This window comes from Onychostoma macrolepis, chromosome 23 (genome assembly GCF_012432095.1).
Source record: "Onychostoma macrolepis isolate SWU-2019 chromosome 23, ASM1243209v1, whole genome shotgun sequence".
Classification (NCBI taxonomy): domain Eukaryota; kingdom Metazoa; phylum Chordata; class Actinopteri; order Cypriniformes; family Cyprinidae; genus Onychostoma; species Onychostoma macrolepis.
In genome coordinates this window covers 8,903,218-9,033,890 of record NC_081177.1, presented here as the reverse complement: position 1 = coordinate 9,033,890, position 130,673 = coordinate 8,903,218, and the positions used below count along the sequence as shown (strand labels likewise).

Sequence of the window (130,673 nt, the reverse complement as noted above, 5' to 3'; positions counted from 1 at the left end):
TCACATTTTAATAACAGCACTATAATATAATAAACTTATCTCAAATGGTGTTGTGAGATTAAATTGAAAAGATTACTGCTGGCAGTTTAATACGGGATTAAAGTACTGACCTCATAAAGACAAATTGCACACCAAACATTTAAATGTGATAACATGTTAATGACTGCTCTATTCATGCTTTTTCATTGATAAATAAGCTACAAGTTTCCAAAAACATTTCTGTGCCTTGGCTTAACTTTAACCAGTCTAATTTAAAGGAGCTGTAAGACTTTGAACCAGCCTTTGTTTTTCTTTTTTGCAGGCTTTCCAGGGTGTGCCCAAAGATCATGACACAACAAAACAAGGCTTTCACATTTAAGTCAAACAAGTCCATTCAGTACAATAAGTACTGATAATAGGCGCTCAAATAGGTCAAAACAATATTTCTAGATAAGAATTTCGACCTGGGGTGCGTTTCCCAAAAGCATCGTTAGCTAACTATGGTCGTTAGTTCCATTGAACTCTATTGGTAACGACGGAACTTGCGACCATAGTTGTTTTTGGGAAACGCACCCCTGCTTGGGATTACAAGGTACTTTCATTTGGCCATTAAAGGAACAGTTCACCCAAAAATTAACTAAATAATTTCTTCATCAGAACAGATTTTGGGAAATTTAGCATTACATCACTGGCTCAGCAATGGAACCTCTGCAGTGAATGGGTGCCGTCAGAATGAGAGTCCAAACAACTGATAAAATACACAATTTTCTGTTTATGTAAGCAGTTTGTTTATTATAATTTATTTTTGTGCCATGAATATATGTACTGTGTTAAAGTGTGCGATATCAAGTGAATTCATAAATGAAGTGATTGTTGTCCTAATGCATGAACGCTATATTGAAAACATGTATGTGAACACTAGCTTCATGAAATAAAACTTGGATGTGGTATATATGAATAATCATACTGACAGTAATCAAATATAATTCTTGACGGTGTGGTCTTGATTAATTTCTATACTGATTTAATTTGTGCAAAAGGGTACTAGGGACTTTACAATACATAAGGTGCTTCTCATTAAATGTACATATTCATTTCACCAGGAAATTTTGTAGTTTTGCTTAGCCTTTTTCATGTAGTTTGCTAACTCAGATAATAAGAAAAGGTACAGGATTGTTTTTAATCGCCACGTAATTTAGTATAACTTTCAAATTCACATCACATATTTGAAAGTAATATGAAAGTAATATAACTGGAACATAATCCAATAAATACAATTTATATATTTTATATATAATGTGGTATATTTTGTACAAGGTGTATGGATGGGGGGTATCTTATGTAGATGTTACATAGTGAAAGTAATGTTCTGATTAAGTAGCTGCAACCCATTTAAGCCCACCGGCAACTATAGTTGCCACAGTTTACAGTTAACATTTTCCATTTGTAAGTATTTTTCTAGATGTTTTCCATGTTTGATGTCTCAATGACATGCAAGCTAACAACCAAATAAAGGATTTCAAGGGGGGGGGGGAGGTATCAAGGAAAGGTCATTTTCATGTTACTAATAAGTATTTTTTGTTGACTTACATCTACATAATCATGAAGGTCTCTAGAATCATCCAAACAAAACAATTCTTCCAAGAGATCTATAGTTTTTTGTATACTTAGTCAAAAGTCCAAATGACTTGTAAGTACATATAACATATATCATGGGGAAGTGGGGGTATACTGTCGCTAGCATCATGCTACTCATGTTACCTTCTTGTTAAAAACAGCTTTTTAGCATCATGATAGCAACATGCTAATCATGCTAACTTAATGCTAACATGTTAATCATGTTAGTATGTTGCTAGCATCATGCTAATCACATTAACAACTTGTTTAAAACATGTTAACATCATACTAGCAAAATGTTAATCATGCTAATTTTGTTTTAACATTTACTTGTGTTAACATGTTGTTAGCATAATGCTAACACAATTAACACGTTGTTAGCATGTTGTTAACATGATGCTAAAATGATTAGAGTTACTATTAGTGCCTAGTGCTGAGTTTTCCTAGGGCAAGCTCCACTCACATTTTCTTTAGAAAATGTACAGTGCCCTCCACTAATATTGGCACCATTGGTAAATTTGAGCAAAGGCAACTGTGAAAATAAATTTGCATTGTTTATGTTTTTGATCTTTCATTAAAAAAATCACAAAAAACGAAGTAAAACAACTGAAAGTCGCGAGAAAATCTCATGATGATTTTTTTTTTTTCTCCAATGCATGTTGGCCACAATTATTGGCAGCCCTAAGAATTCTTATGAGTAAAATATCTCTGAAGTATATTCCCATTCATATTTTCATTTTTTAGCACACCCGGGTGACTAGGAGCATGAAATTGTACAACCATGACTTCCTGTTCCACAGGATTATAAATGCCAACTGATAAAAAAAAATCTAAACCTGACTGCCTCTGTTAGAAATCTTATAATGGGCCATGGTTGGATCTTCCATCAGGACAATAATCCAAAACAAACATCAAAATCAACACAAAAAATGTGTCACTGAGCACAAAATGAAGCTTCTGCCATGGCCGTCCCAGTACTCTGACCTGAACCCTATAGAAAATGAGTGGGGTGAACTGAAGAGAAGCACCACCGACATGGAGCTGGGAATCTGAAGGATCTGGAGAGAATGGTCTCTGATCTCTTCTCAGGTGTTCTCCGAACTCTTCAGGCACAATAGGAGAAAACTCAGAGCTGTTATCTTGCACTCTCAGAAATAAAGGAACAAAAGCTGTCACTGGGGCGGTACTTTTTCAAAAGGTACACTTTTGTACCTATTAGGTTCAAATATGTACACTTTAAGTAATAATATGTACCTTTAAGGTACGAAAATGGACCCTTTAGGTATGTAGCTTTTAAAAAGGTACCGCCCAAGTGACAGCTTTTGTACCTTTATTTCTGAGAGTGTGGGAAAAGGACGATGCAATAATTGGGTGCCAATAATTGTGGCCAACATGAACTAGAGAAAGCATTTATTTCACAATGAGATCCGCAATCCCCCCCCCCCCATCAAAAGAATAAACAATGCAGATTAATTTTCACAGCCGCCTTTGCTTATATTTACCAAGGGTGCCAATATTATTGGAGGGCACTGTACATATTTATGTATTTTTATATATTTATTTTAATTTAAATTTTTGATACACAATGTATTAAACTAGTTGGGGCAACTTAATGGCTGCAATTTGTTCTGCACTATGTTCCACCACTTTAAGACAAATGGATTTGTTGTTTGTTGTGAATTCATATTCAAGAGATAATAAGCTAGATGCAGCTTTTTTTGGTTTGCATCGAATGTTCTTCGACTTTTATACATAATAAATTTGTTCATGAATAAAGATTGATCTGTTGAAAGCAGTTATTTTGAGTTAGAAGCCAAATGTTCTCCTCTTATTCAAATTTGACATTGAAGGGGTGCATACAATATATGTGCCCACCGGCAACTATAGTTGCCGCACATTCAAATATGATTTTCAAGAAAAAATTTTAAAAATATGGAGAAAATAAATGCAGAACATGTTCACATAGGACACTATTAACACGACTATATGCATGAAACCATTCAGAAAAATTTGGGCACAAATGGGTTAAACTGCAGAGGGTATCAGAGCCTTCACAAAACAAGCATCAATTATCTTTTAACGACCAGTTTGAAGGCTTATAAAATACACATACCTCCAGCTATGTATGCTTGGATTTGTGGATTATGTAGAGTGGTTTGAGAATGTGAACATTGGGTTTTTGAAGTACTTGTGGCTTTTTGTTATGTATCAAGGGTGGAAAAGGTGAGTTTGATTCAGTCTGTGTCTGTAAGTGATTCTGCAAACATTTTATATATATATATATATATATATTTATTATTATTGTTATTGTTATTGTTGTTGTTTTTGTTTGTTTTTTTACTTTGTAGGTTACCCTTGCAAGTAATTTTCTTGCTATTTTGGAAGAATGCTGATGGATTTAAAGGTGAGGTTTCTTTTTTTCTTTTGTCTTGCAAGGATGCATGTTTAGTGGGGCTTGTGTGACATCTTCTGTTTTGTTTACTTCTATAAGTAGTGCTTATTCCAATGCCCATCATCGGTGAGGTCAGCCTTCTGATGCTCTTTCACCTCATGCAGCCCAGTCTTCTATGTCAGAGGACCGTGTGACTGGTACTTTGCCTGTTGAAGAAGTGGGCTCTGGTTTGTTCCCTAACAAACTCCTGAAAAGCAAGTCAAGGTTTAATGTACTCCAGTTTGTCAAAGGTGGTTCTACCAGCTATCAGTCAGCGTCCCATGCTCAAATTGCTCCAGGCAGCTCTGTTTCTGCTTCGGGTTCAGGTCAACCTGTATTTTCTCAGGGGGAAAGTAGCTACAGTGGTTTGTCTCGAGGTGCCTCTAGTCAGAATAACCCAGAGTCCATCACTAAACTCAGTGCAAGCATTTCTAGCTAGTCCGCTGTGGACCAGAGTTCCCCCAGCCTGTTTAGTTCCAGCTCTCAGTGTAGTTCTGGCATATTAGCTTCTGGTTCTTCCTTGGCAGGGCTTAGTCCTCTTGTTGACTTGTCTTCAAAATCACCACAGACATCCAGTCAACTTTTACCCTTGGCGGGATCTAGCCAGTCTACTAGTGGTCAAAGCTCCCCTAGTCTGCATGTAGTTAGCCCTCAGAGCAGTTTTGATTCAAAGTCAACCGAGGCTGCTGCATCTCCATACACTCAGGGCAGTGTCTCTTACAGTAGCTTGTCTAGCCAGACTCAAGGCTCTGCCACTTCTCAGGTCAGCCCTGGGGCTGAATTGTCTGCAAGTTCTGTCCAATCTCTCCCCACTCAAGAAGGGCGTAACAGTTACAGTGCTGTGTCCCAGTCTCTCACTGCCTCTAGTCTGTATACTCCAGGATCCTTTATGTCTAACAAGCTTGATTCTTTACCCCTGGGGGTTTCTAGCCATTCAACACGTGCTCAAAGTTCACCTAGTGAAACCTACGTCGAACACCCAGAGCAGGTTTGGCACTCCGTCTGCAACTTCTAGTGGTTATGTCCCTGCACAGGGAGGTAGTAACTCTACTAGGTTTTTCTCTCAAGCCTCAGGGCACTTTGGGTCAGTATGCTCCTGCATCCCCTACCAAATATGTAAGTGCTTCCATGTGTTCACCCCAAGCTATTTATAGCCAGACCACAAGTAGAGGGTCTTCCTATAGAACTGTTTCACAAATTGGTTCTCTGTCTCAAACGGGAGCTTCTGGTCAGTTTACATCTCAGGGAGGGAACTATTACAGTAGGTTGCTTCCACAGTCTCAAGCTACCTTTAGTCAATATGCTCTTGGCAACTCCAAGCCCATTTCCTCACCTCAAAGGACTTCCAGTCAGTCTGCCAGTGTCTTGAGTTCCCGTAAGCAATATGCCTCTGCCTCCCAGGGCAGCTCTTGGGCTCAGTTTGGGACCTCTACTGATTTTGCCTCACAGGGAATGAGCAGCTCTTACAGTGGTTCTGTCCAGTCTCAAGGTACCACAGGTCAGTTTGCCACTGGCTCTCCATCTCCATATGATAGTTTATATTGCAAGTGTGCGCTGTCACCCCAAGGTGTAGATAGTCAGCCTACTATTCAGAGTTCAAGTAGGCAGTTCACCTCTAGCTATGGCACCCAGTCAGGGTCTTCTACCTTCACCCTGCAAAGAAGTATCGCTTCTGATGGGTCACCACAGCCTCAAGGTACTGCAAGTCAATTTACTCCTGTGTCTCACTCATATCCAAGTGTATCATCCCCATCTCAAGATGTTGCCAGTCGGTCTACTACTGTTCAGGGTTCTCGGAATCAGCTTGCCTCCATCTTCACAGGCAGCTCTGGCACCCAGGCAGGGTCCTCTACTCGCGTCACCCTGCTGGGAAGCACTGCTTATGGTGGATCACCTCAAGATACTGCTGGCACATTTGCCCCTGGGTCTCGGTCCTCCTATGCAAGTGTACCACTGTCCTCACCCCAAGCTGGTCCATCTACTACTGCTCAGGCTTGTCGGAAGCAGCTTACCTCTACCTTCACAAGCAGCTCTGGCACCCAGGCAGGGTCCTCTACTCCCTTCACTCTGCAGGGAAGCACCACTTATGGTGGATTACCACAGCCTCAAGATACTGCTCACCAGTTTTCCCCTGGGTCTCCATCCTCATATCCAGGTTTATCATTGTCCTCACCCCAAGGTGTTACCAGTCAATCTAGTTTACCTCAGCCTCCCAGAGCAGCTCTGGGGCTCAGTTTGGGGCCTCTACAGGTTTTGCCTCACAAGGGATGAGTAGATTTCACAGTGGTTCTGTCCAGTCTCTAGGTACCACAAGTCTGTTTGCCCCTGAACCTCAATCCCCCTATGCAAGTGTATCCATGTCCTCACCCCAAGCTGTTGCTGGTCCTAGTGCTGTTCAGAGTTCACCGAAGCGATTTCCTTCTATATTTGGAGGCAGCTCTGGGGCTCACTCTGGAGCGTCTACTGGTTTTGCCCCAGAAAGAGTGAGTAGCTATTACAGTGTCTGTCCAGTCCAGTCTCAAGATACTGCAAGTCAACCCCCCACCCAGGTTTACTGTAACTGTTAAAGGGTGCCATGTACTGTTTAAACTGCTCTCCTACAACCTTTTGGTTTAATGACAAAGGGTTTAAACCGTGGGACTTGCTGTTTGCTTGTTATTCCCTTTTTGTAGGAGTTGACTACAGGTGTATAAACATGACTTTTTTTTTTTTCCTTCTTGTGTATGCAAATATAAGGATTGCATGCCGAGATGCTAGCAGTCTCTTATTCTTAAAGTGCAAAAAAGCACTCCATGCATATTAAAATCAAAGTATTTTGGTCATGCAGGACCTTCCTCTGTATTCACATACTATTGAAACGGTTCATTTTTCTATTCAGTTCCTCACTCATCTAAATGAATGAATCTGTGACAAACCATTTACTTCATTGGCAATTTATTATCCAGAGGATAGTACCTTATTTTATCTGGAAACAACAGTTTTAAGTTAAAAATTGATTTATTTTTCACAAACATAGTTTTGGATTACTTGTGGAATATTGTGATGTTTTTAATCAGGGTTTGGACTCTCATTCTCATGGCACCCTTTCACTGCAGAGGATCCATTATTGAGTAAGTGAAGTAATGCTACATTTCTACAAATGTGTTCTGATGAAGAAACAACCACATTATAGTAACCGATATATAGACAGATAGTTGTGTTCAGGATTATCTTGGAAGCAGCTTACACACGAGGTGGTGTTGTTTTCCACCTGTGGCTGTATGAAGTCACACAAACGAACTTGAGTTTGATTCAATCGAACCAAACAAGACAGGTGTGAATACACCCTAAGTAATGACAGAGGGCAAACACAGACCTGTCAGCTGAAGAGAGTTAACCTGTGTGTGCATGACTGACTCTGTGACTACCAAATATTTCTGAACTTGAAAGCAAAACTTTGGTCAGAGCTAGTTTGAGGTGTAGCATTTTCTAAGATATTATGGATGGTAGTTTTGTTTTGTTTTTGTTAGTAGTAGTAGTAAATGGTAATACTGCACACTTGTTAATTTAGCATATCTTTCTATCCAAAGCCACCTACAAATGAAAACAAAACAATTTATCATAAACAAACTAACAGTGCAGCAATTCCAATTTTGAGTAGTGGCACTACATAGAGCAGAACTGCCCAGGGCCTGTGGGCCAAAGTTGCCTTTTGATGACCTTTAATTTGGCCCGCCACACTATCCTACAAAAGGATGGGGATTTAGGAAGTGTGGGGGGGGGGTAGAGGAAAACAATATGGCACTGAAGCATTTCTTCATTTCTAATTTACATTTAGCTTTTTTTATATATATTTATATATATCGTTGGATATTATACAAAATTTACTTTTGGCTCACAGCCCCTTAATCAAGTTTGATTTCTGGCACCTCTGCAACCAAAAGTTCAGGATTTTATAAACTAGGCTCCATGGAAAATTTCAAATTTCAATACTAAGTAAATAAATTATTAACCAACTTACCATTAAACAAACATAAAAACAATCAAGCAAACAAATAGCTTTGGACCAATATTTATTATGAAGGTGCAATAAAAATATGATATAATTATTTTGCATTTGTAATATTTTCCAGATAATATTTTAATTATTAAAAATTTTATTTTAGTAAAATAATTTAAACTGCCAATCAATTATTTATGTATTTATTTAGAAAGGTAGGTAGTTAGTTTATTTTGTAATATCACTTACTATTTTCTCACTCAATATAAATAATTCTGAAAATGCATAGCTGCTTTATCATTATTTTTATATTTGGGGGTTTGAAACCCCGGTTTTAGAGAGCCTTTAAACAAGAAACCAGAAAATCCAAGGTGCCCAGATCTTTTCCTCAATCTCCTCTATATAGCTGCATACACCACAATACCTGCACCGACTGCTTGAAGAACCAAGAAGGACAAAGGAGACTGAATCCATCAGCTGAAGAGACATCAGGACACAGCTGTCATCAACAAAGACATGAATGTCTTGAGTCATGATTCCCAGTGACTCCTAGTCTGAGTCTGATGACAGACTGTTACAGTTCCTGGCAAAAGGAGGAGAGAACATGCCAACAAACATTAAAAATGCCATTGGATTAGCTGATTAATTTATTAACTTAATTTCGAAGCAACCACTCAAAGTAAAATCTGTCAGTGAAACTCATCATAGTGGACATACTATACACTAACATACTCTTAAAAGTAATGTTTTTTCAAAGGTTTTACAGCCAGATGCCATGTTTTTATTTTTTATTTTTTTATTCATCGGATGCTGCAGGAGAACCTTATGAAGTTCAGTGGTTACAAAGCAGATGGAGAAGAAACCCAGATGAGCTTCTTCTGGTAACGCATGATGCCTGGAACCAATAAAATGAAAAGTATAATCAACTAAGAACACTATATATACAGCGAAAAAGGGTTCTAAGGTGCTGTAAAGAACCATTGTAGAACATTTACAGAGACTGGGACTGGAGAAAAGCCATGCGCCAAACAAGACGAGACCAACATGTTACATAAGATGTTTTCTGAGCACTAATGTTGACTGAAATCACCACATGGCTCGTCCCCTGCTGAACTTCCTCTCGTTTACTACGTGTGTTAAGCAGCTAAGAGTGTTTCTGTATCTGCTTTAGAGGATTACCGTACAGCCTTTCACCCACTTCCTATGATAGCAGGCCAGGTGTCCAGGTGATATGAGATTAAACAAATATACTATCGTTTGTCTATGATATGATATTTTTTCTATGAAAACAAGCACTTTAAACAACAAACAAAAAAAAAAAAAATTTAAAATTAAAAGGAGTTCTTTAAAACTCAAAGACGTTATCGTTTTGAAGTCAAGATCACTCAATTTATTTCTATAATGTGATGTATTTTCTATTAAAACAGAATATACTGTCGTTTTGCTCCACAAAGTGACTGTAGGACATCTTTAAAATTCAAAAAGTGTCTATCAGGTCTAAATGTTTATCAGGCCTCAAATTTTCAAATAAGGACAACAAGGAGAAATGAACACTGTTGTGACAAGTGTTGATGAATGTGCGTTTGTATCATAACACATAAAGGGGGACAGAGGCAAGAGCTTTCACCACAGTTCACTGCAGGACACATCACTATCCCCTAGGATACATAAATCTTTGTCCCTTACTTTTCTTAGTTTGTTTATACCAGAAAAACAACACACCCAGAGTTCAAGGGGCACTTGCACTCTGATTGTCCTCAAGGTCGTTTTTAGCCACAGTGTGGTCAACAAGTAAACTTACACAGAATGAAAATTGCTGTTTTCCTTCTGAGGCCAAGGTTCAAAAGAACATATTCACAGCGGGCCCCCCTCCCCCTGTGGTTGTTTCTTCCATCATGATTATTACAATCTTAGATAAGTAGTAATAGTAATGATAATTACAAATTTTACATACATTATTAACAACAACTATAATAATAAATAATAATAACAATATGATATGTATTATTGTCAGTGTTAATACCAGAAAACAAAAAGAAAATTGTTGTTGTTGTAATAATAATAATAGTTTTATTATTATGACATTGTTGTTGTTTTTGTTGTTAATTATGATAACAAATATTTAGATACAACAACAAGAATAGAAATAATCGTTGTTGTTGTTGTTGTTGTTATTGTTGTCATAATTACAATAACAATTGCTACTTTTGTTGTTGTTGTTATAGTTAATTTTGATAACAAATCTTTAGATACAACAATAACAACAACAATAACAACAATAATAATAATTATTATTTTATTATACAAATTATTACTACTATTATTATTACTACTATTATAATTAGTACTATTATATGTGAAGTCGCTGGGGTATATTTGTAGCAATAGCCAAAAATACATTGTATGGGTCAAAATTATCGATTTTTCTTTTCTGCCAAAAATCATTAGGATATTAAGGAAAGATCATGTTCCATAAAGATATTTTGTAAATTTCTTAGCGTAAATATATCAAAACTTCATTTTTGATTAGTAATATGCATTGCTAAGAACTTCATTTGGACAACTTTAAAGGCGATTTTCTCAATATTTAGATTTTTTTGCACCCTCAGATTCCAGATTTTCAAATAGTTGTATCTCGGCCAAATATTGTCCTATCCTAACAAACCATACATTCAATGGAAAGCTTATTTATTCAGCTTTCAGATGATGTATAAATCTCAATTTTAAAAAATTGACACTTAAGACTGGTTTTGTGGTAAATGGTCACATATTAGTAGTAGTATTAGTAATGATAACTAATGCTAATGATAATGATTTTGATACATTATTAACAACAACAACAACAACAATAATAATAATAATAATAATAACAATATGAGATGTATTCTTGTTGGTGTTAATCCCAGAAAACAACATTACTATTATTAATAATAATAATAATAATAATAATATGTGGGAAAAAAGGGATATAGTTGGATTATTTGTTCAGTAATGCTGTCAACAACAACAACAAAAAAATTGTATATTGTTAATTACTGTAATGATTGTCATAATAATTATTGAAATTACATATATAATCATTTTGTTGTTGATGTATCCAATAATTAGATATCTTAATTTGGACTATTTGTTCAGAAACATTGTCAACAAAACATTCTTGTTCTTTGTAATGGTTACAATAACACGGCAAACCACTGAATCCTTCTGTAACCCTTGAACTGTCAAACACCTGTCATCTGTTAAAGCTCTCTTACGTCAGAGCCATATCAGCAACAAAAACAAGCCAGCAACTCAACCATTATCAACTGACAAACACATCTCTAATTTTATCAAATTGTTCATATTTTTATCACTGTTGTTAATAGTCCATAAATAATAGAGTGTAATTAAAAAAAGGCACAATTTGCTGGGTGGAAGCTCAATTTGAGTCCAAAAGGTACTTATTATGTAAATGTCTCTAGCAGGGTATTATTAAGAAAGGAGAAAACTTTTGTGTGGTTGAATTCTGGGTCAAAATAAAGTATTTAAGTCTTTCACATACCTATAAATACCAGCAACCTGGACATGTTAATTTCCTCCCCCAGTGACAGGTGGGACGGGAGGCCTTGCGTCTCGAGACACTAAACTCTTGCTGAACTTTATGCAGGTCACACCACCAGAGGAAAACCGGATGAAACCAGGTCAGAATACTGAATGAGAAAACACATAAAAGACTCAAGAATTCAAAAGACAGAGTATTAAAAGAAGAAAAAAATACCCATTGTAATGAAATATTAAATATTAAAAGAAAATCTGAAAGATAAAAGCAATGTAGTAGCTCTGCCAAAAAAAAAAAAAAAAACTGACTAAGCTGGTTGGTTTGCTTGTCTTAACTGGTTTCATATGTCTCCTAGCCAGCTGTTTACCTGCTAATATCCCAGTCTGACTAAAAAGTGTCCAAAACCCCTCTAAAACCAGCCAACAGACCGGAATGTAAATTAACTAAATCTAAAAGGTTTTTGAAAATCACAGAATGCATCTGGTCATCTTTTACTCACCCTCATCAGGGTTTCTTCAGGTTTTATGATGGTAAATTTAAGATTTTTTTAAAGACCTTTTTAAGACCAAGTAAAAAAGGAATAAATTGAAGGAACACAATTGGTCAATATGTTCTCTAAATGTTCAGGAAGCACAAATTAAGGTGTATCAGCAACACTTGAAAATACAATTTCCAACATATCTTTATTACATTTTTGGTAATTATTTTTGCTATCATTGCTTGATTCTTTCCCAAGTGCAAATGTCTAAAATATCTTAAATCAAGATACACTTGATTGATAATAAGTCTTGTTTTCCGATAAATATATCAATTGGAGTTTATGATTAAAACAAGAACAATGGGATCTTAAAAGTCAACTTAAACAGACGGATACCTGTTCTTGTTTCAAGCTTTTGTTCAGTTTCTCCGAAATCAAGAATTAATTTCGTTATTTTCCATCTCAAGTAAATGTAGGCCTGTATTCATTTAAGAATGTTTAAATATTTGGATAACTGGAAAATAAGACAAATATACTGAGAAAGTAATTAAACATTTTTGTACTTCATGTAACATTTACTGCCATAATTTTATGAATTTTAAACTTTCGGCTTAGATTTAGGATTTTTTTATATACCACTTTAATAGAAAACTTTTTAATAAGGCATTTTAAGACCCTGCTCATGTCGCTCAAGCATTGTCTGATTTTTCTGAATTTTGCAGATTGTCCAAGCTGCTCTAAAAAAAATAGATGGTGACCAACTGTCGAACTCCAAAACACACAAAAACATGCTATAAAAGTATTAAAGAATTCTTCTCTAAGTCTTCTGAACCAACACAAGTGAAAAATTAATTCAAGGTCAAAAAAGTGCAACTTTTCAATGTTGCTCACTTTCAAGTCTGCAAACACAAGCATTTTTTTTTTTTTTTTTAGGAATAGCACATTTCCTATCATCTTTATCAGGAGGATCTTTATCACTTTAGCCCCTGCCATGCATGATAAGGGCCTGTAAGATGCTGAACTTCAGCAGGGCTTGAGAAGACAGCGGGATGATGGGAACACCCTCCGTGAAAGCCAAGGCCTCAAGCCTCTCGCACACAGTGAGGTTGAACCAGTGAAAAGACCTGCTGTTAAAGCAGCGTGCTAATGTCACGGGGGGAGCTAGAATTGTTTTAATATTCATTTCCAGACATCCTGTTGTTCCACTCTTAATAATATCACCTTGTTGTTGCTCATGCTGGGTGCAAAGCTCAAACCCTATGAAGCTGATTAAAGGTGATGGGGGTCATTTTTTCGATGTTAAAATACCTTTTCAATTTTCAGCAGAGATAGCATAGAGGCTTTAACAGTTCACCCAAGCTGCTGGACAAAAAGCATGTTTCTGCATGCAAACATAGCTGTGAATTCTGATTAAAAAAAACGATTTTGTTATATTATAGTAAACATTATATTAGATATAATGCTAGGACTGTGTGCACCAGCCGATCAATGTATATTCACTCAGATGCATTTAAAAGCACAGTGTCAGAAGGCTGAGAGAGTAGAAAGGAAAGCAGCCATCTGCCTCCTCAGCAGCCTCGGCTGAACACTTACAAAGCGCATCAAGTGCAATTATGTAAATTATATGTAACTAGTGCAACTCTCAATTTCAGTGCAATTCTCCTGGGCTGTAGACTGTACACTTATTACTCATTGTAGCACTAAATTGCCTTTTCCCCCTTGTAAACTGCACTTACAATATATCTGTTCATGTTTGTCCATATTTGAGTTTGTATATTTGTTGACTCAATCAAATATCACTACATGTGCTGCCTAATAATGAGAGTATGGTTTAGAATTGCTTCAAGTAAAAGCATCTGAGAGCATTTAACATAAATATGATCTTGATGCTAAAGTCTAACAAAAATATCTCTAAATAGATACATTTTTGGCAACACTTTTCAATAATTGCCAGTTCATTCATATTAGTTAATGCATTAGGTATCATGAACTAACAATGAACAACAATTTGTACAACATGTATTAATCAAGGTTATTGTTCATTTATAAATACGATTGTTCATTTATGAATACATTTGTTAATAGTTAATTCACGTTTGTTCATAATTAACCTACATTAAAATTGCTGTAAATGTCTTGTTCATTATTAGCTCATTTTAGATATTGCATTAATGTTAAGGAATTGAAATAGTATAAGTACAGTATTTCTAATTTATATATCAGTCATAACACCAGACAGCGTTAGCATTCAGATATTATTTCAAGAAACGTCTGCTTTATGAAAACAAGGTAACTAAATTGCTAAACAAATAAATAGATAAATAAATATAGTTTAAAAGTATAGGGTCTGTAAGATCTTTATTGTTTCATATGCTCACCAATACACGCATTGATGCAGAAATACAGTAAAAACAGTAATATTGTGAAATATTATTACAATTAAACATAACTGTTTGCTATTGTAATATATTTTAAAATGTAATTTGTTTTTATAATGGCAAATCTGAATTTTCAGCAGTACTTACTACAGTATTCCTACTTCTGGTCTATAAATGTTTTTACTGCCACTTTTGATCAGTTCCATGTATCCTTGCTGAATAAATGTTTTGGGTTACACTTTATTTTGATAGACTATTTTAGACATTCTACTAACTATAAGTAACTTTGCAAGTACATGTCAACTAATTCTCATTCATTTGCAACTACATGTCTACTAACTCTCAGTGTAGAGTGTTAGGTTAGGTTTAGGGTTAGTAGAATAAATTGACGTATACTTGCAATATTTCTCATAATCAGTATGTTGTGGGCCCATTAAAACAAAGTGTTAGAAGATATTAAGCAGATAGTCTACTAATATTCTACTGACTGCTAGTTGACATGTAGTTGCAAAGTTACTTACTGTTTGTAGAATTTGTAAAGTGGACTATCAAAATAAAGTGTTTTGTTTTGTTTTGTAAAAACAAAACCTTACTGACTTGCCCAAGATTTTGACTGGCAAATATAGATAGATAGATAGATAGATAGATAGATAGATAGATAGATAGATAGATAGATAGATAGATAGATAGATAGATAGATAGATAGATAGATAGATAGATAGACGAACAAACGAACGAACAAACAAACAAACAAATGAATGAATGGTCAAAAATGTCTTTTAAATTCTATATATTAGCTTTTAAAATTACATTTTACATGTAAAAATTTATATATACTACATATGTTCGTTGCAGTCTTATTTAATAAGGTACTTTGAATGCAAGTCAAGTAATGAGAATATATAAACAGCAAATAACTGGATAGTATATATTAACAAATAATTCATTTTTAAGCTGACTATCCCTTTGATACCCTTAAAAACTGCTAATAAAAAATAATAACCCTTTTTTAAAGGTGATTGTTACGCCCCGCGTCTAGGGGTAGTGAAGATAAAACTCTAAGCAGGGCATAATAAAACAGGGTTGTGATTATGGAATCCCCAAGCACGATACCTTCCGGTCGATAATCAAACAAATACACGATGTTAGATAAGAGAAAATGATTAGATTTATTTAATACAATCAAGTGGGATTTAGAGCATCTCTTCAAGGTGTCCCAAAGGCCAAAATAACAAACAAAACCAATCTAGAAAGGAAAGATGATAAACTAAATAACCTCAAATATGGAAAATAAAATACATCTTACTTCCCTAACTACCTAACACAAAACAGAACCCAAACCAAATAGCCAAAACCAAAACGGCAGGACACCCCTTTGCTCCACGTTCTTAGAATACAATGTTAAGAATGAACGAATTAGATCTACACTTGAAGAACAACAAATTTGATCATCGGCCGGAGGAGGGATCCAGGAGCTCTCAACCCACACACGACCGAACCAACAATGAGCTTCCTGTTGAATGCCTGCGGCGTCCTTTAAAAGACCATGCCTCGTCCAAACGACCAATGGCGATCGTACACCCCGATCAGTAGACATCCTATCAGAAATCAAATAGAGCAAAAGAAGGAGGAGACAAAGCACACACACACCACAAATACAAGAAACTCAGGTCGTAACACCCTCAGACACAAAGAATCTACATATAGTAGATTACCTACTCAGAATTAAACGACCGTGATAATGCATCAGCAAGTACATTATCTTTGCCTTTCTTGTAACGAATTTCCAGGTAAAAATCCTGGACAAAAAGTGACCACCGCATGATCCGTTGATTCGAGTTTTTCATACGAGACAAGAAGACTAATGGGTTATGATCAGTAAATACGATCACCGGAAGAGAACTAGAGCCAATATACACCTCAAAGTGTTGTAACGCCATTAATAAGGCTAATGCCTCCTTCTCAATAGTGCTGTAATTTAATTGGTGTTTTAAAAACTTTTTTGAAAAATATCCAACAGGATGCTCAACCCCATTCTCATCATCCTGTAGCAGAACAGCACCAGCACCAGTAGCACTCGCATCGACATCCAACTTGAACGAACACTCATATCTTGGAGCAACCAAGACTGGAGCGCTACACAAAAGTGTTTTGACCGAATCGAATGCAGTTTGACATTCAACAGTCCATTCAAAATTTTGCGACGTTCGAAGCATATTGGTCAAAGGCAACACAACATCTGAGAAGTTTTTACAAAATCCCCGGTAATACCCAGTCATTCCTAAGAATTTTCGGAGTTCACGTTTCGTACGGGGCACTGCAAATTCGGCAATGGCTTGCACTTTTAAAAGGACAGGTCGAACTTGACCCTGTCCCACCTGTTTTCCCAGGTAGATAACCGTCGCCTTGCCAAACTCACACTTACCCAACAATTAAGGCAACACCACTCACAGGCAACCTGTGATGCACTGCCAACTTTACAAAGCCTGTTACTAGACCGGATCGAATGTACACGTTATGCAACGGTACCTTCAACACACCCAATTCAATACCTTGAATAAGAACATCAGAACGGCAATAACTTTCCTCAGAAAATGGAAGTGTCGTGGCCAGTACGAACGATTGATTAGCCCCTGTGTCACGCAACATGGTTACAGGAACCAAATCCTCATCCAAACCACTAAGAGAAATCATCCCTTGACACACGAAAGGATCATATGCCGCATCAATATTTGAACCAGAATGACCACCAACTTTCTGAACGAAACCAACACTCTTAGTCGACTTGACCTTACTTTTCTTTTTCAAAGAGGGACACGTCGCGATTAAATGGCCAAGTTCATGGCAATAGAAGCATTCACGAGTCTCAACGGGTATTACTTGTTTAAATGGTTTCAAAATTTTAGCACTCTTCTCCGCAAATTGAGGATGCGATTCACGACGTGATACAAAGATATTTTTATGAGTTAGGGCAAACTCATCCACACACACGGCGGCCTCAGCAAGGGTCGAAACTTTCTTTTCGTTCAAATAAACAACAATTCGATCCGGCAACAAAGTTTTAAAATCTTCAACCAAAATCAACTCACGAAGTTGATCGAAATCAGCGACTCTGCTGGAGTAACACCACTTATCAAAAAACACATTCTTTTCCCTAGCATATTCTACATGTGTTTTGACTGGCAGGTTTTTCATGGGTGGCGGGGAAGTGAAAGGTCGATAAATATGGAGTTTAGCTTAGAGGCGTTTAAACAGGCTCCTTCTCGGGAAGCATTGGAGTTGTGTCGAAAAACTGACTTGTGTTTAATCCCGGACGAGCCCCCAATTGTTACGCCCCGCGTCTAGGGGTAGTGAAGATAAAACTCTAAGCAGGGCATAATAAAACAGGGTTGTGATTATGGAATTCCCAAGCACGATACCCTCCGGTCGATAATCAAACAAATACACGATGTTAGATAAGAGAAAATGATTAGATTTATTTAATACAATCAAGTGGGATTTAGAGCATCTCTTCAAGGTGTCCCAAAGGCCAAAATAACAAACAAAACCAATCTAGAAAGGAAAGATGATAAACTAAATAACCTCAAATATGGAAAATAAAATACATCTTACTTCCCTAACTACCTAACACAAAACAGAACCCAAACCAAATAGCCAAAACCAAAACGGCAGGACACCCCTTTGCTCCACGTTCTTAGAATACAATGTTAAGAATGAACGAATTAGATCTACACTTGAAGAACAACAAATTTGATCATCGGCCGGAGGAGGGATCCAGGAGCTCTCAACCCACACGACCGAACCAACAATGAGCTTCCTGTTGAATGCCGGCGTCCTTTAAAGACCACGCCTCGTCCAAGCGACCAATGGCGATCGTACACCCGATCAGTAGACATCCTATCAGAAATCAAATAGAGCAAAAGAAGGAGGAGACAAAGCACACACACACCACAAATACAAGAAACTCAGGTCGTAACAGTGGCAATAAGATGAAAAGAGTTTGTTGTGAGAGATAGAGAGAGGTGTGTTGAGGACTGATACTACTGTTCCAGAAAACATAAGCAATTTATAGCAGCGACACTAACACTACTAATTTTGCAGACAATTCTGAGGCGTCTTTGTCTGCATCATTAAAAAATGACTTCAAATGCATTGTTACATAAAACCAGTGGAGATGAGGTAAGTGGAAACATGCAGCCAAATCTATCATTGTTTTCCACTAACAGAAAGCGCTCTTCACCAGAAGCTAAGTACACACGTCCGTCTCCCTCAGTGCCGCTGTTGATATTTGCCCAGTTTCCCTGAGCTAAGCTCACGTCTGACCTACTACCACATTCTGACAAAACAGTTTTTGTTTGAACCTCTTTAAACCATTCCATTTTCAACACATGTTTGCCTTATTTCTTTCCGCTCCCTCGTTAAAGCAGGCGAAGCGTCACGGGCCTGAATGATGCTGTCCCGCTGTTGCTTTTCCAGCGCAAATAAATAATGTGAAGAATATATAAACACCTGAAAGCCATCAGTCCACTGGCAACTTAGCGGCGTGCGCAATCAATCTGACTGGAGATGTTACGTATGCTAATGAAACCTAAAATCCACAAACCGCTTATTTTCCATGAATGCACAAGACACATGACAAGCTAAGTGTTTGTGTTTAGTGTGAGCTCACTGCAAATGTTATGAATATCCCTGTTCTTCGCTGCTTACATTCTCTACACCCTTTAAGATGATGAAACAAGCTGTTTTTCGCAAAGCCAGCCAGTTGTTGCTGGTAATGGGAAACAGGTTAAGATGGAAAACAACTAGTTTGGTCAGGATTGGTAAACGGCACCGTATTTCTTCTACAGCCACCCCACCACCTCCTTCAGGCCCAGGAGACAATATTTCTCAGAAGCACAGGCGCCTCCTGTGTAACGAGAGGTCGTTTAACAAGAATTCGCATTTATGAGCAAACTCTGGTACCCTCACGTCCTGGGACGTCACTTCTGTTGCGCTCACGTGCTGCTTCCCCAGTGAGAGCTCTATAATGATGTGCTTTCATCGATTTTTCCAACCATCATCCATCCTCATCTTTGAGCAGGAAGGGAAAAGAAAGTTTTGAAAGGGGTTCTGAAGCTCAAAAAGCCAAAAGCTACAAATAAGGAGGAAAGAAAACAACAACAACAACAGAAAAGTGTTAGAAATGGCTGAGTTTTTACACGCCTCGTTGTACATATAAACCTTAAAATGCAAATCCAAATGGTAGATGTAACGTACCTGAGAGGTCTCATCCAGTAAAACAAGATTTGACTGCCAATATACATTTTGATGACATTTTAGGCACATAACGACATGCAAAACCAGATGAAAAGCTTTTCGATTTAAAAGGAAAGGGTATAATGGACTTTTTGTAATTCAACACTGTAATGCACCACTTTAGGCAATGTGAAAATGTAGTTGAAAATAAAAAAAATGTTATTTTACACAGTTTGGGAGTTGTAAATTATCACATAAGGTTAATTGCGCATCTAGATTTATATTTAACATTTAGACTTGCATGAAATCAAATGTGGCCTTACCTTATTTACTTTCCTATAATCAGGATTATTATAGTTAACTGAAATCCTAAAACAATTTTGTTACTTTAAATAAAATAAAGTTTAATTAAAATAATATATATATATATATATATATATATATATATTTTTTTTTTTTTTTTTATGTACACTTTATTTCATCTAGCTGCCAAGGCAAAGTTTCTCATTTTAGTTTATCTTAATGTACTAAAACACAATTATTACAATTACAATTTTAATTAAAATGAAAAATTATAACTAATTCAAAATATTAATAACTATAGGCTAATAGTATCTCAATGATACTAAAATAACCCTGCCTAACATGTGTTCATATAATATATAAACGAATTTAAATGACCATATAATTTTTTTTTTTTTTTAATAATAAAACAAAATAAATAAATAAAGATTTACTCCATTACCAAATAGACACCACTTTTCACAATCCAGATGATTTGGTGAATTCATATTTTGGTGAATTCTCAATTTTCTTGTTGGCTTTAACGTTTACATTTAAGACTGCATACTTTATATGTAGCCTAGATTTATTTTTAACATCTTTACAATACTAAACACAAGTATTGTTTAATTAAATTTCATCCAAAACAATAAAAAAAATTGCCTGACAGATCCTGAGATTCTCTGCCTGTCAATCATTTTATTTGTTCAGTGTTGCTGACATAAGTTTTGCTCATAGGGTGTGGTTGAAGTTAAAGAGATCCTTCACACAATATTGAAAAATCTGTCATTACTTATTACCCTCGTGTCAATCCAAAGCTGTATGATTTATGACTGACTTTTCCTGTGGAACATAACAGAGGATATGTTTTTTGTTCATCAGATGTCAATGTTCTTCAGAATATCTTCTTTTGTGTTCTGCAGAAGAAAGAAATGCATACAGGTTTGGAAACCCATGAGAGTAAGTAAATGGTGACAGAATTTGCATGTTTGGGTGGAGAATCCCTCCTGTAAAAATCTGTAACAAATAATGAGAAAACTTGAAATGGTTTTAATTAAAACTGGAAAACTTTTACTGCGCCTCAGAAGAAAACAACAGAAAGATCCAGATCGAGTTATTCAGTGTAACTGATTTGCAGACTAAACTCTCCTAACACATGGATTTTAATTGCCTTTTTATTGCAGCATTGGATGCTGATCCAGACCCCTATGGATTTTTTGTGGTTTTGAGTCGGCTTGCGCAAGATGTTCCTCGACAGCACCACAAAGATCTCAGCTCTAATGAGAAGCAGTAAAGAGTCTTTCCCTGTAAAGACTTTCATCACTGTGGATCTGCCTCTTCACGCTCTCCCAAACGTCCTCTGCTGCGGTCGATCAATCCGCTGTGAGTTTTTCAATTATGATCATTACCTAACAGCTCCACTTAGACCAAAGATTATCTAATCTAAAGGAAATGGAAGTAAGAGCGTTGAGATAGTGGTACAGTCAGTTGTAAAGATACAGCGGCCTCTTTGAATGTGCTTTTCTTTTGCCTTCTCTCCATTGAGAAAGAGAAAGTGGGCTAAACTTGAACTAAATGCTTATGTAATCATAGTTACCACAAACTAAACCTAAACATATTCCAAAAAACTGCATTTTTAGAACTAAAACCCCCTAAAATGTGATTTATGGGTGTTTTTTTTTTTTTTTCAAATGGGAACATCCCCAAACATTCCCCAAAAAAAGGGGGTTGTGTCAATTTAAGGTCACTTCTGAGGAAATCTGTCCCCTAAGTATAGCTAAATATGGGGCTGAAAAACCCTTAACCTCCAATACAAACATGGCTTATGCACTGCTAATAAGAACTTTGAAGATGTTTTCTGTTACCACTAGAGGACAGTGATCGAACAAAATGTTTTCTTACAGTACTGCATATAGCCACCTCTGTCTCTCTGAGGAGAACTGGTGAGAATATTATATAGGTGCTGGAGAAGCGTGTGTGGAGAGGTGTGAGGGTAAACTCAGCCTTCCGGAGATGTTTACTCATCGAGATCCATGTGGGAGAAGCGCTGGAGGACTTGAATCCTCTGAGAAGACCCATGAGAAAGAGAAGAGAGCCAGATTAGTACCTACACAAAACACACACGCGGTATCTGTCTGCAGGGGAAATGTTTGATGAAATGAACTGAGAACGGCCAATGTGTTGCCGTGTTGCAGATCATTCCCGAGATATTGAAAACAAAAGTTCGATAGTTGTGGTTTTAAAACAGGTAAGAATCATAAGATAGACTCTTAAAAATAAAGGTTCCAAAAAGGAGTTTTTGCAGAAGAACCTTTCAGTAAATAGTTCTTAAAAGACCCATTATTTCTTATAGTGTGAAGAACATTTTAATAATCTGAAGAACCTTTTTCCACTATTAAGAATCTTTTGTGCAATGGAAAGTTTCTTCATGGAACCATAATACCAATAAAGGTTTTAAATGGGGGTTTTCACAGTGATGCCATAGAAGAACCATTTTTGGTTACCCTTAAGACCCCGTTCAGTGAACATTTTAATAATCCAACAAACATTTTCCACTATAAAGAACCTTTTGTGAAATGGAAAGATTCCATGGATGTTACAGGTTCTTCATCGAAGCATCAATGAAGTGCACTTTTAAAAATAAAGATTCTTTATTGGAATCAGTGTTTCTACAAAGAACCTTTTTCATTGCACAAAAGGTTCTTTATAGTGGAAACAGGTTTATTAGATTATTAAAATGTTTTTCACTATTAGAAAAGAGGTTCTTTTAAGAACTTCACTGAATGGATCTTTGAGGAACCAAAAATAGTTCTTCTATAGCATCACAACAAAAACCCCTATTTGAAACCTTTATTGGTATTATGGCTCCATGAAGAAACTATCCATTGCACAAAAGAAAATTTAAAGGTTCTTTAGATTATTGAAATGTTCTTCACAATAAGAAAATATCATTAAGATCTGTTCACTGAAGGTTTCTTTGAAGAACCCTAATAGTTCTATGGAATCACTGCGGAAACTCCTTTTGGAACCTTTATTTTTAAGAGTAAAGAAACCTTGCTACCACATTTTCAAAACTAGTAATGTGAAGAAAAATAAAGAATTTTGATCTGTTTCTCACACATAACTCATATGACTTGAAATACAGCACTCTAGTCATACTTTTTTGGAGCGTTTTGGACATTTTGGAGATCCTTCTAAACATCACCTTCTGTGTTTCATGGGTTTGTAGCCACATGAAGGTGAGTAAATGATGACCAAAGTTTCCTTTTCTCATAGGCAGTAGAATTAAATGCGCATATCCACAACACATTGAGGACAGACAGTAAGTTCTAGAGAGATCTTCAGCGGATGTCAAGAGACTCTTGAGTGTCACACACAATCAACACTTCACACTGATCACCACCAGAGACTCGTCCCTATAGCAAGATGAGCTGACTAATGGAGTCTCGGAACATGGTTTGCAATACAATTCACTCTCAAACTACCATATAATGAAGTTTGAGAATGCAGTGCAGTGCAAAATGAATAAATGTAAACTATCATATAATGTGGTGTTTGCTAAGGCTGTTTATGCTTTAGTTCAACTGCTTTGTCATATTCTAAGAGTACAACTTGTGCAACATCTTCTCACCTTTTACCTCTGCAAACTGTGACACATCCATCCCTTCCTACACACATGCAACTGGAGGGAATAAACAGTTATATATTCACCACCAGATGCCAGTCAAGAGCCTACATTAGAATGCCAAAACATGAATTCACGGTAAACAGAATCTAACATATAGACTCAAGTAGCTATTCAGTTGCTCTTCTCGAACAGTTGTCATCAGGTTTGGTAATTATGGTTGGTGACTATTCAACTAAACAATCAGCCCATAAAAAAATATGTGGTTCAGAAACATGTTCATGTGTTGGATCACTAAAAGAAATAAAAATAAAATTGTCACGATTTATTCACCCTCATGTCGTTCCAAATCTGCATGGTGTTATTTCTCGAGGGAAAAACAAAAGGAGAAATTCTGAAGAATGTCCTTGTTCCTCTTTTCCATGCAATTACAATGAACAGGGATTGACAAGATTCACAAACGCACACCTCACATCCATCCTGTGAATAAGCATGGCAAACTCTTCAGAAGTCAGCACACGACGTTCATGCTTTATTAAAAACACAACAAGGAGATATAAAAGGAACATCTTTGCTTCACATATCGATATACAACCTTGGCAGGAATGTTTTACATGGTAGCACTTTGGCACAAGCAGCCGTTTACTATAGCTGTCTTTACTATGAAACAAATATCATTCAAATCTACAGTTCAGCAACAGTTAGAACATTACTGTATATATAAATACGGAGAAAACGGTATTCAACATGAAAGTATCTGAGCAATATTTGATCACAGCAACAAGGGTTGTGATGGAAATACAGCCATAAATTGTGGTGAGATGCAATAATGCATGTCAAATGTTATTGCACTATTCATTATGTACAGCAGAATGAAAGAATGGAAAAATGAACGAATGTTCCAATCTCAGCAAACATTCAATGAGTCTACAATCATTTTTGGAATTAAATTTGCAACATGGCAGTGTACGCAAGGGTGAACCCCATGGAAAAATGTCAAGAAATGTCCAGGTCATGTGTCATCCCGAATTCAAAAGGGGGGACAAATGCTATTTTTAGGACATTTGAGTTTGTTTTGTTTTGTTGCATTGCAACATTATTTTCATGGCAGTAAAGAGCTTTTTAATTTCAATATCAATACTGCAAAAAAGACTAATTAATTAAATTAGCTATGCACTAATGTTGACTATTATTATTACTATTAAAATGTAATCATTTTCTTGTTATGACCAATAACCGATAAATCAAACCGATACTGATACTAAAATTCTATAATACTTTGTCTAAATATACTTAATAAAAATAAATTATTTGAAATGCTACAAGTGAATTTAGGCATCACAACACTGTAAACAACTATAATGTACAGTATGAAAAATAGATATTTATTTTGATATTTGCTGAAGACATTTAACAGACAGATTAGTGTTTAAATTAGTGTTTTTAAATATAAACTTTAGATGAGCACTATCAAAACCAAAGATAATCAAAAACAGGATGTACAATTAAATATCCAACATTAACCTATAACCAATAAGGTACCAATATACAGTATAGTGCATACCTAATTTAAATTGTAAAGTATATTTTTAAAGTGCAATTGTTTGTGTATAATGGTTGCATTCAATGTATTAAATTTGTGCTGACTTTTTAAAAAATATAATTGGGTCTGGACATTTTACAGTATTGAGTGTTTACAGTTATGAGAATGTGGAAGGGAGAAATTTTGTTATAAAAATGTCACAATGCATGACATTTGCACCTTAATGTTCCATCCTAATGCACAATGCATGCATCATAATGGTCCTTTTTTTGATATTTGGGGCAAAATATGACCCAGACGTTTCTCCATGAGATTCACCTGTAATATCCCCCTCTTTTCCTGTCGTTCTGCTGATCACCTGATTTATCTTTGTCACGCCATACGTCTGCCGACTTCCTGTGCCCATTAACCTCTGCTGATTACACTCTGGATATTTCTTCCCTCAATCTTCCTCTCTCTGGTTGAATTGCACTGATTGGCACCTCTGTTTCTGCAGGTAATTAGCTGCATCCACTCGAGGTGTGCGGAAGACTCCGGGTGCGTCGGTGTTCCCGCACAGGCATCTGTTTTTCTGCCACACGCAGCTACTTATTAGCTCCTTTCAAAACTGGGCACAAATTAGCAAATATTTACACACTCAAGAGTGTGCCAGCGCAACTAATTCAGCCAGTGAGAAAATGAAAAAATAACTTAGCCTAAGAAACTACGTGAAATATAAAGATGATGATGTTAAAGGTGACCTGTGCATGCGTGGTTGGGTATTACAGCATACAGCACAGCCTGTGCAAGCACACGCTCCGTCTGTCTCTGCCGGGTGTGAGAACACAGAGTCTCATGTTCCTGGGGAAATTTCAGTATAAGAAATGTCCAGACGATATTTCAACACAAAATAAGGGAGAAACAACTAAATATGATAATAATAAAGGCAGTCTAAAGTGTCTCTAAAGCTTTAAAAAGTCACAGGATACTAAACTGTACCATATTACCATTATATAATTATACAATTATAACATAATAAAAATAATCATCATTAAATTTAATCAGGGCATAAAAGGGGATTTTTTTCAGCATTTAAACTTAAAAGGCTTTTTGAGTATAGAAAAATTACATAATATAAATAATTATTTAATATAATACTAATATTCAATAAATATAAAATTCAATAATTCTATGTGAGACAATAGTTTTGTGACATATTTAATAATTATCAAATACCAAAGTGTACCATATTTTGGGAGGTCTGTTTTAAGGAAAATTAATGTATTGTTCATTCATGACAATTTAGTACATTTCTCCTAGTCTACTTACAATTGCATTTATAAATGTACTATACAGTTCAACTAAACAAGTATTTTTTAGGGTAATGAGAGATTTTAGAATTTGAGAATGAGAAAATAATGTCTTAAAGCAATACATTTCCATTTACTGTATATGGGATTCATTTATTTTATGTAATTTATGTATTGCATTTCATTGTATGCATATTTTATTGTTTTTCCTTGTCTTTAGATTTTTTGAGAAAATATGACCCAGACATTTCTTTTCAGTGATTTCACCCTCTTTTTACTTCCACATCTTCCATTCCAAGGCAAGCATAAACTGTTGTTTTTTGATTGATCGCTGGTTGATTATAAAGTATTACACCACACACTTACATTAACATATTCCTGATTTCAGTTGATTATTATTGTAACTACATTAAGTGCTACTGCTAACCGATGTGGAAAGTAAAAATGTGCGTCCCCAGTGACGGACCCGGGGGTTTCAAACGTGAACATTTAGCTGTGGATAAAACACTGCTCTTGGATCAGAGGTGGACGTTTATCTGTGGTGTGGGAGAGGGGGAGAGGGCTGGTCTGGGTTCAATGCCTCTGCTCTTCATGAACGACAGCAGCTGGTCGGGTATCTCGGCCAGTACATCTTTGGCCAGTCGGGCCATGCTGAGCACCTGGTTCCCGGATCGGTCGATGTAGTCCCGGAACGGCACAAACTAGAGAAATACAAAGATGAATCTTATTAAAAACATGTTTTCTAATTGCACTAAACAATTTAAGGTAAGTGATAAAAAAGAATATTATAATATAAATATAATATAATATAATAAAATATAATACAAAAATATGTGGGAAAATAGTCATGTAAAATGACTAATAGTATTCACATAAAAAATACATTTGTGCCTGTAAAGCTTTAAAAAGTCATGGGATACGTTTTTTAACTTATAAAACCACTTACTGTAATTACTTCGTTAAACATAATAAAAACAATAAAAATCAAAAGAGCTAAATTGATTGTGTTAAATTTATTCAGGGTATAAAAAAATAAAAATTATTATTATTATTATTTCAGTATTCAAACTTAAAAAGGCTTTTTAATTTCACTAAAAAATTTAAAGTGGTAAAAAAATGATATAAGATTTTATATAATATATAAAGATTTTATATAATATAATAAAAACATATTATCAAAACTTACAGTGGGTACGGAAAGTATTCAGACCCCCTTATATTTTTCACTCTTTGTTATATTGCAGCCATTTGCTAAAATCATTTAAGTTTTTTTTCCTCATTAATGTACACACAGCACCCCATATTGACAGAAAAACACAGAATTGTTGACATTTTTGCAGATTTATTAAAAAAGAAAAACTGAAATATCACATGGTCCTAAGTATTCAGACCCTTTGCTCAGTATTTAGTAGAAGCACCCTTTTGATCTAATACAGCCATGAGTCTTTTTGGGAAAGATGCAACAAGTTTTTCACACCTGGATTTGGGGATCCTCTGCCATTCCTCCTTGCAGATCCTCTCCAGTTCTGTCAGGTTGGATGGTAAACGTTGGTGGACAGCCATTTTTAGGTCTCTCCAGAGATGCTCAATTGGGTTTAAGTCAGGGCTCTGGCTGGGCCATTCAAGAACAGTCACGGAGTTGTTGTGAAGCCACTCCTTCGTTATTTTAGCTGTGTGCTTAGGGTCATTGTCTTGTTGGAAGGTAAACCTTCGCCCAGTCTGAGGTCCTGAGCACTCTGGAGAAGGTTTTCGTCCAGGATATCCCTGTACTTGGCCGCATTCATCTTTCCCTCGATTGCAACCAGTCGTCCTTTCCTGCAGCTGAAAAACACCCCACAGCATGATGCTGCCACCACCATGCTTCACTGTTGGGACTGTATTGGACAGGTGATGAGCAGTGCCTGGTTTTCTCCACACATGCCGCTTAGAATTAAGGCCAAAAAGTTCTATCTTGGTCTCATCAGACCAGAGAATCTTATTCAGGTGTTTTTTAGCAAACTCCATGCGGGCTTTCATGTGTCTTGCACTGAGGAGAGGCTTCCGTCGGGCCACTCTGCCATAAAGCCCGACTGGTGGAGGACTGCTTTCTAGAACTTTCTCCAATCTCCCGACTGCATCTCTGGAGCTCAGCCACAGTGATCTTTGGGTTCTTCTTTACCTCTCTCACCAAGGCTCTTCTCCCCGATAGCTCAGTTTGGCCGGACGGCCAGCTCTAGGAAGGGTTCTGGTCGTCCCAAACGTCTTCCATTTAAGGATTATGGAGGCTACTGTGCTCTTAGGAACCTTAAGTGCAGCAGAATTTTTTTTGTAACCTTGGCCAGATCTGTGCCTTGCCACAATTCTGTCTCTGAGCTCTTCAGGCAGTTCCTTTGACCTCATGATTCTCATTTGCTCTGACATGCACTGTGAGCTGTAAGGTCTTATATAGGCAGGTGTGTGGCTTTCCTAATCAAGTCCAATCAGTATAATCAAAAACAGCTGGACTCAAATGAAGGTGTAGAACCATCTCAAGGATGATCAGAAGAAATGGACAGCACCTGAGTTAAATATATGAGTGTCACAGCAAAGGGTCTGAATACTTAGGACCATGTGAAATTTCAGTTTTTCTTTTTTAATAAATCTGCAAAAATGTCAACAATTCTGTGTTTTTCTGTCAATATGGGGTGCTGTGTGTACATTAATGAGGAAACTTAAATGATTTTAGCAAATGGCTGCAATATAACAAAGAGTGAAAAATTTAAGGGGGTCTGAATACTTTCTGTACCCACTGTATATAATATATCAAAACCACTTTCTGTAATTATTTATTTAAAAATAAAATTTTCAGTACTGAAACTTAAAAAAGCATATTAAAAATTATATACAAATTATATAATATAAATAATTATATTTCATATTTTATTAACAATGATAAATATTTAGAAATCCTAAAATAAAATTATTATTTGAGAGCCAATAATTTACATAACTACTATAGTTTTCAAAGAAAAAAAAAAATTGTATGAAACACAATTTGGGATACCAAAGTGTGTAAATATCACCACTTTTTTTCTCAGTTCTCATTCTAATAATTCTCTTTTTTTTCTGCCATGGTATATTGCTGTATGTTTACTGAATGTTTTACTTTGCAACAGTTTTAAAAAATCTGAATTGAAGTTTAAAAAAGGCTTTTTGATTGCACACAAAAAATAAATCAAAATGGCAAAAAAGCAAGTGGTAAAATTCTAAATATTAAATCATATAAAAGCAATTTTTTTTTCAGAATTGAAAAAAGACCAAAGTACCACATAAAGATGGATAACATTATGTACCTGCACAATGTCTCTCTCAGCAACACGTCCCCTGGAGGACACCCTGACCTCATCTCCATCCAACTCTTCCATGGCTGTTACATTAACACGAGAACAGTTACATCACATATTATATTCTTATTTTGAGAGCATCTGTGTTTGCATTGCCACAATCTCACCGTCAAATTCAGCAGGGCCGACTCCCACAATTATGATTGACATGGGCAGAGACGCCGCCTGTAAACAGGGAAGGGGCAGCAGTATTTGATCAATGCCCTGCTAAAAAGATTATTGTCTTTACAGAACATTGTGAAGGTATACAAGCAAAAATGACTCACAGTGACCACGGCTTCTCTAGTCTGTACCATGTCGGAAATGACACCGTCTGTGATGATCAGCAGCACGAAGTACTGAGAGCCATCTGTCACCTCTGACGCGCACCTGAGGATTTACAGAGTTAAACGCCTCTACATTTAAGCAAAACAAGAACATGCTTCTCAGAAACTGAAAATGATGGTTGCACTAAAGCTAGTACATTTTAAAGCAGTTGCTATGGAATTATGGGTCATTTCTAACGGGCCCAAGTCAAAACAAATATTCTGATGCCAAGAAATGGCTTGAATAAGGGTTTGGTCACTATATGACTTGACTTAAGCACTGCTAATAATTTGGAGATTATGGTTAAGTGTTATAGCATGTGACTAGAAATACCTGGTAAAATCCTCATTATTTTATCTAAGCCTTTTTCTGAACTTTCCTTATTAAATCTGTCTGTTCCATCCAGTTCATCGATCCTAATAACCACCTCCAGATATTGTCTCAGTCACAGCACGTAAGAAGTGTCGAGCTGAGAGAGGAGAAGTTGGAGGAAAGTTGACCACTGCAGCAGCGGCCGATCAATATCTGCCTCTTAAAGCACCTCTGCAGTTCTGGGAGTTTGATTTTCTTCAGATTGAGAGATTTAGCTGGATTTGAAAAAATCCTTGAAACTGACAAGGGCAATTAAAAGCCTTCTCACATGTGTGTACGAGGTTTAGATCTTTTGTCATGTTGTGTGATGAGCGGTTCGTGATATGCGTGATATTTGAAGCAGATCAGAGATCAGTTTTTTGGTTTTCTTTTAATTCAAACCCAACATTCTTCTTCTGTGGAAAATTTAAAGAATACTAACTATCCATGTTTTCTAGTTTATTTTATCATGATTCATTGACATACTGGGCCTGATTATATAACAAATTTCTGTGGAAAATATTAATGCAGAAATAATTACTTTGAAATTACATTACATTGAAATTAATTCTGTTTAATTAAAAACAGAATAATAGAGTTAAAGTATTAGAAAATACAGTTGGCCTTAATATAATAAAGGAAAATGGAATTTTTAATAAATAAATAAACAAACAAATATATAAATAAATAATATTCTGTATTTTTATTGCAATTTATTATTATTATTATTATTAATTAAAATAATAATAAAAAAAATAAGTTAAGTGAATTGTCAAGTTCACTTAACTTTCTTTTTAAATGATCATTTACTTAATCATTTTAAGGCAACAGGTTTCCTAATTTTTTTTTTTAAGTTAAGTCAACTTATCACTTTTTACAGTGTAGAAAGAGATTACTGTAGTTTTGTTTTCCAAGAAAAAAAGAAAATTTCAATTTGTCTGCTTAAAAAAATTCACATTTATTATATGTCTTTTCTTTGTAATTATCTGTTAAATTTACTAGCGATTTCGGAGAAAAAAAGTTCAAAAATGTTCAATTTTTTTAATCAAAATTCTAAATATAGTGTTTAACTTCACTAAATTTTTTCATTGTAAAATTTTCATCCCCACTTTTGTAGAAATAAATAAAAATAATTAAATAAATCCAGATGAAAATCTGAATTATTTTGTTAAATATTCTATTTCAGTATCCGAGTCTTAAAATGAACCTGGTTATTTTTGCTACTGTACTTGTGACACTTCATGTAAATGACCTCTCTTGTGACTGGCTAACCTCCTCATATTTTAAATAGTTCAAACTCTCATTCATGCCGTGATATTTGAATTTCAAATGTTAATGTGCTCGTGGCTTCACATCACAACCATCCTAATTTCTAAATGACCCATTTTTGCAGCTCAGCTTCAGTAAATAATCAGTGAGCGAGAGGGTTGTGTTGCGAGCGCTGCCTACATAGTATCACATCAAAATCTTGTGTTTCAAACAAACAAGAAAATGTCTTGTCCCTTTAAAAGAAGTTCTTTTTTCCTGCGTGGTAAACATCAGACCTCGGCTGCATCTGAGCAGCAGGTACACTGAGTGAAGTGTTAGTCAAGCGCAGGATTCTGGAGGAGTCTTTGGAGCGCGTGTGCACGAAAGTGCATTTGTGTGGAGAGAGGACAGGCTTTAGAGTGAATAACAAGTGGATAGTGACAGGAAGGAGTTCAGCTCGCAGGGGAGACAGAAAAAAGAGCAGGGCAGAGAGATAGAAAGAGAGCTCAACCTGGTGTCAATTGCAGGAGAACTGTTTAGCTTACTGTGCCACCTGGTTGATGACAGGGGCAAAGTTGGTGGGGCCGTAGAGCTGCACTTTCCGGAGACAGTCATAGTACGCCTCCAGCACGCCTTCGATGCCGACGCAGTTTGCATTCTCACAGTCCGAGTTCTACGAGGTCAGAATACACACACGTTCATATATAACACATGAGGAAGAACGCCAGTCGTTTCTGACTTATTCATACTGGACTGAGGCGTATTTTATATTGTTATATGCTATGTCCAAAGCTAAAAATCCATGACAGCATAGTTTAGCTTTAATAATGAATATCATGTCTGTGTGGTTTGTGTTTTAAAGGGATAGTTCACTCAAAAATGAAAATGCTGTCACTATTTGTTACTTACTTACTTAATTCAAAATAAGATATTTTAACAGGGTCCAATGTTGTCTATTTTAGAAAAAAAAGATTTAAAAAAATTTAGGAAGAAAGAAAAAGTCATACAAGTTTGGAATGACGGAAGGAAGTAAATGATAACAGAATATGTATTTTCTTCTTTTAACCATCCAACATTACTTTTGTGTTATTAACCCTATAAAGCCTACTGCATCATATTTGATACACTTTGCTAAAAACCTGTTGTACACAATCTACTAGACATTTTTAGCAAGTACTTTTGTGTAAAGTAAAGTTGTGTCTTTCTGCTGTGAAATCTTTACTAATTTTTATAAAGTAAATGTAAGAATAATTTTCATATTGTTACTGTAATATTTCAAGATGAACACTTACTTTGCTAAAACAACTTAGGTTTACTTGATTCTTCATACATAATTTGGTTTTTGAAAAAAATCATGTTGAAATGTGAGCATCAAATATGATAATTCAGGCTTTTGAGGAACATTTATTTGTACATCTTTCAGTTATTATTGCATTTATTTCACCTCCACAATAAAAACTGCAGCGTTTGATCATAAAACAAAGCATTTAAATTTCATCTTACTAAGACATATTATTGGAAAATACAAATTGACAAAAATGCATTTGCCATACAGTAAATGCATTTCATGTAAGTAGTCTGTTATACTGTTATAACGTTCTCATTAATGTACATACAAGCTATCAGAATTTGATCATATTTTCTGGCTATATAGATATTAGCAATTGCACCAAATTTTGGGCCTCTAAATAAAATTGAGGTGTTTCTTTCCTATTCATGTATGAGCTCCATATTCTCCCATATCATACTATATGAGTAAAAAAAGCCTGATGTATTAAATATTATACTATATTATACAAAATATTTTATATTTAGTGTAAAGGTTCAAGATTTTTCTAACTATGATTTCATATGTCAGGCTTTCCAGAGTTAATGATGGTTCTTTTCAAGCTGTTACTCACCAGGGGAAAAGCATGAGAGATCTTGCCATCAGGAGGGAGTTTAGCTCCAAAGCCGTAGGCAGGGAAGAGTTTGTCACTGTCATAATCCTGGATGATTTCCCCCACGGCTTTAAGGGCCATGGCGTACGCATTCAGCTGATACGGGTTCATGTAGTGGAGCGATGTCGGCTGAGATGGGTTTCCTGCGTTCAGGTATCAATCAATACAAGTTTAGACAAAAGAGCAAAGACATCGTGGTCACTTACATCAGTGCCGAGCTCTAAATCTAAAACGGACACGAGACAATCGCATGCCACACAAACACAAATGCTTATGCAATGACGATGGTCTTACCATTAGAGGCGGTGAAGTCTATGGCTACAGTGAAGTTGAGCTGTGTTCTGGTTTCAACATTGAAAAGAATCACAGTCAAAGTTTGTAACCAATGCAGTACATACATATGGATACTTAATATGACATGCTATATTGCTATATTACATGTGCAGGGTGTGTAAATAAATATATATATATATATATATATATATATATATATATATATATATATATATATTACAGTTCAAATGTTTTGCATCAGTAAGATTTCTTTTTTAATTAAAAGTTTTTTATTCACCAAGGCTTCTTTAATTGATCAAAAGTGAAAAATTCTATTTTAAAAAATGCATTTCTTTTGAACATTCTATTCATCAAAGACGTAATGGCTGCTGAAAATTCAGCTTTGCCAGTAAATTACACGTTCAAATATATTAACATAGAAAATATTAAAAATGTATCAATTTATTTTTCAAAAACATTTAAAAAAAAAAATTATAGATTCCAAACTTCTGATTGGTGGTGTATACAAAGGCTACTAGTTAAACTGATTATTTATTTATTTATTTATTTCACATTTATTTATTTATTGCTTGATTGATTGAACATTTATTTATTGCAAAAACTGAATTGAAAGACTTCAGAAGATCTTAGTATTCATTCAGTCTCCCTTTTGTTTTAATGACAGCAACATTCAAGCTGACATGAACAAAACCTAATCCATATTACTCATACCTCAAAGGTAGCAAGACACCTGACCTTTAGTGCAAAGGAGTTTGCATACTCAATGTCACACATTTGATTAGTAACCTAGAAATAGTCCAGAGTAGAGGTCTTCACGGAGGACCCGAGACCTGAGGACCCGGGACCCGTACGGGTTCGGGTCTATATTTTAAATGGTCAGCCGGGTCGGGTCCCAATCTATTACTTCGGGTCCCGGGTCTGTTTAACATTGTGTGTAATACCCGAGTCGATCGGAGAACACCGCACCCGCCAGTGATCAGTGTCAGTCAGCACGCCTGTGTTTTGTAACTTGCAGTTTGTAAAATTAGGATGAGAAAATTGTGAGCGGGAAGTACTGCACGCGGATGGTGATCATGGATTCCTTCATGAGTGATTTGGGGGGAAAAAAGCTGAAACAAAACTGAAGAGACGCACCTGTTATTGAACACGCACGCAGTAAAGTGTAACGCACCTCTTGTTCTGCACGTTTTTTGCTAAAAAATAATTGCTTCGAGTCTTTATTACAACAACCAACAAAAATATCGTTATGTTTCGGGAAACGCAACAGTCGAAGTTGACTCCAGATGGAGAAAAAAAAAAAAAAAAACTGCGAAGTTGCATTAGTCATCCGTCACTGACCGTGACAGCAAGTAGACTTTTACAGCAATAATCAGTGGATTAAGAAGGCTCTTTCAGTCAGCAATAGAGAGGAACGAACAGCCAACATGGATGGAAATGTATTGACTAGGAGGATTGTATGCATCGCAGTCAGGGAGAAGGCTACTAACAGTAGTAAGGGAATTATTAATATTTTTTTCTCTCGCAACTTGTTATTGACTTAATATCAGTTTGCTGTGCAATATGTGCCGATTGGGTGCAGTCAGGTCTGTGTCTTCCCGGCCGGGTTCGGGTCCAAGTTTCGAATAATGGTCGGGTCCGCGTCGGGTCCGGGTAGTACATTTAAGGCATTTCTCGGGTCTGCACGGGTTCGGGTCCCACTTTCAAATAAAACACGGGTCCGGGTCGGTTCGGTGCAGCATTTTTTGGACCCATGAAGACCTCTAGTCCAAATATTATAGTCAAATATCTCCTATTCATTTGAATTCATTAGCAACAATTTCTTTGTTACATATTCAAAACACTAATACTTTGTTTATTTCAAGGTTTAGGTTTAATTGATTTTCAACATAGAGCTTTTGGATGCCACTGTATATGCAAATTTTTAATAGTCAAAAAAAACTATAAATGCATATTTATAGCAATTCTAGTAAATTATGCTGAAACTTGAATTTAAACATCTGAGCAAATTATCAAAATGCTTCTAACCTAGACATGTTAAATAAATAAATACATATTCTTGTTTTTGTTTAAAATAAACAAAAAATATTGTTTTTATCAAGTCAGTGCATAATTAAAGGTCCAGCTGCAATTAAAAGGCAAGCATATGGTATGATATGCTGAATCACTGCCTTGATTTCAGATGTCTGGAAATGAGTATGTGATGTTTGCTTTAGATTTTTTTAAAACATTTATTAGGGCTGTCAGTTGATTAAATATGTGCTTCTTACTCATTCTTTACTGCCTGCTCTCAGTAACCATGGCTTGGGGAACCAGGTTTCTTGCTGGCTACTTTCTAAAACATGAAGGCTTGAATGCTTGCATGGCTCCAGTTATGGAATTTATGTAAGTGACATTGTGTCAATTTTTGAATTTTTTTTAACTATCACATTCAATTAATACATCGTATTGACAGCCTAATTTTTACATGATCCATTAAACTATTTGACCATTACTGGGTTTAGCCTTGAAGCACATATTCAGGACTAGGTTGTAATGCAAAAATATCTCCTATATTCCATTTTTATTCTATTCTATTCTATGTGTCAGTATTCAACACACATGCTAGCAATGCCTGAAAAAATAAATGGTAAGTGAACTGCAAGCCCTAAAGGCTCAATGACATTAAGATCCACTCTGGTTTATTGGTATTGTCTTGAACGCAAGTTATTCAGATCGACTAATCATAATTCCACAAAAGGTTTACACGCATGCCTATTCCAGCTGCTCTCTAAACATCTTTCTCCAGCCTAATTTATCCAGGGACTTTTAAGGGGCACTCACCCGCCTCGAATGAAGTCCACAAATGTGTACTCCGATTCAACTTTGAAGGACAAAAGTGTTACCTAGAGAGAGTGAAAGAGAGAGAGAGAGGAGAGATAATGGAAGTCATTATGAAAATAAATCAGAAGAGGAGAGCGCTTGACAGGTAATCCATTCACACGTACCGTGCCAGAGTTGACGTATTTCTTTTTCCTCCCTTTCTTTTTGGGATTCAGAACCTGAAAGAAATAAAAAGACACCCATCAAGCATGGCTGAAAGAAATATGACATTTTACTGAAGTGTCCTCATATGTTTTTTTTTTCTCTTATGATTCATGAAACATTTTTGGCACTTCACGAATACAGCCCACGTTGTTGTCCCTTTACTTTTTTGGAGGCATCAGAAGCACGTTTTATTTATTTTACATATTTATTTATTTAGCTAAGTTAGATATTTTAGATAAACAGTTATCTAACATATAAACTATCATCGCATGAAAAGTAACTAGTTTTCAACACATTAAATGTCTGTATCCCCTCCTTTGGCCTGTCTTCACTGTATCTGTTGTATGAAAATTAAAATCAAACAGCAACGAATGAATTTAAATTCAAATCACTGTTGTAAAAAAATATTTTTAAGTTCTAAAACATAATATTAGCTGTGTCCCACATTTTTTGTATAATTTATACACATACAAACAACACATTCAAAAATGAACCAACTCATTTTTTTTCCTTTTCACTTTTTAAGATTTGCAAGTCTAATTCTTTACTCTGTTCATGGTAAGTGTTTTTAAATCACATAAAAATAACTCTAAAGGTGTTGAAAAAAAGTGCTGTTTTGCCAGAACTCAAAATTTATTTGTACAAAACAATGTTTTTTTTTTTTACCTCATAAACATTGAATTGGCTCTGTCCGCGAGACAGCTCTCTATAGCTGGTCGTAAACTCTCCGATGAAGTCATGACTGAAGAAAAATGAAAGCGTTTACTTGAGCGAGGAATATTTAATGAACATTGCACGAGCATGCTGAGAAGAAATTATTTTGGCTAATGAAAATTTGACTTCAGTTATTCTTGTTATGCAGGATGATTTATGTATTCATAAACACAATATTTACTACCCACGAGGGGGAACACAAGCCATGAAGAACAGCGTACCTTCCATCTCTGTCCCAGTCATAAACATCAACCTTCACTGTTCTGGAGAGATTACAAACAAATCAAACCGCACAGCAAGTCAATATCGAAAATGAAGTGCAGACAGCCTGAATTTTCTCAAAAGGTCAGAGTATGACAGCAGCCTGGTGAGTCAACAGAGCCAATCCAAAATAACACCAGCACCGGCCGCTGCCTCACTCCAGCTGACTGCTGGGATTATTCCGACTGCCACAGTGACACAGCTGCCCGTTTCCAACACTTTCCATTAAACACCTCAGAGCTCGAGACACAAGTCTGAGAGATGCTTTAAAGGTGCAACTCTCAAAAAGCATAGACTCCTATCAAAAAGATTATTTACATGTTACGGACATAAATACAAATGTTCTCGCTCTCAGAATGCACCCAAGAATCTAAAGCATATCATATACTATATATAAATATATCATATCATACTGTATATTTATTGTATTAGGGCTGTCAAAATGATGCACTAACACATATTTAAAAATGTTTTAGTTAATTGTTTTTTTTTTGCATTGTTGATGCATTTATTCAATATGATATGATATAACTGTATAAATCTCTTCTTATTAAATAAATTAATTTCTTATTTATCAGGTTTATGTCATTACTTGAAATAAAATAAACATTAACCAAAATAAAGTATTTAAAAAACAATCTTTTATTCCAACTAGTTGCCAAGGCATCATTTTTCATTTTAATTTAGTTTAACTTTATGTGCTAAATGACTAAATCTAAAAATTATAAATAAAAAAATAATATAAATTATATAGACATATACGTATATAAACAAAAAGTACTAAAAATGACAAAAACACAACACAATTACTAAAATTTGTAATAAAAATTCAAATGAAAACAAAAAATGTAAAAATAAAACTGATTCAAACTATTAATAAAAACTATAATAATATCTCAATGATACTAAAATAACCCTGTTATGGATAACTTATTTATAAACCAAACCCAGATGGGAAGTTTAACAAAAGTCATTTGCATTCTTTATGTGATGAAATTTAATTATCATCAAACCTCAAGAAGACTAATGCACAGGGTAGCAGCAAAAACATCTGTAATGAAAGATTAAGTCTATAAAGTAGAGAAAGTATAAAGTTTTCAAATGTAATTCTTCAAGATTTAATGCAGTTGTATTTAAGTGTAGAGAACAATAATTACACATTATTTTGTTTTCTTTCCTGAAAGGTGAACTGAATGCATTAACTAGGAATAGATGTATTACAATAAAACATTTAATTGATTGACAGCCCTAATATTTTTAAACATTAACCCTTACATATTTTATTTTAAGTGAAACAAGTGAATATTTAATAACTGGTATTTTCTCTGGAAAACATGAGTCAATTAATTTTTCACAGCAAGACTTGGAATATGTATTAAGAAAGTTAATATAGTGAAAAATGACTTGATGTCAGCATAAAGTAGCCATGCAGCAGGGTTATACTCTTCGTAAGAATTTTAAGTGCCTCACCTGTCATAGTCTCCGTTACACAGAGCTCGCACTGGGATGGTGAAGGGCTGCCACACAGGGTTCAAAGTATTCTTTATCACCTCTGTTTTGTGACAGATAGTGAACCTACAAAAGAGCCAAATCAAAAAGGAAATCTTACTTAAAGGCTTGTTATGACACCTGTACAGTTTTCTTTGAAGGAATACGTTTGAAAATGAATACCAACCAAATACAGCGAAACATCAATAAAAGTGGTTATCATCAAAAGCATCTCATGGTGGGCACGAAGAGCCTCTTGGGTTTCACAACACTACCATAACCCTCTGTTATCAGTCAAGTGAGCTAACACTAATTTTGACTTTTATGGGGGTTTATGTTCAGTCTAGAAACATTTAGCTAATACCCTGAACCCATCCAGGCACAAAATGATAAAAAATAAATAAAACAATCTTTGCTGTACCATGTTTCTTCTTTCAGGACAGTTGGCAAAAAAAAAGATCCAGCCATGTCAGTCAACACAAAGCAGGACATTTTATTGGTTGTTTGATTTCTGTTTAGGTTTTGAGCTGCATAAGAAAGTAAGTTATACAGGTTTGGAAAGATGATAGAGTTATCATTTTTGTTTGAATTATGCATTTAAGGAGATATTTGTACCTGATCTAACCCTTAAAAATGACTTTTGTTGGTGTGATTTAATGTAGTAGTTAGGCTGATCTTTTTTTACTTGAATAAAAAATTATTAATTTAGGTTACCTGACAAAAGCGCATGTTGCATCATGCCTGGTTAGGGCATGTTGTTAAAGGAATAGTTCACCAAAAAATGAAAATGTACTCACCCTCAGGCCTTTCAAGATGTAGATGGGTTTGTTTCTGCATCAAAACAGATTTGGAGAAATTTAGCACTACATTACTTGCTCAGCAATGGATCATCTGCAGTGAATGGGTGCCGTCAGAATGAGAGTCAAAACATGTGATAAAAACAATTCATAAGTAATTCACACGACTCAAGTCCATCAATTCTTGTGAAGTGAAAAACTGCATGTTTGTAATACACAAATACATCAAGATGTTTTTAATGTCAAACCTTTGCTTCCAGCTAAATATGAGTCCTTCATCCATAATATTGCTTTTTAAAGTTAAAAAGTTGTCTCATATGAATTATGAGAGAAACATGCACAGATCAAGCACTGTTTACAAGTGAAAACAAGTTCTAACAACCAAAACAGTTCTAAACAAATATGTTGGTGGGTTTTGATGTGCCTTTTTTGCTGGAGGAAGCATTATGGACCCATATTTTGTCCATAAGTGACAGTTTAAAATTAATTAATCATTCCTTAATGATGGATCACTTCAAAAGACTTTCACTGATGGACTGGAGCCATGAAGATTACTTACTGTAATGTTTTTTATCAGCTATTTGGACTCTCATTCTGATGGCACCCATTCACTACAGAGGATCCACTGGTGAGCAAGTGTTATAATGCTAAATTTCTCCAAATCTGTTCCGAAGAAGAAACAAACTCTTGAATCTTGAATGGTCTGAGGGTGAGTAAATGTAATCCTTTATCCGCTCATACTCACGTGCCATCTTCATTGCTGCGGTAAAACACCAGGAAGGGATCAGACTTCCCGAAGAAATCCTTTTTATCCAACTTGTTAGCACAGAGCTGCATGGTTGCAATGTCCTGTTATAAAACACTTGATTACTTTGGGATAGATGGGAATAGAATATACCAAAAACAAACAAGGTGCACAAACAAGCAAACAAAACACATGCACCCCTGACACAGAGTCTTCAATACCGGCACTATTACATCCAACAATGCATTTTAATCGCTGACCTCAGTTAACATCTCTCCAGAGCAAGAGTTCAGGACACAACAAAGGCAAAATACTAGGACAAGAAATCAATTCCACAGAGAGGACGTACTCGTGTTAGAGGAGAACAGCAATTGGTTCATACATATTAATGTTGAGCGGAGGTCTCCAGTGTTTAGCTATTTATTGGTGCCGTTCTCTTCAGAATACCAGATCTCCAGGGAGACCCTCAAGACCAGGGAAGTCACACATGCAACAGATTTAATTGGATCTTGATAGAGAAAGAATATCTAGGGAGTACTCGAGGAACTACGGTCCGGGTGTCACACTGGACAGATAGCTCATCTGCCTTTTAAAACAGTCATCTCTCTTGGGGAGACTGAAGCTGTATTTGAGGTGAACTGTCACGGCTTTCTGCCAAACACTTGCTGTAGCTACATGCTATTTCAAGGACACAGAGGGATGAAACTGAATATATATACATCGTTTCTGTCATCTGAAATGATATTTATGTGGTTTTATGAACTGGCCCATGGCACTGAAACAGTCAAATTGTGAGTGGAATGACTGAAAAGAGATGGACGGTTTAAAACAGTTATTAACATGGACAGGTTCAAATAGTGAGCCAAATGCTAAACTTGGCATCGCCAGGTCTGCAAGGGTTTAGGATTAAATGTGTGAGGGAATCTCACAAAATCATGTCCGGGTCACATTTTTCTTGTGCATCATTTTCAGGACCATTAAGCACATTTACCGCACCAACCCACTGCATAAATAAAGATACGCTACTGTTCAAATGTTTGAGGTCGGTAAAATGTATTGTTTCTCCGAGGCTGCATTTATTAAATCAAAAAATATAGTAATATTGTAAAATATTATTTCAATTTTGATTAATTGTTTTGAATTTTCAGCTTCATTACTCCAGTCTTCAGTGTCACGTGATCCTTAAGAAATCATTCTAATATGCTGATTTGCACCTCAAGAAACATTTCTTACTGCCTCTTGTTTCCATATTTGGTCATGTTCCTGTCCTTGTTAAGTGTTATCATTAGTTAAGTCTTGTCCAGCTGTGTTTAGTCATTATCTGTAATTGTCATGTGTATTTAGTTCCTGCCTGTTTAGTTAGTTTTCGTCTGGTCTACTCGTTATTCCCCGGTGTTCCTGTCTGTCTCAGCCTTGTCTTGTCTTGCCCTGTCCTGATGTCATTATTAAAGACTATTATTTTGAAGTTCATCCTCGTCTCCGTGTTCCTCGTTCCTCCCTGCTGTGTGCACCGTGACACCATGATGTATGAATACTTTAATACATCAAATAATATTATTATATCATTATTATTTGTTTGTTTGTTTTAGCAATAATATGAATTGAGGCAGAAAATATGCAATTATCATAAAAAATAATGACCTACAAGCTTCCTTTCCTTTAAACAAAATGTATTGTTTTATTTTAATCAACAAGCAGCAAATTAATGTGCAAAAATACTTTAATAATAGAATAGAATATATCAAATAAATCTATCATTTATATATTTGTTTGTTTGCATAACAGTAATGTGAATTGGGCAGGAAAAGTGCTAATTACCTTAAAAATAATGTAATGCAAAATAAATCTTAATGGTGCTACAAACTTCCTTTCCTTTAAACAAAATGTAATGTTTGATTTTTTTTAAAGAGTAAATTAAAGTGCAACAAATACTTCAATGATCCACAAATATTTTTACCTTTGAAATAAAATGTATAATTTTCACCATTTTTAAATTCATATTTTGCATAGCAGTGATGTGATGTGAATTGAAGCTGGAAATATGGTAACAAGCTACAAGCTTACTTTACTTTAAGCAAAATGTATTTTATAATGGAAATTTGCCTCGTGATAAAATATCACATGTGCTTGACAGTTTTCATGAGATTCACTCGTTCACTCTTGAGCGACTACAGAGAGATCCATGGTGGATTAACTTGGTAAATCTAGATATTCATTCCTTTTTCTGTCTCTCTGTGCCTAATCTTAGCAAAAAGGCAAAAAAAAAAAAAAAACCTTCACCTCTGATATTTAAATACAATGCCTCAGGCATTCAGCTTGATGAAAGACTGTAGAGTCAGACTAAGTGTGTGTGCATGAGGATATTTTGCACTGACCCGACAATTGCTGAGTTCCTCAGCTGTGAAGATAATGTTCCCGCATTTCTTCCCAGGAATGCCCCTTGAGAAAAGATAGATAAATGCTTTTAAACTTTCAATAAAATGTGGGGTAACGTTTTTAAAGACAAGAGTTCACGTCAACCCCTCCTGAAGACTGGCACAGTTCTAAGCGCACTGCGAGCCCACTCAAAATCAGGACAAATAAGACGACTCCATTTTTGTGTGCTTTTTACAGAGTTGCTCGAGCGCTTTTTGCTGCTAAGAGCTTTCTGCGGAACAATTCGATTGCACTGCCGGTAATGGTGGGCCACTTCAGTCACTGAATAGCCCACATCGAACCTCTGAAAAGAACATGATTCACCTGAAAAGAGGGGAAAGTGTAGGGAATGAGGGGGAAAAGGTGATGAGGGTTAGCTAGAAAAAAGATTAAAGGCTGAGGACTGAAAGACTGCGTGAGGGAAAAGAGAGATATTCTGAGGAAGCAGCAAAAATTAAGTGATGGAACATAAACGCAACAAAAGACGCTGAATACAGTTTGATTTTGGAAGTTAATAAGTGAAGTTCACAAACCATTTTGCATTCATGAACTGACGTATTTCTGAGTGAAAGAGGATATTCATGGTTAAAATAATTTTTTGAAAGAAGTCTCTTATGCTCACCAAGGCTGCATTTATTTGATCTAAAATATATTAGAAACACTAATAATGCGATATATATCATTTACTATTTAAATATATATTAAAATATAATTTATTCAGCAAGGATGCATTAAATTAATCAAGTGACAGTAAGACATTTATAATTTTACAAAAGAGAGATAGAAAATAATAAGTAGCATTTTCAACATAATGATAATAATAAGAACCATCACTGATAACTGAGCACCAATAATTGATATTAACTAAGAAGCAAATCAGCAAATTAGAATGATTTCTGAAGGATCATGTGACACTGAAGACTGGAGTAATGATGCTGAAAATTCAGCTTTGCAATCTCAAAAATAAATTATATTATATATATATATATTACAATAGAAAACATATTTTACATTGTAATAATATTTTAGAGTATAATTGTTTTTACTGTATTTTTGATCAAATAATTATAGCCTTGGTGAGCATAAGAGGCTTCTTTCAAAAACGTTTAAAAAAAAAATTATTATTATTATTTCAAACTTTTGACTTGTCTATCTATATTCCAAAGCTTGGTGACGTAACATGGAAAGGAAAAACTTTTTTATAACATGCAGCGATGAATAAAATAACACTAGGAACATCCATTAAGGCGGCAAATAGAGTCCATTTTGATTTCATGCTGACTCTAAGTGGACATGAGGCTTATGCACAAAACATATCCAATATATACTGGAGTCTGGATAGTCTAGTATATTTGTCATAAAATTATAAAATGAGATGATTGATTCCAGCTCCAAAGATCTGTCTCCATGACCACAGACTCTCTTTCATCATTTTTAAACCCCATTCTAAGTGGTCTCCTGCCATCTTTGCATTTGATTGGCTAAAATCGGATTCCCATGGGAACAAATATCACCACAACAGCTGAGTGGCAGGTTAGCTTGATACTTTAGTACAGCCTTTGACCCTCCATCTATTCACACACACATACGTGCATAAACTCACAATGACATGCACACCTGACCACCTGCAGGCTAGAAATCCTGTTAAAGCTCAATGATGCCAAATAGGAATTTAGACTGAAGGACAGACAGGCAAGCGTCCCACCACGCTTCTCATCTCCCCCCCTCCTGAGACACATGTCAGATCCAGACATGCAGGTAAGATTCAGTGAGGCGGATCTGCCATGGAGAAGGCTAGAGGTGGCATGGAGGCTGAAAATGACTCTTTGCAGTGGGAAGTGTTTTATCAAGTTATCTCCAGTCGGCTGAGCTGTAATCAATTACATAATAGTTTTTAAAAATACATTGCTGCATATTACATTCTTGAAAATTTCACACTGCAATCTGAAGAAAATAAATAAATAAATAAATAAACTCCAGGAGAATCACACTACAAAACTGATGCATTTTGTGTCCATAATTAATGCATAAATAATGATTAATAATAGTTATTATGAACTATAATAATAGTTAATAATATGAGTTAGCTAACACCAACTTTGATTTTGTGCTATTACACATTTTTATTGACAAACAAACAACAAAATTAGTAACTTTATTCAATTTTTTCTTTTTCTTTCAAATCACATGAACCAATATTGTATTCACAACAGAACATAGATAACATGACATGTTTAAATTGCACAATTTTATGCACAAAATGAGCTCATTTCAAATTTGATGCCTGTTACAGGTCTCAAAATAGTTGGGACGGGGGCATATTTACCATGGTGTAGCATCTCCTCTTCTCTTAAAACAGTTTGAAGACGTCTGGGCGGTTTTGGTGTTGGAATTTAGTCCCATTCTTGCCTGATACAGGTTTCTAGCTGCAGAAGAGTTTGTGGTCGTCTTTGACATATTTTTCGTTTAATGATGTGCCAAATGTTCTCTATAGGTGAAAGATCTGGACTGCATGCAGGCCAATCCAGCACCCGACTCTTCTACTATGCATAGGTTTAGAGCATATGTTGCTCTAAAGGGGTTTGCCTTTTAAAATGTGCCATTTCTACTTCTTGTTTTTCAGAGAAGACATTTCTGTCACTAACAAAGTGGAGGGTGAGCAAAGGTGGTGGCCACGTTTTGGAGAAGCACCTGGGTTTTGCAGATGGCTGTGTATTATTTGGCTGCTTTTCTTTTTTCCCCATTATGTTTCTGTTGCCTAAAGATTCTTTGTGAGGATGAATCCAGAGGATACAACATAAAGCACTGAAAAACGTCCTAAGACAGGAGAAATGGTGAAGATGCACTGTTCCAGCATTGGAAGACTGTATTTTTAAGTGTTGTACATGCAATGTTTTAAATAAAGAATTTGATATTTTGTAATTATTGTGTCTGTTTTAATTGAATGCCAGTAGTACCTATGTAGAGTAAAAATAAAATGAATTCTATATAAAAAATTATAAAATCGAATGAAATCTATATCAAAATGAACGAATTAGAAGTAGTATACTGATTAATTGGATTTTTTACAGTAATTTACTGTAAAACAGTACAGTTTGCAACTGTAAATCAAATACAGTTTCCTACTGTGAATCTTAATTCAATTAAATAACTCAACAGTGTTGCCAGTAAGTTACTATATAAACTCTTTAAAATGTCTAACAGTGTAGAAAGTTTTAAAATGGAAAATCTTCACAGAATGACCTAAGATCACAAATGCAACATCTAAAGTAGAGAATAAACAATACCGGACTAAAAGCAAGCTACTTAGGGAGTTTGGGGGTCCAAGGACACCACTAGAGGATTTTTTTGCTGTACAAACACAAAGACCAAGTAGGAGAGAGTTCAGCTTGTCTGAAGAGTTCACGTCTTGCCCCAGGCATCAACTCATCCTGCTCAAGGTCACACGTGGCTCATCATAACCGTAGACTCTCTCATTACTCAGTACCAGCGAATGTATAACTCAAGACAGCTGTCAGTGTCACTAACTCTCGGGCATTCACTTTCCTGCTGCTATGGAAACAACTTATAAAGGTGAGCCGAGGAGGTTTTCAATCCCAACTTTTGCTGCGAATGAGGGCTCCATCACTGCTACCGCACACAAAAGAACAGGAAGTGCCACTAGTGTAAGTAATACTGCAGTCTACAGAAAGGAGAAGAAAGAAAGCTAAAAAAATTAATAATAATAAAAAATACACTAAAAAATCACTGACTGACAGGTGGGAAATGAATAAGGGAAAAAATTAATAAAATTTAATGAATGACATTTAACATTTTGAGAAGATACGTCTTTGGATTAAGAGTTATTGCACTCAAATACCTCGCTTTCAGTTAAACCACATTGTGGTATGAAACTACAATATTCATGGTCACAGGCGAAGAATACACTCTTTTCCAGCTGGGCTGTCACCTCTCTAACACAGCATATCTGACAGACAGAACAAAAGCATCTCAAGATTTTATCGGAGAGCTTCAAACCCCCTGCATGTTTAATCAGAGTCCTCGGCAGCCTGGATAAATCTGGGCGGCATTAGAACTGAGACGCTGAGTCCCTCTTACAGGACACAGACATCCAGTGCTGCTGTATGTATGTCACGAACGCACCAAGAGATCCTTCAAAACCACAAAAATACCATTCCAGTACAAACTTGTTATTCAAATTAGTAGTGTATTCACATTTTACATGAACGTACAAAGTGACATTGTTTGGCAACCATATATGTGTATGTGTGTGTGTGTGTACGTACAGAATAAAATGTATTATTATTAATAATGGCAAGGAAGGCAATCATCCTTACACTGTGAATTATTAAATCTTTATTATTATATTATTAATAGTATTAACTAAAACTATTAATAATCATTTTCGGTAATCAAAATAAATTTGCAATAAAGTTTAAATATTAGAAGGACAGTTAAAGTACTAAAATTACTAAAACAAGCCAAAAAATTACAACAACAACAAAAAATCTGAAATAATAAATTATAATTATATATAAATTATATTAAAATATATATTAAATTATCTAATTATATTAAATAATCAGCTATATGGAAATATATTAAAAACTTAAAAAATACAAAATAAAATGAAAACTGAAAATCAAAAACTAAAAGCTAATTCAAAATACTAATAATTACTATAATATATAAATAATATTAAAATAATGCAGATGTCATTGTTGTTCATGTAGATAAAATGGCATCATCAATATAATGGTGCCTCATAAAGGTGAATTACATGAATTTAAATTACTCGAGCTGCTAAAAATACAGTTCGAGAGACCAGCACATTGTGTTGCTGAAGTACGCTGCAGGTTCAGCCGTGGGAACAGACTGCAGAGAATGAGTAAGCTGGCCAATTAGGCAATGATGGTGGGGATTTTAGTGAGCATGCATTAACTGATCTCACTGTTCGGTCAGGGCAGGTTAATAGCTGTCAAAAATGCCCTGCTCCCAAGTGCACTCAAAACACAGATTGTAGAGGTGCATATCAGAGCAATTAAGCAGCTGATAAATGTCTGTCAGGGAGGAAGTATTGTAGAGAAATGCAAATAACATACTGTATCTGAAGTGCCTGATCCAGATAAGGATGTTGATCATGTGACAGTTAACTCGATTATGCATAATGAATTTTAAAGGCCACACTGTGTTTACAGGTCTGCTGGCTTACGGATTCGCCGCACACACTTCTGGCGCAGGAATCAGGAACTGTGCTTAAGTTCTAAGCCTGTGGTTCCCACTTAATAAGCCAGAGACTCATCTGAAGGTCAAACACAACAGCTGTCCACACAGATAAAAAGATCTTGAGATACGCTTAACCTCATCCACTAAAATAGCATCACCAGAATAAAAAGTAAACACACATGTTCTCATGATTTTGGATTTTAGAAATTAAATGGGTATTTCAGCCAGAAATGCACATTCTGTCATCATTTGTTTCTTCTGCAGAATTTTTTTTTTGAACCACACTGACATTCCATTGTATGGAAAAAAACAGATTTAATATATATATATATATATATATATATATATATCTTCTACATATACAGTGCCCTCCAAAAGTATTGGAACAGAGAAGACAAAAATTGTTCTGTTGGCTGTGGTGTCAAGACATTTGCAAATATGATGAAAAGATGAATATGAGACAAAACTACAGAATGTCAAATTTTATCATTAGACGTTTCAACACATAGATGTTTTACCAAATAAAAAGAACAGCACTTTTAGAGTTCATCCCACTCATTGATGTGAGCATAAGTATTGGGACAGTTGAACATAAGGCAGATATGAAAAATCAAAAGCTATTATTTAGTTGCAGATCCCTTGCACACAATCACAGCAGTGAGTCTGTGACTCATAGACATCACCAGACTCTTGGTCTCATCTTTTGAAATACTTTTCCCAGCCTTTAATGCAGCCAATTCCAATTGTTGCTTGTTTGGGGAGTTTCTGCCTTTACTCTCCTCTTCAGCTGGTGAAATTCATGTTCAATCGGATTTAAATCTGGAGACTGATTTGAGCAATCTAAGACTTTCCATTTCTTTACCCTGATAAACTCCTTGACTGAACTGGCAGGTGTTTTGGGTCATTATCCTGATGCAATATGAAGCACTTCCCAATGAATCTGGTGGCATTTTCTTGATCTATTGGTAGGCAAGATGGTTTTGTACCCTTCCAAATTCATTCTGCTACTGTCATCACACATTAAGTCATCAGTAAAGTTGAGAGGGTCTGTTCCAGAGGCAGCCATGCATGCCCATGCCATGACACCACCTCCACCATGCTTTACAGATGAGGCTGTATGCTTGGGATCATTGCAGTTCCCTTTTTTTCTCCACATTTTTGCTTTCCCATCACTTAGATAAAGGTTCATCTTTTTCTCATCGGTCCATAAACACAGTTCCAAAACTCTTCTGGCTCACTTTTGTGCTTTTTTGCAAACTCTAATCTTGCCTTTCTATTTTTGGAGCTGGTCAGAGGTTTGTATCTTGCTGTGTAGCATCTGTATTTCTGTGTCAAAGTCTCCCGAGGACAGTAGATTGTCAGAGCATCACCCCAGCTTTCTGGAAGTTGTTGGTGATTTTACAGACACGTCTTTTAGGGTTCATTTTCACAGCTTTTTTGATTTGTCTGTCATCAACTTGTTTTCTCAGCCGATCAGGTAGTTGTTGGTTGCTGGTGTCGCCGGTGGTTTCCAAACTCTTGATTTGTCCATGCCCTTTATTTTTGCTAGAGCTCTAATTGACTTCCTCTTTTCTTATCCAAATTGCTTTGCTTTTCTCTCAAAGTCAGCTCCCTCATCTTCATCCTGGTTTGTGTGTGTCATCATCGAATACAAGGCTCAGAATGCAGAAGTAATGTATATAACTGATACGACACATTCCCTGCTTTTAATATCTGAAGAATTAATGCAACAGGACACAGCTGATCACTTAGAAAGACCTGTGAGGCAACTGTTCCAATACTTATGCTCACATCAGATCGAGGGATGAAACTCTAAAAGTGCTGAACTTCTTAGCTGGTAAAACATCATATTTGCAAATGTCTTGACTCCACAGGAAACAGAACAATTTTGTCTTCACTGTTCCAATACTTTTGGAGGACACTGTACATATATATTCAAGAGCAATATTTTTTGAGAGTGAAGACTTTGTATGGCTTTGCCATACAAGCAGCACACAATTTGCACGGACTACTCTTAAGAAATCTGGCATCAAGGTTCTTAAGAATATGTCATTTCATGTCCCAGAGAATACCATAAGAGTGAATAATTGATCATTAATTGATGAATTATCCATTTAAAGTGAACTACTCTGAACAAACCAATAACTAAGTATTACAAGTTGTGCTGTACTGTGTGCGCTATAAATGAGATGTTAGATAGTAAAGCTTGTTGAGGAGACGTATGCAATTACTTTTCTAAGTGACTTATTTTTGCCTCTTGGACAAAATAGAGAAAAATCCATTAGAGTTCAAAGTATATACCACTGTATGTACTGAACATCAGTGACTTTCATCATACTGAGCCACATGAATGTCACCCGATAATCTAAAAATAGCCAAATATGAGCCAATAGTTGTCCTATCCAATATCCAATGTACTGGTCATTGACTACAGGAGATAATACATTCATAACATATATATATATATATATATATATATATATATAAATTCTATATATTTCTTGAATTTAATGTTCATTTATATAATATATTTTTAATGTACAGCAGATGTCTAATGTGTCAAAAATCTATGAAACATGTGTAGTGTACTGAACATGTAATTGTTTTCCATGCAATGGAGTGTGAAAAACCATTTGAGCTAGTGATGTCTAAGTGTGATAGCCATCGGTACACTGACAGTAGCGTGTTTGGCAGTTTATCTGGACACACTTCACCCTCATACATATCAGTATAAACCTGTGACAGCGCCGCTACCATGATGAATGTCTCCAACACTGAGGTATTTTCAGAGAAAATGTCATGCTTTCTTTTTAGCTAATTAGAAGCTCAGTTTGTGTGTGTGTGAGTGTGCGTGCGCGCGCATGTGTGACGGGGGCTGGGGGTTAGAGAGTTAAATAGAGAATTATGTATGAAATAGATTGATCGAGTGTGTAGAAAAACACATGGGCGTAACATTAGGTAATTTGTTTTTCAACAGTGACCAATGACAAATTACCCACCTTCTGATGGAGTAATTCTTCCTACCTGCGTGGCGAGATGTATTTTTGGGGCTTATTTGAAATATTTTCAATACTCATACATGGCAAATAAATTGCATTCTGTGACAATTTAAAACCCCGAGCTGAAATATTGACACCCGGTCTTGTTATTGTACAGCATTTTACATTCTCTCATCTCAAACATTCCTGGACCGAAACCAGGTTGTCTAAAAATATTTTGCTCAGCCTGACAGTATATGGCTCTCTTCTATCCACGCACATTTTCTCCACAAATCCACCACGCTCACATGTGGAAATGAGGCTGGAGAAAAATCAAGCCCGAAGGGCCCCCAAATGTGGCGCAGAACCTCAAATCCCCATCTCCGATCCTCCCGTGGCATCTCTTGTCCTTAGGACTCCCTGGCCTTATCTTGCGAAAACAGAGGGAATTCGATGTATTTGCCCAAATGCAGTGCTATGTAATTGAAAAGCCACTAGTCTTGGTGGGTTGCCATAGAAACCAGCAGGTAATAGAGTAGTACCTCTTCCTCCACACTTCCACCCCAGTGTGTTACAGTATCTGCCCACTAGCTCTTTAGAGAGACGGGCTGACCTACTAAAATATGCCTATTGCCGCCAACCTTTTTCCTAATCCGCTGCTCGCCGCTTGCACAGCACAGCAGAACGCGTGACACAAAGGCCAAAAGGAGACGGCCCATTTAGTGTTTTTTGCCCCATGCCGTGTCACCATCAGACGCATTCGCAAAAAGCTCCCCGTCTACCATGCTGCGATACAGAGCGCGTGCACAGCGCCTGTCATGTTCTTCGGGGAAGAAAACTAGCTGTTGGAAGGGACTTACAAACTATTTTTCATGTTCTTAAGGGGTTTAGTCACACTGTCTAGCCATATCTTCAATGTTTTTCATTTTGCTTTCTTATTAAAGTGACTTAAAACAGCTTATATTCCGATCACTGAGCCCCATTATGGAAAAGCATATGAATTTCGCATTTCAACACATTAATTGTGTGTTTTTGCTTCATATGTCATCCATTGTCGTTATTGTTGACTATTAAAAATCGTTTTCAGTAATTGATGTAAAGCTGTAAAGTAAAGAAAAATATAAACAAAAAAAACATAAAAATCTTAATGGAAATAACAACTAAAATAAAGTGACTTAAAACCTTTTATATATTCAGATTTCAGATTTAATTTTACATCATATCCAGAATTGTTATTGTTAACTAAAACCATTGAAAATCTTTTCGTTAACTGATGTAAAGCTGTAAAGTAAGTAAAAAAAAAAGATATAAATATTAAGTATAAAAAACTTACAAACGTAAACAGAAATAAACTGAGATAAAGTGACTTGAAACCTTTTATATATTCAAATTTAACTTGTACAAGCATTAATGTTTTGCTTCATATCTAGTATTGTTATTGTTAACTATTAAAAATTTGTTTTCAGTAATTAAAGTAAAGCTGTTTAGTAAAATGCAAATATTACATTGAAAACTTAAAGAAAACCTCAATGAAAATTACAACTGAAATAAATTAAAGCGACTTAAAATGCTTATATTCAGATTTGACATGTGAAAGCATGAATCAAGTGTTTTTATTTCATATCAACAGATGTTATAGTTAACTAAAACTACTAAAAATAGTTTTCAGTAACTGAAATAAACTTGAAATAAAATAAATATAAATAAACATTAGATAAAACATAAAAATATTAACATTTAAATAAAGTTTAAGTACTACAACAAATAAATAAAGCTATATAGAAACATTAAAAAACGAATAAAAATGAAAGCACATAAGAAAATTACTAAAATAACTGAAATTTCAAAAATTACAAAAACCTAATTTAAGATATTAATGAATACTATAATTGTATATAAATAATACTTAAATAACACTCATGCCATCATATAAAAACAGCATTTGAGGCTTTTTGTGAAAATGGCATGTCATTTGGCAAAATCACATATGAAAAACGTGGTTCTTCTGCAAAACCAAATGCAAGCAAATCCCTTTGAAGGAATCATCCAGACACCCTATTTTGTGCTACTGAAATAGATCATTGATGTGACCCAGATATGCTGGACAGTGGCAGCCTGTATCTTAATGTTAAAATGCCCCAGTCACCATAGTGCCATCTTTATTTGAGTAGAAGCTTAATTAGTTTCCCTTTTTAACCCCTCGCCAAAGCTTTGGGATCTATTCGTACACAGACCTGCTCTAGATTGATATGGACACAGAAGGTCTGCTATACTGAGAAACCGCAAACAAGCACCTCGACTGCGGTTCAAAGCATTGATTTTAGAAGCGCCGTCAAAGAGCTGGAGAGCCTAAAAGGGTTTCGCACCGCAAGCTGCACGAAAAAGACCAATTTATCAACCTTTTTATCTTATAATCGTCGTGAGAGCACTTGCTATATAAATGAGCTCAGCTGGGCCGTGCGGGCCAGATGAACTTATGTCTTCCATGTGGTTAAATCTGTGGCCTGAATAGAGACCCCGTAGGATTTGGAGAACTTTTAAAGAACTGTTTCCATGGTACTGTTTCTTCTTCAGTGTCGTATGAAGGGTGGAAAATAATCAAAGACTTACGAAAGCACCCGCTCCAGTCTTGACCCAGAGGACCCAATAATCTCTCCTAGAGTGCAGAAAGTCTGGCCGAGGAAGGACTGTGGGAGACAAAACAATGAAGGTAAATCACAGTACTGTGGGGTTCCTGCTCCACAGACACAAATCAGCAGTGACAGTCCTGTCTGGAAAATCTCAGAAAGATGGTATGAGGACTCACCTTGGATACTGTATGTCACTGAGTATAAAGACAGGTGAGGCCTGGCTGATGAAACTCTAAGCAATGGAAGGGGTGAATCAATGACATGGAAATGCATACAAAAAAAAGCGAGCGGAACAAAAAGAGAAAAACAAGACAAGACTTTGAGGACTACAACAGACTCTTTCATGCAGATTTAAAGGACGCAGAGGGTCTGGGCTTTGAACGTGACACTTTTTTTTTTCCCAAAGAATGAGAACTCAAAAAACAAATTGCATTCTCTTTATAACTATTTTTAGCATGACATAGAAAACAAGCAATGGAAAAATTACACTCATTTACAGCTTGTACCTTCTGTCATCCATGTCCATTGTAGCAAGAAAAGACATTAAATCGACAGAGTAAAACTTGAAGGCATTGCATCGTGATTTGTCTATCCATTAGCACAGCATGTGGGACATTAAAGTTTACTTACATGCTTTGAGATGTTTGAGCTTCTGGAGTCAACATTATATCTGCGTCAAATAAGCAAAAGATTGAAAGTGAATGTCTAAAATGCATTTGATCGCTGTATAACGCTTTTTTTTTTCCTGAAACTAAAGGCAGAAAAGTGTTGTCATCCACTTACACGTCAAACCGAAGGTTCTGCTTTTCTTCAAAGAAGTAATCCAGGACAAACTTCCTCACAAAATCCGGGTTGAGAGTGTTGTCGATCACTTCTGTTCGACCAAACTAAATAAGAATGAAAGATGCATCATTAGATTAAATGTTTTAATGGCTAGATTATAAAAACAGAATATATAAAGGTCATTCTCCACAAATTGGGTACAAAACAGGCCTTGAAGGCAAAGTAATTTTTTTCTCAGACTAAAATGAAAGAACATGCTTAGCCTTGTCAGAAGGTCAAACCCAATACCTAAAAAATAATAACTTAAATCGTGTTTTTATTGTAAAATATTTTTAAGCATTCATTTTATATGAGATTTGCAATATTTATAACAATGTTGCCCAAATTTAGGGTGTATAAATACAGTTTAAAACTCTGAATTGTGTGAATGTTCTATTAAAAAAAAGACAAGACATGAAAAAGAAAATTTAAATGAAAAAAAAAAAAAACTTTTTAGTAAAATTGAAAAACACCAGCATGGCTAACAGGGCTGCACGGAAGTCTATTTCCACCATGGAATGAATGAATGAATGAATGAACTGTGACTTCATCCCATAATTCTGCCCAGAGTTTCAGAATTTTTCAGGATTGAGACATAAACTCAAAATTGTTAGATATAGACTTCCGATTCTGAGAAGTCAAAATTCAATTCAATTCAAGTTTATTTGTATAGCACCTTTCACGATACAATTCGTTGGAAAGTTTCTGCAATATATTTAGTAGTTTTTTTTTTTGGGAGATAAAAAAATTGTGAGATAAAAGTCACAATTAGCCTACCTATTTTTTTTTTTTCAATGTAATTTTTTTCTGAATTCTGAGTTTATCATTTTTTTCTTCTTTTCTGATTCTCAAAAATGCAAGAATCAAAGTCAAAATTGTGAGATAAAAGTTACAATCACCTATTTAATTTTTTTCAATATATATGTCAGACTTTGTCTCAGTGTCTTGTTTCCCCCTCGTGCCCTTATTTGGAGTTCCTGTCCTTGTTATGTGATCATTAGTTAATTAGTCCCCAGCCCTGTGTTAGTAATTATCTAGTTTCCCCAGCCTTCTTAAGCCCTGTGTTTCCTTGCCTCAGTGGCCGGTCTTGTAATGACAGTAGATTGTCAACGTTATCTGTAATTGTCAATAAAGTCATTTGTTCTGAAGTTCCTCGTCTCTTCGTTTCCCTGGATCCTTATGACACTGAATTCTGAGTTTACATTTTGCAGTTGTTTGTTTTTAACTTTTTCTCAAAAATGCAAGAATCAAAGTCAGAATTGTGTGATATTTTCTCTTTTATTTTAGTATTCTGTGGTGGAATCTGGCTAATAAAACATTATCTTGACTATTTTTCTTGCCAAAACTTGTATACAGTAAAGATGAATATAATAAATGCCACTATCCTCCAATGAAACATGATGCTTGAGATGAATAGAACAGAGAAGCATAAAAGAAGCTAATATTATTCACTCAACTGCATGTAAAATCTGCACAGAATGTGCCAAAGCATAATAACAGTTGCTATGATCAAAAAAAGCCCTCAGACTTCCCTTCTCTCGGCAGACTCGACAGCAGCCTGAGCTCTGCATGAATGTGGGGCAGGAATAGCAGCTCAGTGTGAGCTCGTACAGCTTCCTGCCAACGTACACATCCCTGAAGCAATCAGACAGTAATTCCCATTGGGCAGGAGTCCTCGCTGGAGCTCACCGACGGCACAGAGTAATGAACTATTGATTCCTAACTCAGATTCAGACCCAAGATCATGTTCTCAACACCCCAGACACATAATCCCACCTATCAACTTAGTATCCACGCTTTCCATTATCTGCTCCTGGAGAAGTTCCTGGAGCCGATCGGTCCTTGACTGTTGGTTGCTGCGTTATCTGTTTAGGGGAGCTGGCTGTTTATAATGCAGTTGCTATGCTTGCTTTTGGAGGTACTTGTAATGTGAGTGGGCACTTGAGTGTTGATATGCATGCGGAGAAAGCCACTGGTCCAGATACACAGCAGCTATATAAAAGTACAGTGAATATTTCATGATGCCATCTGGAGAGTGAGATATCTCTAGAGAAGTCCAGAGCGCTCGCTGCATTCCTCAAATTTCCAATGGCAAACTGTTTTTTCTTCCAACACTTAATTTGAGACTTTCCCAGAGACTGCTGATTCCTCAAATCCTGGCAAGGTGGTGGGATACAATTAGTAGCTGCATTTACAATTCTGCCAAAAGGGTCATCTTAAGATGATTTTAAAACACTGGGAGGCAATAAAACACCCAAAAGCACAGCAAACTGGACAGTTCAAATTATTTGCTTTTATCCATTTAGCATGGCATGATCATTTCTGTCATGTCTACTCAATTTTATGTGTCACATTCTGCGTTAATTTCTCTTCCTGTATTTCAATCCTGTATTTCAATCCTGTTTCCTTTGTTTCATTTGCCAGTTTGTAATAATTACTCATTGGTTGATTATGTTCACCTGTACCTTGTTTAATTTCTTACTTTCCCTGTGTTTTCAGTTTGGTAGTGTCTGTGCTTATTGTGTGATATCTGTTTCAGTTTGCATGTTTTGCCCTGTGTTTTTGCCCATATTCCTTTTGTTTAATAAAGCTTTTGCAATCAGATTCACAACCAGGGGCGGACTTAGCGATTTGGGGGCCCTAAGCAAATTCCAGGTATGGGGCCCCCATACAATAACTATGTGTCCTTTTATGCTTAACCCCTATTTTGCTCGCTCGCTCTAGTTTTTAGTTTATTTATCCCTTCACAACCAGTAATTAGTCAACTTGCTGCTTTTCTAAAGCCAAATTAGGCCACCTTATTTTTTTTTCGGATCACAAAAGGAAGACATTATTAATAAATAAATAAAGAAAGAAACAAAGAAAGAAAAGAAAAACGTGTGTACTTGTCCATTTAATAAATTGTAAAAATGTTCAATCTTTTTACAAACATAAAACTATCCCATGCAACTCATTCCATATTCCAAGTGTTTATAACCCTTATTTTGCTTGCTTGCTCTAGTTTATAGTTTATTTGTACCGTCACAACCAGTAATTTGTCAACCTGATGCTGTTCTAAAGCCAAATTTGGCTACCTTATTTTTTGAGATTACAAATGAAGACATTATCCAAAAAAAAAAAAAAAAACTTGCACTTGTCCATTTAATAAATTGTAAACCTTTCCAATCTTTTTACAAACATAAAATTATCCCAAGCAACTCATTATATATTCCAAGTGTTCTGAAGGCATACTGTAGGCTTTGCCGAGAAAAAAAATCGAAAATGAAACCTATTATTAAGGTAAAATCTCCAGTCATTGCATTCGTGCATTTATAGCTACAAGTACGCGGCCGTTCGTGCCGGGGCGCCTAGGAGAAGCACACAAGAGAGTCATTTTGAAACATCAAGATAAATAAAATTGTGACTTGAAACACAATACTTTCGTTACTGAGGTGAATATCTCTGTTCTGAGACAGTCAGACAGCCTAGAATGCGCACAAAGAGCGCTCCCTCATGATCACTATAGCAGTCTCTCACTTCAATTCATTGCGATCTCACGACGTTCCGTTAATAAGCTCTACACTGCACAATGAATCTCTTATTTACATCGTATCTACACTTTGTTATAATGAGATGATCCCCGACCTTGCAGAACTCAGCACTTGACAAAAACTCGGCATTTTGATCGGTAAGTGGATTCTAACTTAAACACTTCTGGTCACTGCGTTCAAGAAATCAGCGCACATGTCTGTGAACGGCTACATTGCTCAACGCTGCAGATATGTTTCGCCAATATCAGATGGGGCCCCCTGATTCCACGGGGCCCTAAGTGGCCGCTTACCTGACTTAGTAGTCCACCCCTGTTCACAACACATGCTTTTTCTTTCCCTTTGATAGTGAACTTTTCAATTTGAGTTCCTTCAAGTGTTTTCTTCAGTAAATTCAAAGTGGTCAATTAAATTAACCTGTAACTTTGTACTATTAAAAAAATTAAGCAGCACATGCATTTTAGTTTTGTTTTTACTTCATAACTTTCAATTAATAAATTCAGCATTTCAGTAGAACAACATCTGAATAATACTTTTTATGATAATTAATTTTTCATAAAATCAGACTTATGTACTTATATGTTTTAAATAATTTGTGTTCTATAATGTCTACTATTCAGAATTAGTTTATCATTGGTAGACTGTAGATTTGTAAGATTTTTCAAATGTTTTTGAAAGAAGTCTCTTATGCTCACCAAGGCTGTCTTTATTTGATCAAAAATACAGTAGAAGGTTAAAATTGTGGAATAGTATTACAATTTAAAATAACTACTTTCTATTTTAATATATTTTAAAAATGTAGTTTATTCCTGTGATGCAAAGCTGAATTTTCAGCATTATCACTCCAGTCTTCAGTGTCACACGATCCTTCTGGTCAAGAAACATTTCTAATTATCAATCTTGACAACAGTTGTGCAGCATAATATTTTTGTGGAATTTTTTTCAGGATTCTTCGAATAATAGAAAGTCAAAAGAATAGCATTTATTTGAAATAGAAACCTTCTGTAACATTATAAATGCCTTTACTGTCACATTTGATCAATTTATTCTCTCCTTTGCTGAATAAAAGTATTAATTTCTTTAAAAAAAAATGTACTGAACAAAGTTTAAACTATAGTGTATATGTAGAAAAATCCAACTTAGAAGATAACAATATAGTAATATTTAATGTTTTATTCATGTTTTGTAATTAAAAGCTTCTGCAAGTTTATGGATACTGTTTCTAAAAGAAACAGTCTCATGAGATTTATCTGGAAGGAAAATAAAAGAACACACATAAAATAAAAATAAAAACAGAACATCCACACAAGAGCAGATAGAGGAGGAGGATGGAGGAGAATATCGACTGATAGACACTACAATTTGATAATAAGCAGTACTGAAAAAACTTCATGGTGGGTCTAAAAGTACAACAATGGATCACATCAATATAACTGCAAATTGTGTCCTGATTGCAGCTTCTAGTTGTGGCCAATGGACCATATTAATTGATAATACAGTTTTTCAAAAGGCTAAAAAATGAAAATGCTGAGCAATATTCTGCTCATACTGTATATAAAGCATACTAACCTCTCTCCACTCCTTAGTACCGATTCCTTGAACATACAACACAACCACTGTGAAGAGAAAATGGGAAAATACAGGTCAAACACAGAGAGAAACAATCAATAAATTGATTAAATAAAAAAATAAAAAAACACTTGCAGCATGTGCACAGTGAGTTTCCTTAAATGCTAATGGAGATGCTTCACTGAGAGCTTCATCTTACCATCTAAATTAAAAAATGGCTTGGAGAATTGCCTACTTGTGACCAGTATGGCGTATTAGTCCAAACTCCAGGTCTGTTAAGTCTAAGTGTGGAGCATCAGGTGCGAGAATCTAACTCATCAATTACTCCACTGAATCATTCAAGAGGAGTCCAAACAGGAAGTGCCCTGACCAACAAATGGACTGCAGCTCTATGGGTGGTAGTTTGAGACAATGTCAGAAATGTCTCCAGCCAGCAAGCTTCTGGCAAAAATATGAAAATTCGAGCATAAAGAATTTAAGCTTGAACATTTGCTCTACAATCTGCTCACAGACCTCATGCTATCACCAAAAAATTTGTGAAAGAGCAATCAGTTGTGAGTCTCACTGAGAAAAATTGTAACATGAGATTCCTTCTCAGAAAAACTGTTATTTGTGTCTGAATTAATAGTTATTTATTTATTCATTCATTCATTCAAAAATGATCCTTCTCAAGATTTAAAAAAAAAATATTATAGGCTACATATTTTTTTTGAAAGGTCAGAGTGACATTTTCAAATAAATAGATAAATCCTGAAATATATATGCAGGGCCGTCCTTAGCTGATGCAGGGCCCGGTGTGAGTTAGGGAGCGGGGCCCCCTCAGTCCAATCGTGTTCCAGGGGGGTTCCCCCTCGGTCCATTTGCTGCAGGCCCCCTCGAAGCGTGGGGTCCAGTGCGACCGCACCAGTTGCACCGCCCAAAGGACGGCCCTGTATATATGTTCAAAAGCAACTCTCATAGAACTAACACAAGCCAATACAATTGCAATAACTATAATAATTTCAACTCAAAAATGATTCAGTGGAACATCAGTCCCCTAAAATGATGTCAGAAAAACTTAAACCATTATTTTTTATGACTAAAATGCAAGGATTTGAATAAAATCGCCATAAAAATTTTTAAAACTTCATATGGTTGAAAGTGAAAGCATGATATTTTAATTTTGATTTCAATTTAAGTTTTGAATTATTTAATATTTTTAAATATATATATTCTATATTATAGAATATAATATATATATATATATATATATATATATATACAGTGGGTACGGAAAGTATTCAGACCCCCTTCACTTTTTTACATTTTGTTGTTGCAGCCTACTACTACAATTGTTTAAATTCTTTTTTTTTTTTTTTTTTCTCAGTAATCTACACTCCGTACCTCATAATGACAAAGTGAAAACAGAATTTTAGAAATGTCTGTAAATTTATTAAAAAGAAAAAAACTGAAATATCACATTTACATAAGTATTCAGACCCTTTACTAAGTGCTTTGGCATCAATTACAGCCTCGAGTCTTTTTGGGTATGACACAACAAGCATAGCATACTTATGTAAATGTGATATTTCAGTTTTTTCTTTTTAATAAATTTACAGACATTTCTAAAATAATTTTTTCACTTTGTCAATATGAGGTACGGAGTGTAGATTAATGAGGGGGGGGGGGGGGGGGGGGATGAATTCAAACAATTGTAGTATCAGGCTGCAACATAAGAAAATTTTAAAAAAAGTGAAGGGGGTCTGAATACTTTCCGTACCCACTGTATATATATATATATATATATATATATATATATATACACACACACCTAATATCATTAGAATTATAATTCAATTATAAATGTTATATATTTAAATTATATATAATCTTTCTTAAAACGTAATGGTTATGAATGGGGATATGTACTTTGGTTGAAATTCTAATTATAAAATCAAAATTGATGTTTATGAGTTTTTGCATTAGACAGTAAATTTGGTCATATATTGTAAATAAGATCAAAATAAGTATCCTGTGTGCAAATAAGTATCCTGTTAATTATGTCAGTTAACACTCAATAGACACAATTGTCTTTTCCCCCCTGAGATGGCCCAGGAATTTAGACATAACTAGCAAAACAAAATCACTCCAAAATAGCATTTCTTGTTTTTCAACATGCAAATGTTACTCGAAGCAGGGCATTACGAATGCATAATCTCTGAACAAGATGAGACTGACCACATTCATTATTTTCAACTCCTCGAAAAATCTGCAGTAACTACACTGGGCTGGCTAATGTTTAACGATTTCACATAAATTACATGGAACAATCATCAGAGCACAAAAAGCATTTCAGGAAGAGTAGAGACACCTATTCAGGTATGACCTTTGCCAGATCAACCGAGGAACTGATTTAGAATAAATCTCAGTGCAAATTATGGCAACTCAGATGTCAGTCAAGCGTTTGATTGCTGTGAGCATTAGGGTGAAGGCTTAATAAATGTTATAATTTTGGCTTCTCTGACTAAGGCAGGTTTAAAAAGGCAAGCTTTTTTCAACTCAGAGATTACTTTGGAAGAAAAGTAGTCCCTTTGATACTACTAGAAAAAGCAGTAGCAAAAAAAGATATGCCCTAAGGGTACAACACTTTCAGCAATAGCTTCACATACCAAATAGCCATGAATAGCTCATCCGAAACCTTCCCACTTGTTTTCAAGGCAACAGCAAAATAATTCATGTGAATAGCATTCATGGCTATTGACATCATTTGGGAAAGGAAAATGCTCTGTGTTTCTGCTCAGTGGTTGACCCTCTGAGAGAGGGATAAAAAAAAAAAAAACTTTGAATAATGCAGTAATAAAATATGGGCACGTTTATATTATCATGCAAGACGACCATTTTATTACCCTTAAGAATAGTAAATACAACTCAGTCAGAATTATTATATGCTCATTAGTCAATCAAGAAAATCAAAAAGCTCTAAATGAATATGTAAACGCTAAATTTGAAATGCTAGTTATATTAAAGTTTATGCATGCAGACGTTTGAGATGCCAGACAAGTTTAAAAAAAATTTATTTTCTGTATATAGTGCAGTACACAATATGCTCTGCCTAATATTCTTTAATCAGAATATAAAACAATAAGAAAATCATAGTACATGACAATGACAATGTTGTTATATGACCTGATCACATTTCATTTTTAGCTCTGCAAAAGAGGTATTTTTAAAAAATACATAAAATACAATAAAAATTTAAACAATTATATAAAATACTGAATCATAGGTCAAGGAAGTAATAAAATATATAGTTTCAGTCCATCACACTGTTGAGCATATTGCATTGTGGGATACAGTACACAGCACCTTTGTTGTATATGTCAACGTTTTGGCAAAAATAATAGGTTATTCCAGGTATTCCATGCATAATACAGAAAGTCTGCATACTGTGCATATCTAATGCATAAACAGTACGAGTATTATGATAATGTATTATTCAAACATATCCACAGACTACTTGTGTCAAGCCTCACATCAAGGAGCAATCACTAAGACCAGGACTTACCTGGCGCTGACCTTGAGAATGTATCAACATCCAGCAAATTCCTGGAGAAACAGAAAAACAGAGATGCTCAAGCACAATGCAGACGGAACAAAATAACTGTTGGCAATAATAAAACCTAGCAAGAGGAGATTGTTTTATTGTGCTTAGAACAGATGGTTACACAGAAACAAAAGCAGCTTCTATGTTTGTCCCGTGTGAACAAAGAGACTCATTGATGCTCAGGTCAGAGCAGGCTCGAGTTTTGTCCTGCCAAACATCAATAATGAAGGTCATGAACAAGTGCACATGAAATCAAAACTGACCCTATTTACGTTTTTATTCTTATTAATAATACAGTTGTCTTGTGTTCTTTTAGTGGAAACATGTATACTGACTTAAAAACAGTAGTTTCCTTAAAATAAATGAGAAAAAAAATTATTTATTTATTTAAATGAAAATAATTTATGAGAAATTAAAAATAAATTTGTTTTAAATAATTATCAGCATATATAACAAATTTAACTGGGATGTTTTGTCAGCATATGGCTTACCCTATTTACTTTTTAATGCATGTTCCTGGTCTTCTTGTGCATGATTCATTAGACATGCCATTATAAAGAAAAATTACAATCTTTATAATCTTTTATCAAAATGTAATAATTTTGGAGTTCTTCAAAAGGACTTTCCTTTGCAAAATGCAGATAAATTCTTCCTTTTCAACCACTCGACTGGCACATAACAGCCAGCTTACACAATCCTATCAATTCCCACTTGATAAAATCAAGTCTCATCCCACATTTTTCTCATTCCATATCTTGTTTCAATTCAAAATGCATCACACTGCAGAAGTTAAATGGCTTGTGAACAGCATTTCAAATTGACCTCGACTCTGTCAAAAGAAATATATTTTAACAAAGACTGTTGATCAAAAGTAATGTTTCATAACTGCTCCGATGGCAACAACATCTATTTAACTTTTGAGTTTCCATCCATCAGTCTGTTATTGGTCTCTGACAGTGCATTTAAATTTAAAGACCAGACCGCGTTAAAATGGACATGATGGATGGCCAGTAACAGGAACCCATAGATATTCTCTCACAGGAGAATTGTGTTTGTGGAATAAATAGATAGAGGAATAGAAGAAAGGCTAGGGAAGTACAGCAGAGAGCACATTAATCTATCCGACTGAGCAGAGAATCGATTCCATCTCTAGTCTGCAGGATGCGGCTCTGAGCAACAGGAGGTATTGCCTGACATCTGGTGTGACGCCAGCTGTGACGTTTTAAACCTGAATAAACGGGTCCTGAAGCTCTGGCATCTCAACAGGGAGCGCTTTCACGTGCACCTTACTGAGGGGGATCCCTTGACATACCGTGAGGCTTCGGTCGTTGGGTTTTAGGTAATGACCTTGATCAATGGAATAACACATCGCAAACTTCCTACTTATGCATGCACCTCCGTTATGGTTGGGCATATTCATCACGTTAGTCAAACATTTGAATTTTATTACTGGATGTAATCAAATCACCTAGCCAGCTAGCAACCTCCAAATCAGGTTATGAAGATCAGTTGATATATAATTCAAACTTCGACACACTCAAAAACAGCCCAGTAGACCTACATATCCGTCTTCGTTTTAAACAAGACACCATGCAATCTTCACTCAAAGGAAAACAGACTGACAGTACAGTACAGCATTTTCCTTTCTGATGCTGCCGGGCTTGAGTCATACGTTCCAAAAAAATATACAGAGAAAATGTTTTCCTTTGCTTCTCGAAATATGATAGGGAAGATAGGAATTTACAAGCTTTCCCTGACAAACGCAACAGATCCTTTAAGATCTCCGGGTCTGAGAGTCTTCAACACATTTCTCTCGTTCTGGTTTCCCTCCAGACTCTCCCTTATCGAGTGACACAACGGCATCTGCTGCAATCTGTGTTGACAGTGACAAACAACCTTGATGAATTGGCTTCCCCTGTGAACAGCTTCCACAATTTGCCGGCATAATGCAGTGACAGAAAGACACTCTTTCACTAACTTGTTGCCTTGCAAAGTGGTATCAGTTTTGAATGCTTGTATGCTACTTCATAATAGATTAAAGTTTCCTGTGGAGTTTTGAATATGGGTAACTACTCAAAACCATCACAACTGTAATTGTTGGTTGCTTTCATCGCTAATTCCTAGAGAAAAGCACAGATAGTATGCAAAATACTGATAAAAAAGGCCAAAAGTATGTGGACACCATGTATAAAGAGCTGACGCTAAAATTCACAGGGCCCGGGACATAATTTTAATGAGTGGGCTGCCTCTCTCCAAGGTACTATGAGTAGGCTACACCATTGAGGACCTTGGTGGGCAACAAACTGTTGCAACAAAGTTAGAAGCACAGAATTCTCTAGAATGTCACTAGAGAACCCAGGCTAATTGGAAAAACATGCTTGTGGCAACATTTTAGCAAAATGATATTACACTGCTATTTGCACATTTCTCAACACTTTCAAAGTGAAATGTTCAGTGAGTGGCACCATTTACTGAACAGTTTTATCCGAGATCATAAACATGAATCTAGGTATATTTTATTACATTGGTTATACGTATTGCAGCAGTTCGGAAATGTCCTGGGAGTGGTGTTAAAAGGTTAATTGCTTTTGAAAATAATGAACCACCAACACTAAATCTAACGATAACAAAAGCAAGCGTAATGTTTTTATTGTGACCTATGTTTCGTGGGACGCTCCACATTGCAAGTGCAATGCTGTACCGGGTGAGCTACCCAGCAAGTTTACTACTTCAGAAGAGATGATTATTTGATGTATACATCAAAATGTATTAGTTTACAAATCAAGCACCATAGTAAAAGTATTTTGAGATAATAATATAGCAAGAAAACATGTCTTTATTGATTGCTAATCTGCCCCATAATCATAATTTGTGTGACAAGGAATAAAAGTTGTTTGTGTTTTACTGCTACTAGCAGTGAATTACAAATAGGTACATTTTTGGAGTTCTGCAAAAATGTAGGCAGAGTCAAGTTTTTTAACCTTGGTTGTAAAATGAATGAATTCACCCAAAAATGAAAATTTGGTCATCAGTTACTCACCCTCATTTAATTAAAAACCTGTATGGCTTTCTTTTTTTCTGAAGTCCATAATCCATATTAACGCTTTCTCCAGTGAAAAAGTCCATCTCCTGCTATCCTCTCACATCAAAATCCACCAACATACTTGTTTAGAACTGTTTTCGGCTCTTTTTGCTTGTCAGAAGTGCTTGATCTGCACATATTTGTCTTCTAATTAAGATGAGACTAATTCTTCACTGTAGAAAGCAATATTATGGATAGAAGACTCGTATTTTAGCCAGAAGCAAGTTTGAAGTTAAAAACATCTTGATGAATTTGTTTCTTATAAAATAAAAAAAACCTGCTTATTGTTTCACAAGACACATTGGTGGACTGGAGTTGGATTACTTGTAGATTATTGTGATGTTTTTATTAGGTGTTTGGACATTCTGCATTCTGACGGCACCCATTCACTGCAGAGGATCCATTGGTGAGCAAGTGATATAATGCTAAATTTCTCCAAACATCTTCCAATGAATAATAAACTCATATACATCTTAGATGGCCTGAGGGCCACTACATTTTCATCAAATTTAAATATTTGTTTTCTATAATAATTCCCTTCAGTAGAATTTGAGCAGGATGTCCATATACTTTCAGCCATGTAGTGTATTAAGTCCACAAACTCAACCATTTGTACCCTGTCCTGCTACACTTTCTTTTACCACTGCGGTGTCATGCCACCAGACACTGCCTCAAAGTGAAGCAGAAAGTCATTGGGCATCTACAAGCGGAGCGTATTTCGTTGCTGTATTTCATTTTTCATAAATCCTGATCTGTTGCATTCATATCCCAGCAGGCTACTGTGAAATATGTACCATGAGGTACCACTTGCTCTATTTTCTTGCCCCCGTCTTCCACCTCAGCCAAATTACTGCTGAAGGCTCAGCGGGCAGAGCCTGGCGGCCGCAGATGTGTCTCATGTATAAAGAGACCTCCCTTGGATATCTGGGCAAGCAGTGTCTGAAGTGAAGGCTTTATGCAAACACACAGACAGCATCAGCAGTCAACACATTCATTATTCAGGAAAGAGTCTGTGCTGTTGTTTGTTGCCAGTGGTGTCTGTCCAACAAGGAGAGAACGGTCCAGAGGGACACAGCAAGGGAAGAGGTCAGCCAGGCATTAAAAAAGGTCGCCCTTTATAAACACAGATTAAACTGTGATTTGGATTATATAAGCGTTTGTTTAATTTACATTTTATGAAAAGCAACAAATCATAAAATGCAAAATACTCAAAACATGCAGCTAAACAATCATTTCTTCAGGCAGCATAGACAAAGGCGTGCACATGAAAGTTAAGCACAAATAGACAACAAAAATCAAATGTGACTCAAAGATCAACATAATTATGATATCTAACTCCACAAATCACGTATGACCAAGAAAGGGGTCGAACGCACCTACAATGCCCAAAAATGCTGTCTACGTAGGGAACACGTTAGATTTTGAGACACGATCTGCAAGTCATGAATGCAAACAGACAACTCGGACAAACAGATTCACCTAAAACCCTTACAAAAAAGAATGTGGTAATACCATGGTACAGTAATGCAGTCAATATATTCAAGATTGACCTAATGTCAAAGTATATGACCTGGAAAATAGAAAAAAAAGACTGACCACTATTCTGAATATTAGTCATGTCCATTTTATTGCTTATGTAAAAGCAGCAAGAAGTACTGATACGTTTTTTGACATGTACCATGGTATTACCATCACTGACTGTGCCATAGTACTGAAATACTGTTTTGCAAAGGTATGGTTGTTGCTGCCCTATATAGCCAACCATGGTGCTGAAAGATTATCATATTCATGTACCATGGTATTTATACGAAACTCAAATTCCCTCAAGCAAGAGTGATACGTGTCTCGCAAATACATAGTCTACCCAACATTTTCCCAATAGTTTTTAATTTTTTTTTTTTGCTGTACTTCAGTCGCTGCTTTGTATATATATTTGTAAGACGTTTGGTTTAATGGCATCTTCTAAATGGCCAAATTCAAATGTATTTTAATAGTTAGCCTACTAATATTTTTCCAACGAACAAAAAACATACACAGCGAAAGCCAAGAGAGAAATGAACATCAGTAATATTATAATAAGCGATATTCGCTCTTACCTGCACGAGACGGTGATCTCTATTTTGGTAGCAGGTACGCTGCTGTTTAACGGATCAAACTCCCCGATCGATGCCATTGCAGCTCCTCGGGAGTTTGAGATAAGTCTTCAAATGACTCCAAAATCTGGGTCTCACTCGTCTCAGGCGTCACACGTGTAATATAACCCAGCAAACCGGCGCATAAATGTGGCTTTCCTTACAATTTGGGCAGAGCGAGCATCACCGGTCCGTTTGAGTCTGACCCCCTCGCGCACCTGAGGAGAGAGCGCGCGTTTGATCGGCAGCAGGTAGGTAGTCTGACTGGACCTCCTCTCGCCCTCCCTCAGCGAGGACACTCCGACTCCGCTTTGAAAACTTAAATTGAAAACATCAATTTTTAATATTACAGAAGCCATCCAATATTTATGAGATGTGGTGTCAGATATGGATCTGAAACCTTTGGGGACGTTTAATCTATTGATGTGGGGAAACGATTTTCAAATATCCAGTTTTCCAAACGCCCACGGCTTTTAAAATCCGGCTGAGCTGTGGTATACGTCGATGTTGCGCAATATAAATAGCAAAAATACTCAAGTAGCCTACTCCTCAGTACCACATGTCAATACACGAGTTCTGAATCTGTTGATGAATCGGACAGCACTATGGCTGTGTCTCAAAATCTTGCGAGCTGTCTGCATAAACAGCATTTTTGGCCATCAAATGTTCGATTTAAACATCTAAGCGCATCTATGATGTTCATAAATGCTGTCCAAATTAACAAAAAAGCACCAAATGTTCTTTAGAGTCATTTTATACGAATCATTCACTATATAAAAAAGCACAAATGTATTCTATATTAATAAATTAGCTATTGTGATATATCAGAATGTTTTGGTGTCAAAATCTATTGAGTTGCCAACATAAATAGCATATTTTTGGACATCAAATTTTCGATTTAAACGTATGAACTAAAAAAAAAAAAATGCTGCTATAAAAAAGGGAATATAAATATTTTAAGTACCACAGCCTACACTAAACTGGTAATCGTTCACTATATAAAAGCACCATTTTATTTATGTAGCCTATGTGATGGCCATTTTTTAATTCTAATAAATTTACCTCTAAACTACCTCTAGTGATCTGCCTAGCAATTTTGGGCATCATATGATTGAATTTGTGCTCAAGTTGCTCAAAAATACAGTCTAAACTATTTAAAAGAAATGGAATGGCATGATAGTCATTAGTTGTGGCCTAATGGATAGAGAGTTGGACTTGTAACCCAAAGGTTGCAGGTTCAAGTCTCAGGCCTGGCAGGGAGTGAATGTACAGCCTCAATACCACAACTGAGGTGAGACCCTTGAGCTAGGCACTGAACCTCCAACTGTGTGTGTGTGTGTGCACTTGGTTACCATACTTGATATGCATTTTTGGGCCTTTCCTTATATTACCATAGTGCCACTTTCAAATAAAAAACTTAGTAGTGCTATGGTATTTTTATTTATTTATTGTCCTTTTTTTGTAATTGAATCCCCTTTGGTCAATTTAATTTCAGTTTCCAGCCATCTTCGAAATGACCAGACTTTTAACCTTAATTTTAATAAAACTCTGGTGCCCAGCGGGAAGATAGAATAATGTTATATCTTCTGGACGCTTTCCCTACTGGCTAGTGATGGGCAGTATTGCTGCGGTGCTGCTCAATTGCTTTCGGGAGATGGCACATTGAACCCCTTGGCCAGAAAAGAAAGAGAGAGTGTGTGAATAGAGACAGGGAGGGGGGAAACAGAGTTTGTATATGTTCCCGTTTGGTTACCCCGTCAGCGAGCAAGCGAGCCCTCGGCTGAGAGGAACCTCTCTAACGGAAGCCATCTAAAGGGAAATTTAATTGTCCTTTGAGGTGAATCTCTGCTTAGCTTTCCAGTCACAAACTCAAAGCAAGAGATGGATAGGGAAACAGGGTGTGGGAGACTCTCATTACACCTGCATACAAAAGACCGCCTGTCCTTGAGACGCCAGAAACATACAGCTATGGAGAAGAAATGAAAATAAACAGCAAGATACACAATATGCTCATTAGTGATGTGTCAGTCATGGTGACAGTTCATGTATTGTTGTTCTAGAAAAGCAAAATACAGATATAAAAGCATACTGAATATAAGACATGACAAAATAAATTGGACCTGCCATAAGGATGCTCCATCTTTCCCTCCTCCTGCGAAGGAGGCAACGCTATCCTGAATCATAAAACCTGGGGTTCAGATGTGAAGAAACTCCTAAGCTTAAAGTATTAAAGTTTGACATGAAAAACACAATCAGGCCGGTGGCCGATAAAACGGCCGAAAAAATCCCATGGACTTATTATTAAAGAAGGGACATCTAGGGACCAGAATATCTGCAAGCAACCACCCAATCACCATAACAACCACAAAGCAATGCAATAAAATCCATTAGAACACCTTAGCAAACATGTAGCCAAGCCACTTGCTGAGGTGACTTTTGCAAAAGCAAACACACCTGCTTATTTTTATTCATCACAAAATGTAACTATATTATTGCACAGCTCTATATATGAAGTTGGATATATAGATATGTTCAATTTGAGACAAATAAGTGACACTATATATGTATGATTGCATGTATCGTCACAAAACGTAAACTATATGCAACTATAAAGCATGAAAATTTTACTATAATATTATAAACATTTATGTTTGATCTGTGCATATTTCTCTCCTGATTCAAATTAGATTATTTTTTTCACATCTACATTAATTTTTTTCTTACAAACACAGCTTTTTGCTTTACAATACATTAATTGATGGACTGTAGTTGTGTGGTTTACTTGTTAATTATTGTGACGTGTTTATCAGCTGTTTGGACTCTCATTCTGACGGCACCCATTCACTGCATAGGATCCATTGGTCAGAAAGTGATGTAATGCTAAATTTCACCAAATCTGTTCCAATTAAGAAACAAAGTTATCTACAACTTTGATGGCCTGAGGGTGAGTACATTATCAGCAAATTCTCATTTTTGGGTGAACTATTCCTTTGACAGCTGAATTGAAATTATGTGTAACATGAAGAGCGCATACAAAAAAAACCCCAAAAACAATCTAGTTCTCTTCAGGCATTTGTAAGTTTTCATTGTTCAAACAATTCATTCAGACAGTCTGTTCTTCCAGATTGTGTGGATTCTCAATGCAAGCAGAAACAAATAGAGTGTCTTATCAGCAGAGGTCCCAGCTCCAAATCTTCAGTCAGTTTTCTTTTCCTACAGTGGAGCATAAAATCAAGTGTTATGCTCTTCTTGGTCTTCCAGCTTTTGTTGAAAGAACAAAACAAAACAAAACACACAGCTTTTGAGTGTCACACCCACATCTCAAAATCCAATCAACAACCGATGAATAGAACCTAGTCCCACCGCCCTTCATTTTTTTCGGTAAGCCATTATACGTAAGAAAACATCTGTTGCTGCTTCCATTTCATTGTGACTTTAAACCCAATAGAGACGAATAATGAAGCGGACCACGATTACTCAAGGAATAAACTTCTTCAGTGGTTTAATGTAATCAACATCACAAACAGGTCTAAAATTCAAAATCCTTTTTCAAAAACCACCAGAAATGGTAAGTAATACCCAATCTAATGTTTTTAAACACTGAAAAAACTAAATGAGCAAAACAAGGCAACACATGCACACTGTAGAGAGAATGCACAGTCATGCTGTTTTACATGATTATCTAATGGTTTGCACTGATGAACAGAATCTGCTGCTATACATCTGATCGATTAGTGGAGGAATAATTCATGTGAAGAAGCAGGTTTTGAAGTTCAGGAAAAAACATGTGGACAAGGGAAAAGCAATGTCATCTAAGTTTCTTTCTCCTCTGAAGATAATGGACACACGCAGTTACACACCACCGAGCACCAAGACGCCCTGTCGTATAACTCACAGAGGCTATTTTGGAGAGAGCCTTGAAGTGTGAAGCAACCAACTTTGAATGTTTCTCAGCAGACTCTGGTGAAAGCTACAGTGCCCCCTGGTGGTGAGGAGAACGTACAGTCTAGTGTGGCATGATTGTGATGTGTACATGCGTTTTTATTGTTGACAGTGCTGATGGATGAAGGAAATCACATCGTCTTTAGACAGTTTGTCGGGGTTGACCCGCGTCTGGGAGTCGTGAACTCGGACACCCTCCTCCCAAGCCCAAAACAGCCTGTCTTGATGGCATGCACTGAGAAACAGGAGAACAGAGAGAAACAAATAAAAAAAAGTTATGAAATAAGAAAGCATACAGGTGATTAATGAATGAGAATGCATTACATTACACACAAGTTTAGGGTCAGTAAATACTTTTTAAGCAATTAATACTTTTGAACTCACTATTAATTAAAGAATCCTGCATCATGGTTTACACAAAACTATTAACTGTTATTAACTATTACCAACATATCAAATGTTTTCAGCATTGATAGTAATAGGAAATATTTTTTGAGCACCAAATCAGATTAGAATGGTTTCTGAAGAATCATGTGACAGTGAAGACTTAAAAATGACTTTGCAGCTTTGCATCACAGGAATAAATTACATTTTAAAATATGAAACATACAACATATATTTCACAATATTACTGGTTTTACTGTATTTTGACCAAATAAATGCATAATAGACTTAAGAGATCTATTTCAAAAACATTACAAATATGACCAATCTCATTTTATTGAATAATAGTGTATATATTCAATTAAACATTACATGTTAAGCTCTGCTGACTGCATCTGTGGTGTCTGTAGACTAATACCAAAAGTTGACAAGAAACAATTGTGCGCACAGTAATGCAATAGAAATCTATGAGGAAAGGCACTGTAGTATGATAAAATTAATATACATACAAACTTCAACATGAGACTAGTCTGATAAAAATAAGTAACCGGACTAGTTATAAGTTATATTCGATTTCAAACCTTCTGTCATGTCCATGTAAACCAGTTAACGCAACAATGTCCGCATGATCACAAATCTTATTGCATTAATTACACATAACCAGAATTCCCATTGCTAAAAGGACAACGCAAATGAATTTAAAGCTCACAAAACAGATTTTTGTGTGGAACAATTATTTTAAATGTTTAAAACAAGAAAAAGAAAAGAAAAAGAAAAGTATTCACGCTTTGGAATGCCTTGCTCTATAGTACATTACATCAAAATTATTTTCCATTGTAATCGAAAGCACGATTTCATTAACATTAAAAAGGATGCTGGGGGTTTAGAGTGATACTTGTTTCTTTGAAGGTCAGGTGCTACATAGAAGGCTAGAAATATTTGTGCAAAATCTTCTTGAAAATTCTAGCTATGTAATGCAATTTTCCTGCTCAGGGCTTTGATCCAAAATCGCTTGCCAGTGTAGTGCCAGTCATGCAGGATTACTTCATATTGGCACTTTAAAGGGGTCATATGACGTTGCTAAAAAGAACATTATTTTGTGTATTTGGTGTAATGCAATGTGTTTATGCGGTTTAAGGCTCAAAAAATACATTATTTTCCACATACTGTACATTATTGTTGCTCCTCTATGCCCCGCCTTTCTGAAACGCGCCGATTTTTACAAAGCTCATCGTTCTGAGAAGTGAGGCGTGCTCTGATTGGCCAGCTATCCAGTGCATTGTGATTGGCCAAATACCTCAAGCGTGAGACGGAAATGTTATACCCCTTACCGTTTTGTGATGCCGTGTCCCGGCACGACGACACAAAAACAATAAAACCCATTATAAACGAGGCATTTGTTGCAGCCAGTGGGGACATAATGACTTATACTGTCTTTTTACTCGTTGCGTTGCATCGTGCCACGTAAACATTACCATGTCTGCATTTGTGACCGGAGAAATGACAAACAACAAGCACTACTCTACACTGCTCAAAACTCACGTTTGAATAGTCAGTGGCAAATTCTTTAAATATGAAAACATACTTACAGGCTATGAGTCAGAAGTGCCAGACTGTCCTTGCGACGTTGGAATTGCCCCACTTTATAGAAACAGTCTTTGAGTATAGCTGGCAGGCTACTCCCAGGTTCAGGAAATAGTCCTCCGTAAAATGTGCTGCACACACTCTAATATTTGGGTTGAACTGTTCTGGAACAGTGTTGTAAATACAACTTAACCACTGATTTCTAGTTGTGTCCTCTTTTGGGAGCCCAAAGAAAGTAGTTTTGCTTTCACAATGAAACACAGCGTCTCCACGACATGGCGCTGGCGGCAGCAACGATACTACAGCAAGAATAAAAGTCCCGCCCTCTTTCTTTGCGTATACATTTGGGCGGTGTTTTGCAAATCTCCCCACACCGTGACGTAGACATGTGGGGGCGTGTTTGAATGAGCCGTTTTAGGGGGGCGTGGTCGAGTCTTAACTTTTATAAAGAATATCTCTTTGGTTTTGAGACTTTAGTCTTTGCAACTTCAGGGATCTTAACTATGCACAAACAGCTTGTAACACTCCAAAGAGAAAGGAAAACTTGAAATCGCATATGACCCCTTTAATACTTACTGGAAAGGTGCCACGGAACCAGGCGGTAGTGCATAAGTTGATTCTTTGGTCTGCTTATTGTAGAAAAACTTTCTTTTAGAACTTTTACTGAACGCCATGGTCCATGGGTCTGTCAAAAAGAGAAAAAAAATCATGACATAAATTGAAATAAATTCATCTTTAACAAGGCACTTCACTAATTGAATCCTGTTACTTTGTCATTGTCTCTCACCATTGACAGTTTTGATGATGTAAAGGCCGCTAGGGAGGAAGTGACGGTCATCTCTGCCTGTGTACGACAGTCTTGGCATCCCACCCGAGCTCTTCGTTACCTTCATTTCCAACCTGAGGGAAAAAATCAAATTAAAATATCTAATTAAAAAAAAGGAAATAATCTACAAGTATGTGATTGCTGTGGTTAAACGCACCTCACAAAGATCTTCTCCATCTCCTCTAACCTATAGACTTCCTTCACTCTAAAAAAACAGAGAGAGAATGAATGAATGAATGTGGATGAAACAGCAAGCATACCGATTTGCAGTATCATCATAAACATGAAAGATCCTGTCTAGGCTCTAGTAAAACACAGTATCTTCATTAATTTTACATACTGCACCCTCCAGTGTTCATAGGACTTCCTGGCCCCCAGGGCTGTCACTGACATGGCAATTAGGCACAACCGCAAAGAGAAAGGAATATTACCGGATGGGGTTCGTGTCTGGCCTGCTGGGTTTGGACACAGCTTTCACAAACTTCTCGGCCATCTGGATTCTGCACCAAGAACATTTCAGGTTTACTTTTAGATGATAATAAACAGCAACTAAAGCTGATTTGTTTGGTCAAAATATCAATCAAAACAAAAAAAGATGCTCTTTTACTTGACAGGCAAACTTACATTCGATAAAAAGTCTTGTTTTCTGAGAAACTGATCAAGATGAAGCGAGTATATGAATAAAACAAAAACAAATATCTGTCAATAGACAACTTAAAAACAGATTTAAAGGGAAAACAAGTTTTTATTCCTCATCAGGGCTGCTTGATTATGACAAAAATCATAATCACTTTTTTTTGGTCAAAATTGTAATCACAAATATTTAACATGATTATGAGTGGCCCATATGACCAAAACTTTAAATGAATGATTTAAAGATAGCGATTGATGTATATCAATAATATAATTTCCAATAAACAGCATAGTCTTCACTGTAAGAATTAAACTTCATTTGTTAATTATTAAAGCTACAAAAAGTCCTTCAGTCAAGAGCAGAGAGTGATTTTTTGTTGTTTTATTAATATTAAGCACACAGTCGGCAGCAGAAGCCCCCTCCCTAGGACCAGCGCAAGTTCTTTTTCACGCTTTTAAAAACATCTAATCAACTTAAATCAAGCACGTCCCATCTTGCAAAAGTCACGTTACACGATTTTACTGATTTGCACACATTATGCTTTTATGGAGGTGAATGGGGCACAATAATCATTTTATCTCGATTATTGTATTTTCATAATCGTTGGAGGCATTTTGATTACTTGCACAGCCCTATTCCCCACTGACAGACATCGGTTCTTGTTTTAAGCATAAGATCAATTTTGTTGCGTTTCTCAGAAAACACGGCATCATATCTTCAATTTGCATCTCAAGTAAATGTTGATTTAAAGACGTTCAGATATTTGTATTGGAAAACAAAACAAATTTGCAGTGCATGCAAATTTTAATTCCATGAATTCATGAATTTAGGACTTACTACTCCAATTTAAGACTTTTTGAAGTCTTTTAAATAATAATGAATTATAGCAATGTTTTTAAATCAATACAGAAATGCACAGCAATATTCTGTTATTGTTTACCTGACACAAACTGTATCTTAGTGGAAAGATTGCACTTTATAAACCTGCTTAATAAAATAACTTCTTAATGAAAAATTCCTTTCTCTTTGATTTTGTAGTAAGTGAAAGACCTCTGGTTGAAATGCTGATCTCTGACGTCAGTGCCGTTGAGAACAAGAGCATCGAGAACGTGCACAGCATTGATTCTTCTCTGGGCTTTTCCCTACAAGCACAGATAAAAAGACTCAATATAAAACTTACAAATATGCATGTCATTATTTTACTGAAATAACTAAATTCTCTCTCAACACTAATTCTCTCTGTTCACCTCTCCCTTCAGCTCCTGGACAATCTCTACGCTCAGTAGTGTGTCTCTAGGCAACTCCAGTTTGAAGTTCTCCAGCTTCTTCCAGCGTAACGGGGCTTTGCCGTCCCACGTGTAGATCTGAGATCTCTGCATACACCCACAGTTTAGGTTTTTCACTCTTTAAGCAGTATATAAAGATATACATGAACACAACACAACATAAATATAGGATAAATTATATAAATATCACATTCATGAACTTATTCCTTACCCCAAGTCCCAGGAGAAAGAGCTGTTCTCCTCCTCCCACAATGCACCTGTAGTCCAGTACGTGCTGTAGTTTATCCAGATTTCCTGAGTTCAGTGCAGTTGGTCTGGAATTAAAACTGTCCATATCTGAGCCCTAAGATAAAAAGACAGTAAGCAGAGAAATACAGTTATATGTCATTTATATAAAATATAAACCGTATTTTAAACTGTTAATTGTCAGCTTGGCACTCTTTTTATAACCTTTTTTCTTATCACACATTTATGTAATTATCCTGTTATATATCATTTGAAAGCCTAAACACTCAAAATTCATCCTGTGCAACCTGTTTTAAAGTTGGACATTGTTTTACCATAGAAATGGCACTTAAAATCCATTTACCAGGCTCCTCCCACCTGTCATATTACAAAATGTATTATAGATTTACTACAGTATTCTATAACCAAAACCTTTTCTAATCTTTACAGTACACATATCGTTGGAAAGGACTTGAGTTTCAAGGTTCCATATTTAGTGACTATTTTGTGATAGAAGTAATATTGTGACAGAAATTTATAAATTTGTGAAAGGAAAATGCAAAAAAAAACCTCTCAGGAAACTCCACTTTTGTGATATCAACTTCAAATTTGGAACATAACTCTCTCAACATATTTTTATTTTACAGCAATTTTAGATTCCAAAATTTTTTGTAAAACATTTATTTTAATTGAAATGAAAATTTAGTGCAGTACATTTTTGCAGTAAACTTAAGGCCAGGACAGACCAAGCCGACTTCAAAGAACTAGCGGCGACGAAAGCCACCGGACCAAAAAGTTGCGCTCAAACACATGGCACAAACTTCAGCCGACGGCAAACTAACATGTGCGTTCTGCGCATGCATGAGAGGAATTAACTGTCTATTTCAGCAGCTATCAATAGTATATATTCGTCATTCAAAAGGAGAAACCGAAACAAAGATATACAAGATAAACGCAGATATACGAAACGTAAACAAAGCAGCGCTTGCTTACCATTTTGAATATCAGTAACGCTGATAACTTTAATCGTTTTAAGCTGCTGATGTTGTTATGAAAACATTCGTGTATTACAATGATTGAGCTGACGAGTGGAACACACCAAAAAACCTAGCCCGACCGTCGCGACGTTGGCGCTTGATGTGTCCCAGCCTTTAAGCTTTACAATTTAAATAATATACCAACAATCTCATTGGATAATATCCAAAAACAAATGTTTTATAAAGTATCAAAAACTTTATAAAGTATTTTAAAGTATAAAAAAATATTTTTTAAGTTTTTGTTAATTTCTATCAACCAAAAATTGGTTTCAACCATAAATTCTTTTTTTTTTTCTTTTTATTTTAAGCTGAATTATGACCCTGACATTATAGGCTTCATGTGATTCACCCACTTAGCTCTTCTATTGTAGAACATCACGTCCACAAGAGCATTACCACATTCCCAGCTAACTTCTCAAAGCCCACACACACTCTTACCTTCACAAGCTCATAGAACTTTGTTTTTGGATCTGATGATGGAGGAGTGACTCTGGCTTTATCAGGAATCTGCACAAAGATAAAGATGTTCAAGGTCTCAATCATTCAAATCAGCATCAGTTTGTCCTTACAGATACCTACGCAAAACAATGTTCTTCGAAATCTTTCAGACTGCGCCACAAAGCACTAAACTAAACCTCAGTCCACTATGAAGCTCGTGGCTATAGTTTGTGGACTCACCCCCCACAGTTTGAGACATTCTTTGCGGATGTCTGCTTGCCTGGCCTCAAACAGCGTCCTAGAAAGACACACAGCCTTGTCAGTGATGCCCATACAGACTCAGACACGTGCGCACAAACAAATAAAAGAGAGTTTGAAATGAATGCCCTGAAACACACCAGAGGAAGAATGTGTGACTCACGTATCTCTGACGTACGCATGGATCTTACCCAGCGCTTTGATCTGTACTGCACAATGGCTGCAAGACAAGGGATCAGAGTTCAATAAACAAACCTAAGCATGAATGAATGCATCGAGAGAGCCAAGAGAGAGAGAGACAAAAGAGGGTCAGAAAGCGATGACGATACCTTTCATTGGAGTTGATCATGAATTGGAAGAAGTCAGTGTCTCCTTTAATGATGTCCAGAGGGACGACTTCGGTAACGTCTCTGTCCGAGTGTCTGAACTGATTCAGTTTCAGGTTGATGGTGAACATATATTCTCTAACAGCATCAGTGCCTGGCTTTAAACTCTTGCACACCACATATCTACATGCAGACAGACATTAAAAATAAGTACCACGTGCCCATTAACCAATAGTGACATTGTGTGACATTAAATTTTTTTGGCATTTGTAGGTTTCTAATATTAATAATAATAGCATGCATAATAAAATCAGGGATGTGCATTAATAAATAGGGTATTTTTTTAATTATTTACAGTTTTATTATAAAAAAAAATATCAGTATTGATCATAAAAAAATTATACCAATAATCATACACTACTAGACAAATTTTTTGAATAATTAGGGTTTTTATGTTAAAAACAGACTTCGAGCTCACTAAGACTGCATTTATTTAATTAAAAATATAGTAATAGTGTAAACCAGTAACACTATGAAATATTCTTACAATTTAAAATAACTTTTCTATATATATTATAATATATTTTACAATGTAATTTATTCCTGTCATGCAAAGCTGAATTTTCAGCATCATTGCTCCTGTCTTCAGTGTCACATGATCCTTCAGAAATCATTCTAATATGCCGATTTGATGCTCAAGAAACATTTTATCTATTACCGATGTTAAAAACAGTTAATATTTTTTGGAAACAGCGATACACAAAGGCCCAGTTTCACAACTGGGGCTTAGCTTAAGCCAGGACTAGGCCTTACAGTAGTTAAATGAAGATATTTAAGCAACTTTTACAAAAATGCCTTAGAAGAAAACATTAAGGTGTGCATCCTGGCAAAGAACAATGACACTAACATATTTTAAGATATGTCAGAGTAAGATGTTTTCAGTTGAGACAGCTCAAACATGCATTTTAGTCTGGGACTAGCTTAAGCCTTGTCTGTGAAACCGGGGGTACAATTCAAATGGTGGGGAGAGAAAATGAAATTAATTCAGGAAATGCTGAAAAAAAAAAGATTTCTAGCTTCACATCTCAAGAATAAATTACATTTTAAACTATATTAATATATAAAGCATGAGAGCATTAAAAAAAATCTAAATTATTCCAAACTTATGACTGGCAGTGTAAATCAAAAATAAATCAAATGTATCATTGAAGTTAAGGCCAATTTCTGCATATTCATTCAGGGGAAAAACATATACTGGTATAAGGTATACAAATTAAAGTTATATAAAGTATATAGGTATATCATTTGAAAGCCTAAACACTCAAAATTCATCCTGTGAAACCCATTTTAAAGTTATATAAAATATAAGGTATAAAGTTTCAGTGTCCACTGCCAGCATCTCCCCGAAGGTCTCTCACTCTTTCAAAGTAAGTCACGGACAATGAACACACACCTCTCTGAATTGGCAGGCCGGCTGGTGACGGGTTTGAAGAGAGAGACTCTCTCGAAACAGAGGTACAGCAAATAAATCAAGCCCACGCTGAACGGTGTGAACAGGTCAAACGTCTTGCACACAAAATGGCCACCTGTAAAACACAAGATTTTGTGTTGAGAAATGGAAGCAAAAGTGTTTAAATAATTAAAAAATTAAACATTCATCTATTTTAATGGACCATATAATGGAAAAAACCAATCACAATATAAGTCATTTACATAATCTTTTCATTTAAATAATCTCGTCAGTAAGGCCGGTTCTGTGATTATTAATAAATCTCCAACACCTATTTTCAAATGGAGCGGCATTTCATACACAGAGCTTGTCAGTGAACTACGGCTCTGTGTATGAAATGCCGCTCCATTTGAAAACAGGTGATGGAGATTTATTAATAATCACAGAACCAGCTTTACTGATGAGATGTGCATGACAATTACATGCAATATATCGTGCAGCCACATCTTAAAGGCACAGTAACAAAAAAAAGCCTATTAAAATGTCCTCTAGAGAAGTTTTAAAATATGGCTCTTCAATGCTAGAACCGTAAAAAGTATTACCGTTGATTTGATACACCTAAAATTAGCTCTCAGACTCAAGTAACCAAGTCTTCTCTCTGTCACATAATTGCGTTCCTAATTACAGGATTTCAGAATAAATAGACTCGTGTCTGGGCGCATCCCAAGATAAAATCCAAACAGATCTGAGACAAGGCTGTACAATGATATCAAGGCAAGAAAAAGCATTAAATAATCTTCAAAGCCTAGAGAGAGACATCATTAACGAGATGAAATCATTTGGAACTGCTGTTAAAGAACTGGCTGTCCTCCAAAACTGAATGTCTGGGACTGAGAAAAACCATGAGACCTACGGTAACCCAAAAGAGGATACAGTGTGTCATGACAGAGATGGAAAACACACTATTGATGTTGATCGTCCCTAGAGCGGAGCATGATCAAGCTTTAATGATACTTCTTCAACATCAAGGGAACGAAAACTCACGAAGAGGAAGAAAAAAATAGACAGAGTGAAATGAAAAACATCCTTGAGGAAAACAAGGATTTTGAGTGATTTAACCAGAATGGCCAAATTATACACAAAAAGCCCAAAAAATGGAGGCCTATGAAAAACAGAGATGTTGAGATTTTCTTTGTACCAATTATTGCAAAATGTACCTCAATAAAAATCTGCAAAAAAGTCCAAGAGAGTGAATAATCTTTATTGTCACTTTATTTTTATGCACACAAACAAAAACACACACAATACCTGGTCTGACGACAGACATGGCAGTGAGGAACTGACATAGAAGGAGCTGTTTACTCAGGATCTCCTGAATGTTCTCTTGGCCCTCCACAGAAAAACCCTGACGAGCAACACACCATCAGAATATATCAACCAATCACACAACAGCGATATTCACATTTCAACCAATCACAGAAGGGCATGTCTTACCCCATCTGCCATTATGAAGTGCAGGCCCCGCCCTTCAGTGCTGTCTAAGACAAAGTTACGAAACGCAGTGATGTTTTCCGGCCGCGTGATGTCACCATCGCCATCAATCCCACCCTCACCTGAAACACCGGTAATGAGACATTCAAAAGAAATTCATAATATTTTAATTTACATTTTTTTCTATTACTAGATTAAACATTTACACTACACATAGATGCAACTGGAATAATAACTCATTTTAAAGTTGTTAAAAAGAGTCACCAAGACTGCATTTACATGATTAAAAATACAGTAAAAGCTGTGATACCGTAAAATATTATTACAATATAATATAACCGCTTTCTATTTTAATATATTTTCATTCCTATGATGGTAAAGCTGGTAAGCATCATTACTCCAGTCTACAGTTCTTCACATGATCCATCAGAAATCATTCTAATATGCTGATTTTATGCTCAAGAAACATTACTTTTATTAAATACTGAAATTGTTAAAATATGACATACGAAAGTTTTTTTTTAATTTCAAATAAATGCTTATCTTTTTCTATTCTATCATGATTTCCAAATCTGATTTAAATATTAGGTTTTCAAAATTATTAATAACAATAAAGAACCATTAGGTAACAATAATAATTGAGCACCAAAAAAATCAGCATATCAGAATGATCATGAAGGATTTGAAGGATCATGTGACACTGAAGACTGGAGTAATGATGCTGAAATTCAGCTTTACATCACAGGAATAAATTTCATTTTAAAATACATTAAAAAGTCATAATATTTCACAAAATGAGTTTTTATTGTATTTTTGATTAAATAAATGCATCATTGTTACGCATAAGAGACTTCTTTCAAAAACATTTGAAAATTCTTAAGTATTCCAAACTTCTGAACAGTAGTGTAGGTATTACGTTAATATTTCAATATGACTCAATACAGTAAATGTTAGATTGTTGGTTTTTTTCATGTTTAAACGGTTGAAACTCATACCATAGTAGGCCTCAAAGAGCTCGCTGGGAGCAGCATAGAAATCTTCAAGTTTGAAATCATTGGCTCCTTTGAGCGTCATCCCAAAACCTTTCGCATGCCAGCGCCGCCGCCACAACACATACTCTGAGAATCCTCCCGGTCCTGCGCACACGTCTCCAAAATACAGCAGCTCACCATCCTTATCACGCGTCTGGGGCTTCTGCACACACAGACATCCAATTCAAAAATGTAACCACAGCACATATTTCTAGCTTGTGTAACTGTGGTCTCACCCCTTGAGAATCCTTTGGGTTAGTGAAAATATAGTCAAAAACATGATCCATGTTCGCCATCTTCATAGCAGCTCTGAGGAGAAAACAGAGGGAAAGAAATTTAGAAAAGATATGCTTCTGTTATTACATGCATGTGGAGACGCCACCCACCTGTTGAGAAAGAAAGCCCCTCGGATTGTTTCATAAGGGTTTGATCGAGTACGCGCTCGCCTCATCTCCTCTCCCTCCAAGTCATCAAACACACTCTGAAAAGAAATACAAATAAAAAGACATGTTACATTATTGCAAGACACAGAGCACCATATGTTTGGTCTTATGCAAGACAGGAGAAACATAAGAGATGTTTAACACTCACTTTGCAGCGAAGAAGGAGATGCAGTAGATTCTCTGAGCAAAATTCAGTTTCATCATCAATTTTTAATTTTTTCTAAAAATATAAAGCAAAGGTACAGTCATACATATAAACATTGGAAGCTGATAAATAACATTTTTATATGAATGTACATTACCATCCTGACTGTAAAGAGATCTGTAATGTCACAATAAAAATTGCTGTTCTTTTTATTCATCAAGGAATGATAAATGCATCCGTCTATACAAAAATATTAAGCAACACTTAATTGTTTTCCGCATCAATAATATTAAAAATGTGTGTTCAGCAACAAATCAGCATATTAAAATGATTTCTGAAGGATCATTGAAAACTAGAGTCTTTAGCTTTGTCGTCACAGGAACAAATTACATTTTAAAATAAATTCACAATATTACTGTTTTTACTGTATTTTTAAATGCAGCCTTGGTGAGCATAAGAGACTACCACATTTTTGAAGAGAGTATAAGAGAATTTATATTAATGTGTAAGGGAAAGTATACATGTTACATTCTAGGCCAATAACTTGTCACATTTCTTTTTTTTGTCATTTTAATATTGCAAAAGTTAAAAAAGTACTACAGTATGAGATGTGAATTTTAAAAAGTACAAATATTTAACTTAATCTCTTAATTCATGCAAGGTCATAAAAGCGGCATGAAGTGGGTTCCAATCCAAATATTTTTATGCAAATTTAGAATTTTCACTTGAGAAAACATTAAAGGCAGCACTTGATATGCATGTAATCGCACATAAAATCAGTGTTTATGCACTAGGCTAAGGTGAATTTTCTGGAGTCAAAATGCACATAAGACGGAAATGTGCTTCAAAAATTGGAAGCATTTGGAAGGAAAGCCAGCATATAATAACTGTACAAGAATGATACAATATTTGAAATTGGTGAAACATCTACAGTTGGTGAGATTATTATATTAGCCAATTATGAGATGCAGAGGTTTATTAGTAAAGCTAATAATTATAAAACACTGTTTGCACAGCAGACCCATGTGAATAAGAGAAAACACATAGCTGAGCAAAAATAACTTTTACCATAGTAAGTAAAAGAATGAGCATTTGATCTTAAACTAATCATTTTCAGTTCATCAGGTAATATGTGCTGCAATACCTGGCCCATAGCCATCCAATCCTTCAGTTCATCTGCATCTGGGATCTCTGGAGAACTTTCTGGAAACCATGTCACTGATTCCATAGCACTTGCCTGAGAGTAAAAATGAGAAATAAAGGTGGACTACTACTGCTTCGGTTTTAATATAAAAGAAACATTCTGGAAATGTTGCCGTACCTCCGGCTCATCTTGCCAGTCTATGTTCAGGTCACCCTGGAAGCCCTTCAGGGTCAGACCCAAACCTCGCCTCCCACGCTGGGTGGACGCTTCTATGATCTCTTTCCGTCCTTGACCGTACTTTCCCAAACCCTCGCCTTCTCTGAAACCCATTTTGGCCTGAAGGAAACAGAGGAGACCATTTTAATATGTGTTAACTCATGATTAACAGGCTGACAAGAGAGTAAAAGAATGACAGGAGGTGTTTATATTACCATGAGTTTCTGAGAGACTCTGTTATACATTGAAAATTTTGAAGAGGCTTCATTAGAGGCATCATTGCCCTCGGCATTCTGGGAAGGTCTGGAGAAACTGGGTTTGTGATCCTCAACATCGCTGAGAGACTCGCTCTGACTTGAGTCTGGGAGACAAAAATAGATAAATAAACACGCTTACAAAAACTTATACCACCAAAAGAATAAGGCTATGTGAACAGTATAAAGTGTCATAAGGAAACTCCTCTCTAACCCTGACTGGTGGTTCTTTGAGAAGACTCCTCATCTTCATCAGAAGAGTCCTCACGGAGAGCCTTCCTCTTCTTCAGAGGCTCGTCCGATGCTTGTGCACCTCTCTTCATCTTAAATTCAAGAGGTCCAGGAACCTGCATTCATTCAAAAATATGAAATCACGGGATTAAAACCCAAAACAAAGATGCATATCATCTTTCTTCAATTCAACAATCATCAAGATTTTAGGTTAAAATTTCTATTAACATATAAAAGAGTGTATATTTTGGGTGCTAAAAGTGTCTTTTTAATATTTATATTTCAAAATTTCTAATATGTATCATCATAATTTCTCAGTTGATTAATTACAGATCATTAAGTATTACTTGTTTCTGAAATGCTATATTCAAATATGAAAAAGAGACATTATCAAATTAAATATGCATGCATTTCCAGAACTGAAACCATGTTCAATATTCATGTTTCATTTTGTTGACATATTACATATAAAAGGTTTTAACAGAGAGGGTTTTGGATATCTCTAACAGACAGAAAAGTTAAACGAACAAACCACTCTATAAAAACTTTTAGAATAGAGATTGGAATAAAATAGAAAGTATGGTGTAAGTGCAACTGAAGTAGAGATTTCAGACATTGCATAAGAATAAAACTATTTATTTACAACTAAAAACGTCTTATAATTAACAGTAGCAGATAAACTCTAATAAAATAAATGTTACATATTTTCTATCCACTAGTCTAAAAGAAAGCTTATGAAAACAGAATAGCCCAAAATTTCAAAACATAAGTGTATAAATACTGAGCTGGAATTTTTAATTCTCTTCAATTTATTCTTTAGTTTTAAAACAGTCTAAAAACAGATTTAAAAACTGCAAAACCTTAAAATGTGATGTTAATAAAATAATACTGTTGCAATCTTTATAATCTATACATTTCGATATTTATATTCAGGTCAAAACTGTAAGTAGAATTAATAGTAATGAAACACTGAACAGTCGCCAAGCAGGACATGTATCCTTTATTTATTCCATTGTATAAAAATTAAACTAAAATGAATTATTTAGCTTTATTCAGCTGCTCTGGCAATATGACTATATTGTCTATTTCGGTTCCAAATGTGCCATAATGAAAATGATTACGCTAAGTTTATCGTTCTTGCAATCGCATTTCTATAAATGTTCAGATTTATTGGGGATTCAACAAAGTTAATAATCTTAGAAACGTAACTGTGTGACACATAAACACAAAGTGAAATCAACACTCGGCTTTTTAGGTTTCGATTTCACAAGAAATGATGCTGCGACACTAGTAAACATACCCAAAAGGAAAAACACAGCTATAATCCTGAGTCACCTCCGAAATGTAAACTCATATTTGTATCCAACATGTACAAATTCTTAACAAATTCTGCTTTAGGTTCTACTTCAAATGTCAAATCTGGCCCGCGTTCCACTTTCAGTGGGTCTTACCGTATTTCTGTCGCATGATAATTACGTCACCAATGGGGTTGGACAACAAATGCCTGAAAGCTAAATGATTAATATTAATCAGTTCGTGCAGACAAAAACGTCCTTATGGCGAATGTTTAGTTCATTAATATTAATAACAATATGCAATCGTCGCTTGGTAACCTTCCAATAACGTAGTAAAGGCTTGGCTTATTAGTTACCGCGAAAGTGAAAATCATTTACTCAGCTCTTTTCTTTTTGTTATTTTTATATATTTCAGAATATATATATGTTTTATATAAATTAGCATATACATATATACATACATACATATATATATATAGACCAACAAAATTGTTACATTTAATCGTATTGATACTGTTTATGCATGTTTTTACTTGCTATGTTACTTCCCCTCACAGCCTATATTTCTTCCTCTTGTTCCTCTCTTTCGCTCCAGTGGTCCAGCAGGTCAGTTTTTATGACGTTCATAGACTTGTTTTCCAGTCCACGAGGCACAAACATGACTAGATGTCAATACTAAGCTGCCCCTCTGTGATCTGTTTACAGTATCGTGGCCTTTAGATTGTTTAAGCACTGCTTAACCCTTATTAGGGTGGGACATTATACATTTCATTAAGTGAAGATCTGCCCCGAACTCATTAGCTGTATCCAGGGCCAGCTGGGGTATGTGGGGCCCCAGTGCAAGTTGTAGCTGTGGGCCTCGGTTAAAATCGCTGTGGGATCCCCCAACAGCCAGGGGCCCAAAAATCGTTACCACCTTTCTCTCTACTAGCAACGTCCCTGGTTGCATCAATAGTGCTCAGTGCAACAGAAGCTTCAAACAGGCTGCGTGAACAGCTCTGTTCATAAGTCAGCGGTAAGAAGCTTTAAACCCCACTTTGATTACCTGTTCACGTCATCTGTAACAACAAATGAGGGAACAATGAGATTGTGACCTAATCCAATGTTCTGCATCCTAAATGTCAATCAGGAAATTTCATTTGTTCTCATGTTTACATATAAGTAGCCATGAAAATATACATAGAAAATGAAATACGTATTAACGGTCAAAAGTGTTATGATATGAAAGTCTAAAATGAGAGTTGTGTGTGAGAGAAAGGGTTTTGGTAATGTTATGTGGCGACCATAACATTTGGATAGCGGTATTTGTCAAAAAATTATGAGGTTGGGGCAAGTTGTCACAGTGACTAATTAGGGGGTCATTGTCTCATGAGTCGTTGACTCGAGAACACCTGCAATCTAATTCGCAAATGAATCGCTAAGCATGATTTGTGATCTCATTCAATATTTTTTTTAAAGAATCGTCTCATTTACGAATCGGACACCGTAAATGAGAATGTTTTCCAAAATAAAAATAATCTGATAAAGTAAGCTTCTCTCAGCTAACAGGGAACGTTCTCAGAACTTTGGCTCAGAATGCTAAAAGGTTCTCTCAAAGTTCTGAACAAATGTTCTTCCAGTAACATTAATAGAACATTTGTTCAAAGTTGTCAGGTCTTTAATAACATTCTATAATAACAAAAACATTATTTTTCATCATGAATGGAATGTTTTTTTCTTTAAACGTTATTACTTAATGCATGTTTCAGAACGTTAACAGAACATTCAAAAGTAACATTCCATTTGAAAAATTATAAAATTGAACTTTTCATGTTTCTTTAATGTTTGCATAACCAAGAAAAAAAAATTATAAAATGTTTAATAATTGACATTTTGTTAGCTCAAGTTGGCTCTAGTACAGTAACAGAGGCATTTTATACAATTTATTAATTGCAATTTATGTAGGCCAAACTAATAGATTTAACTTAAATATCTGCCCTGTGTTCCATAAACGCTCCAGTTTTTTTTCAGAGCATCTGGCACACACACACCGTCCCTTCACAAAAAGATAGACAGGATTTCATGTAGACATGTGACCAGTTATATAAGCACCCAAAGCTTTATAAGTCTGCAAGTGTCTGAAGAGCAGTGTCAGATCCGTCTGGTGTGTGTGTGTGTGAGTGTGTGTGGACGGGATCTTTTTGGTTCTCTGGCCAGAGGGACTGATCTGCTCCAAGAGACGCGGCTGAGATGTTCTTCCGCATTCCTCTCCTGACACCTGGATACATTCGATACCTGCAGGTGAGTGTCCAGTTTCTAACTGAGCAAAATAAATGAGCCTTCTCCAAACTGTGGAAAGTGACTTACTTTCTTTATGTTGGAGGTCCTGGTGATTACTCTTTATGTAAATATAATAATGCTAGTCCAAAACTGCTTATAAATTACTTATGGTTTGACTTATATATTTGTGTGTATGTATGCATGTGTATATATTTTTTATCCATAAAATATATCAGAAAGATGGTTGTTATTAAGAACAGTGACATTACCTCTGTCTGTAGAAAACATTTTTTAAACTCTAGCAAAAATATTTTGTAGAAAAACACAATGAAACAAATGCATATGACTAGCGGGAGCAATTTTACAATGTGTACACAAATCAGAGAGTCTCAGCATGCAAAAAATTAATTGTATTGATTCATGTTTTATGGGGATTCTAAGACTCCAAGCTAAATTTTCTATGGAGTCTGAAAATCTAAAAATGCTTTTGTTATAAAGAATTCTCTTAAAAGGGAATTGCAATGTTTTGTATATATATTAAAATGGCCTTGCACCTCTTAGACCCCAAACAAACATCCAGCATGTATGCGTTGTATTCTTGTAATGGTTGTAGTTTGATATGCAAGTAAACATCAAAAAACAAAGTGACTGAGCATGTAGATACAGTAGGGCACAAATAAGTCACAGTAACGCAGGTACAGATCAGAGCAAATTAGACCAAAAAAAAAACTATTTATTAACTTTTTACAATAAAAATATTATTTGTTATTAATTTATAAAGCAAATTAATTTATATTTCAAATGTTTAACTATTACTTTAAAATCAATTAAAAAAAACACTGAAATAACAATATTTGCAGTATTCTGATGATATTCTTTCGGTTGTTTAGCTGTGGGATTTTAAAATCTTTTTTGGATCAGAGTCACAGTCTGATACCAAGCTCAATGACATGAGACGCTTGCTCCAAATCTCTAAAACTCTCTTTGTAGCTATTTTTGGAAACAGATTCAGCTGCATTAATCAACCTTTAACATTAATCACCTTTGGAATGTTGGTGTTTGTTTCCATCAATGTTTTTACATGATATAAAATGATTCTTTCCTTTTTGATGGAAGATTCAAGGTAAAAGCACTATATATAGTTGACTATAACGCTCAATTGTATGCAAACACTGTAAATCGTATTAATGCGAACTTGCTATATATATATATATATATATATATATATATATATATATGTGTTTGTTTATCATGATAAGCTTCTTACCAGTCTTAATCTTGATCTAGGAAATTCAGTAATCTTCTCGAACTTCTCAAACTTGTCTGATGTACCAAGTATTCCTGGATGGATCTTCTCTCATCTCATGCTAATAAAAGAGCCATGAACACTGACCTTTGTCCTTTTGCTTTTAGACTCAGGCGGCGCGGACCTGTCTGCAAAGGGAGGGGCCCGTTGTACCCCGCTTTGCCATGCTGCTAGGCCTTGTGGGTATTGGGATGTCAGGATACAGCTCTCGCCAGCTGACCTTATACCACAAGCCATCACCACATCTCCTGCGGTGAAACACGACGCAGGAAACAGAGAGAAAAAGCATCGCTTTTGTTTAGAGGTGCGTTCTTTCTTAAACAGACTGAACAACCCAAATATCATCATTATAGTTTTACCCTATCATGCTGAAGCTCATAGTCTTGCTTTGGGTGCGAGGATGGCCCATCCTCAACCAAGCTCTCCCAAACTTGTTCTCTGGCAACAATGGAGTGAATTAAATGCTTTTACTTTTTAATTAGTTAGTGAGCATCCTTCTGAATCATAAAATGACGAAGGGGATATTATATGGCCTTGTGGACTTCAAGGATGTCTCAAAGGCTACTTCAGTTCACCATTTGGGACAGGGGTCCACTTAGCACTGGATTTATATTTTTGATATAATCCCAATTTGCAATCCCAAAAATAACTGTTTGTGCACCTAAAGTTCCTATAGACCACCACAGGCTCCACAGTAAATGCAAACCAGCCAACAAGACTAGCACAGCTGTCACAGCACAAACATTATGCAGAAGTATGACTTCAGTGTTTATTGATTTTCTTTAAGTAATTTTGAAAACATATTGCTCTAATGAAGAGAGCAATTTCAGCAGGTCACCTTCATAGCTATGAGTCACTATTTACAGAACAGGGCATCATCCTTAAATTATGCTGAGCATTTAATATCCCATTTGTCCAAAGCAAACAGTTTCTCTCTGGCTGTCAGGAAGTAAGTTATTCTTTTTTTATAAGAAAAAAAAACACTTTATATAATTAAAAGTGCATAGATTATATACATTTTAAGTGTCTTCACTTACATAATTTATTATATATTGTCACACTTGTGATTTTGTTTGTATAAAGAGTTTTTGAATGTACAGTACATATAATCTAAATGTAAATAAGTTTATTAAATGCTTATATTTATATTTGAATATATTGAGTATATATGTGAACCTGGAGCACAAAACCAGTCATAAGTAGCATGGGAATATTTGTAGCAATAGTCAAAAATGCATTGAATGGGTCAAAATTATCAATTTTTCTTTTATGCCAGAAATCATTAATATATTAAGTAAAGATCATGTTCCATGACGATATTTTGTACATTTCCTCCCGTAAATATATAAAAACTTCATTTTTGATTAGTAATATTCCTTGCTAAGAACTTCATTTGGACAACTTTAAAGGCGATTTTCTCAATATTTTGATTTTTTTTACACCCTCGGATTCCAGATTTTCAAATAGTTAAATCTCACCCAAATATTGTCCGATCCTAACAAATAATACATCAATGGAAAGCTTATTTATTCCGCTTTTAGATTAAAAAAAAGAAAGAAAAAAAAAGAATGGACCCTTCTGACTGATTTTGTGGTCCAGGGTCACATGTTTATGAATTCTTTAGCTTTGAGAGTGGGACAGTGTTTTTTGATGGGCCTCCAGCTTTCCATTCACAAGCGTGTAAAGAAATCCTCACCTGGCTTTTCTCTTCCAATTTGGGTCTGGCATTCTGGTTTGCCAACCTCAGTGTCACCCAGACAGCAGACGTAAATTTGTAACCCCCAAAATAGCCCATGAAGGACACTGACCTGTCAGATACTCTCTCCTAACTAGGCATCTGGTCAATATGATCTCATAAAAGTGTTAAATATTGTGTGTTTTGGCGTTGATGTATGTAATGAATGTCTCACCGACAGCGAAATGTCATTGGTTTTATGAATGGGACAGGACTGATGTGAACTTGAGTGCTGAGTCATGTAATGATGTCATGACGTCTCAGACAGACACTCAAGAAGAAGAAGAGCTTATGTTCTTAAAACGGTCTAATCTGCTCATCCAATTACAGTTGGCTGTTAATGTAAGGTCAAAGACTTTTATTTAGAAAACAAATGGTTGACAACTGAAATGGGGACATTGTGTTGTTTTGACTCTTTGTGGACACTCTGACTGATTTGCAGCGATTTTTTAAATTGTTGAGATTGTCTACAATGATTGTTATGATTGTGACTATTTTTGCACTTTGATGGCAGGATTGATTGTATTTTCAATGCTCTTTTTAAAAAAAGAGAGTATATCTTATGTTGTAATATATCTGTATATATTTACAAAATAAAATATTCAAGCACATAAAGAGACTTTATGCATGTTTACATACCTATTTAAATGAGCACAGTATAGATTTCTGTTTATTTAATGTAAAGCTAATTTAAAATGGTTAGTTTGTTGATTTTAAGTTTAAGTGAACACATTCATACCGTATGCACAAAGTATGCACACAATTATAACTGATAGTCCAAATACCAAAACTCCAAATTCACTGGCAAAGTCATGCAGTAGGGGGCAGCACTGCCTCAAAACGTCTAAAAATAGCAATAACTTGAACTTTAAAAGTAGGCAGGAAACACTCATCCACTAAAATCTGATTACAACCTACTAAACTGTTTACGTTTGTGTTTACGTACGACAAAGAAACACTAAATAAGAGTTGTTTATGAATGTCTGATCTTCCAGACGATCACCGGTGGTCTTTAGTAGCTATGTTGCAAATGCACTGACCCACTTTAGCTACTAAGCTCTCCAAATCCAAACCAGAATCAACCTGTCGGAATTACTTCTCCTTTACACATGCAACCACATACATTCAAGCAGCAAATAAAGGGATTCACAAACCTACATAAATGTGTGCCCAAACATTCTCTGTATGTCTTTGCACACAGATTTGTTGTGTTAGGTTAATAGTGCAACTTTCACGAAGGCAATATGATTATGTTTGCTTGCCGGTCATTAAAGATAATTGGCCTTTTGCCATTGCACTTTATATGTGTGTGTAAATAAGTGGCTGTGTATGCAGAAAGAGAGAATAGGGGTAATATCCTCAGGATGAGTCAGCGTGTGATCAGACTGTCTTATATCCTTGCAACCCAGTCTCACAGGCTGGAAAGAAGATTTATAAATGAACGGAGCGCTTTCTCTCACGACTCTCTCTCTCAAAATAATAATAATAAAAAAAAAATGCAGTTTCATAGGCCTACATTACGTTTAGATGTCAAAATGAATCTTAAAGCAACTGTATAGGCCTACATTTTTTTTTTTTTTTTACCTTGAAATATAAGTTTTAAAATCATTATGATGGTACACTGCATTCTAATAAAGCGAAAGGCTTCTGTTTCTATCCCAAAACATGTTCTGGGTAATTTGGTAAGCGGGTACGAAATTCCGCGAAAAGAGCATATTGCTTTACGGCAGCAACAAATGCACTTTCCACTGTATTTACGACAGTGAACTTCACTCAGACGGCTTCAAAGTCGCAAAAAAACATTAAAACTACATACAGCTGCCTTATTAGGATTATGTAGCGCTAATCGTTGTTATATTAATGATTCAGTCATTTGTCAGTCAATAAAGTCCATGTGTTCTCATGGTCACTTCATGGCTATTTTAATTATTTATTAAAAATACAAAACCAGCATAATATTGTGAACTATTTTTCTATTTAACTGTTCTGTTGTAATATATTGGGAAATGTAATTTATTGATGACAAGGCTGAATTTTCAGCAGTCTTCAGTGTCACATGATCCTTCAAAAATCAGCTGATTATTATTATTATTTTTATTATTATTAATGTTGAAAATGATTGAGCTGCTTAATTTTTGTGGAAATACATTGCAATACTTTTTTTTTTTTTTTTAGCAAAAGAACATCCTGCATTTTAAATATATATATATATATTTTGTAACATTATAAATGTCATTCAGTCGCTTTTGATCAATTTAATGTATTCTTGCTGAATAAAAGTTTTGATTTAAAAGAAAAAACTTAAAACTCACTGACCACAAACTTTTGAACGGTAGTGTATACAGATGCATATCTTTGGTTTAATACCTTCACACCTCGCAGATCAATTCTGTGCATAAATCAGACAAGACTCTTATCACACCAGCGCTCGACACAGGTTCTGTTTATGTATTTACTGTAAACATGCCTGTATAAAGATGATGTCTGATGACCCTTCTCTGTAGTTTTTTGTGTTTTCTCTGATAAGGTCAGCTTTTCTGACTTGTTTGTTGTGTGTAAATTGTAATATTATAGCATAAGCTGCTGTTTCCAAGCTATTCTTCATATCTGCCAGAACTCACAGTGGGAAACGGTTAACTTCATAAACAGCTTCATAACCCTCCAGTTCATAATCTCCTTAATGAAGACCCCAAGGAGACCTTAGAAGTGCTCTGCATGTGTTTCAGTTCTTTAAGCAGTTAACAAAGAGTATATTCTTTACATTTAAACCATGGGAACATTCACATCACATGAGCACATTTATACATATACATCCAAGTAATGTCTGATGAGCAAGACTATTGATTAAACAGACTTATTAAATGGAAAACTTTACATTGAAGTCACATGGATATGCTGCTAGCTCTTCACAAATAGTGTATTCTTCACATTTAGTGTGAACACATTCAAAGTATCTATACTCAACACATTTATGGATTTTCTATTTTTATTGTACAAAGAATACATTTTTATAGAAAAGTATATTTTGTTAAATAGAGGTTATATTAAAAGTGCAATATTTGTTTTAATATATTGTGTGTAAAAGTGGATTAAATCCCAAATTACAACTATCCCTCACACGTTTCCACCACAATTTACAATTTTACCCCCAATGATATTTAATGAAAATTTTGTTCTTTATAAACACTGTTAGTGAAGTGCTTGAGACGAAATATGAGACAAAACAAAGAAAAATCAAGGTTAATGTCACTTGAATACAATATTTATTGTGTAATTTCTAATTCTAATCAAGTTGTAATTTTGACATAGTCAAACCAAAAATTATTCAGACACCAGATATAATTTTTGATATTTTGATATATCATTTTTTAAAAATATTTTTTACTTGTGGGTGCAGGACATTGTTCATTTATAAGTGAGGATAGCAAAATAAAGTGAACTGTAACATATTATACCCCCCAAAAACATATATAAAAATTCTTCATACAGTAAATTGAAAGAAAAAGAAAAAATTGGGACCAAAAATTATTCAGACACTTTGACCTGATCATGTTTTGCTTAAGTATTTTTTCTTTAATTGCTAATGGGACCGTTTTACACCACAGACTGAACAAAATTAAGCATTGCTTGGTGTAATTGGTTGACCTAAATTAGTATTATCTATTTGTGTACTTAAATTTATCAGCTGACAGCTATACAATAATTCATTAGAATTATGTTTATTACATAATCTACATTAATTCATTACATACCTTTCTATCAAAGTTATCTGACATTATCAAGATGAATTTGCTCTGACACAGTGTAACTGAGTTCTTGTCATATTTTATTACCATTTTCTAAACTATAGCGAATAAACTGTGATAATGTGAGAAATGTGGAGTGTGTGTGTGTGTGTGTACCTGTTTTTCTATTCAGGTGGGAAATTAAACCTGAATACACACAGATTCATGGGGATTCGTGTCACGGTGGGGACCTAAATTGAGGACCTCACGGGTAAACAAGCTAATAAATCACACAGAATAAAGTTTTTTGAAAATCTAAAAATGCAGAACGTTTCCTGTAAGGGGTAGGTTTAGGTGTAGGGTTGGTGTAGGGCAATAGAATATACGGTCTGTACCGTAGAAAAAGCATTACACCTATGGAGAGCCCCCACAAGGATAGCAAACCAGACATGTGTGTGTGTGTGTGTGTGTGTGTGTGTGTGTGTGTGTGTGAGTGTGTGTGACCCTAAGAAACATTTATACAAAGTGCCCTATATAAAAGTATTTGCTACACTTTTAATGAATGCATTCAGTGCATTCAGTGCACTATTGCAAAATATCAAACCATCCTGCGGCTACTAAAAAATGTATTGCAATTTTTAAAATTCATTTTAATAAATGTTTTTATTTTTTATTTAAAGAGTGAGATTTTGCCACTTGGGTTTGATATTTTATCATTTAATGCTACGCCTAGCTTTTGAAAACTGGGTTAAGTGTCTTATTTTGCGGGTTAGCTAAAGTCTGCTTATGAAAAACTTCTACACTGACTGTACCTCTAAAGACATATTTGACTGCTCATGATAAGACCTCCTGTCCAGGTGGGAGGGTCCGAGGGGGCCGTGGCCCCGCCCACGTTGCCATGACAACCAGCTGATCAGTGGCAATCTGATCCACGATGGGAGGAGCAGCGGTCCAGGTGCTCCAGCCAACCGTGTGCTCAGACGTTCATCAGAAGAAGATAGTGGGCCGGAGGAAAGTGTGCGTGTGGGGTATCGCGAAGGGCAGGGCGCGATCACAGACGGGTTATTGTTCTGATTTAACCGCTGCCTCCTCGCGATCTCCTCACCCAGAGTCTTCACTCGCATCCCATGGGCTTGGAAAACACCGTGCTTCTGAGATACAGCTGAACTGCCTGCGCGTATAATGTTTAAAAAGAGCAAGAGCAAAGTTCTGGTGGATGAAGCTTCAGAGGAGGACGACGTGTCGTGGCATCACGAGCACGCGAGGAAGGTAAGGAGGGATGTTGCCCGTGGGCTTCAAACTTGAGCGATCAGATGTACTTGAGTCTAATAGTTTGGCTGTGTGTCGCATTTCTGCCTGTACAGTAACTGTATTGTTTACAAAGCGGATGCGCCCCCGAGTCAGTGAGTCGTAAAGTCAGATTATGAGAACCGTGGCGAAATAATAATTATCATCCCCTGTAATTTAATCCAGTTATTAATGTGTCACCCTACTTTTGAAATCTCTCTTGTTTGACAGTATGAAGTTCAGGAGGTATTTAAGTATGAAACATATGGATCATGCGATGAAGGGGAAATTGGAATATTTTGAGTATGCAAGTATAGGAAAAACACAGTATTTATAGCATGGATGAATGAGAATATACATAGGAATGTGTGATTAAAAGACAGAGTAAAAATAACTGTCTTTACAAGGTCATATGTTGGTTATTTAAATCATAATTTCATTTGCATTAACCAGATTTCCATACCTAGATAAGGCCATATTTTGGTTTTATAAATCAGAATAGAATCATTTTAATCAGAATTTGGGGTCATGGAAACACATGATAATGGTAGAATGTGAGTGTAGAGCACAAAAGTGTATTTTTGGAATATACAGCATAACTGAATGTTCCTTTGATTTTGCTTATGTCATCGGCCCCTAATAAACCCATATCTGTTGACTAGTATGAATATTAAGGAGAGAATTGGACAATGAAAATATATCAAAAAGAGAGTATTTGTAGTTATGCAAATATGGGAGAATGAGAATATAAATGGGAGTATTACAATAAAAGAATTGAGAGACTAAGAGTGTGGTACGATATCTGTGTTTACAAGCTTTTTGGGATTATATTTTGGTTATTTAAATGGCATGTGTATTAACCAGATTACCATACACAGATTAGGCCATAGTTTGGTTTTTAGAAATCAGAATAGAATCAGCTGGCCTGTTTTAATCAGAATTTTGGGTCATGTAAACACCTTATTTGGAATATGCATCATCTGCTTGGATCTGCTTATGTCATCGACCATTAATATCTGTTGACCACTAGGGTTGGCCAATATGAGTGTGGAATGAGAGAATAGGACAATGAAAATATATGTAATATTCATGTTTCCCTATTTCTATGAGCCAGTGCTGTGATCATGTAGTTTGATTTTTGTGGATAAGATCATAGATTTATCTTAATTAAATGTGGCTTTACTGTGGCTGAGTTTAAGTACAGATTCATGGCATTCGCCTCCGTTCTCCCTTTCATATCTAATGTGCTGTCAGCTGTTAGACTGCTGGAGTCAGATAAGGTCCCTACAGCGTAACAGCAGGAGACGGTTGTAGATAAGCTTTCTTTCTCTCCCCCTCACACTTTTTTAATGTATTTCAGAAGCTTGCACTAAAAAGTTAAAGATTCCCACTGTGTTCTGTGGCAAGTGTGATAGTAGACGGCCTTGACTAGGCCACAGTCACGTTCTTCCCAACAGGATCTGTTCCACAAACATGTTTTTTGTCTCAGATATGGGAAAGAGAGCAGTCAAAAGCTCTGATATCCTCGTCTGATAGTGAAAGATGTTATGACAACTAGCCAAGCTGCTATACCAGACTGTCAGACTAGGTTGGTCTACTTCTCATACTCATGTTTCCATCACCCTGTTTTTATGCGCATTTTGAAGTATCGCTTCAGAAATGAGTGATGGAAACGCCAGTTTTGAAATTCGCAAAAAAAGTTTTTACGCTTGCTTGAGGTGGTTTTTGACTTGTGTGCGAATAATGGGAGATAGAAACACATTTTGACGTAGTGAACATTAAAGCCACGTAACTAACTAAACTTTTTTTATTTACTGTTGGTTACTAGCTTACCAATAACACCATCATCTGCTCAAACAACTTGATGGAAACACACCTAATTCGCTTCTCCTTTCTTTTTTCTTCCTTTTTTTGCGAACTTTGCTTCATGTTTGGATGGAAACCCAGCTGAAAGTTGGCCATTGATAGAAGACCAGATTTTTAAATATTACACGCAGCAATATTACCCTAACTGCTGCCTATTTAATTAATTTATGTGAAAAATAAGATGATGAGGTACCAAAAATACCATGGTATTTTCAAAGTTTCATAGTATTTGATATAAATTTTATATATATTTCCAAGTAATATAGCAAACATCTGATACCATCTCTGTACTATGGTATTGCGACAGTAAAGTAAGTAAAGGAAAGAGCTTCAAGGAACACCATGGTACTTTTATGTAAAGAAAAAGAAGATTTTTAGTAATATTAAACCATATGAATGTCCAAAAACACATTATTACTATGATAGTGCCAAAACATTTTAACATTTCCAAAAATATGGAAATATCTTGGTGCTTTGGTGTTTATACTGAACGTTTACCATTGGTATTTACACACTTTTTGAAAAAGTACTGAAAACCTACCATGGTGCTATCATGTTATTCGGATGTGTACCATGGTTTTACATTGGAGTACCATCATACCATGGTACTTAAATTTCATTTGATACCATTACTGTTCTTTTTGTAAGGGCATGCAAGGTTCTTCAAAAAAACATCATGGTATTATCATAGTACATGTCCACTAAAACTCAGTATTGCCGAGGTAAATATTCAAATAACCATTATTACCATGTCCAAACATATTGTACTTTGCAAAAAATACCATGGTACTTTGATATATGGTACTACTGAACTAGTACACAGTTACAAAAAAAGCACTGAAAAGACCATTGTAACACCATGGAATTATCTTGGAATACCATCTTGTAAATACCATGGTACATGAACTTTAGGACCCTAAAATATGTCAAAGTACCATAGTATTACCATTTGATACTATACTGTGTACTATCACAGTACTTTTTTTGTAGTTTATGCAAGGACCAGATACCATGGTACTATCAAAGTACAAAAACATATGACTGTTGTAAACTATTTCCATTGTACCATGTCCAAAACAAGGTAGTACCACGGTAATTTTGTTAGTGAAGCTTATAGCTCATTCTAATTGTGGTATAGGCTTGTGGGTTGTATGTTGGAGAGGGAAAGGAATGTTCTGATGTTGTTCGGTCTACAAAGGGATATTTCAGTGAGATCCGCTTCCTTCAGCCGCTAGACAGTTTGTTCACCCAGAACTTGGTATGTAAAGCAGGAAGCCCGACGGATGAGGACACTTACGCTCAGCTCCAGTTCTATTCAGGTCCTGTCAGGACTTTAAATTTTGTAGAAAGTTTTGATTTTCCTTCGATAAACAAGGTTTCATCAAGATGAATATCCTGTCTGTTCCAGGGGTTTATATGAAGCTGTTGGTTGTATTTTAAACCATGTCAGGTTGCAAGTAGGTAAACATCATTATTTTGAGGTAAAGTCTTGTTGATATTGTGGTTAGTTCCTTCATAAATCAACTGAAGGCAGAATAAATGGACTCCTATGACCCTGTATTCCTCAATCACAAGCTTTTTTTCTGAAAAGTCAGGTCTGAGCTGTCCCTAATATGCCACAGTCATAAGAAATGACAGAGTCCAGAGGGTAAAGGACTTAAAATATCCGAAACATTCCTCTTTGCTCAGTCTCAGATTTACTCCTTCATTTATAAATGAGCACTCGAGAGAGTATTCACACTGTAATCAGGCCAAACGCTTTGGTAAGATGGGGTGGAGGTGTGTGGCAGTGAGTGAGAGGGAGTAGAAATGAAGGAGGCAGAGGGTTGTGGGTAGAGGGAGGAATGACATGGACATTGCAGAATAGAGGTTGATCTTTCTCTCTCCCTCTGTTTGTATGAATCATATTCTGCCTTCAAGCCGTTTCAGAATAAAAGTGTTTGCTCTGGATTTCTCTTTAATCTTTTTTTTTTTTTTTTTTTTCGTATATATTTTACAGATATTTTACATTTTATATATTAAAACATTTGGAGTCAGTAAAATTATTAAAATTTTTTTAAATAAGTCACTTCTGCTCACAAAGGCTGCATTTATTTGATCGAAAAATACAGTAAAGCACTAATATTATTGCAATTTTTTTGATCAATTCAATGCGTCTTTGCTCAATAAATATATTTATTAAAAAATAAACTTACGATTATTTACATTATATTTTTAAGTGATTGGCTTAAAAAATTCTGGCGTCCCAAGAGCAAAGATGCAAAGATATATTTTATTAAATATACATATAGTCATAATTAGGTTTTCATCATGAATGTATGTTTTTATTTTGTGTACTGTTTATGAAGAATAGTGATAAAACATTTCACCCAGTTCATGAGGGTGAAAGTGTTGTGTGACAACTACATTTCCCATAATTCCCTGTGGTGATAAAGCATCAGTTACACACCTAATGTGCATCATTTGCTCTTCGGTTTGTTGCACTAGTGCTAAATGTTTCCTCTCCGTAGGGCAGTGAAAATGTGAAGTGAGTAAGAACTTTCCAGGAGGCAGCAGTATTGCAGGTGGGGCAGGAAGGAAGGGGAAGAGGTCAGACCCTTAACAGGAAGTTGAATGCCAGAGCAGTTCTGATTGATCGCCCAAAATAGAGAGCATTAATGATTACATTAACACTAATAGATCAGATTATTACTTGAAAATAGTGGGATATCCATATGAGGAGTTTTTAATTCCTCACCATATTTGTGTTACGACTGTTTCTTGACAGAAAACAAGATTATTTTCAAGTCCCTCCTCAAATGTGCAAGACCTTGTTTATGTTAGCGTGCTAAAAATATTCCTTGTATTTTTGTGTGTGTGTGTTCGTATACATTAGCATGTGTTTAAGTGTGTGTGCATGTTCTCATTGTTTTGTTCTCCTTGGCCTTTGCTTTTCAGGATAAAGACTCTGAGGGAACAGAGGAAGTTCTGAGCCCCTCAACAAAGGTAAACAAACAGCAATACACACATGCATAACATTTTGTTGCTTTGAACAGAAATGCGAAAATTTGTTGACCGCGTCCGAAACAATACCATTGCAGCATTGTTAGGATGTGACGTGAAAAAGCCTGATATGAAACACTGAATTTCTGTTGTATTTTTATTTTTGTTAGTTCTTAGTGAATGGACGCATTGAATGGCAAGATTTTAATAGTACGGTATGTGCGTGTTGTGCATAATCTGTTAAACATGTAGAGAGGATGTGACACATTCTTTCAGAACAATCTGGACAATAGCAAAAGCCGTCTTGAGACTAGCAAACATTCAGTGGCGTGCTTTCCTTCAAAGGACTGCTGCTGTCATGTCATATTTTAAATCGTCTAATAAATATCTGAACTATTCTGTGACCTGTAGAATTAAACAGCTGTTTTCGGGCTTCTGTGTAATCAGGGGTTAACCTTTGTATTGTTAGCATGAGCAGCTGGTTCTGTAAATGCAATGAAATACACATTTATGCAGCGTAAAAAGCTTCACCATAGACCCTACCCATATTTAATTTCTGACAGGAATGAAAATGAGTCTGTGAAGGATAGAAGTACAGCACGTTCATTGGATTATGCTGTTGTTTAACAACATACCAGTTGTTCAGCTGACAAAACATCTTCCCGAAAATAACTTGCAGTAGACAAGAGCTCCACAACGGAGGTTTGAAATTTGTGAGTAGTGAAAATTAAGTAATTTTGGGCCTTTTGCACATTCCTCTTACCCCTCAGCCTCATTTTCATCCACATAAAATTCAATATAGCATCTAAGGTCTATTAACAACTATTCAAAAGTAGCTGTATATTAGGATGAAAATATTTTTTCAATGCAACATAACAAATATTTATGTTATGTTATAGTGTGTTTATTTATTTATTTAATTAATTTTTGTATTTCTTTATTAAATTTTTAATTAAATTTTTAATTTGAATTCAATTAATTTTCCCCAAACTAAAAAAAAAAAAAAAAAAAATATATATATATATATATATATATATATATATATATATCCATCCCTGTTACACTTAATGTGTTTACACTAAATGAAAATAGCTATAGATTCTGTTTACAGCTGTATTTTCTGCTGTTTATATATATATTTATGCTATTTATAACTAACACACATACATATACACATACATATATACATACGTATATATATATATAAAATATAATATGAGAATTAAGAAATTAATTTGTTTAATCACAACCAATGACTATAAATACATAATTTTATATTGTAGCATCATTCCATGATTTCTTAATTTGTAAGTCATTTGATTGTAGTTAATTGCTTCATAAAATATTTTTTTCTTGATTTTTTTCATATACTTTTCCCCTTAAAATCATAGGTTGTAATGTTGTGATACATTTTTGTTGGTTTAATGAGCTTAACAACATATAGAGATGTTTTTCCAATGAAGATTTTTACATTCTATTATTTACATTCTATATATTTTTTTTATTATTATTGTTATAAAAAATAGGAATTTCTTCCAGAACTGAGTGCCCAGGAACAAAAATAGCAGCATTTAGTGTGTGCTCTTTTAAAATAATTGCTCTTTTTGTAAGTTTTGTGTTCTGAAAGTTACAGCATGTTTTCACAGCACAATGAACTCTTTTAATCCCAACGGATCATGAGAAATCAGTTTTCCTTGATATGACCACTTTCTAGAGGCTAACAGATAGAGTTAGACACAGTTAGACTTCCAGAGAGCTCTGCTGTTTCCTCCAGCGATGGCAGGAGCTCCGTCTCAAGTTAAAGTGACAGTTGTTTATTTGCACTGCGTGCTTTAACCAAGCGGAGCGAGAGGGAGGACAAGACAGATGGAGTGATAGTAGCCAAACGAGTGTTGTGCTTTATTTGAGGTCAAAGACGAGTTCGATAGTAACGTCTGTTTATCCAATGAAATGAATAATGTGCCCTAAGACTCCTAATGCTCATAAATGCTAAATAAATGTGCTGGAACTCATAATAAGAGCCGGTCCCGACATAACAAGCATTTATGTGTTAGTGCATAATCAGATGGCATGTTTTGGCACAGCAGAGTGACAGAACACAAAGGTCTTTAGTTTGAGACAAGACGGGGAGTGGCGAATAAAATGAACCACGTGCTTTTACCTTTTTTAGTGTTTGGTACATTTTAATTCCTCCAGACATGCAGCAACAACTGCTGAATATCTGGATGATACACAAATGAATGCAATGCAACTTGTAGATCTTTACATATTTAGAAAAGATGCATCTGGGTGAATCTTGCAGGAAAATTTCCGGGTTATATTTCAGCATCAAATCAAATCAGATTATTTTTTTTCTCCTTTTGGATGTTTGAATAATTTATATTTCTTTTTATTTCATGATTTTTTTATGAAGTTTATGATTTACCATGTAAACATTTTAAACTTGTTTTTATAATAATGCAGAAAAAATGTCTGTCTTCTTACTGTAAAAAATGTTTGATTGCAACAATACTACCATGATGTGCTTACAAATATTAATATATATATATATATGTATGTATGTATATATCATTTTTCTTTTTTTTCAATTTATATTCATATTACACACACATGATACATACTGTACATACATACACACGTGTGTGTGTGTGTGTGTGTGTGTGTGTAAAATATGAATATAAATGAAGACAAAAAAACAAACAAAAAAATATATACACACACACAAATATATATATGTATAATATTTGCACTACATTAATTGTCAATAAAAGAATATCATATGCAAAAAATGTTTTAACCAATGTATCCTCTTGATTTTTATTTATTTATTTTTTTCATTTTGATTTTGCAGTCAAATATGACCCAATATATGATGTGAATATTATTTACATTTTGTTTTCTATTTAAATCAAGGGAGAACATTCTGTACAAGGCAGGTCAGAAAAAAAAAATGAACAACTTATGAAAGGGAGCAAGAAATTGTGTCAAAGGTTCTTTCCTATATAATAAGCTGCAAAGCTGGGCCGGTATTTCAAATCCTGAGGGTCACACTGAACGCAGGCAGGAGGGAGTCTGAAGGAATGTGTCAGATCGCCAAATGACCCAAAACATGTGCACACACACACATACACATACACACATGTGTGTCTGCTCAGAGACCCATTGTCCCTACAACCCGCTGTAATCAACATAGGCCTTTGCTGTTTTTACTGCGTGATGCCCTCTCTCCGTCAGATACAGCTTTCTACTCCTGCGTTCAAGATGATGTGTGTTTTTGTGATTAGTTGTCTTAGTTTGTGCCAGGCCTAAACCTGCAATCATCTCTTACCATCTGTATTTCCGTCTCACTGAGAAACCAAAGTTGAGTCTTTCTGACCCATAACACACAAACAGTCGCTTTACTGTGCGCAGAGTGCTGTTGTATGAATAAACAAGTGATTTCTGTATGTTTTCTGACTCTGTTTTTGACCTTTTGTAGGATTCAAAATTAAAGAAGGTTAAATCAAAGCGAGAAAAAGGAGACAAGAAGTTGTTTCCGTCTCAGGATGATGAACACATCTTGCTGACAGGAGTCACTCTCTCTCACAGAAGAGGGTAAGCTAAAGCTAAACGAAGCATGTTTTGCAAGCCTCAAAATTCCAATATGTATTTTCTTTTTTTTTTTTTAGATGATTACAATAATTTTAGATGATTATACCCAGTAAGTAGGGCTAGGTGGGACAACCAAAATCATATCATTTAAATGTATGAGTAATTTTATATTACAGTAGCAGTATATGTCATGCCATAGTTATCTTTTCTGAAAACCTAAAAATGGTTTTTATATTACTTAATCTTGTATTGATTGCTTATTTTGTATTATTTATTTTATTTTTTTCATTACACCTTCCAAATGATAATATAGACATGGGTGAATTATTATTATTTTTTTTGTCATTTTTAGTTGCTTAAACATGACCTGTTGATGTTTTAATTATGTTTAAGAGAGAGAATGTACGTCAATTCAATGTTTTTGAGATGATTAGCTCACACACACACACACACACACACACACAAAGGCGTTCAAAATAGAACACAATGGTTTCTAGCTTATGTGCTTCTGCATTGGATGTGCTTAGTGGGAAAATTCAAAACCACGTTGTCCAAATCTTTTGGTCTGCTTCAAGCTCATGCCATTAGTTGAGCCAGAAATTGCCATGTTGGGCTGCTGAAACAAACAAAACCATGTTGTAAGAGCAGCACAGAGCCGCAGTGTTTACAGTCAGTCTTTGGGGGAAATGAACTTGCTTTTAGTTGACCCTGCATATTAAAGTTAGTTTAGGAAAAAGTATTTTAACACCAGACATACACACACGGCACCTTTGAGTGCCTAGAAATGAACATATCCACACTGTGTGCAATAAAAATAGAGATAAATATATCTTTACATAGCAATGGAATATCTCACATATATGGTTTTGTACAAAAATATAGTGTAACTTTAAATAAGCAAGTCAACCATCAAGTAAGGGTCTGAAATGGAAACCGCACCCTGTGGCCCGGCCTCTGTCCTTCCTGCTGAAGCATATGTGACTGACTTGTGCCATTATAACACAAATCTAAACACCATAATGTATGTACAGCATAATAAATTCACCGTTGAACCTTGTACCCTTTCATATAAGCAAAAATTATATATATATATATATATATATATATATATATATATATATATATATATACAGTGAGGAAAATAAGTATTTGAACACCCTGCTATTTTGCAAGTTCTCCCACTTAGAAATCATGGAGGGGTCTGAAATTGTCATCATAGGTGCATGTCCACTGTGAGAGACATAATCTAAAAAAAAAAATCCAGAAATCACAATGTATGATTTTTTAACTATTTATTTGTATGATACAGCTGCAAATAAGTATTTGAACACCTGTCTATCAGCTAGAATTCTGACCCTCAAAGACCTGTTAGTCTGCCTTTAAAATGTCCACCTCCACTCCATTTATTATCCTAAATTAGATGCACCTGTTTGAGGTCGTTAGCTGCATAAAGACACCTGTCCACCCCATACAATCAGTAAGAATCCAACTACTAACATGGCTAAGACCAAAGAGCTGTCCAAAGACACTAGAGACAAAATTGTACACCTCCACAAGGCTGGAAAGGGCTACGGGGAAATTGCCAAGCAGCTTGGTGAAAAAAGGTCCACTGTTGGAGCAATCATTAGAAAATGGAAGAAGCTAAACATGACTGTCAATCTCCCTCGGACTGGGGCTCCATGCAAGATCTCACCTCGTGGGGTCTCAATGATCCTAAGAAAGGTGAGAAATCAGCCCAGAACTACACGGGAGGAGCTGGTCAATGACCTGAAAAGAGCTGGGACCACCGTTTCCAAGGTTACTGTTGGTAATACACTAAGACGTCATGGTTTGAAATCATGCATGGCACGGAAGGTTCCCCTGCTTAAACCAGCACATGTCCAGCCCGACTTAAGTTTGCCAATGACCATTTGGATGATCCAGAGGAGTCATGGGAGAAAGTCATGTGGTCAGATGAGACCAAAATAGAACTTTTGGTCATAATTCCACTAAACGTGTTTGGAGGAAGAAGAATGATGAGTAGCATCCCAAGAACACCATCCCTACTGTGAAGCATGGGGTGGTAGCATCATGCTTTGGGGTGTTTTTCTGCACATGGGACAGGGCGACTGCACTGTATTAAGGAGAGGATGACCGGGGCCATGTATTGCGAGATTTTGGGGAACAACCTCCTTCCCTCAGTTAGAGCATTGAAGATGGGTCGAGGCTGGGTCTTCCAACATGACAATGACCAAGCACACAGCCAGGATAACCAAGGAGTGGCTCTGTAAGAAGCATATCAAGGTTCTGGCGTGGCCTAGCCAGTCTCCAGACCTAAACCCAATAGAGAATCTTTGGAGGGAGCTCATACGCCGTGTTTCTCAGCGACAGGCCAGAAACCTGACTGATCTAGAGAAGATCTGTGTGGAGGAGTGGGCCAAAATCCCTCCTGCAGTGTGTGCAAACCTGGTGAAAAACTACAGGAAACGTTTGACCTCTGTAATTGCAAACAAAGGCTACTGTACCAAATATTAACATTGATTTTCTCAGGTGTTCAAATACTTATTTGCAGCTGTATCATACAAATAAATAGTTAAAAAAATCATACATTGTGATTTCTGGATTTTTTTTTTTTAGATTATGTCTCTCACAGTGGACATGCACCTACGATGACAATTTCAGACCCCTCCATGACTTCTAAGTGGGAGAACTTGCAAAATAGCAGGGTGTTCAAATACTTATTTTCCTCACTGTATATATATATATATATATATAGTGCCCTCCAAAAGTATTGGAACAGTAAAGACAAAATTGTTCTGTTTCCTGTGGAGTCAAGACATTTACAAATATGATTAAAAGATGAATATGAGACACAACTACAGAATGTCACATTTTATTATTGGGTGATTCAACACAGATGTTTTACCAGCTAAGACGTTCAGCACTTTTAGAGTTTCATCCCTCGATCTGATGTGAGCATAAGTATTGGAACAGTTGCCTCACAGGTCTTTCTAAGTGATCAGCTGTGTCCTGTTGCATTAATTCTTCAGATATTAAAAGCAGGGAATGTGTCGTATCAGTTATATACATTACTTCTGCATTCTGAGCCTTGTATTCGATGACGACACACACAAACCAGGATGAAGATGAGGGAGCTGACTTTGAGAGAAAAGCAAGCAATTTGGATGCTAAAAGAAAAGAGGAAGTCAATTAGAGCTCTAGCAAAAACAAAGGGCATGGACAAATCATGAGTTTGGAAACCACCAGCGACACCAGCAACCAACAACTACCTGATCGGCTGAGAAAACAACAGTAGTTGATGACAGACAAATCATAAAATCTGTGAAAATGAATCCTAAAAGATGTGTCTGTAAAATCACCAACAACTTCCAGAAAGCTGGGGTGATGCTCTGACAATCTACTGTCCTCGGGAGCCTTTGACACAGAAATACAGATGCTACACAGCAAGATACAAACCTCTGACCAGTTCCAAAAATAGAAAGGCAAGATTAGAGTTTGCAAAAAAGCACAAAAGTGAGCCAGAAGAGTTTTGGAACTGTGTTTATGGACCGATGAGACAAAGATGAACCTTTATCTAAGCAATGGGAAAGCAAAAATGTGGAGGAAAAAAGGGAACTGCAATGATCCCAAGCATACAGCCTCATCTGTAAAGCATGGTGGAGGTGGTGTCATGGCATGGGCATGCATGGCTGCCTCTGGAACAGACCCTCTCAACATTACTGATGACTTAATGTATGATGACAGTAGCAGAATGAATTTGGAAGGGTACAAAACCATCTTGCCTACCAATATTCAAGAAAATGCCACCAGATTCATTGGGAAGTGCTTCATATTGCATCAGGACAATGACCCAAAACACCCTGCCAGTTCAGTCAAGAAATGGAAAGTCTTAGATTGTCCAAATCAGTCTCCAGATTTAAATCCGATTGAACATGAATTTCACCAGCTGAAGAGGAGAGTAAAGGCAGAAACTCCCCAAACAAGCAACAATTGGAATTGGCTGCATTAAAGGCTGGGAAAAGTATTTCAAAAGATGAGAGCAAGAGTCTGGTGATGTCTATGAGTCACAGACTCACTGCTGTGATTGTGTGCAAGGGATCTGCAACTAAATAATGGCTTTTGATCTTTCATATCTGCCTTATGTTCAACTGTCCCAATACTTATGCTCACATCAATGAGTGGGATGAACTGTAAAAGTGCTTTTCTTTTTATTTGGTAAAACATGTATGTGTTGAAACGTCTAATAATAAAATGTGACATTCTGTAGTTTTGTCTCATATTCATCTTTTCATCATATTTGCAAATGTCTTGACTCCACAGCCAACAGAACAATTTTGTCTTCACTGTTCCAATACTTTTGGAGGGCACTGTATATTTGCAGAAATTTCTTGGAATTTGCTTAATTTGTGTAATTATTGAATTTATTTTTCAGTCATCCAAGCAGTACCAGAGGTGTTAATCACTTTTTATGGTAAAACATTTTCACTTTATAATAAATCGGGCTTCTTCATTCTCTCTCAGGTCTGCTAAGAAAAACTGGGAGGATGACAAGAGTAAAGCCAATCCAGAAAAAGACAAAGCGCACTGTCTGTGGGACAGCATCACAATGACGATGAAGCAAATCACACCCACAAAGAAGATCGACAAGATTGAGGGCTGGGAGCCACCTCAGCTGAATGATGGAATGGAGGAGGAAAAAAATGATCTGGAGAAGAAGAGAAGCGACTCGTCCCCGTTGTCCTCCCCTCTGTCACTGTCTCTGCCGCATTCTCTGGGTTTGCCGTCCTGGGTTGGCTTGGGTTCGGAGGAGGACTCGTCTCGTTACGCTAGTCTGACTGAATCACAGATGGGCGGCCCTGCCCAGTGGGCGGCTCGGGCGCGAGATAAATTAGCCGCCGTTCGTCGCCGAAGTCCAGCCAGCCTATCAGAGAGTAATTGGGAGGGGCTAAAATGATTTACATATTAATGTCTGTGAGGATGGCCACACCCCCTTGTATACCAACTCTAATTGGACAGCCCACCGATGTGAAGAATAGGACCCTCAGACCAAGAGTGCCTGCTTCCAACGCCTGTCAACGATTTATTGTCACTTTCCCATTTGATATAAAATGTATGTCCAACTTTTGAATGGAGCTCCTTTAGAGAAATCACTGGATGTACTCATAGTTAATCACCATGCTGTTTTGTACATTATTTTTAAAGGCTATAAAAGGCATTTAAACACTCAAAGGGAGAGTTCAACCAAAAATGAAAATCGTCATTTATTCACCCTCATGTCATTCCAAACCTGATTTTTTAAATGTTCCTCCAGGCTGTTTTGATGATGATAAACACACAAGATGAAGATTAGCAGAATCCCAAGAACCATAAACCTCAGTCAGACACCATATTGAATTTAACGCAGACGATAACGAGTCTGTGAGGGATAGACTTTACAGTCTTTACAATAGTATGTACTGTATGCAGGTCTTACAGGTCTTTCAAAACTGTTTTATTAAGTTTTTGTCTACCAAACGTTTTTCAGAAAGACATTTTGAAGGCTTAACAATCAGCATGTTTTTAAATAGCGGTACAATACATTGAACGCACTGTTCTACTTCTATCTCTCACAACCTCGTTTTCATCCCTGTTAAAAAATAAATATGGCGCTATCCTGACCAAGGTCTGTTGTCCATTTAAAAGACATGGTAGCTGCTAAAATGACAACAAAGTATCATATATATATTCCAAATTACAGTCCGGATATTATGTGAGAAACAGCCTATGTCAGTGAATACAGCAATAAGTCTTCATTCATCCTTCTCCAGTCTCTGCTAAACTTCTCTTTTTCACAGAATAAAATCAAACTGGTTTGTGGTGACATAAGGGTGAATAAACGACGACAGAATATTCATTTTGTAGGTGAACTCTGTCTCTTTAAATCCACGTTTTATTAGTGCCGATTAGTACCCATCGTCACAGTCTCAATCGCCATATACTCACTCCTGCTTGAATCCTCGATTCACTTGTGACTTGTCGTTAATTTATTCCGCTATGTAGTTGAAGAGTGAATGTGAAATGATGTAGAAACGCCTTCCACTGATCAGTGTAGATTTACTGCCTGCTGATTCACAATCTTAATAAGTACTGTAATTACTCTATGCAATGATTTTCTTGCTATAATCCCAAACTACTTGCCATTTTGATCATGCTTACAATTTATTCAGTGCCACTATTCAGTCACAAGAAGAACTTACTGTGACTTGATAAGACATACAGGGAAGACATATATGTGCTCGGTTCTGTCGCTGGAGATTTTGAGCTTTAATCAAACAGCTAATTATAGTTAATGGATTCATTTGGGGAAAACACGGTCTTCTAGGATTGAAACTAAGTTTTGAAGCAGGTTGGATGAGTATCCAGATTTCTGTTTCAAACCTTAATATTTGAAGCCTTCCAAAGACCTCAAGAGCTGTGCCGATTCTTCTTTCCGGTGCCTCGACTTAAAATTCATTTTGTAGTGTGATCACATGTCAACCAGTTATTGTCTTCCAATACCCCCAACACGAAAAAAATGATAATCATCGTTTAGAAGTCTAATATAAAATGTGTTTTATAACCTTTTGGCCGATGCCATTGAACTGCCTAAGATCTAGGTTTGCTAGAAGAACATTCCTTAGTGTCTTATTGCTGATTCTGAAAGTAAGTGGGTTTGCTGCTCTCAGTTGTTCACAGTAGCTTTATATAACTAGTCTACCAATGTGTTTAACTTTGAAAGATGATTACAAATTGTTAGTTTCAGATTTTGCTCTTTATATTTTGGGCCTTTGCGAGAATCTTATTTTGATTTCTATCTTGATACTACTGAATGATTTTTTTTTTTTCTGTATTATGATTTAAATGCAAATAATAAAATGTTGTTCCAGGGGTTCAGATATGTTGGTGAAGCTGAATAAAAAGTTACTTTGTACTCATCGCTAAGGTTTTTAAATGTTTTTGAAAAACAAAATCCACATATTTTATTTAGAGCCGTTTTGGACGGTTTTCATAGTTAAATCAAGCACGCTGTTCATATTTCTCTCCTGATTCAGACAAGATGAATTTTTCACTTAAAGCAATATTATGGATAAACAACTCATATTTTAGCTGGAAGTAACATTTTAAAGTTAAAGCACCTTAACGATGGATTTGTATTTTACATACACAACTTTTCACAAGACGTTAATTGATAGACGTTCATTGAGTTCTGACAGCATGACAGCATGATTGTGATGTTTTTATCATTTGTTTGGACTCATTCTGACAGCACCCATTCACTGTAGAGGATACATTAGTGAGCAAGTGATATAATGCTTAATTTCTCCAAATCTGTTCTGACGAAGAAACAAACTCACCAACATCTTGGATGGCCTGTGGGTTTGTAAATGTTCAGCAAATTTCCATTCTTGGTGAATTATTACTATGCCTTGGTCTCTCTCAGCCTTTTTCCTGCTCACCAAAAAAAAAAAAAAAAAAAAATCGCAAGTCCTAGGCTATTTCACAAAAGTTTTAATTATTTTAGGTAACCATGTTTCTTGCAGATGCTTGATAGTACCAAATACATCCTACACTTAACCCATTTCAATGACATTTATATTACTGGAGTAGTAAAGGAATATTACAAAGTTCAGAGAAAGGATATAAAATACATTTGTTCATAAATAGCAAAGCTTACATTAGATTTTCCATCTGCCCTCACGACAGATTTGACAAAAGTGTATCGTAAAAAGTTGTTTTGTGCAGCAAATGTACACTTTAGTGTTAACGCATCAAATATATACGCACAGCATGACAAAACAACACGAGAACCCACGTAAACATTAACCTACGACTACTTCTGACGTGCATTTCATTGGTATAGAAAGGAAAATACATACGCAAAAAGACAAGATAACCTCTGCTTAGGATCTCCCACACTTTTCGCTTCAGTTTGTCTTTCCCAAAAGCAAGTTTGTTCTTTTTTTCCTTTTTTCACAAACAATCCTTCACATATCTCGCCTATTTTTGCTGTTCATCTCCCATCTTTCTGTGCTTAAAGAGCAAATGAATTCTCTGAGAACGCAACGAGAAAAAAAAAAAAAAAAGGACAATACAAAAGAAACACTAATATTATGACATCTTTCCATAAGCCCTTAAAGTTTGGGTGAGGCAACAGAAAATTCAATCATTAGTTACGTTTTCGGGAAGTTTGAATGTTTTAATCACAGAACGACCGTCTGGGAAACGTAAAAGAGGAGAGGAAAGGACGTGGTTTGGAGCACAGAGTTGAAAAGTCGAAAATATTTGATCAGTTTCAGAGTCTTGGTTAGAGGTGTTTGTTTGCAAAGGAGATCAAAAGGTGAGAGGTCCAAGAACATTCTGAATTTCAGAACTTGAAGAGGTCTATGAAGTGCTGAGGAGAGACGGGGGTGAGGCAGCTGTCTGGGTCGTTCGCTGTGCAAGGATGTCCCGAGTCCTGAGATGGAAAGAGAGAGCGGTCAAAATCAATTTGAAACATTTTCTCATGAAAATGCGTGTGCTTTTTGTCCGTGAAAAAGTCACTGCCACATTGGTTGGTTGCTAGGGTCCCTTCTTCCCTCTTAAAAATAGACCGTTCCAAAAGGGGGGGTTTTACAGTGATGACTTGGAAGAACCATTTTGGGTTCCCCAAAGAGCCTTTCAAATGAACAGTTCTTAAAATAACTTTTTTTCTTAGCGTGAAAAACATTTTAATAATCTAGAAGATGAGTTACCAGTACTTGGTAAATTACTTAGAAATAATTGTAGCCCGTTACTGATTTGTACTTAGTAAAATTCTAGTTCGTAATGTAATCTATTAGATTACACATTTTAAATCATGTATTTGGACTACTTTTAGATTACTTTTGACTTGATTTGTTTATCATATTATTTTAAGTGTAACCTAATCCAGATTAGGGATGCAACGATACCATTTGTTCAAAACCGATCCGATCCGATCCCAAAAATTGTGAGTATCTGCCGATACCAATCCAATCCGATACCAGCGCAGTTTTTTTTTTTATTCGAAGTAGAACTTCTACACTTCTCTGTGTTGACCTGATCATCACTCTTTTGTGTTAAACACAATCTACTACATATAGATAACTTCATTTTAATGAAAAAAAATATATAATCATAATCTATGACATAAATACTATTATAAACTAGGTTAGTGGATAATTCAGCAGCAAAAGATACTCTAGAAAAATCATGGGTGCACAATTTTATAAAACCTAGTGAAACATTTTTAATTACAAATAAAAGTGAATAAGTGTACGACTAAGTCTGGTAAAATGGTACACATTGCTTCTTTGTATTATTGTAAAATACATTCATGAAAAAACAAACAAATGCATTTATATATAAATATATACTATACAATTAAAAGACATTTCTTTTAAATCTATAGCACAGTAATGAAGGCATCTATATGATAGATAGGACAGAACAAGAAAGACTATTAATAATCTTTCATTGCGCAAAACTATTATAAAACGAAAGGCGCCAATACAGAGCGGCACAAAGTGCTTATGCGCATCCTGAGTGCAGAATGATGCGCTTAAAGCAACACGGAGTCACAGCGCGCAGGCTGCGCAGCCCTCCGAGTCCGCATAGAAAAGTTCAAAGTACAAAGGGAAAAGATATTGATGCGTAGTGTATTAAATCTGTGCGTTAGTTTTAACAGTTTTAAACCTCAGTTACTGTGCGCTCTTGAAGAGAGTTTGACTGTAGTAACCGAACGTGACACGCAGTTTGACGCTGAATGGAGGATGACAGACAGACGCAGCGGAGAGAAGCGTTTACCTGAATTTAACGATTTAAATATTCATCTGCACCTCAGATTAAACGATGGAACAGCTTCAGAACACTTGAAATATATTGCACGAAAACTTTATGGTGCTTTATAATGTTTTTGTGCCTTTCGTGGGGCTCAACAATAACACAGAATAGTATACGCACAATATCGGATTTGGATCGGTCTCTTCTGACCGATACCCGATCCGCAGAAAATGACCGTATCGGAGCCGATACCGATCCTAAATATCGGATCGATGCATCCCTAATCCAGATTACATATAACCAGTTACTATCTAGCGCTGTAATACGTTAGAGGTTTGTTCAAATTCCTAATTAGTATTAGCAAAAATAATAATCATTGTATGTATGTTCGTGCGGTTCAAGCATTAGTGTATAACTTTGTGGAACATACTAACGACATAAAAAAAGCAAATGGGGAAATGACATTTAGATATATATATCCACTCAAATATTAAAATGAATACAAAAAAAAACAGATAAAGTCCAGCTGATTTGAATGGACTGAGGTGAAAGACAGAATGATGGACAGAAACAGAATAAAGTTGACAGAGGTGATGAGAGAAAAAAAAATGATTGATGAAGCAAAATAAATTTTATTTACAGACACTTATTTCAAAACGCTGGCACACTCATATAAGATTTAGCATGTACCTTAAAAATCAAAGCCAGGTGTCTGTCCTTTAGGAGATAAGGGACCAGGAGGAGAACAGGAAAAAAATTAAAAGGTCAAAGGGTACAGCAAGAGGGCTGATATTACAGAGGGTAAAATTAATAGATATAAACCGAAAGTGTTGAAATTAAACTTTTTCAAAGTGAAAATAAGTATGTCATTTTTCAACTTCTGTCATTTCTGTGAATTAATTTTCATTTTTAGATGAGCTATTCTTTTAAATACGCTACTGTTTAAACATTTGGGGCAAGAAAGAATATTTTCTTCAATAAATTATTACTTTTTCATCAAAAATGCATTCAATTGATCAAAAATGACATTTACAATGCTACAAAAGATTTATATTTCAAATAAATACTTTTCATATGAACTTTGTATTCATCAAAGAATCCTGAAAACAAAAATATTATGCAGCATTGCAATTGTTATTTCAAACATTGCACAATACTACTTCTCTTTTTTGGTGCCCAGAGCTTATAGAGACTGAGGCCTTAAAGGAATAGTCCACCAAAAAAGAGCCTTTATAAAAACATTTAACAAATCTTACTGACCCCAAATGTTTTAACGGTAGAGTATATACAGGTGCTGGTCATATAATTAGAATATCATCAAAAAGTTGATTTATTTCACTAATTCCATTCAAAAAGTGAAACTTGTAAATTATATTCATTCAAACAGACTGATATATTTCAAATGTTTATTTCTTTTAATTTTGATGATTAGAGCTTACAGCTCATGAAAGTCAAAAATCAGTATCTCAAATACTCAAATATTAGAATATTTACATTTGAGTTTGAATAAATGACCATCCCTACAGTATAAATTCTGGGTATCTCTTGTTCTTTGAAACCACAATAATGGGGAAGACTGCTGACTTGGCAATGATCCAAAAAACGAACATTGACACCCTCCACAAAGACGGTAAGTCACAGAAGGTCATTACTGAAAGGTGTGGCTGTTTACAGAGTGCTGTATCAAAGCATATTAAATGCAAAGTTGACTGGAAGGAAGAATTTAGGTAGGAAAAGGTGCACAAGCAACAGGGATGACAGCAAGCTTGAGAATACAGTCAAGCAAAGCTGATTCAAACACTTGGGAGAGCTTCACAAGGAGAGAACTGAAGCTGGAGTCAGTGCATCAAGAGTCACCACGCTCAGACGTCTTCAGGAAAAGGGCTACCAAGCCACTTCTGAACCAGAGACAACGTCAGAAGCATCTTACCTGGGCTGTGGAGAAAAAGAACTGGACTGTTGCTCAGTGGTCCAAAGTCCTCTTTTCAGATGAAAGTAAATTTTACATTTCATTTGGAAATCAAGGTCCCAGAGTCTGAAGGAAGAGTGGAGAGGCACAGAATCCATGTTGCTTGAAGTCCAGTGTGAAGTTTCCACAGTCTGTGATGATTTGGGCTGCCATGTCATCTGCTGGTGTTGGTCCACTGTGTTTTCTGATGTCCACAGTCAACGCAGCCATCTACCAGGAAATTTTAGAGCACTTCATGCTTCCTTCTGTTGACAAGCTTTATGGAGATGCTGATTTCATTTTCCAGCAGGACTTGGCACCTGCCAACACTGTCAAAGGTATCAAAAGCTGGTTCAATGACCATAGTGTTACTGTGCTTGATTGGCCAGCAAACTCGCCTGACCTGAACCCCATAGAGAATCTGTGGGGTATTGTCAAGAGGAAGATGAGAGACACCAGACCCAACAATGCAGATGAGCTGAAGGCCACTATCAGAGCAACCTGGGCTCTCATAACACCTGAGCAGTGCCACAGACTGATCGACTCCATGCCACGCCGCATTGCTGCAGTAATTCAGGCAAAAGGAGCCCCAACTAAGTATTGAGTGCTGTACATGCTCATACTTTTCATTTTCATACTTTTCAGTTGGCCAAGATTTCTAAAAATCCTTTCTTTGTATTGGTCTTAAGTAATATTCTAATATTTTGAGATACCGATTTTTGACTTTCATGAGCTGTAAGCTCTAATCATCAAAATTAAAAGAAATAAACATTTGAAATATATCAGTCTGTGTACAATGAATGAATATAATATACAAGTTTCACTTTTTGAATGGAATTAGTGAAATAAATCAACTTTTTGATGATATTCTAATTATATGACCAGCACCTGTACTACAGAGTTAATGTTGGTCCCCTATATGTTAATAATTGTGGCTATAAGGTTTTCTGCCAACAAACTGCAATTATAGAAGATATTTGCACACACAAAAAAGCATGCAAGGGTACTGTAGGAGCAATCAAGTGTGCACATTCTGTACAAGGCTTCAATAAGGGAAAAGTTTTAGAAGAGCACTTAAATCTAAATAGTAACAAGGAGGGAGGTCTTGCTGTTTATTCACAGTCCAGAATGTTTGGCATTTAAATAAAGATTTCTTACTTTCCAGAAGAGGATGCTACAGTGCTTGCAGAACTGCAGAGTGTCTCCATACTGTTCTTTCTGAGGGTAGTATTTCTGAAGTGTGAAAAACATCAGCTTCCAGTCCACATGGCCCTTCTCTGACAGAATCAAATGCCTGCAGAACTGAACACACAAACAGTGAGCTCTGTGAGGAAAATGCCTGACTGCCATCTTGTGGTCAATTAGGCCACTGACCCAACTTTCAGCTATTTTTAATCTCCAAAGAGATTAAATGATTATTATCAAGTGCTTAAACAGACAATTATATCCGGGCAATTCTTCAATTTGAAGCATGACTAAATTAAATATTGATATAGTATACGTGGATTTGCGTGTGATGGTAATGACAGTATCGCTAACTGATGAATCATCCAATTAGGACTGTTTATGAGTGATTTAATAAAGTCTTATTCCTCACCTGTTTCTCAGCAAAATGAAACTGGCACAGATTCTTCCACAGTCGCCGGTCCTCACTGAGCATTTGCAGTGTTGGTGTGGCTTGTCCCAGACTGATGATGTCACAGGCATCACTAAACTTATACAGGATGTTGTTTTGCATGTGCAAAGGGAGGTCGCTCAGTGTCATGCCATTTGAAACTTGCTGCAACAAGACATATTTAGCATTATATATCAGATTTTACCATTGGTTATTATATTTCTGCTTTTTAATAATATTTAGTAATTTGGCCTTAAATAAATGTGATATTTATTTGTATTAATTATTTAGTAATGTTTAATTATTTATTAGTTTATTGAATTTTAATTCATTTGAGGTTATTATTTAATATTAATTATATAATAACATTTCAATTTTATATAATAAATGTATACTGTAACAAAAATTTTTAAATGATATAGAATAATAATATAATCATATTATTTATTAATCATCCCGCTACTCATAACTAGATGTGTGTTGACTGTGAAACTGATCTGTGCATTTATACAAATTAATTGATTTCTTTTTCTTTTTTGGTGCTCATTCAGAACTCATTCAGAAAACCCACTGACCCACTTTTGCCCATGCCTAACCCTTAAGAAAATTATGAAAAGACTACCTTTGGAATTTGTAAATTGTTGAGCTGCTGCTGCCAGTTTAAGATGGTTTCTAAACGGCAGACCCAAATGTTGATGTTGCCGATCAGCACAGACTTCCCAACTTCTCGGATGAGGATGCAGAGTGTGGAGCTTAGATCATTCAACAACGTCTTGACCAGTCGTGGGTTCTGATGGTCATCCAGAACTGCGCAATTAAAAAAAAACATACAAATATACATTTATATTTGTATATGCACATATATCAGGACATTATGTCTTCTGCATTTTCTATACAACTGGTCTTCTCACCTTTTCTCACAATCTTCTCCAGGACATTGAAATAGTTTTTCTGAGCAGCTCCACTCAAAGACGTCAGCTGGGATTTGGCAATCAACTGCAGAAGCTAAGAGAAGTAAACAGAGTGGACAAAGTGAGAGAGGATACAGAAGGGAAGCAGAGTAAGTAAATCAAATGGAGAGAGGCATTCTTGCAATTGTTCAGCGAAGGTCGGAGCTTTCTTACTCTGACCACATAGTTGAATCGCCTCACATCCTGAATGGCGCTGGAAAAGTCTAGACGATTGAAGGCCTCCCCAAGCGTACAGTACCCATGCCTCTGCAACAACAAACACACGGTTCGCATTTGACAAAGGTTAGAAAAGACTACCCATGGGAGAACTGTGATATGTAAACAATGACATTAAACGTTCTATGACTCATGTTGTTTGTTTGCTACTATTTGAGTCTTGTACATGTTGATGCTATGACATTATTCATCTCACCTCTCGCGTACTCTCCTTCTGAACGTAGATCCACCTCTCCTGGAACAAAACTGAGAAAAACAATACAACATATTTAATCTATATACTATAACGTTCAAGGTATGTGAAAATTCTAAATGAAAATTCTCTCACTTACTCGCACCTATGTTGTTCCAAAAGTGTATGGCATTCTTTTTTCTGTGGAACGTAAAAGAAGTTATTTTGAAAAATGTTGGTAACCAAACAGTTTCAAATCAATGGGAACTGAAGCTGTGTGGTTACCAAATTTCCTTCAAAATATGTTCTTTTGTGTTCCACAGAAGAAAGAAATGCTGATGTCTAGAACAACTTGAGGGTGAGTAAACTATGACAGCATTTCCAACTGCTTAGGATTATATCCGCATTTATCTGTGATTGGCTAAGATGTTAAAAAGGTGTAAATTAGTAGTCATTGCACAGCTCTCTAGAAACCTTGATTCTGATTGGACACTTGTAGCATTCTGTGGTCATATATTTTTGTATAATGAACACTAAACTGAATAATGGCCCACTGTCTAAAGAAACTATTGTTGTGATAAATAAGTGTGATGTAATAAAATATTATATAATTTTTACACTGTGACTTAGTGTTGTTGTTGAAGAAGTCTTTTTTTCTCTTCTTGGCAGCTACTTCACAGACATCTCCCACGTAGACATTCTCCTTGTCATTGTCCAATCTGTAAAGTTAATAAGGTAAAGTGTATTATGATGACTATAACAAAATACGCTTTAGACATTACATTTCTCTTTAAGCCATATTATTCAGAGTGACCTACAAAAAGCATATGATTGTGCAATAAACAGATTGGAAGCATGCAATTTAGACTGTTATCTGTTTGTTTACACAAACTTGCAAGTTCTTTTTAATTATTAATCCAAGTATTGCTAAATGAGTTCTGAAGATCTGAAGATGTTTTAGCTTACACAGGTGAGTGTTCGCTCTATTGTCTAGTGAAATTTAACACAGAGATCACATGTGATGCTGAGGTACACTAAAACTATGCAAACACCTACTTGCGTCTTCACACATCCAGACGGTTTCAAATGTTCACGTTTCCTCGTAGTCTGTCTGACCGACCTCAGGTCTGTTTCCATGACAGCATGGTCAGACTAAGGTGTTTTTAGCTCAGGCAGTGTATCATCGTCTGAATACATTCAAAACCAGTTCACAGCTGTCTATTTTACACTACTCCAGACGATAACCACAGACGGTGAAAATAACACACACCAGTTCTAAACACGGATACCTGACTTCCCACATGCCACATACACACTTCCTTTTTAGTCTCTTCCTCAATGCTTTTCTGAGGTGGTTAAAGATCGGAGGTGGTAACTAAAAGGTTGCAGGTTTGATCCCCAAAAACTATCACCACATTACACTGACATAATTCAAAGCATTTCTTACTCTTCCAAGGAAAGTTCATTGATGTTGTCTCCCAGTTTGTGGCTGAAATATTCAAAGCGTTTCCAGCCGTCTTCAGTTTTGATCCAGCTCCAGCCTGGTGATCTCCAATCTTGGCCCAAGAACGGCATCTTCCACCTGCTCCAGAGATCTGAATACAAGAGACTCTTATCTCAAACCATTATAACTCAACAAAGGCTTATCACATATCACGTAATGAAACAATAATATCCTGATCTGATCAGACAACACACAATAACAGTCGTTCAAGGCTTAAGAGCCTTGTTTCACAATCTTGATGTAAAACATTATCTTTGTAAAAACAAAAATGACGCATTTTGATGTTAATTTGAAAATTGTAGATGAGCTCTTGCTCTTTGAACAACTAACGTTACTGCCAATAATTTTGCTCAAATGCAAACCCTGCCAAGAACCTTATCTTTTTAAACGTTGACAAAGCACTAAAGACAGCTCAAATCTCTAACTCTATCGTTGTTTTACTCGCAAAACCGTGTATTTGTATTCATAATAAACGTATATTTAACTTTACTTACAGCGAATCCTTTGTTATGATGATAATTTTCTGCTTTTCTTTGAATATTGACGGAAGTAAACATTCAGAAAGGCTGAATGTAAGGCACGCCTCCCGTCGTTTGTGATTGGCCGCCGTGTTTGTAATTATTTTGTTGCTACCCGGAATTCCCAAGCTGATTGGTTCTCGGCCCTGTCGATCACTGACCGATTTATTCCGAGCTCTCCGCCGCTGCAGTTTCCTACACGTGACACAGACGCCGCACATGTTGTCATGTTTTGATTTTGTGTTGGGGGAAGGGAAATGAACGATGGAATAAACTGAAGTAAGCATTTCACTGCTTGGTTTTGGATAGAAAGAATAAATAGGTTTATTTGTAATCCCCTCAGCCAGCTGTGAGTACAAACCTTTGTGAGATAAAAAACAAATTATAAAAAAACAAACAAACAAACAAACAAAACAAGACAATGAACAGCAGCTAGAAAATGTAAAGATGTACATTCTTAATCTTAATCATATCTAATGTATTCTTGTATTTTATAGTATTTATACAATTGTATCGTATTACATTTTAATACGTATTACGTAATATTGTATTTTTAATATTAGCTTATATTTATATTTGAGTTTTTAGTTTATTTTATTTACTATTTTGTGTGCATTGACGAAGTACATAAGATGAAGCCTTACTTAAAAAAAATTGTTTGCCTTTGTCCTGAGAACACAGTTAAACTAAAACCTGTCTTTATTATGCTGTAGTTAACCTTTATCTGAATGTGTGTCAGTGTGGTTTCATTGTGTTCACTCAACAGTTATTACCAAATATATTGGATAGGTTTTATTTTTATTTGAAGGACACTATTCAAAACAATTTCCTAACTAGGTGTCTAGCTACAGTATCTGCTACAGAAAACAACTCTTTAGTCATTTGAATTAGAATAGATAGTTCACCCAAAAATTAAAATTCTGTTGTCATTTACTCACCCTCAATTTCTTCCAAACCTGTATCTGTTGAACACGAAAGAAGATGTTTTAAGGATTGTCGGTAACCAAACAGTTGATCAAAAAGGTCCCCATTGACTTTCATAGTATTTTTTTTCCATACTATGGAAGTCAATGGCTGCCGTCAACTGTTTGGTTACCAACATTCTTCAAAATATCTTCTTTTGTGTTCAACAGAAGAAAGAAACTCATATGAGTTTGGAACAGGTGGAGGGTGTGCAAAAGATGAGATTTTTCATTTTTATTAGTCCATAAGTCCTTACTGGGATATAGGCCTTGTGTCAGTTTCCTTATGTGACATTTGGCTCATATTTGTGTCAGGTAAAGCCCACCTAGATGAAAGTCCACACCAGGCTGTAGGGTATTAGAAGTCATGCCATTTAAACAGTGAGAAAACCAAGCTGAAAATTATATACTGTGCACATAAATGCTTAGAACATAGCAAGTAGTGTGTGTGTGTGTGTGTGTGTGTGTGTGTGTGTGTGTGTGTGTGTGTGTAGTGCCAATAAATTATTATGTTCCAGTCAGTGTTGGGTGTAACGCGTTACTTAATTAAATTACTTATCCACTGAAAAAGTAAAGTAAGGGATTACTGTTAATTTTTAAGTAATTTAATTACAGTTACTTATAAAGTAGGCTACTTGCGTTACATACACTAAATAATTTAAACAGTTCTAAAATCAATATTGAATTTGAAATCTAACTTTACCATCTAAAGATAAAACTGAATGCAGCGGCGTTAACCCTCCGCGCACCGGTTCATTTACTTTCAGATTTTCCTGATTCACAGAGAAACCTTAAATACTCAGATACATACAAGTAGGGTTGCCAACCGTACTCAGATACATATAAGTAGGGTTGCCAACCGTCCTGTATTAGCCGAGACCGTGCTGCCGCGACTGAGAGCGGCTCGACGGTGTTTAGTGTCCCGCAGCAGCAGCGAGAGCAAGTGACTTCAGCGCAGCTGAAGAGTTCTGCGTTCAGATGCACGCAATTAGGCTAAATCTTACCGCAAAACCCCAGCAAACATGACCATGAATGTGTCCGCTGGAAATAGTAAGGACCTATTTGAATTATTTACTAATAAACTAATGTTTTCTGAGTCCCTGTCGCAAGGATGAAGTTGCTGATCCTGACTCGCCGTCTCCTATACGCGCCTTTAGAGAGAAATGCATCTTTATTGATTATGATTAAGATTATAATAAGAGTTTTTGTTTTCGATTTGTTTTTTTATTTCGTTGCGTGATAATTTAAAGCTTTCTATAGATATATTTATCATGTCTGTGAGGTATTCGTTCAGCTTCGGTTTGTTTTTGTGAAGCGCTCCTGTTCAAGACAAGACGGCAGAAAGCACATCATGTTTTCTTTGTTTAATAAAAGCACAACGTTTTGTTGATATTGTGAGTGCACACAGATAAAAGTAGACCCTTTACAGTTCCGAATGATGTATTACTCTTACCTTTATCAGAAAAAAAAAAATGACGGCGTAGGCTATTTTAAGTTGTTTCCACTGAAAAAAATAAAAATGCAAGTGATCGCCCAGGTGCCTCCATGTCCTGCAGAGCACGCTTTAGCTTCCACTCTCCGCACAAATTTGGATAGGTTAGCGCACATTAGCGCAGGTTTAACGACGTTTAAACCTTGTTATATGCTTGAACTGTTTTAGTATATCTATAGATTTTATTTTAGGCAAGTCGTGATGATTTGAGAAGGCTAAATTGGTCAAACATAGGCTATGATCAGCTCGGGTCGGTAATTCTGATAAGCTGTCGGACACGGGCCGGACCAGGGCCTAAATTTGAGGCCTGTGCAGAGCACTACTCGCACTATCGCGAATTCCGTCCGTGTTTTGACTTCAGTAAATCAGTTTTGGTGAATACAAACAAAGTGATTATTTTTCATGAGTCCAACATACCGCCGCGCAAGAGACGTGGTCAGTAAGACGTCTTTCACTATTGTAATACTGTTAAATAGAGAAAAACATTTTATATTTAAGTAGGCTAACTAATAGCATAATTCTTAACCTTATTCTTGAAACACAAAATGACCAATAAAAAGGTGTCAAGCACCAAAACCAGCCCATTTAAATCCATATGCTGTCTTTAATTGAAAAATATGCATTGTGTGCGTGCGTGTATACACGGTCACTCACCCAAAGCAAACGCCCACATCTAGATAGATTAAAAAAAAAAAAAAAAATCAAGATTCATCTAATTTTCATCATTTTTGAAAGAAGACCTGCTATGAGGAATTTACCTCATAAGAACAGCGCAATCTGACACGGCTTTATTCAGCAGAGATCATTTCTGTAATTTATTCTTACCTACATTAGTTAACGTGTTATTTTTACATAAACCTGTATGCATTTTAGTCGGGCTTTTCCTGAACATCTTACCAAACTGAAATGTATTGTTTAACTTTTAAGCTTTTTTGTTATTCAGATATTTTGCAGAGTATTTATATTTGTTAACCAAAGAAGGTTAACATTTTTTATAAAAATGTTTTAGTATTAAAGTTGTGTTAAAGCTAAAAGGCTAAACTATTCTATGTTTGACTCAAATTGAAAGAATAAACAGTTTAATTTCTATTAAGGTTTATAGGGATTTTAAGATGTAGCCTAATTGGCGATTTGAATAATTAAGTTACTTATTGAGAAACTAAGTTACTTTCAGACAGAGTAATCAGTAAAGTAATTTAAATACAATATTGATTATGTAATTAGTAACTGTAATTAATTACTTTTTGAAAGTAACTTACCCAACACTGGTTCCAGTAAAGCTTCATGACCCCTGAATAATGTTTAATTTTTACCATCTGAATAGAATGGACATCAGATAAATTGTTTCTTACTTCATAATTCTCATAAAAGAGGCAAATGCCAACAACAGTCATAAATGCTGCTCTTTTGTTTTTGATGTGTTTTGAAAAACTTGTCAGTTTGTATATGTAAAGAAAAAAATTGAATAATTCTGACATGCGTCCGCATCTGGAAGCCAAAAAACCTTGAATTTCCAAAAATTATTTGAAGTAGTGTAAAGGCCACGGACACTCCCTCTGCAAGATCTAACCTGCAACAGTCTGCATTTGAGAGGCCAGAGGGGTAAGTTTTTGTGTGCATGTGAATACACTGCGTACAATGGGTAAAAAAAAAAAAAAAAAAAAACTGCCGGTTGCCAAATCTTCAGTCATGTGCAATGACGAAAAGAAGCACTGGGTCGGTTAAGTATCTGTAAAACCTGTGTTGTAGAATGTTTTTTTATTTTATTATTATTATAAATATGCATTTATGGTCATTAAAATACTTGTCCCATTATCTTAAATTATCCACTATTTTAAAATACAAGAGCTATAACCTAACAGATTTACAAATTATACTAATGTAAACTGCATACCCGCTTAGATAACAGTAACAGTGCTAGAAAGGTAAGAAAACATTTTATTGACTGATACATATGATCATATAACATTTTTGCATAGCATATCAGGTTGTTTGACTCAACAATGCACACACTTTATCAAGTTACTTAAAATACCATTTCATATTTGCAAGGCATATTGAGTCAGGGAAGATATGACTAGACAGTCAGCAGTCAGTCTGAATAAACAAACACCTAATCTTTGAACTAAAGTGACAGTGGCACAAATTAAATACACCCACATTGGGTGTGAATGTACTTGCTTTTTGTTCACCGCTTCCGCTGTTGCACAACAATGGACAGAAGTGCTTGTTTGAAGCCATATCTTTCCATATCTCAGGGCCAGGTGCTACCTCTGCATTCCATAGCTGGCAGTCTTGATGGCCTGTTTGGCTTGAACGTCATTTGTCTCTGTAAACTATACTGTATCCATAGGTGGTTTTCACATAACACTACCAAAATAAAATGCAATAGAAATTCTTTTCCCAAAAAAATCTAACTTTTAATATATTACAAAATCAAGTAACATGATATCTAGGTAGATATAGTGGAATATGTAACCAGGATCAAGTACTGGCATGTACAAAAGGCTTAACCAAAACAGCTAAACCAATACAGCAGTTTGAGGTCCTAAAACCAGCAAGATAATTAGTCATTTTTCAACCATGTGTTCTCTTTGGAATTTCCTATGGGTTTTTAGAATGGCGGTTTTGGATTCAGGAGTAAAATACGGTCTGTACTTAGCATTCCCTGAAGAAATATTAATGTCAACATAAATTACACACTAACAAGCTGCTAAATAAAGACTAAAACTACCACAAGGACGTGTATGTGCTTGACGAAACTGTTGTTGTCCCTAAAAAGCAATTTGTTACAGATGCTTTCAGGTGTGAGGTACACTGTAAAAAAAAAAAAAAGTTGAGCGAACTTAAAAAAACATTTTTTACCAGCTTCAGCAGATTTTTGAGTTTGCTCAACTTGTTTTTGTGGGAGATTCTCAATTTTTTGTTGTATAAACTTAAAACAAGTTGAGAAAACTAAAAAATCTGCTGAAGTTTGTTGCCATAAAATTTTAAGTTGGCTCAACTTTTTTTTTTTTACAGTGTATAAATGTATGTAATTTATGTTGTACAGCAAAATATTAACCACAGACATACACACAAATCTTAAACCACCATTCTAAAACCTCATAAGAAATTGGTGAATTAGCCAGTAAGATGAATTTGAAGGAAATTAACATGTCCGCCAACTCAGTCAGGCAGAGATGTCTCTGATTGGCTAAATACCAAGATGTGCACAGAGTCACGGGATCACAGCACACTAACATCACAGAGACTACTTGACATCTGCAAGATATATTTTTTAGAGTGCTTGCTCATCTGCAATATGATGTCTATCAGATGCCAAATAGACGTTTATTAGATGTCTTTAAGATGTTTATGATTTACAATGTATGTAAAACTGACATCTTACAGATGTCTGTCAGATGTTTGTAGATCTTTAACAGACATTGTGTGCTGTCTCATATAAAGCACCGAGGTCATATTATGCGTGATACTGGCAAAACCGGCAAAACCAGCACTTTTAATATGACCCAAATTAATCCAGATCTCGAAGAGTCTTTCCCGACTCCGCTGCATTTCTGCAACTGTAAAGCCACTTGATGATCCGAGCGTTGCGCTCGACCACCGACGACCCCTGACGCACGGTCTCCTGCAGTTCCTCCTCCTGCAGGCCGTCGCTGCTCCCCGAGAGCCCGTCGTCTGAAGTCGAGGCACTGATGCTCCGGATTTTGGAGCTGAGGTCGTCTGAGCGCGCGGAGAAGTTCTCTCTGCCCAGGGACTCGATGACGTCACCCTCGAGTCCGCAGTATTTGAAGAACGCGTCGAAGTCCGCGAAGTTTTTGGAGTAGCGCGAGCTGATGTCAGAGCTGGAGCGCGCCACCCCTCTGCGGCTCCTGCGCTCCTGCTCCTGGGTTTCAGCGACTCTCCTGTGAGGAGGTCCTTTCGGCTCACTGTTTGTCTCACCCGAGTGCCCGTCTGAGATGGGTAAAGTTACCCGAGTGGCTTTCCATGTGGCGCATTCACCACCGCGCGCCTCAGAAATCGCGTTTGTCTTGTCTTTAATAGCGAATAGCGACTTTTTAATCCATCTCCTACTCCCTCCAGGCGATCCTCTTAAGAGTTCACACTTTTGTCTGTATAATAAAATCGAGTCTCGTTTCTTCGAGCTGCTCCGTCTCACCACATTACTATCTTCTTCAGGCGACTGTGTATCCTCAACATCAACATTAGCGGTGTTATTAACAGAACCGTGCCCGTTTGAAGAGCCTTGGCTGCTCACGGAAAGAGACCCGATGCTGATAACCGGTTCCTGAGTGGAACCGACCACTTGTTGGCTTTTTACATATTGAGGTTTAGTGGCTGCCAACCTCTCCACCGCACTGACGCGTCCCTTATTCGCCTCACTTTCTCGCTCCATCTGTCTCCTCAAAAACTCGGGCCCCTTCACAAGAATGCGCGACGCGTCCACGTCGGCCGAGCCTTGCGTTTTCTTCAGCATTATGCAGTCTAGTATTTCGCGTTAAGTCCACAACAGCTGTGTGTGTTGCAAAATGTTTTGAGGGATCCGATAATGAGTAGATAGTAGATGAGAACGCACTGACGCACACCTTTACCTGTTCACACTACTCATCAACTCCACCCACTAACAGGTCAAGACAACGCGAGCTCTGGCTCGAGAAATGCGTAGGCAGTGGTGAGGACGATGTGGAAACATAGATTGTGACCGTCTTCAAAGCAGGGCTTGCAAATACTTTTACAGCTACTTACAATTTGTTTGTTTGTTAGTTTGTTTGTTTTTATAAGAATTAACCCTCATGTCATGTTCCAGATATTTTGACCCAGGGAGGATTTAATTTTTTTTACTGAAAATGCTAGTTAATCTTGTGTTCCTGATCAAAATGACGGGCCTACAAAATATTACTTGTAAATCTCTCATAATGTTATATTATCATGTACAGTGCTGCTGGAAAGTTTGTGAACCCTTTAGAATTTTCTATATTTCTGCATAAATATGACCCAAAACATAATCAGATTTTCACTCAAGTCCTGAAGGTAAACAAAGAGAACCCAATCAAACAAATGAGACAAAAATATTTTCTTTGTCATGTATTTATTCAGGAAAATGACCCAATACTGCATATCTGCGAGTGGCAAAAGTATGTGAATCTCTTGGATTAGCAGTTAATTTAAAGGTGAAATTAGAGTCCATCTGTGCAGAGGTGTTTTCAGTCAGTGC

General features: G+C 35.9%; 5 protein-coding genes across 8 annotated transcripts; 1 reads left to right on the top strand and 4 right to left on the bottom strand.

The window, feature by feature from the left end:
* Nucleotides 1-24,061: 24,061 nt before the first annotated feature.
* cpne9 (copine family member IX) lies at nt 24,062-69,380 on the bottom strand. 2 transcript variants are annotated; one of them, XM_058763118.1, is made up of 21 exons: nt 68,833-69,379; nt 63,616-63,656; nt 60,072-60,118; nt 54,937-55,040; nt 54,784-54,823; nt 54,660-54,662; nt 54,134-54,210; nt 43,280-43,343; nt 40,905-41,008; nt 39,345-39,449; nt 37,835-37,876; nt 37,566-37,641; nt 36,860-36,913; nt 36,696-36,757; nt 33,876-33,922; nt 33,543-33,724; nt 32,187-32,314; nt 30,003-30,105; nt 29,844-29,901; nt 29,686-29,759; nt 24,062-27,075 (listed from the first exon to the last, which is right to left on the bottom strand). In XM_058763118.1, the coding sequence occupies exons 1-21, from the start codon at nt 68,907-68,909 to the stop codon at nt 26,893-26,895; spliced, it is 1,671 nt and encodes a 556-aa protein (XP_058619101.1). In that variant the 5' UTR covers nt 68,910-69,379; the 3' UTR covers nt 24,062-26,892. The 2 variants fall into 2 exon arrangements, with proteins under 2 accessions (XP_058619101.1, XP_058619102.1); XM_058763119.1 differs by lacking the exon at nt 54,660-54,662 and having other exon boundaries at nt 54,134-54,246; nt 68,833-69,380.
* A 2,965-nt stretch (nt 69,381-72,345) lies between these two features.
* cmtr1 (cap methyltransferase 1) lies at nt 72,346-87,718 on the bottom strand. Of its 2 annotated transcripts, none has more exons than XM_058763117.1 (24): nt 87,665-87,718; nt 86,197-86,329; nt 85,944-86,089; nt 85,690-85,848; nt 85,513-85,605; nt 84,372-84,443; nt 84,167-84,261; nt 84,017-84,089; nt 83,745-83,943; nt 82,753-82,871; nt 82,567-82,663; nt 81,262-81,394; nt 79,812-79,991; nt 79,646-79,702; nt 79,465-79,522; nt 79,225-79,293; nt 77,736-77,867; nt 77,486-77,611; nt 77,289-77,380; nt 76,036-76,104; nt 75,762-75,809; nt 75,566-75,678; nt 75,355-75,463; nt 72,346-73,045 (listed from the first exon to the last, which is right to left on the bottom strand). In XM_058763117.1, exons 2-24 carry the CDS (start codon nt 86,303-86,305, stop codon nt 72,910-72,912), a joined length of 2,484 nt encoding a protein of 827 aa, XP_058619100.1. In that variant the 5' UTR covers nt 86,306-86,329; nt 87,665-87,718; the 3' UTR covers nt 72,346-72,909. The 2 variants fall into 2 exon arrangements, with proteins under 2 accessions (XP_058619100.1, XP_058619099.1); XM_058763116.1 differs by lacking the exon at nt 87,665-87,718 and adding an exon at nt 87,514-87,658.
* A 9,761-nt stretch (nt 87,719-97,479) lies between these two features.
* Nucleotides 97,480-113,208, top strand: si:ch211-225h24.2 (uncharacterized protein LOC564539 homolog). Its single transcript, XM_058763390.1, has 4 exons — nt 97,480-97,802; nt 102,624-102,671; nt 106,147-106,262; nt 110,781-113,208. Exons 1-4 carry the CDS (start codon nt 97,716-97,718, stop codon nt 111,211-111,213), a joined length of 684 nt encoding a protein of 227 aa, XP_058619373.1. The 5' UTR covers nt 97,480-97,715; the 3' UTR covers nt 111,214-113,208.
* Nucleotides 113,209-113,763: 555 nt separating this feature from the next.
* fbxo25 (F-box protein 25) lies at nt 113,764-123,115 on the bottom strand. 2 transcript variants are annotated; one of them, XM_058763388.1, is made up of 11 exons: nt 122,978-123,115; nt 122,427-122,574; nt 121,598-121,698; nt 121,004-121,053; nt 120,745-120,837; nt 120,532-120,625; nt 120,243-120,427; nt 119,603-119,785; nt 119,164-119,307; nt 116,748-116,774; nt 113,764-114,732 (listed from the first exon to the last, which is right to left on the bottom strand). In XM_058763388.1, exons 2-11 carry the CDS (start codon nt 122,552-122,554, stop codon nt 114,643-114,645), a joined length of 1,095 nt encoding a protein of 364 aa, XP_058619371.1. In that variant the 5' UTR covers nt 122,555-122,574; nt 122,978-123,115; the 3' UTR covers nt 113,764-114,642. The 2 variants fall into 2 exon arrangements, with proteins under 2 accessions (XP_058619371.1, XP_058619372.1); XM_058763389.1 differs by lacking the exon at nt 116,748-116,774.
* A 4,260-nt stretch (nt 123,116-127,375) lies between these two features.
* Nucleotides 127,376-130,060, bottom strand: fam110c (family with sequence similarity 110 member C). Its single transcript, XM_058763952.1, has one exon. It carries the CDS (start codon nt 129,933-129,935, stop codon nt 128,973-128,975), a length of 963 nt encoding a protein of 320 aa, XP_058619935.1. The 5' UTR covers nt 129,936-130,060; the 3' UTR covers nt 127,376-128,972.
* Between the last annotated feature and the right edge of the window lie 613 nt (nt 130,061-130,673).

What these genes read in the sequence shown, in the direction of transcription:
- cpne9 (XM_058763119.1), bottom strand. Translation starts at nt 68,909, where the DNA reads ATGGCATCGATCGGGGAGTTTGATCCGTTAAACAGCAGCGTACCTGCT. An exon ending in AGACTGGAGCGGGTGCTTTC is followed by an intron (nt 43,344 to 54,133) that starts GTAAGTCTTTGA and finishes TCTTTTCTCAAG; the next exon opens with GGGCATTCCTGGGAAGAAAT. An exon ending in CTAGAGAAGCCGTGGTCACT is followed by an intron (nt 29,902 to 30,002) that starts GTGAGTCATTTT and finishes CCCTGTTTACAG; the next exon opens with GCGGCGTCTCTGCCCATGTC.
- cmtr1 (XM_058763117.1), bottom strand. Translation starts at nt 86,305, where the DNA reads ATGAAGAGAGGTGCACAAGCATCGGACGAGCCTCTGAAGAAGAGGAAG. An exon ending in CGGCCTGCCAATTCAGAGAG is followed by an intron (nt 79,992 to 81,261) that starts GTGTGTGTTCAT and finishes GTCTGCATGTAG; the next exon opens with ATATGTGGTGTGCAAGAGTT. An exon ending in TCTTTCTCCTGGGACTTGGG is followed by an intron (nt 77,612 to 77,735) that starts GTAAGGAATAAG and finishes GGGTGTATGCAG; the next exon opens with AGATCTCAGATCTACACGTG.
- si:ch211-225h24.2 (XM_058763390.1), top strand. Translation starts at nt 97,716, where the DNA reads ATGTTTAAAAAGAGCAAGAGCAAAGTTCTGGTGGATGAAGCTTCAGAG. An exon ending in ATCACGAGCACGCGAGGAAG is followed by an intron (nt 97,803 to 102,623) that starts GTAAGGAGGGAT and finishes TTTGCTTTTCAG; the next exon opens with GATAAAGACTCTGAGGGAAC. An exon ending in ACTCTCTCTCACAGAAGAGG is followed by an intron (nt 106,263 to 110,780) that starts GTAAGCTAAAGC and finishes ATTCTCTCTCAG; the next exon opens with GTCTGCTAAGAAAAACTGGG.
- fbxo25 (XM_058763388.1), bottom strand. Translation starts at nt 122,554, where the DNA reads ATGCCGTTCTTGGGCCAAGATTGGAGATCACCAGGCTGGAGCTGGATC. An exon ending in AATGAACTTTCCTTGGAAGA is followed by an intron (nt 121,699 to 122,426) that starts GTAAGAAATGCT and finishes TTAACTTTACAG; the next exon opens with ATTGGACAATGACAAGGAGA. An exon ending in ACAATTTACAAATTCCAAAG is followed by an intron (nt 119,786 to 120,242) that starts GTAGTCTTTTCA and finishes GTCTTGTTGCAG; the next exon opens with CAAGTTTCAAATGGCATGAC.
- fam110c (XM_058763952.1), bottom strand. Translation starts at nt 129,935, where the DNA reads ATGCTGAAGAAAACGCAAGGCTCGGCCGACGTGGACGCGTCGCGCATT.